The 143,736-nt window shown below is 47.8% G+C and overlaps 2 protein-coding genes across 11 annotated transcripts; both read left to right on the top strand.

Moving 5' to 3' along the window:
- Positions 1-49,322: 49,322 nt before the first annotated feature.
- On the top strand, positions 49,323-137,219 carry PRDM11 (PR/SET domain 11). 10 transcript variants are annotated; one of them, XM_037999476.2, is made up of 8 exons: positions 49,323-49,561; positions 84,267-84,391; positions 84,751-84,854; positions 85,364-85,626; positions 106,828-106,895; positions 121,712-121,899; positions 126,376-127,002; positions 128,150-137,219. In XM_037999476.2, the coding sequence occupies exons 2-8, from the start codon at positions 84,273-84,275 to the stop codon at positions 130,312-130,314; spliced, it is 3,534 nt and encodes a 1,177-aa protein (XP_037855404.1). In that variant the 5' UTR covers positions 49,323-49,561; positions 84,267-84,272; the 3' UTR covers positions 130,315-137,219. The 10 variants fall into 10 exon arrangements, with proteins under 10 accessions (XP_037855404.1, XP_007998908.1, XP_072873160.1 ...); XM_073017059.1 differs by having other exon boundaries at positions 49,493-49,561; positions 84,272-84,391; XM_037999477.2 differs by lacking the exon at positions 49,323-49,561 and adding an exon at positions 83,217-83,676 and having other exon boundaries at positions 84,272-84,391.
- On the top strand, positions 115,217-116,860 carry LOC103236863 (uncharacterized). Its single transcript, XM_008000744.3, is given in 3 exon segments — positions 115,217-115,322; positions 115,325-115,476; positions 115,478-116,860. Coding segments are annotated over 3 exon segments (708 nt in total). The 3' UTR covers positions 115,928-116,860.
- Positions 137,220-143,736: the final 6,517 nt, after the last annotated feature.

Raw genomic sequence — 143,736 nt, 5'->3', positions numbered from 1 at the left:
ATTATGACAGAGAACATGTGTGAAGCTGCTCGGAGCATCACTCATTCCAGAGCGTCTGGGAAGGCTTCCCGGAAGAAGCAACATCTAAACTGTGAAAGGCAGGACTGATGAGTACAGGGTAGGGAGTGTGAGTGAGGCTGGCAGAGGGAACAGTGTGTGCAAAGGCAAGGAGCAAAGTTCAATCAGGGGCATGGAGCACTGGGGGCAGTAGATGAATCAGAAGAGGAAAACAGGAGCCAGATCTTTCAGGCCCTTGTGGGCTCCAAAGGAGTTCAGGCTCTGTCCTAAAGCAGGAGGAATCCCTTGCAAGGTGTCAAACAGGGAGAGATCTGACCACGAATGCAGGAAGACTATTAATTGGAAGATGTATATCAAAATTTCTTCTGCTCATGCAGAAAGATTATTTTCTTCTGGTGTTTTCCCATAAATAACACTGTGCTACATCTATAAATCACCTGGGAAATTTAAAAGCAGGAAACCTTGTACTGCTTTTCTTGGTGATGTAAAACCAAGAAAAAGAAAACAGAATTAACCTCCTAGCCTGAAATGTATCGTTTCTCATTGACCAAGTTGAAATTGTCCTATTTCCTTTTTCACTAAAAATGACTCCATTTCATATTTATAACCCATAAGTTTAAAAGTTCAGAAATCAAAGCTCATGTCTGTTAAAATAATACCATGCTTCACTGAAAAAACAAAACAAAACAAAACAAAAACAGAATGCCAAAGTTTGTTCTTTGGGTTAAATAATACATTTTCTAGCATGGCTACGTCTCAGAAACAGTTCTTAAGTGTTCACAATAGCTATAAGGAGCCTATCGGAGGGGGTATAGTTCACATGGTAAATAAATAACTACGTCAAATAGCTTAGGGAAACACAGTTTTAAAATTACCGTTTGAATTTCTGATGTGGCTACAAAAGTAAACAGAAAAAGAGAAGAAATCACTGTTTAAAGGTATAGCAGATTCCTCTCCAAAGGAAACCTACAACTACCTATTCTGCAGCTTGCAGACTTCATTCATTCCGCAGGATGATGTAAATAACCATCGGGCGTGTGGGAGGGGCCGGTGCATCCTTCAATTACCTGTGGATAGGGAAAGCATGGTCAGGAAGTAGCGTTCACACCTGGAAAGCAACAAGTCACTAGAAAAGCCAAAGAAAGGGGGGCCTAGGCAGAAGGAACAGCAGGTGCCAAGGCTCAGAGGCAGGAAAAGACTTAATAGAAATAAAAACAAATAAGCAGGTTGGCATTCCCACGGTTGTCCCTGATTTGCTGTGGGAATGTCCGCCTGCTGTGTGCTTCTCATGTTCCCTATCTGGGCCTTGTGTCTTCTTCCCGAAGTGGAAGGAGGGTCCCAAGGCTTTTTATAAGCCCTCTCCTCGCCTGGTTTTCTGGTTCCTCTGTCCCCCATCCCTGGACTCCTCCCAGCCCTCTCCCCTCTCTCGCCTGCCCTCCTGCAGCGGATGCCCTGGCTGTTGGGGAGATGAAGTTAGCTGCAGGCACATACATTTTTGAAAAACCCAGCCATTTAAGGAAACCATGCTTCTAAACAAACACTCAAAGGCCCCCACCTCTTGTCCCTAAGGGAGGCAGCACCAGGGCCAGGTCAGGAATTCCGGGCGTGTGGGGAGGGCCCTGAATGGAGGGGAAGGCAAGTTGCCGATCCAGACCTCCTCCCCTCAGAGGGCCTTGCCCCAGTCCTGAGAACCAGCCCTGACTCCTCCAGGATCCCAGGGCTGCTTTGCTGGTCCCAGGTCAATGGGGTCCAGGAAAAAGGCCAACGTCATTCCCTGGGCATCTGGTAAGAACATGGCGTCTTTTTTTTTTTTTAACTTTTTTTTTTTTTTTTAACTTCTTTTTTTCTTTTTTTAGAGACAGGATCTCGTTCTGTCACCCAGGCTGGAGCATAGTGGTGCAATCATGGCTCACCATAGCGTCCACCTTCCAAGCTCAAGTGATCCTCCCACCTCAGCTTCCTGAGTAGCTGAGACTATAAGCATGTGCCACCATGCCTGCCTAATTTTTTTTTTTTTTTTGGTAGAGATGGGGTCTCGTTATGTTGCCTAGGCTGGTTTTGAATTCCTGGGCTCAAGTGAACATCTCACCTTGGCCTCCCAAAGTGCTGGGATTATAGGCGTGAGCCACTGTGCCCAGCCTATTTTTACTTTTTACTGTGAAACATACATATAAAATAACATATATAACATATGCACATTTAAAAGACTATGTTAAATCATAAAATAATAATAAATGAAGGCTTGTATAAGCCAGCCTAAGAAACCCAGCCTTAGAAACCTTCCCAATGCTTTCCAAGCCCATGCTTGCCCTGCCCCTGTGGCTGCCCCATATCCCCCTGCCCAGATTAACCACTGGGTTCCATCTTGTGCTATGGAAGCCCACGGCCCAGAGACCCAGGAACATGCTTGTAGTAAGAAAATGGGAGGTTTCGTAAGCTTGTCGCTGCAAGGGAGTGCACAGCCCGGGGAAACCTCGGCAGTGTCTCAGGGAAAGGATCTGGAAAGCCCCTGAGGAGATCTAGGCTTGGCTGGATGATTCCAAGGGAAACCAGGAAAGCAAGCCCAGTTCTGGACTGAGTGCCTGGGTACTTAATAATTTTGATCTTGGAGGCAGGAGGGTTAAAACCACACTGGCGTCTCTGGTGAGCGAGTCACTCTCACTCAGAAAGGCAGTGGAAAGGAAGGGGTGTTTCACCAGTGCTCTCTCACTGGTGGGGTCTCACAGTTGGCCTGGTCTGTGTCTATGAGTGTGGTTTGTGGTTTCTTGGAAATGTTATCTACGTGAGCACCATTTGTCATTACTCACTGTTAATCATTGTGTTGCTTTTCTCTATAGTTCGCATGTATAGTATGTATCTTGTAGATTTACGTGTGGCTAAATGATATGCTGCTTGTCATCACCACCACTACCCCTCCACTGCCACTACCACAACCCCACCACCTCCGCTGCTGCCACCATCACCACGACAGCTATGCCCTCACACCCACAGAAGCGTCGGTGTGGGAGGCCACATGTGCTCTAGCTGTTAAATGTGTGGGGTGTGTATCTGTGTATGCCGGGGTGGCTGTGGGGGGAGGGAGAGAGGCTATTTAGAGAGTTTCAGGCTGAGCAGCACTGAGGAACCAAGAAGTTGGCTGCAAAGATCTGGGCCTACTGCAAAGATCATTGAGTACCTCCTGCAGTCCCAGTCTGTCTCTCCTTACTCCTGGATCTCTCTGAAGATGAGGGCTGAGTGACCAAATAAACATGGATCAAGGGCCAGAAAGTAGCATCAGGCTCAGAGCTGGAATCAGGGCTGGCACTGCGAGGCCCCGACAGCAGGAGCCTCTGGTCCACCTTGTTCCAGCTGTCTTGAGGACCATCTCTCCCGGCAGCATATCATGTGGCTTCACACAACCCTGCCTCTCTGAGTCTTGGTTTCTTCATCTATAAAATGGGAATAAGAGTAAACCACCTCAATGCACTGTGGGAGGCTTTAAGTAAACTGAAGTGCTGTGCAAGTGGCTAGCATGCAGTTGCAGCCCAATGAATGTGAGTCCCTTGTCCTGCTCTTGGGGTGGGCTGGAATCACAGGGTAGTGGGTGGCAGGTAGCAGGAAGTGAGACGATGGGGTGCCATGACCTCTCCTAACACGTGATGCTGGACAGGAAACGGGAGGCTTCCGGGAAGGGCCTGGGACAGATGCAACCTGCCGCCCAGGCTGCCCAGAATGTCCTCTGCCCAGTGCTGTTCCGGCTGCATGGAGGGACCCCAGAGTGGGGCATGGGCTGGGAGGGGGTGGGGGAGGCTGAGAGAGCAGGAGAAGGAAGTGAGTCATGGTGGGGAACAGGAGAAAAGGCAGGAAGGAAGAACATGTAGGAAGAAAAGAGGGACAGAGGGATACAACGGGAGGGAAGAGGAGAGGAGGGGAGGGCAGGGGAGGGGAGGGGAGAGCAGGGGAGGGGAGGGGAGGGGAGGACTGAAGGGAGGAAGTAAAAGGAGCAAAAAATGGGAGGGAGGAAAGGAGGAAAGAAGGAAGGAAGGAAGGAAGAAAGAAAGGAAAAGAGGGAGGGAGGAAGGGAAGGAGGGAAGGAATTAAAGGAAGGAAGGGAGGGAAGGGAGGGAGGGAGGAGGGAGGCAAGGAAGGAAGGGAGGAGGGAGAAAAGGAAGGGAGGGAGGAGGGAGGGAAGGAAAGGAGGAGAGAAGGAAGGAAGGAAGGAAGGGAAAGAAGAAAGGGAGGAAAGGAAGGGAGGGAGATGAGGAGACACTGGCAGCTCAGTACCTGGCAGAAGGAGATAAACAGAGTCCGGGGCCACCACTGCCCTTGTCCAGCCACCAGCACAGGCATGGGGGCAGGGAACTGGGCCGACTGGCTTTGCCAACTGCTTAACAACACCCTTCCCCCACCTGCCACCACAGTGGGATCCCGCCAACCTGCCACCCTGTCTGCTGGGAACAATAGGGAGCTGTCTGAAGCTGTGTCACTGGCTGCCTCCCCCAAAAGAAGGTGACAGTGATGTCTCCCTGCCATGGGCCTCAAAGCCAGCTGCCAGCCCTGCAAAGCCGTGGGGACAGGAACCTACAGCTGGGCCTCCCTCTGTAACGGCTCCCCCTTGGAACCCCTCCACACCCACCCTCCTTTTATTTCCTCCAGCCCTCAGCTCCCTCAGCCTGATCGCCCCAGGAGTCCCCTGACATTTGGCCCTGCTCCCGCTGCTACCTGCTGATCATGTTGGGGACAGGAGATGGGAAAGGGCAGTAGAGACTGGGGAGTCAGAACGTGGGGTTTCAGTCCCGCCTTTGTCACAGTGTCACAGATGGCCAGCCATCTCTCATCATCTATTCTCCCCTCTTCCTGACGAACGCACCCCTAATTTGGGGTCAGGCACATGGCAGCTGAGAGTAGAGACCACATTTCCCAGCCTCCTCTGCAATTACATGTCACTATGTGACAAAGTTCTGACCAACGCAATAGAATTGCAATCCCTGGGACATGTCCTCTTGGGGAAAGGCATTCTCTTTTTAATCCTTCTGCTTTCTGCTCTGGAATGCAGATTATGATGGCTGCAGATATGATGGCTACAGCTGGGGCAGTCATTTCAGGTCACAAGTTTGAAGATGGCAGAGCCAATTGCATCCCTGATGATCGCGGAGTGCCAGGCCTGCCTGAGATGCTCACCTCTCTTCCTTTGCCAGAGAGAAAAATTAAACTGTTTAAGCTGCTAATGTGGGGGCTCCTCAAAACACTCGCACTTGCTGCTACCTCTGACTGGAATACTCTTCCTCCGGATGTTTATTTAGGCCTCTGCTTATTGTCATCTTCTCAGAAAAGCCCACGCTGACCTTCCTGTCTAACATTGCCACCCTCCACTTCTCACTGTCAAGTGGAAAACTCTTTATAGCACACCCTGATAGCTCCATTTTCTTGTTTGGTACTGGCTTCTTTCTCTTTCTGACTTCTGCCAGTAAAATGTAAGCTCCATGAGAGCAGGCACCTGCCATGTTCACTCCCAGATCACTAGGACTCGGAATAGCACCTGGCACATAGTAAGTGCTCAATAAATCCTTGGTGAATAAATATATGTGGAAATGAAAGGACTAGACGTGAATTAACATTTATTGAGCACCTACTGTGTGCAGGCAATGTGCTGGATGCTTTAGGTAAACCATTTCATTCACACATCTCAACATTTTTAGGTACAAATTGTTACTCTCATTTTTTCACATCTAGAAACTGAAGTCGTGAGATTATAGGTGACATAATCTCAGATCCCAGAGATCTAAGCAGGTGGGGGGCGGAGGGCCAGGTAGGGTGCTGAGATATAAGCTCAGGTGCCTTGAATCAAGCCCAATGGGTTTTCATTATTCTGGCCAGGCTCTCCGAAGATAAAAGACATCCTCAGATGTTCCTAAAGCCTCCTATTCAGCTTATTCTCTCACCCACTTGCTAAGCAACTCCCCATAGCCTCCCAAGCAGCCTCTTCACTGGCTTTGATTTTTAGTGTCTCTCTGATTATTTCCTGAGGAGATTGTGCTAGAAGCCTGTGGAATCACGGAGGCACTGGGTAGCGTGAACAGAAATGCCTTTTCTACTCTGAAATGTGAGGACTGGCTCCTTCAGGAGGGAGAAGGGGACGCTGTCATTTCCAAGCACGTTATCTGCCAAGCCTGTTTCAGGAACTCCTGCCTGCTCATCTCACATGATCTTCATGCCAATCCTGGCAGGGAGGCAGCTGCCTGGCCATGCACCAGTCTCCTTGTTCCTCTGAGCCTCCTCTTTCTCATCTGGCAAATGGGGATAATGAGGCTACCAGCCTGGAAATGTGGCTGAGATGTAAATGGGATGAAGATGGGGCCAGGGAACTTGGTTTTAAGGTTTAAATCAAGGACATTTCCTGCAGCTACATAGAAAGCACCTTTACCTTCATCCTGTAGGCAGCCCCTGAACCTCCAACTTCAGCATCCTGGTGAACTCAATGCGTCAATATCTCACAAGTTTGAAGATTCCCCTGCTCTCCTGAGTCCTCTCCCTTACTGGCCATGTGACCTTAAACAAGTCCTTCACCTGGCTAGCCTCAATTTCCTTGTATGTAAACTGAAGGCATTGGACTAGGTTTCCTTCCAGTCTGAAATTCGCAGGCTTCTCTATCAAAGGAAAATCTGAGGAATAGTAGCCACCAGTTAGTGAGCATTTGTTATGTGCCAGCAAAATTGCCAGCATATTTACCTACATTGTCTAATTTTGTCCTCACACAGTCCTGTAGGAAAGCTTTCATCCCTCCCATTTAACAGGTGAGGACACTGAGGCTCAGGGGTGGAGCAAACCACTCAAGATCACACAGGGGTAGTGGGATTCAAACTCGAGTGTCGTTCAGATGCTTAGACCATTTAACTCCACTGCACACACAGAATCAGCATTTATTTTCACCCCCATATTTTTGGCCAGGCTTTTCCTGTTTAGCTTGTCCTTGAGGACAGGGCTATCGGGACACATCCAGGGCTTAGGAGCACCTGTAGGTGAGTCAAGCAGGTTACGGAAAGCATGGAGCTGCCTTGTTGGCAACTGGGGCCACAGGCTGTGTTCCAGTCTCTTCAGTCCACATCTCTGGGTGATACACTCATGTTTGGAGGTGCCTGCAGTGGCAGGAGGAAGTGGGGAGGGGGGAATATGAGTTCTCCAAGGAATTTGGAAGGCAGGGGAAAGAGCTGCACAGGCACCGTCACGTCATTGGCAAAGGTGCCAAAGAAATGTCAGAACAAAATGTGCTGGCTGGGATTGGAGATGAAAAATCCATTCCTGTCTGCCCTGAAGCAAATCCCTTCACTTCCCAACTTCCATCTCAGGAGGAGGAATTAGTTACTTGACAGAGCTCTTCAGCACCATGGACAGTGCCCTAGCGGCACCTTCCGCGGGCCCACCCAGGCCTCAGAGTATCAGGCCCAGTGACTAGCACCACAGCTGATGGAAGGGATGTCCTCGCTCCCCTCATCCCCAGGGACTTATCATCTGGGGCCAGAAAGAAGACTGACATGCAAGGAAAACTCACACAGTGCTGGGTGTTCCTGGGTGCTAAGAAAGGACCCTCCAGCCAGTGTTGGCCTTGACATCCATTCCTGCATTTGGCCATCACTGAGCAAGGGATGTGTGCCTGACTCTGCACCAGACACCAGGAAAGGAAGAGCACAAATGAATGGAGACTGCGCTTGCCCTCAAAAAGCTTGGGGTTAGTTGGGGAGACTGGAAACCAGTCATTACGAGATAGAGCTTGACACGAATGAGGTCAATGAGGTTGCTACTAATGCTAGTTCCACTTTACAGGTGGGAAACCAGGCCAGGTGATCTGCCCCGGCTCACACAGCTATGAGGAGGCAGAGCTGGGATTTGCATCCATGTGGTCAGGCCCCAGGATCCATGATTTTAGCCACTACCATGACTATGGGGTGGTGGTGGGGAACAATTCAATTAAGTCTAGGAAGGGGCAATGGAGAATTCCTGGAAGGGGTGACTCCTGGGTAAGGAAGTTGGGGGAGGTCGGAAAGAACAGCACTGTGAAGCCTGAGAATGTAGTGCTCCACAGTGAGTGCGGGAAACGGTCACACAGAGGATGTGGGAACAGCAGGGTAGGTGAAGGTGAGGCTAGAAGACCCCAAGGGTGGGTTCTTGGGGAGTGTTGCACTAAGCAAGGGAGTTTGAGCTGGATTTTGCAGCTCTAAAGAGGCAACAAAGTGTTTCAAGCATCAAAACAAGGTAATCATTCTGGAAAACGGCTGATAGCGTATGGAGGTGGACTGGAGAGGGGTCATTGGCAGGAGGGATGTCCAGCCAGAGGGTTCCTGCAGGAAGCCAGCTGAGGGAGGGAGGCAAGGCTAGACTGGGGCAGGGGCAGCGGAGCAGCAGGAATGGCACACAACACCTGATGGCCTTGAAATTAAGATCACAGATTCTGGGCTGGGTGTGGTGGCTCACGCCTGTAATCCTAGCACTTTGGGAGGCTGAGGTAGGCAGATTGCCTGACCTCAGGAGTTCGAGAGCAGCCTGGGCAACATGGTGAAATCCCGTCTCTACTAAAAATACAAAAAATTAGTCAGGTGTGGCAATGTGTGCCTGTAGTCTTGGGTACTTGGGAGGCTGAGGCAGGAGAATTGCTTGAACCCAGGAGGCGGAGGTTGCAGTGAGCCAAGATTGTGCCACTGTACTCCAGCCTGGGTTATAGAGCGAGACTCCATCTCAAAAACATAAAAATAAAAATAAAAAATAAATAAATCACAGACTCTGGCCCCACATCTCCTGGGTTCACAGCCAAGACCAGGAGTGAGGAAGCACCTGCCTTACACTGCCTTTTTTTTTTCACTTTTTTTATTTTTAATTTCTGTGGCTACATAACTTCTGTGTATATGTATGGAGCACATGAGATGTTCTGATACAGGCATGCAATGCGCCATAATCACATCATGGAGACTGGGGTATCCATCCCCTCAAGCATTTATCCTTTGTGTTACAAACAATCCAATTACACTGTTTTCATTGTTTTAAACTGTACAATTAAGTTATTATTGACTGTAGTCACCCTGTTGTGCTATCAAACAGTAGGTCTTATGCATTCTTTCTAGCTTACACTGCGAATTCTAAAGCTCATGCACCCTACTTGTGAGCTTTTCAGGCTCTGCATCGGGACCCAGTTACTCTTAATTCACCCACTGTTCTGACAGAGTTGTGGGTCTGACTCTCAAATTCACAGCGGATTAGAAGTAGAAAGTTTTACGGGATGGGAGAAGAATTGAGAGGCAGGTGCAGTGATAGCAGTGAGGGATGCTAGCTAACATCAGGAAACCAAAGATTTTTTATTTTTTTAAAGCATCATAAAACGGTATCATTTGGCAGATTCTGAATGCATCAACACATCCTACATTAATTACACTATTTAATAAAGTTGAGAACTCTATCATATTTCTAAAAATATTTCCGTCCAAAGGCTAAAATGAAATTAGAAAGTTTGAGTAATTAAGAGCAATCTCTCAGCCATACTGATTCGCTAATTGTCCCTAAAATCCGAGTGACTGAGACCTCTTTGTACCTTTCAGAACTTTGTCCTATCCATCAGAGTGACAGGGTGATCCTCACACTCACCCCATGAGAAAAAAATAGGCAGAGGGGCCACCCCATGTCATAGGTGAAGAAACTCAGGCTCAGCCTTTCACAGCCTACCCAAATGACTCTTCATTTTCAGAGTCAGGCTGGGAGCCCAAATATCCCGATTGGCAGCCCTGAACTCCCAGTCCTTCTGTCTGTCTGTCTCTTCTTTCCTCCCTCCCCTTCTCAAGCCACACCCACCCACCGGTTCTCATCATCATCATCTGCTGCTGCTGATTGGCTGGTGAGATCACCCTAAGCAGCAGCCCTCTCCTCCATAGGACCATGGTATGCTGACATCACAGAAGTTATTTGCATATCCATCAGCCAATCAAGAACTTCCCACCCTCAACGGGGCAGTTCCTCTCTTTATGGAACTGAGGCTTCTCACTGGGACTGAGCTCATAAGCCACAACAGAAGCTGCCTTTTATTGAACATTTATTATGGGCCAGGCCTGTGCTATATATTTTGCACATTTTCTCTCATCGGATGTGTACAATAACCAGCTGAGGTAGGAATTGGGTTAGTCCCACTTCTCAGAGAAGAAACTTTCCAAGTTTAAGTATTTGCCCAAGGTCATGGAGATAATAAGTAGCAGAGATGGAATCTTTGTCCAGGGATATCTAATCCAAATGCTGGATTCTTAACCAACTCCAGAGTCTTCCAACAGAGGGACAAGTGTTGTGACTTTGTGTGTGTGTGTGTTGGAGGGTGGGGGGCGGGGGGTGGGGATTAATAGGACTTTAGCCAGGGAAAGCAGTTTCTCCCTTTCCCCACACTTCTTGCACCCCAATCACCTTACTGGGCTGAGAATTGTGTCTGTTCCATCAGAGGAGGGAGCTATGGAGAACTTCCAGCTAGTAAGGGGGTGCTGTCAGGCTGTCAGGCTGCAGAGCAGAGATGTGCCCGGTCCTCAGACCTGGGAGGTCTCCTTCAAGTGTCAAAAGAAGGTATCCAGCTGGGCACGGTGGCTCACACCTGTAATCCCAACACTTTGCAAGGCTGAGGTGAGTGGATCATGAGGTCAGGAGATCGAGACCATCCTGGTCAACATGGTGGAACCCTGTCTCTACTAAAAATACAAAAATTAGCTGGTCGTGGTGGTGTGCGCCTGTAGTCCCAGTTACTCAGGAGGCTGAGGCAGGAGAATCACTTGAACCCAGGAGATGGAGGCTGCAGTGAGCCAAGATTACGCTACTGCACTCCAGCCTGGGTGACAGAGCAATATTCTGTCTAAAAAAAAAAAAAAAGACGACGAAGAGGAAGGTGTCCAGGACTCAGAGATAGAGGCTGAGCAGAGTCACAGCCTCTTTGCTGAAAGCCTGTGTGACCTGGGCCGATGTGTGTTTAATGATCCCCAAAGGCTCTTCATGTATTAGTTTCTGCAAAGCTGGCTTTCCCGGGGAGATGCTAGCTGGACACCGATGAGGGAAGACTATAACCCAGCCTTGCAGCCCTCCCTGGGGCCAGCATGAGGGGAAGCACCCCAGCTGGGGCCCCAAAACTGCCCTCTGAGATCCAGCCACGCCCAGGAAGGGAGTAGAAGAGTAACAATGTCCTTGTGCAAGCCCCCCTCGCACCGTGCCACAGCCTCCTTCCCCCATCACCCCAGTCCATTAGGTCCAGCCCCCCTCGCACCGCGCCACAGCCTCCTTCCTCCCTACCATCCCAGTCCATTAGGTCCAGATGACCTGTGATGCACACCCCGGGCCCCCCAGCCCTGTGCTGGCCGCCCTGGTGGATGCTGGAAATGCCAGGCGAGCCTCTGGCCACAGAAAGTGGTGCCTGGCCCATCGCACAGGGGCAGCCGAGGTAATCAGTTCAATGCCAGAGCAGGTAGGGAAGGCTTCCTGGGAATGGCAGCAATTGGGCTGGGCTTGCCAAGCTGATTAGTGTGAACTGGTCGACCAAGGAGGGGAGAGCAGGCCTGATGTACAGAAGAGCAGATGCAGGGAGACAGGCAGGACTGTTTACCCTGGAGGGGGAAGGCCCACTCACTGTGTGGGCAGGAAGCTGACTCAGAGAGTGTGACGAGAGTAACAGAGAACCCAAGTATCATTACTCCCAGCCCAGTGCTCATCTAATCGTGAGCCCTAGCCTTGCATTTTCATTCTCTTGTCTGGTCATCACTCGACAGTTGCCTCTGCCATGTCTACTGGACAGGACTCAGGGTGGTCACCAGCAGCTTTCCCCTGCATCCCTCCCCAAAGCCCAGAAACCCTGACCACCCCGCCAGGCCGGCCTCCTTCAGGCCTTAGAGCCCAACCTGGACTCTGCAGTTGGTCCTTTGTCGCCATCTAGTGGTAGACATGTGACCCTACAATAAATGGGTGGATTGGTGAAGGAAGAAAAGTTGGAGGAGGAAGTGGAGGAAGATGAGAGGGAGATGAGGAAAGAGGAAGAGGAAGTAATTTGTATAGCCTATGTGGATCACCATGTACTTTGGTAGAGACAGAAAAATCTAGGCCCTACTGTTTTGCAGCTTTGTGACTTTGAGCAGTTCACAGTTCCTCCCTGAGCCTCAGTTTCACCATCTGTAAAACCAGGAAAAATAACCCAAACTTAAGTGTTAACCTTTGGCAGGGTATTGACCCAGAGGGAGCTTGAGGGGGACTTCGACAGTGTCCGAAATAATCTGTCTTGATGGTCACACAGTTTTAAAAAGTCATTGAGTTGTACACTTAAGGTTTGGGTGCTTTACTGTATATGTATAATATATACATTATATATAATACTATACATACAGTATATATAACATATAAATATATAATATATAACATATATTATATATAAATTATACCTCAACAAGGAAAGAAGCAGTAACACTAATCTACCTTTAATGGTGAAGACTAAGTGAAATCATGTAAGATAGGGGCTTAGCTCAGGGCCTGGCACCAAGTAAGGATGCATTGAGGGCGATAGTTATCCCTGCTGTCACCCAGCACATTCAAATATAGCTGTGCTTTATTTTGCAATGACCCTGTAAGTTGACTTACTTTTTATAGCTGAGGGATTGAGGCTTGGCGAAAACTTGCTCTAGATGATCTAATTCCGTGTCCTAGACTTTTTCACCTGGGCATAGACCTCAGGCTAGGATAGGCTGAGCAGGGTCCAAGGCAACAGAGCGGTGTGGGCAGGCTAGCCCTCAAGGGCCACTGCACCCGGCAAAGCACCAGACCAAAATGTTGTCCACTGGTTCCCAGGAGACCTGGCTCCTCCAGGTGATGAGGCACCAGAGGGGCTTCTCTCGAGAAAGCAGGCATCAGCTGGCCAGAAGGAGTAAGGGCAGAAGAAGGCAGCAGGGCAGCACAGGGCACAGAGCCAGACAGGCAGATCTGGGTCTGAATTCAGGCTGCTCTGGATGAAAGGGGGCAAACTGCTTCTCATCCTTGGGAGTCGGGTTTCTCATCTGCAAAATGGGGACGAGGACACGTGTCCTTCCTGCTGCTCAAGGTTGCTGTGATAGCTGAGTGAGACCATGGAGTGAAGACTCTGGTCCTCCTACTGACCTTACAGAATGAGCAAGAGCTTCTCCATTTTGCAGATGAGGAAACTGAGGCACAGACACTGCAGACCCCACCCAGCTATGACCCATCTCCCACCTGGGACCTCAGCCCCAAGATGAGTCATGGCAGAAACACAGCCCAGAAAAGAGGAGCGAAGGTTTTGCGGGGGAGGTGTCCTAAAACTTGCCCAGAAACCTCAGTCCTGCAGATGACACAGAATCACCAATACGGCTGAAGGGACAGGGTGGGGCACATTAGAAAAGCAATAGGAATATCCTCCCAGCTCTGAGGTTAATTCAGACCGGGGGACTCAGAGTTGGGTCCTCGGTGCCTTGTGATGTCCAAGCAGTTTCCCAGGCCTCCTTCCTTCATGGAGCTCCTGGGACCATCTCCTCCTCCTGCATCCTGGACAGGGGCCATGTAATTCCACCCCATTTCCATCACAGGGCCAGTGGCCGCATGTCTTAGTCTGCTTGGGCAGCTATAACAAAAATACCATAATCTAGGTGGTTTACAAGGAGCAAATGTGTATTTCTTATGGTTCTGGGAGCTGGGAAGATCAAGGTGCCCCAGATTTGGTGTCTGGTGAAGATCCACTTTCTTATGTACAGATGGTACCTTCTTGCTGTATCTTCACAGGGTAGAGGGGATGAAAGGGCTCCCTCAGACCTATTTCATAAGGGCACTAATCCCAGTCAACTGTCCTCATGGCCTAATGCCTCCTCAATGCCCCACCTCCTAATACCATCACATCGGTGATTAGGTTTCAATATGGGAATTTGGGGCGCACACATTCAGACCATAGCACCCCACGACCTACCTGAGGCCACCCAGCTGGTCATAGCCACCAGGTGCTGCAAGAGCCTTGAGCTCCTCTAGTGAGAAGCTTCGTCTATCAGAGAGGGAAAGGGGCTTGTCTGAGGCTGTGCAGCAGAGCTGGGACTGGAAGCTAGACCTCTGCACACCAGGCCTCGAGAGGAACCACAGGTGCTCAGGCCTTCTGAAAGCCACCTCATCCCTGTGAGAGGGCCTCAGCTTCCACTGCTACAGCTGACTCTGCAGCCCCTCCCTCCAGCCGTGGTGACAGCAAAGCCGTGGAGGCAGCTGGGCCTCCCAGGCCAGGCCCCTCTGGGATGGCCCTTCCCAACAGCCTAGCGTGGCCCTGGCCCGCCACCTGGCGGCCACAGCAACAATTGCCAGGACGTAGCCTCAGGCTCTGATCCCACCTTCCTCTCCCTAGGGGCAGCCTCTGCTACAAGGCAGTTGGGGAGCCCATGGCTCTTCCCAGAAGCCCTCTGCTCTGGTGGGCAGCATTTCTGAGACCCTCACAAAGTGCCTAGTGCTAAGCCCCAGGGCCGCAGAGCCCTCTCCAGGGGTGAGGGTCACGCATCTCTGAGACCATGAAGTCAGGCTGGACTGACCCTTCTAACATATCCTTTGGGCAACAAAGAGTTCCTGGCACTGAAAGGGCTTTTACTCCGCAAACTCAGATGTACAAGAAATCATCCATTTTCACATTTGCTTTCAAATTTTCTCTCCGGTTCTTCCTCCTGGGCGCCCTCATGCCTGAACATCCCCCACCTGAGAGAGCACAGATGAGAGCAAGTATCCGTGGCCCCAGAGGGAAGGAAAGGGCCTCTGGGGTCACTGCAGTCCCTCCAGCCTCAAGCCCAGGCTGGTCATGTCTATGGAGGGAGGAGGTCCCAAGCTCCTGTGCTCATAGGGGCTCAGCAGTTTACACCCCGCTTGGCAGTCCCAGCTTAGGGTGCAGGCTCCCTCGCAAGCCACGCAGCCGTTCCCGTTGGAGGCCCTGCCACCTCTTGGGGTGCAGGGATTGGCTTCCTGTCACCTCCTGGTCCCACCACCCTCAAGGTCCTTTATCGGTTGGGGTGATTTTTGCTTTCTCTGTTCTTTCTCTCACTAGCTAGATGTTCTAGTTATACTGCTATGCTACAAACCACTCCGAAACTGAGCACATAAAACAGCCATTTTATTATAATCATGGATTCTGTGGGTCGGAAATTTGGAAAGGGCCTCATGGAGACAGTTTACCTCTGCCCATAATGCCTGGGGTGCCGGCTGGAAGATGAAGGCTGGGGTGACTTGACGGTGGTGGCAGAAACCCTCTGGTGGGCATCCTCACGTGCAGGTCTGAGGTTGGCACGGGCTGTCACCTGGGACACTGACCCATCTGCTCCACTCCACGTGGTCTTTCTGTGAGTTCTTCTCAGCATGGCAGCTGGGTTCTAAGAGTGGACGTCCCAGGACAGCAAGGCAGAAGTGCATGGCATTTTCTAGATCTAGCCTTGGAAGTTACAGAGCATCTTCTGCCATACTCTACTGGTCAAGGCAGTCACAAAGGTCTACCCAGTCAGAGGTGTGGGTGGGGGTGGCAGAGATCAGATTGAGCACTGAGTGAAAAAGCTCCCATGCAAACAGGGAGACCCCCCAGAACAAAGTCCAGGCTTTGTGGGGAGGAGAAATGAAACAGCTCTGTTAAAGCCAAAAGACAGAGAACTGCTTCTGTCTGTGAGTGGGGTTGGTTGGCCAGCGATACCTGGGCTTCTCAGGTCAGTATGGGGCTGCCTGAAGGTGCCCACCTGGTGTTTAGGAGGCCCAGGGGCCTCCGCAGAGCAAGGTAAGTACCAAGTTAGCACACCAGGGTCACCAGGCGGCCAGGACAGGTGAATATCTCGGGCAGGGTCTGATGGAAGCTCAAAGTCCAGGCACTCTGCTCAGCCCACTCCCGGGCTCCACACTGGTCTCCACCATCTGTGTGACCTGGGCCAATGACATCTCCCAGCTCCACTTTCTCACCTGCAAACCGGGGCTAATTATAGTTCAGTGAGTCATAGCCCATTTCAGGGGCAAGTTCTAAATCAGTAAGGCAAAAATTAGCTACACGCGAAATGACCCTTGAGAACCTCTTATGCTCCCCACCAGCATGGATACACATGGTTTTGTGTATACAGTTCTGAAGATTGAGACTGATGAATGCCAAATTTGGACAACTGATGAAGTAGAACAGAGGGGTGGGGGTGCAGAGGGAAAGCCAAGGGGGAGGTCTGGACTTCTGTACCATCTGCCTTTAAGAAAATGCCCATCTCTAGTTGAGTGGGGGATGGGGCGGGGGTAGGGGTGTCTGACTGGCTTTTCTGGTTTGCTGACTGCCTTTTCCATGTTGCTTTCACACCAATCCTCTACAGTGTTAAATGCACTAATAGATTTGCATGGCATTGTACAAATTAAACTAGTTAATATACATAAAGGCTCCAGCACAGTTCCTGGCACATAATAAGTGCTCAATAAATGTGGGCTGGAGTTTTTTTCTTTTTTTTCTTTTTTTTTTTGAGACAGAGTCTTGCTCTGTCACCCAGGCTGGAGTGCAGTGGTGAGATCTCAACTCACTGCAACCTCCATCTCCAGGGTACAAGCGATTCTCATGTCTCAGCCTCCCAAGTAGCGGGGACTACAGGTCTACACCACCATGCCTGGCTAACTTATTTTGTGTGTGTATTTTGTATTTTCAGTAGAGACAGGGTCTCACCATGTTGACTAGGCTGGTCTCAAACTCCTGGCCTTGGCCTCCCGAAGTGCTGGGATTATAAGCATGAGCCACTGCACCCCGCCCTGGATTTGTCTTCATCTCACTTGATCAGACCCATGCACGAGGCTCGTTTTCAGCCAGTGCTGCCGTCCTGGTTGTTGAAATATCAGCATGTGTCCGCTCCAGTTGGCAAATACCTGCTGTCTAATTCCCCGTGAGTGTGACCCGCTGCCCTGCTGCCCTGGCCTCTTACGGGGGATCCCATGTCTCCCCACGAGGCAGCAACTTGAGGGGTAGCTTTGGTCCAACTGGGCCCCTGGGACCTGCTCAGGTACCAGGCCAGGCCTGTTCTGATTGGCTGGTCCCATGAGCTTCTGGGGTTAAATATTTCAAAGATCACTCCTGCCTATGTGCCCACCACTCTGTGAAAAGCTGGAAGCAGCATCCAGGCACTGCCTCCTGCACTCTTGGCTGGCATTTCCCGCTGGGGCCCACGGATCCTTTGCTCAGCCTGGGCTCTGGCTCCTGCCCTTGGACAGGATTCCAGAGGCAGGTGTGCTCTCACGGTGCGGTGCGGGCCTCACTCCCGAGTGAGGACGAGCTGCCTCCTTGCAGGGAATGTGGTGCCTGGAGGCAGCAGGGGCCTCTCAGTGGCAGCTGTCTTTGAAGTCCTTGGGCCCATCTCTCCCCAGCCCTGCCTGTAGCTACGTGGGGACCCAGGCCCAGTGCCACTCAGACTTTCTCAGCCTGCCCCTGAAATACCCACTAATGCCGACCAAGAATTAACAAATGCACCCGCAGGCCAGACAGCCTGCCTGAAGCAGCTGACACAAGCGTGAAATTTCTTTGAAGTCTTGGGTTTTATCTCAAAAAATACACGCAGATTCTGCATTCTGCTCCAGAATGTTTCCATTTTTGTTTAAATCTAAAAATAGGGCTTTAAATGACTTCCAGTGAAGAGAGTCGCCTCTCCAGGAAGATGCCAGGGCTTAGCCTGTGAGACTGTCGACACCCCTGGCTCCCTGCCACGGGCCTCTGGACACTCAAAGCTGGAAACCGAAAAACGTTGTCCCCGCCTCTCAGGAAAGGTCGAGTCTGACTTTTCACCACCTCTGACCTGTGCTTAGGCACCCTCTTTGGGTCACCTCCTATTTCTGTCCCTCTGAAACTGCAGTTGGCCCTGACCCAGAGTGGTGAGGAGTGGCGGTCTCTTGCTACTGTAGGTAGGACACAGGCTTGGCAATGCCAGTGGCCATGGTTCCACCCACCCCTGCCTTGAAAGGAAAACAGCACAGCTCAAGAAAAGGGATACCCAGAGACAGCAGCGGCCTGACAACATCACTCACTGTTAACCTAGCATCACCTTGGATGTCGCAGGCGTGTGTGCCCAGAAATTCCTCATGTTGTCCCTAAGCATGGTGAGACCCTGTCTCTACCATGCACAGATGAAAGACTCCTAATTAATCAACCCTCCCTAGAGAGGAGACTGCTTAGAGGAGTCCTGCTCATTCTCAAAATATTCGGAGGCTATCTTGGGGAGGAGGGAGAGTATCTGTTCTCTCTGGCTCCGCTGGGCCAGAACCAAGCCTAAGATGTGGGAGATAGAACAAGGCAGATTTAGGATGGTGGGAGGAAGTGCTTTCTGAGTCAGATCTTTCCAGGGAAAGCAGGGCCTGCTTCTCAGGTAGTGAGCTCCCTGTCCCTAGGGGTATGTAAGTGTAAGCTGATGACCTTCTGGTAGCAAAAGGGTGGAAAGACTGAGGTACTAGATGGGGAAGGGTGGGCTTTTGCCTCTAAAATTCCTTCCCTTTCTGAGTCTCTGGTTCCATGATACTCTCTAAACCCTGTTCAGGGATATTTCCTCTGCGTTCCAGTGTCCAGGGTTGCTCACAGTCACCACTCCTTTCAAAGGTGGAGGCACTGCAGCCATGGGCAGGCGGGCATCTGTGCCCTGCGCCACCTGCTGGTAGCATAGATGTGGTTATCAGCCCTCTCTGCATGTCAGGATTCCGACTAGGAAAACTCAGTGACCCAAAGTGACCTTCATCCAAAGCTCTCCTTTATTTCTGTAGTTTATACACTTTGCATGCAAACGCCCCTGGGAGGGACAGTACCTACACCTTTGGCAATGCTAAGCTTCACACAAAGAATGTTTCATCTCCTTTCTTGGGTGGGGGGCAGCTTTTATTTTTCTTCCAAGAACGACTAGTCCTTATGCAGACCCAAGAAGTGGCAGCTAAGCTTCGGAGCCAGCAAAATGAAAGCCCTGAGTACAACGCCCTTATGGCGGTCTGGTTTGCCCACATGTCACCCCCAACCCTGATTGAAATCACCAGGAAAATGTAAAACAGGGGTGGGGGCGAGAGGTGGGGGATTTAGATAGCATTACAATTTTTCTAAAGGGTCAGGTAGGAGTTTGAGGAATTTCTTCTAAGCTAGTCACTGGTGGGGCCAGGTAGGAGAAAGACCCTGAAATCAACATGCAGCCGGACCCAACTATCTATGAACTGGAACTGCTAAGGAGCTCTCCTCCGACCTGGGGGCTAAAGTGCCCAGAAGGAGGACAGGCCGCTGCTGCTCTGGCCTCCCTGGTGCAACAACCTCACCAAGCAAGGCCCCTTCAGGAGTGTCCTGGACCGGTGGCCACCAATTGCAAGGCCTCGCTTGCTCTATACAGGTTGTGCAGGACATAATCCAGGTGCGGGGTGCGAGGAGCTTCACACCCATTCCGTCACCCATTTGTAAAAGTATTACTTCAGTCGTCCAGCAGATGGCAGTAAAGTGTCCCAAACAAGAGGCGCCTTACTTTGAGTTGCCCAGAAACCACTGGTTCCGCTCCTGGGTGGCAGAAATCTTGGAGAAGACAATCAGTTCCCCAGATTGCAATCTAAGAGTCAGATTCCCCCCCCCCTTTTTTTCTATTTCCATAACTTTATTTTTAATAACAGGTTTATAGTTTTTGACGTCCAGTGGTTCCCCAGGACTTACCATAAAACTCAGCTGACGCCTCTCCATCTCATCTCACCAGCTCTCTGGGACAGGTGACCACTTGCAACTCTGGGAGGTGTTTCTTGTGTTTTTAAATCTCCATAATTCTAAGCACTAGTTCTTGATTTCACCATTTTCGACACCATCTTTGACTTACTGTGATGGAAGATGAAGATTTATCTTACAATCCGCCCCCACCCTGTCCCTCCACCACTTCCCCTCCCCTCTCTCTCCCAGCATAATTCTCTTCCTATTTTTGGTTAAATCAATGTTCTTGATATTTACTCGTCTTCTTTGCCATCTCTGGACTCACGGGGTGCCCTCTGTGCCACACGGCATTCCACCCAACATTGCTTCGGACCAGGGAACTCATTTCACAGCAATAGGACAACAGGGACCTTGGGCCCGTGGAAATCGCTAGTCTTATCGTGGACTCTCTCTCATCCGGAAGCAGCTGGCCTAACTGAAGGGTGGAACGGCCATGTGAACACTCAGTTAAGGTTCTGCTTGAGAGACAATGGCCTGAAAGGTTAAAGTTCTGTCTTACAGAATGAAGAATACGCTTTGATGCGGCGATCAGTAGAAGGTATGGTTCCTCCCACATCCACAATAACAGGGCCCCAAATCAAGGAGTGGGAGTGGCTTTCCTCTCTATTACACCTAATAACCACACGCACTCGAACCGTCTGGGCTCTGTTGATTTGAAAGGTTTTGTTCCTTGTGGAGAAATGCTTCCATCGCGGAACACAACCAGGGGCCCATTGAGTTGGTCCATGAAACTGGACACTGTGGGTGCCTACTGCCACTGAACTGGCAATATGGGAGTCACTCCGCTGTGTGGCACATTTGATCCTGGTGATCAAATCAGGCTGATACTGTACAATGGGAGGACTAAGTCTAAAACCTAGACTTTCTGGGAGTACCTCTTTTTTAACTTTAATTTTTAATAGTTTTAGGGGTACAGGTGGTTTTTGATTACATGGATAACTTCTTTAGCAGTGATTTCGGAGATTTTAGTGCACCCGTCACTCAAGGAGTGTACACTGTACCCCGATATGTAGTCTTTTATCCCTTCCCCCCAACCTTCCCCCCCAGTCCCCAAAGTCCCTTCTATCATTCTAATGCCTTTGCATCCTCGTAGCTTAGCTCCCACTTATAAGTGAGAACATACAATATTATATTTGGCTTTCCATTCCCAAGTTACTTCACTTAGAATAATGGCCTCCAGCTCCAACCAAGTTGCTGCAAAAGACATTATTTCATTTTTATGGCTGAGTAATATTCCATGGTGTATATATAACACATTTTCTTATCCACTGGATGGTTGATGGGCAGTTAGGTTGGCTCCATAACTTTGCGATTGTGAACTGTGAGGTTATAAATGGGTGTACAGGTTTTTTTTTTCATATAATGATGTATTTTTCTTTGGGTAGATACCCAGTAGTGGGATTGCTAGATCAAATGGTGGTTCTACTTTTAGCTCTTTAAGGAATCTCCATACTGTTTTCCATAGTGGTTGCACTAATTTGCATTCTCACCAGCAGCGTAAAAGTGTTCCCTTTTCACCGCATCCATGCCAACAACTATTGTTTTTTGACTTTTTAATGATAACCTTACTCTTCTTGGAAGAGTAAGGTGGTATCTCATTGTGGTTTTGATTTGCATTTCCCTGATGATTAGTGATGTTGAACATTTTTTCATAAGTTTGTTGGCTCTTTGTATATATTCCTTTGAGAACTGTGTATTCATATCCTTTGCCCACTTTTTGATGGGATTATTTGTGTTTGTTTGTTTTTTTTCTTGCTAATTTGAGTGTCTTGCAGATTTTGGATATGAGTCCTTTGTCAGAGGCATAGTTTATGAATATTTTCTCCCACTCTGTGGGTTGTCTGTTTACTCTGCTGATTATTTCTTTTGCTGTGCAGAAGCTTTTTGGTTTCATTAGGTCCCATTCATTTATTTTTTGTTTTTGTTGCATTTGCTTTTGGGGTCTTAGTCATGAATTCTTTGCCTAAGTCGATGTCTAGAAGAGTTTTTCTGATGTTAACTTTTAGAGATTTTATGGTTTCAAGTCTTAGATTTAAGTCTTTGTTCCATGATTAATTGATTTTTGTATAAGGTGAGAAATGGGAATCCAGTTTCATTCTTCTACATGTGGCTTGCCAGTTTTCCTAGCACCATTTATTGAATATGGTGTCTTGTCCCCAATTTATGTTTTTGTATGTTTTGTCAAAGAGCAGTTGGCTGTACTTATTTGGCTTTATTTCTGGGTTCTCTATTCTGTTCCATTGGTCTACATGCATGTTTTTATACCAGTACCATGCTGTTTTGGTAACTATAGCCTTATAGTATAGTTTGAAGTCGAGTAATGTGATGCTTCCAGATTTTTTTTTTTTTTTTCCTTAGTATTGCTTTGGTTATACAGGCTTTTTTTGGGTTCCACATGTATTTTAGGATTGTTTTTTCTAGTTCTGTGAAGAATGATGATGGTATTTTGCATTGAATCTGATGCATTCATGGAATGTCATTGAATCTGTAGATTGCTTTGGGCAGTGTGGTCATTTTCACAATATTGATTCTTCTCATCCATGAACATGGGATGTGTTTCCATTTGTTTGTATTATCTATGATTTCTTTCAGCAATGTTTTGTAATTTTCCTTGTAGAGATCTTTCACCTCCTTGGTTAAGTATATTCCTAAATTATTTATTTATTATTTTGCAGCTGTTGTAAAATGGAGTGAGTTCATGATTGAATTTCAGTTTGGTGGTTGTTAGTGTATAGGAGTGCTACTGATTTGTGTTTTTTTCACAAAAATTCACATTGTTTTTGTATCCTGAGGCTATGCTGAATTTGTTTATCAGATCTAGGAGCTTTTTAGATGAGTCTTTAGAGTTTTCTACGTATACAATCATATCATCAGTGAATGGTGAAAGTTTGACTTCCTCTTTTTCAATCTGGATGCCTTTTATTTCTTCCTCTTGTCTGGTTGCTCTGGTCAGGACTTCCAATACTATGTTGAATAGAAGTGGTGAAAGTGGGCATCCTTGTCTTGGCCCAATTATCAGGGGAAGTACAATAGAACCACTCGTATGTCAAACATGTTAGAATTAGCACAGGGAATTTAAAGCACACTTTATAAATATGCTCAAGGACTTAAAGGACAAAAATGTTTACAATGAATGAACAGAGGGAAAATCACAGCAAAGAAGTAGAAACTCTAAATAAGAACCAAATAGAAATTCTAGACTTGAAAAGTACCATATATGAAATTTTAAAAATTCACTGGATATGCATAACAATAAACAAACTGGCAGAAGGGTCAATGTACTGGAAGCTTGATAAATAGAAATTATCTAATCTGAAGTGGAAAATGTTTGAAATAAACTAAACAGGGTCTCAAAAATCTGTAAGACAATATTAGTTTCCTTAACATATGTCATTAAAATCTTAGAAGGAGAGAAAATTGATATCAGAGAATAAAAATTATTTGATAAACTACTGGCTGAAAATGTCCCAAACTTGGTGAAAAACACAACTTCCATACTCAATAAGCTCACTGAACCCCAAGAAAGATAAATATAAAAGGAAGCAGTTCCTAGGCACATCATAGTCTAAAGATCAAAGAGAAAGAGAAAATCTTGAAAGCAGCCAATGAAAACAAAAACCAAACCAAAACAACCAAACACATACAAAAAAACCATATTACACATAGAGGAACACTTGCGTGAATAATGAATGAGTTATCATCAGAGACAACAGAAGCCAGAACATAATGAAATACCATCTTTCATGTGCTGAAAGGGGGAAAAAAACCTTAGAATTATATATGCAGAAAAAAATCCTTAAACATGGGGAAACAAAGATATTTCGAATAAATGAAAACAGAAAATTCACTGCCAACAGACCTGTTTCACAAGAAATACAAAAATAAGTTATTCAGGCTAAAGGGAGATTACACTGAAGGATACTCAGATTTACGGGAAGGAATGAAGAACATTAGAAATAGTACACATGTAAATTGTTATAAAGGAAAAAACTTTATTTCCTTAATCTAAAAGAGATATAATTATTTGAAGCAAAAATTATAACATGGTATTATCGAACTCATAATGTATCTTGTGTGTGTGTGTGTGTGTGCATAATAAAATTAACACAAAGCAAAGGTTCTTACCTTCGATGTGAAGCAACAAAATATCTGTGATAAGCTAAGGACTCATATTACAATTACTAGAGGAAATATTACAAATGCAAAGAGGTTTTGCTAATGCAAAGAGATTTTGATAAAAAGTAATAGAGAAAAGGTTCTTTTAAAAATGTTTAACTCAAAAGAAGACAAGAAAGGAGGAAGACAGGAACAAAAGATTCAGGTGACAAATAGAAAATCAACAGCAAAATTGATAGGCCTATACTCAACTATGTCAATAATTATATTAAATATAAATGGATTAAACACTCTAGTTAAAAAGCAGAGCTTATCAGACTGCACTAAACGAGAAAGAACCAATTGTGCTCTCTACAAAAAGGAACTCTTTCAATAGAAATATATAGTTAGGTTGAAGGTATAAGGAGACAAAAAGATATATCATGCAAGCATTAGAAAGCTAGAGCAGGCTGGGTGTGGTGGCTCACGCCTGTAATCCCAGCACTTTGGGAGGCTGAGGTGGGTGGATCACCTGAGGTCAGGAGTTCGAGATCAGCCTGGGCAACATGGTGAAACCCCGTCTCTACTAAAAACAGAAAAATTAGCTGGGTGTGGTGGCGGGTGCCTGTAATTCCAGCTACTTGGGAGGCTGAGGCAGGAGAATCACTTGAACCTGGGTGGTGGAGTTTGCAGTGGGCCAAGATCACACATGCCATTGCACTCCAGCCTAGGTGACAAGAGTGAAACTCAAAAAAAAAAAAAAAAAAAAAGCTAGAGCAGTGATATTACTATCAATTTAAATATGTTTTAAAACAATCGGTATTAGCTGAGATGAAGAACACTTCAGAATGCTAAAAGAGCCAATTTATCAGAAACGCATGACAATTACAAACAATTACAAATATCAGAAAGGTGTAACAATTACATACAAATGTGTATGTGCCTAATAAAACACCTTCAATATACATAAAAAAGCAATCCTGACTAGACTAAAGGGAGAAATAGACAAAATGTACAGTCATGTTTAGAGACGCTACAACCCCTGTCTCAGAAATTAACAGAACTAACTGACCAGAAATCAGTTAAGGTATAGAATATTATGAATAACACTATAAAGTGCTTTGACCTAACGCCATTTATAGAACACCACGTCAAACATCTCCAGAGTACATATTCTTTGCAAGTACATGTAGAACATTCACCAAGACATACCACATACTAAGCTATAAAATAAGCCTTAAAATTTTTCCGAAGATTGAAACTTTACCGTGTATGTTCTCTGTCAACAATGGAATTAAGTTGGATAGCAATAACAATAAGGTATCTAGAAAATCCTCAGATAAATAGATATTAACACATCTTTAAATAACTGCTTGGTGAAAGTAGAAATCAGAGGGAAAATTATAAAATATTTTGTACTGAATAATAATGAAAATACCTCTCAAAATGTGTTCACTGTGGCTAAAAGTGCTTAGAAATTTATAGCTAGAAATTTGAGAAAATAAATTTCTGTTGTTTAAGCCACCCAGTCTGTTGTACTTTGTTATGGCAGTCCTAGAAAGCTAATATGATGTATCATACTTCAATAAGAATCAGGGCTCCTTGGACAAATGGCTGATTCTAGAACTGGGGAAGGAAATATATGACATAAGCCTGGAACATCTTGTAGCTCTAGAAAGTAGGAAAAGGCTCAAAAGCAAAAAAGAAAAAAATACCACAAGTTGATGAGCTATGTCAAAGGAGAACAGGAGTCCACTTAAAGAGTTCCCAATGCGGCCGGGTGCAGTGGCTCATGCCTGTTATCCCAGCACTTTGGGAGGCCAAGGAGGGAGGATTACCTGAGGTCAGGAGTTCGAGACCAGCCTTACCAGTATGGTGAAACCCTGTCTCTACTAAAAATATAAAAATTAGCCATGTGGTAGCATGGATCTGTAGTCCCAGCCACTCGGGAGGCTGAGACAGGAGAATCGCTTGAAACCGGGAGAAGGGTTGCAGTGAGCCGAGATCACACCACTGCACTCCAGCCTGGGCAACAGAGCAAGATGAGACTCCGTCTCAAAAAAAAAAAAAAAAAAAAGAAAAGAAAAGAAAAAGAAAAAAGAGTGTCCAATGGCCAATGTGGAAATAATTTGAACAATAAAATTAATAAAGTTCCATTAGATGATAACCCAAAGCATAAAATAAATATCCATTAGTCCATACTGATATAAACCAATGATGCAATAAATTAATAAATGGGAGAAGGCAGATAAATCTGTCATGCAGAAGAATTCCAAATGATTTATTTAAAGATGTTCAGCCCTCAAAGAGGAGAAGCAAGCTGAGTATGGTGCTAATGCCTGTGATCCTAGCACTTTGGGAAGCTGAGGCTGGAGGACTGCCTGAGGCCAGAAGTTTGAGACTAGCCTGAGCAACATAGCAAGAACCCTCCTCTACAAGAAAAAAATATAATTAGCCTGGTGTGGTGGCGTGCACCTGTAGACCTAGCTACTCAAGAGGCTGAGGCTGGAGGATCACTTGAACCCAGAAGTCCAAGGCTTCGGTGATTCACGATCATAGCACTGCACTCCAGCCGGGGTGACAGAGAGAGATGCCATCTCAAAAAAAAAAAAAAAAAAAAAAAGCTAATTTAAACAGAGGAGGAGCATAGCTCCCCACTCTTTAGGTATGGGCTGCAAATAGTGACTTCCTTCCGATTAGTACAGTATGGAAAGAAGGGAAAAAGGGTAACTGTACTGTGGGAAAACCTGACCAACACTAACTCAGCCAGGTCTCTAAGGCCAACATTAACAATTATAAATAATGTTGACAATATATATACTCGATATGATGTAGTGAAAATGGCACTTTGCCTGTGATTTTCCACCCAATAAACCATGACCACACTCATGTCATTAAAAAAAAAAATTGGACAAATTCCAATAGTGGGACATCCTACAAAATGCCTGGCCAGAACACCTCAAAACTATCAAGATCATTTTAAAAAGAGAAGGAAAAGAAGTCTTTGAAATTGCCACAACCAAGAGGATCCTAAAGAGACTTGACAGTTAAACGCAATGTGGTATCCTGGATAAAATCCTAGAAAATGAGAAAAAAAAAAAAACTAGGTGAAACCTAAGGAAATATGAACAAACTATATGGACTTTAGTTAATCATAATGTATCAAAATATTGTTTGATTAACTGTAATAAATATAGTAATGTAGGATGTTAGTAATAAGGGAAATCGGTGAGGGGTCCACAGGAACTCTGTACTGTGTTCCCAATTTTTCTGTAAATCTAAAACTTCAAAAAAATAAAATCTACCAAAAATAACACATATTAGCAAATGAAATTCACCAACATATAAAAACGATGATACATTATGACTAAGTGAATTTTCTCCCAGGAATGCAAGTTTGTTTTAACATTTCAAAACCAATTCACCTGTTAATAGAATACAGAGTAAAAATCATACAATTATCTCAACAAATGCAGAAAAAAAGGATTTGATAGAATTTAACACTCATTTGTGATAAAAGCATTCAGCAAATTAGCAGTAGATGGGAACTTCCTCCATCTGATAAATGAAATCTATGTAGATACAATAAAATACAGTAACTCATTTCATATTAGGTTAAGTATGAATGACAAAATGTTTTTCCTCCAAAATCAGCAATAAGACAGGAATACTCACTCTTGTTATTTGTACTCAGCATAGCACTGATAGTTCTAGCTAGGGCAATTAGGAAAGAAGAAAAAATGCATGAAATTGAAAAGGAAGAAGAGCTGTCAGAGTTTGTATAGGGTTGAAATAGTCTATTTTGGGCATGGACTAGCAGTCTGCCTTGGCCCAGGTAGAGGAACTCCACTAAGGGAGAGAGAAATTATAATCCATTTTGGTGGTTGCTGGGTCAGCTGCAATGATTTATAACCCAAAAGAGGTCCAAACACAAGACCATATTCTTCCACAGAAGTTTTCTGTGTTCTGGAGCTGCAGCAAGCTGAGGCTCTGATCTATAATGACAGAGGAGAAACTCTTGCATAGGTGGTTAGGAGACCAAATACACTAGACCAGGGACCTACTTGCAAGAATCACAAACTAATTTCCTTCCCGAAACATTTGTCAAATTTTGAACTTGTGTGGGTAGGAAAATGAAAGAGCCAAGCTCAAAATATTCCAAGGGCAGACAGAACGTTCAGATTCTCAATGAAAAACCTGGTAAGGCCATACCAGGAAGAACAAGCAGGTACCAGTGGCGGACTGAGTCTTACTAATACTGTAATGCAGCCACAAGATTATCAGCTCCTTATCCCCATTTTCCTAACAGAATAAAATAGTAAATCCTAATTACTGGAAGATATTATCTATAGCCTCTACGGTCCTTCTATGTGCAGCATCTGGCAGTGACAGTGACAGTGACAAAGTAGTAGATGAGCAAGGAAGGGGGAAAATGTGAACAAAAACTAGCAGAGCCACTGCTGACCCATCTGCTGGAGTTAGCAAGAAGGACATAAAAATAGCCATGATCAGTATGTGAAAATAAATACAGGAAAAGGTGCACAAGATGGATTAAAAATGGAGAATTAAAATAGTTAGAATATCTCCTAAAAATCTAGTGGCCATTCTAGAATTGAAAATATATCAGAATTTTAAGAATTTGTTGAATGTATTTAACAGGAGACCGAACACAGTGTATGACTGGATAGTGAACTGGAACTCAATAGAAATTATCCATACTGAAGCACACAGAAATAAAGCTGGGGAGGGAGGGGGGAACAGAACAGAGCATAAAGGCATGTGAGGCACTAACAAAAGTTCTAACATACATGTATGTGGAGTATCAGAAGGAAAGAAGAGAGGAATGAGGCATAAATAATGCCTGAGAGTTTTCCAAATACCACAGATTTAGTTTTATAAAGCAAGGCAAAACCCAAGCAGGATAGATACAATGTAAAACCACATGCAGGCTCATAATAAACTGCTGAAAGACAAAGACAAAGAGAAACAGTAAAAAGCTGCTAGAGGAAAAAGGAACAATGACCTTAAAAGAAGTAACAGTAAGACTGACCACTGGTCTTCACTAGAATCTATGGAAGATAGAAAAAGAATATTGCCAACTTAGAATTCTACACCCACTAAAATATCCTTTAAAATTAAAGGTGAAATATATTTTCATTAAAAAAACACATACAGAATCATCACCGGCAGACCAGTATCACAATAAATCAAAAGAGAGTCCTTCAGGGTGAAGGTAAATGAGCCCAGAGAGAACAGACCACAGGAAGGAGTGAACAGTACCCAAGACAGTAAGTATGTAGATAAACATAAAACAGTATCAATTACTTAAACCAGCAATAATGACAATGTATCTTCAGCTCATAATATATGTATGAGTACCAATATGTGACAATAATAGCACAAAGGGCAAGAGTGGATAAAGTTGAATTAAACTGTTGTAAGGTTCTCCCATTGAAGGTTCTTGCATTGTTCAAGAAGAAGTAACAGTGTAACCTTAAGGTAGACTGTAATAATTCAGGGATGCAGTTTAGATCCACTGAAAGAAAAAAAGAACATATAACCATGAAGCTAACAGAAGTGACAAAAATAGTTGATAAGTCAAGAAAGGCAGAAAAGGAGGAATTAAAAAACAAAGAATAGATGGTTCAAATAAAAATCAAATCACACGATGGTACTATCAAGCCCAACTATGTTGGCAATTACATTAATTATAAATGGATAAACAGTATAATATGAAATAATTGTCAGATTGAACTAAAAATACAAGATCCAAATATTAGTTGTTAATAAGAGATACACATAATATATGAGGACACAAGTTGAAAGGAAAAGAATGAAAAGATATTGCTGGAAACCATTAACAAAAAGCTGGTGTGGTTATATTACTATCTGATAAAGTAGATTTAAAGGCAATAAGTATCATTAAATGCAAAAAGGAAGAAGTAACTTCCCCATATTAGTATGCTCCTCATTTCAAAGCTTCAAATATACAAATCAAAAGTAACATAATTTTTTAAAAAGAAATGGGCAAATTCAAAATCAGATTTACAGATTTAACACACTTCTCTCAGAAAATGCTAAAACAAGCAAGCAATCAAAAAACAGTGAAACACTGAATATTTAAACAACACAATTAAGCAATTTTATCTAGTTGATGTATATACAACATTATATTGAATAACTGCAGAGTGAATATTATTTCGAAGTGCTTGTGGAACATTTACCACAACAGATTACACAATGGGTCATAAAGCAATTAACACAAATTTCAAAGAACTGAAATTATACAGAATATGCTAACTGGAGTGGAGTTAATTAGAAATCTATATAAAAAGGCAACTAGAAAATCTCTAAATGCTTGAAAATCAAGTAACGCACTGCTAAATACTCCATGGGCCAAAGGAAACATTACAATAGCAAATATTTTGAGTGGGATAACGAAAATTGTGAGCTGCATCTAAAGGCTGTGGTTACAGAAACATTTATAGCCTTAAATGCAATTCTTAGAGAAAAAGATATACAGAAAATTACTGATTCTAAGCTTCCATCTCAGGAAGATAGATAAACAACAGCAAATTAAACCTCAGGAAAGTGGAAGGAAAGAAATAGTAAAGATGAAAGCAGAAACCGAAATGAAAAAAAAAATACACAGTGGAGAAAATGAGCAAAGACAAAAGTTAGGTCTTTAAACAAGTAAATGAAATGTATAAACCCCTACCAAGAAGAGAGAATCAGAGAGAGAGAGAGAGAGAGAGAGAGAGAAACAGAATACCAGCTAAGAAAGTGGGTCATCAGTACAGGTTCTAGAGACATTTAAAAGATATCATGGTATTAACAACTTTTTGTCAATACATTTGAAAACTTAGATTAAATGAACAAATTCTTTGAAAACACAACTTACCATATAAAAAAGTAAAAAAATACTGTAGTCTAATATTCATTTAAAAACTAAATCTGTAATTGAAAATTTTCCTACAAAGAAGCTTCCAGGGCCAGATAGTTTCACCGGAGAATTTCCACAAATATTTAAGGCAGAAACAGTGCTAATCTTATTTAAACTATTTCAGAAAAATAGAAACAAAAAACACCTCCAAAATTGCTTTACAAGACCAATATAAACCTGAGTTAAAAAATCTGACATGTTATTATTATATTTTACAAGAAAGGAAAGAAAAAATTATAGGCCAATATCACTTATAAGCATAAATGTGAAAATCCTGACTAAATGTTAGCAAATCAAATGTAGTGACATAAAGATTGTATATCATGTCCCCATATGGTGCTTATTCTAAGAATGCAGTTACTTTAACATTATTTTAATGTAATTTGCCATTATTTTAATGTAACATTATTTTAATGTAATTAATGTATTTTAATGTAATTTAACATTATTTAATGTAATGTATAAACTTTCTAGAATGAGTAACAGAATAAAGGAGAAAAAGTATATAATGATCTTGATAGATATAGAAATATTATTAGACAAATTCAACACTTTTTCATAATAAAGTACCAGAAAACAGGAATAGAAAGGAACTTTTCTAACCTAATGAAAGATATCTACAAAAACTCTTAGCTAACATCTTTTAATATAAACTAGTGAATGCTTTTCCTCTGAGGTTAGGAACAAGACAAGGCTACTATCACTACTTCAATTCATCATTGCACTCAAGATCCTAGCCAGTGCAATATGGCAAGAAAACAAATTGAAAAGTATGAGACTTAAAAGGAAAGAAGAAAACGATGATTTGCTTACATACATGGTGATGTATGCAAAAAATTGAAAAGGATCTATAAACAAACTATTAGAATTAATAAGCAAATTTGGAAAGGTTATTTAAACAAGGTGACTTTTCAGAAATCAATTGTACTTTTATATACTAGTAAAACAAATTGGAAATAGAACCTTAAAAACCACCATTTACAACTGAATTTTTTAAATCAAATGAGAATATATACAATGAAAAATTGCAAGATATCCACCCTATAAAACAGTGTTTAGAGAAATTAAATAAGACATGGATTTACATACACACTCCATGTTTACAGATTGGAAGAATCAATGTTGTTTCTCTCCAAATATCAATCTCTCTCCAAATTGATCTATAGATTTTGTGCCATCTCAATCAAAATACTGGAAGTAAATTGAAAAGTTGATTCTAAAATATACACATAAAAAATGCAGAAAAACCCAGAATAGCCAAAATGATGTTGAAGAAGAATAAAGTTGGAGGACTCATACCATCAGATATACTTATTGTAAATCTACAGTAGTTAAGAAGACCATGTAGGTTTGGTGCAAAGACAGATAAATAGAAGAATGAAGTAGGATAGAGTCCAACAACAGACCCACACTTACATGGTCAATTGATTTTTGACAGTGGTGCCACTGCAATCCAGTGGGTAGAGAATGCCTTTTAAATAAATGGCCTAATGTCTTAGATCAATTGGATATTCATATGGGAAAAAAAATGAACCTCGATCCCTACCTCACACCAAAATAAATGTGAAATGGATTCTAGATCTACATGTGAAAGACAAAACAATAAAGCTTCCAAAAGAAAATACAGAATAATATCTTTATGATGTTGGGATAGGCAAAAAGTTGTTAGAACACCGAAGTCACTACCCACAAAATAGGCCTCATTAAAATTAAGAACTTCTGTTCATTAAAAGACATCAGGAGCATGAAAAGGCAAAACATATACTGGGATAAGATATTGGCAATACATATATCTGAGAAACCAATAAAACAAAAAAAATAAACTTTGGGCAAAAAATTTAAGCACTTCACAAGAGAGGATATTCAAATGGCCAATCAACACATGAGAAGGTGTTCAACATTATCATTCATCAGGAAAAAGCCAATTGAAACCACAATGAACATCACTATAAACTTTCTAGAATGAGTAAAAAGAAAAATACCGTGAATATTAAGTGTTGGCAAGAACATGGCACACCTGGAACTCGCTCATGTATTGTTTTTGAAAGTGTAAATTGATACAATTACTTTGGAGAACTGTTTGGAAATTTCATATTAAGTATACACCAAATTTTGATATTTACAGCTAAAAGCATTCTAACTATTGCAAATAAGGTCATATTGCTTACACTATTTTGAGCATGCACTTTCATTTTACAATATACTATGAACATTTTCATAAGTCAATAACTTTTTCCATAATAAGATTTTTAATCGCTGCACTGTATTCAATATGTTATGAGACATTTAGGTGTTGCCAGTTTGAATTCAAAATTTAAGCAATTTGAATTGTAGGTAACAAACCAAGATACATTAGTGTACACATGTCCATCAAAAAAGCATGTATGAAATTTTACAGCAGCTTTGTTTAAAATAGCCAAGAGTTAGACACAACTCAAATGCCCATCAACAGTAAAATGCATCATTGGTATAGTCATATAATGGGGATCCCACACACCAAAAAATGGAAGAAACCTGCTATTCTCAACAACATGGATGAATCACACAGATACAATGATGAGCACAAGGAATAGGTATATGTAATTTCATTTATATGAAGTTCAAGAATTGGTAAAACTCATTTGTGGTGATAGAATCTGAGTAATGGTTACTTCTGTGGGTACCAGCTGGCTGGAGGAACAAAAGATTCCCACAGGACTCAAAATGCTCTGTTTCTTGTTTTGGGTGTTGGTTATATGAGGGTTTTCAGGTTGTGAGAATTAAGCATGATTTATGTTATTTTCTGTATATACGTTACACTTCAACGCAAAGTTAAAAATAGAACGCTAACAAGGAAAGTTGGTAAAAATGGCAGATTACAAATCAGTGCAAAGTTTTGGAGGGAAATTTAAGGAAAAGCCTTGATAATATATATAACCATTACCCAATATTTTGTTTCTAGAAAATTACCCCTAGAACCAAACAAACATGCAAAGATTTGTGCAGGGTGTTGTCACACCATTATTTATAGTGGCAAAAACTGGCAACACCTAAATGTCTCACAACATGTTGAATACAGTGCAGCCATTCGAAACCCTATTACAGGAAAAAGTTATTGACTTTTGAAAATGTTCATGGTATATTATGAAATGAAAGAGCATGCTCAAAATAATACAAGCAATATGATCCTATTTGCAACAGTTAGAATGTTTTTGTTGCAAATAATGAAATACGTTTCTAAAATAAGGGCAGATTATTATCTCAAATAACAGGAGTCCAAAGATAGGGCAGTTTCAGGGTTGGCTAATGAAGTTGCTCAAAAATGTTATCCAGGACCTAGACTTTTTCTTTGGTGGTGGTTTTTGTTTTCAGCCTAGTTCTTCCTTGCTTGCTGGATGACTGCAGCAGCTCCCTGAATCTTCACCTTGTAGAGCCAAGTTGAGCAACAGAAAGAGGACCATCATCTTCTGTGGACCTCTAAGAGCAAGGAAAACATTTCCCCAAAGCTGTTCTCATGTATCTCACTGGCCAGAACTGTATCACATGTCCAATGTCTAAACTATTCACAGAAGAGGGAAATGGGATCGCTGTAGTTATCTTAAATCAATCATGATTGGATTCCCTGGAGCTGTACTGTGCAGGGGGTCACTTTCCCTAAGCCCATGGTGACAAGGAGCTTGAACACTTCTACAAAACCAGGGTTTTGCCAGCCAAGAAGAAGTGAGTAGAAGTGAAGACAGACTGGCACTGAATAGGCAACCCACAGTGTTCATCCCATCAAATACACACCAAAAAGGCATAAACCAAGCTCTGAACTTGCTCATAAACCTCACTTCTGGGTAGTAAAACTGTGGTTGATTTATTTTCGTGTTTTGCTCATGGTTTTTGTCATTGGATATGTATTACATTATAATAAAAAAAAGTCTTAAATGTTATTTTCAAAACAATAATTTAAAAATAAAAGGGAGCTTAAGGATCATTAAGCACATCCCCAGCACTTTGCAAATTGAAAAGATATGTTCCTGAAAGGTAGAGTAATGCTTATGAAGCCACAGTCATTTCCTTCTACTTCTATTTCCGTTCTGTTCCTCCATTCTTTCACAATCTGCCTCTGGCCTACTCAAAGTCTGACTTGAAAGTCATGCTGGATGGAAGGAACCTCTAAGGACATCGAAGTCAACCTCTTACAGGAAACCCAGAATGAGAGCAGCTTACTCAAGGTCACCCAGATACCTAGGGAGAAGCACCCAAAGACAGTAATTGGCACTTTAGAAATCCTCTGCTGAGTATACTTCTTCAATTCCTAAAGCCAGCCCAAGGGCAGCAAAGATTGAGCAAAACCCAGGAAAATACTGATGGCTCAGCCATCTTGCTGTGGAGAGAGGAGCAACAGCCTACTTAAGAATGTGCCACACATACCCCATCCCCACCCCCAAATTAAAGTAAGAGTCCTCTTTCTAGTGTTACCTCTCTGCTGTTAACTTTGCCTTCTCTGCCAGCTCCATTCCCATAGGCTGGAAACATGTCCAATTTTCTCCCAACCTTTAAACAATAAAAATGTTTAACTCTGCCTTCTCTTTCTACCACTTTTCATCCAAATAGCTCAAAGAGATAATCTGTGCTTTCTTTTTCTAATTCTTTACCTCTCATTTTCTCCTCAACTCATTCCAATCTGCTATACCACTCCATGGGGTAATACCACTAACATTGTTCTTGCTAAGGACACAAGTGACCTCCTGTCATGAAATCTGAGGAAATCCTTAAGTTCTTATCTTACTGCACCTCCCTGTTGCATTTAACCCTGTTGTCCACTTTCTCTTTCTGAATGATCTGCTCTCTTGGTTCCCAAGATAACTTGCCTTCCCCAATTCTCATAACTTTCTGGCCGTAACTTTTTCTTCATAGGTGGAAAGATGGATAAAGACATATTTCTGATGATATTGTTTTAACATGCCTGAAGCCTGACCCAGATTTTTTCAGTTATAGGAACCAACACATTATTCTTTTTGCTTAAACCAAACCAGTGTTTGTTGAGTTTCTGGCACTGGCCAACAGAGCTCAGCACAGCAGTGGAATCGTCTCCCTTGGTAACTCCTTCCCTTCTTCTACTGGCATCTATAGCACTAATGATAGTACTAACTAGACACAGATGCCCAAAGAGCACACAGTGGAAGCTAGACATACAGTTAGGGAGGAGTAACTCAAGAATGGCAATTTTGGATCCTCCAAACAGAGCAGCTTGCCTCAGCATACACCCCAGCTCACGGGTCTCATTTGATGCAGAGAGCAGCCTAAACCAAATGGATTTTGCTAGCTGAGCACTGCCACAACCATCAGCACCAGTTGAGATGGGCCTCCAAATACCAATCTGCTTCCTGGCACAGGAACCCTGAAGGGCAATCTCTCTGCCAGCCTTTGCCCTCTGCAGCTGGGTGAAGCTCACCTAAGACCATCCTACATCTGTGTCCACCCCCAGAGGACAAGGCACACGTGGGAAATTAATGACCCACCTATACAATCGCTGGGAAAGCTCATATCAGCTATCAATAGTGATTAGGCGGGTCTTTTGTTTAAAAATGGGAAGAGACAGTGAAAATTTTCTGGAGATGCAAGGAGAGTCAGTGGCCTGAACTGAATAATCAGACCAAATAGCTCATGCTAAAATCGAGTTAATGCAGGAAAAATAGAAAAAAACTTTAGTCTTACTACCATGTTCCTTGAGATTCATAAGTGTACTGCGCTGACAAAATAATCTCAGACAGTTACCAAAAAAAAAAAAAAAAAAAAAAAAGCAGCAGCATTTGAAAACAAAGTTATGGGGACTAGCATAAACTTGAGTTCAAAACTAACAAAGCCCGCTCACACAAAAATTTATAATAGCAGACAGGTGTGGAGGCACATGCCTATAATTCCAGCACTTTGGGAGGCTGAGGTGGACGGATTGCTTGACTCAGGAGATTGAGACCAGCCTGGACAACATGGCAAAACCCTGTCTCTACAGAAAATACAAAAATCATCCAGATGTCATGGCACATGCCTGTAGTCCCAGCTACTTGGGAGGCTGAGGTGGGATAATTGCTTGAGCCTGGGAGGTGGAGGCTGCAGTGAGCTGAGACTGCACCACTGCACTCCAGCCTGAGCGACAGAGTGAGACCCTGTCTTACAAAAAATAAATAAATAAATAGTATTTCAACATTACAATTAGCCACACATTTTTTTTTAATTTTTAAAAAATGTATAATAGCAATTTGATACAGCAGTATACTAAGAAAGAACTTGATGTATTTTATCCCAGGAATTCAAAGATGACTTAATAATTATCAAAGCCTATAATGTTTTTCATGTTTCCAAATTATTGCAGAGCAATAATCATTACATCTAGAGGTTAATATGGAAAAATAGGCGCTGATACCGATAGATACCAAAAAAAGGCATTGATAAAAATTCCATTTTAGCCAGGAACAGTGGCACACACTTGTAGTCCCAGATACTAGGGAGGCTGAGGCAGGAGGGTAGCTTAAGCCCAGCCTGGGCAACATAGTGAGACCCCCATCTCTAAAAAGAAGAAACCAATTTTAATTATATATATATACACACACACACATATATACACACACACACACACACACACTCTCTCTCTCTCTCCCTCTCTCTCTCTCTCTCTCCCCTACTAAAGTAGGAATAAAAGGACATTTCTAAAATGTAAAGAGAATATCAGAAGCCTGCAGGAAACATCATGAGAACAGGAGAAAACCTGCCTTAGCAAACAAGAATGCTTGCTGTCTCCATTCCTAATTATCACTGTTTTGGAGCTTCTAGCTAATGCAGTAATATAAGAAAATTAACTAAGATTCATAAATATTTTTTAAAACGAAGGCACAAAGTAGTTATTTGCATAAGATAATCTTGTCTATCAAAAAAGTTCCAGAGAATCAGCTCAGAACTAATGGAAACAATATGTGAATTTAGCAAGATAGCTGGTCAGAATATACATTTATAAGAATCAATAGCTTTCCAAATCCTAGCTTTCCAACAGCAAAAACAATGTAGAAAATAAATGTAATTGAAAAAGATCCTACTCAAAATAGCAGCAAAAACTATCACGTACCTAGAAATAAACCTAAACAGAAATATGTTAGGTTTATAAGAAGCAAACTATAAAACTTCACTGACGATCACAAAAGAAGACTTAAATACAATGGAAAAATGCACCAGGTCCCTGAAGGAAAACTCAATATTGTGGGAATGTCAATTCTCCTCAAATTAACCTATAAATTTAATGGCATTCCCATCAAAATCCCAATGGCTTCCTCTCCAAAACCCATAACCCGAGTCTAACGATGAGAAAAACATCAGACAAGCTACAATAGAGGATTCTTCCACAAACGGCCTGCCCAGGATGCCTCGAAAATGAGCTATCAAAAACGAGGGAGGTATGAGAAACTGTCCCAGCCAAGAGGGGCCTAAGAAAACAAGATGAGTAAATACAATGTGGATGAGATCCTGGAACAGAAAAAAGTACTTTAAGTAAAAAGCTAAGGAATTTGGAATAAACTATGAACTTTACTTAATGTAGGATCTTGGTTCATTACTTGTAGCCAATGTATTGTACTAATGGAAGGTAATGGGGGAACTGGGTACAGGGTATATGGGAACTCTCTGTAATACCTTTGCCATTTTTCTGTAAGCCTAAAATTGTTTTAGAAAATAATACCTAGTTTTTAAAAGTCCCAATGGATTTTGAAGGGGAAGAAGAGAAAATGTTTCCATTTTTATTTTAAATATTACCTGAAATGATAACAGAGTGATAACAGGACAGAATTCCCATTTTAAAATTAATGGGTGCCTAGTAAGTCAAGGTGAAGTGAAAAGGTGTCCATCCCCTTCTCCTCTTGAAAAACCATCCTGGAAGAAGCAGAACAAAAAACACAACACAAAATCTACCTCGGATAAAACGAGGAGGCATCAAAAGTATTATCACATTGCAACATAGGCAGGTGAAAGACAGCTGGAGGAAGGGCTGCCTTAGCAGAGAAGATGGAATCAAATCTGAATGCCCAATGGCGGGCGCTGGAATGCAGAAAGCCAATTTGCCCACCAGCAATCACAGGAAAGGCTTAGGAATGGCAGGAACCAGGTCCCTTAGAAAGCTGAGGTGAGGGCTGCGGCTGAAAATAGAAGGATCATTTTTCAAAGCTTATTCAAGAAGCACTGAGACCCCCAGATTGCCCATCCCAATCCCACCCAAGGCAGTTCCCTTCCTGTCCCTGCGGACCACCGTAAAGCCCTTTCCTAGAGCGATGGTCATAGAGAGACTTCTAAGTTGCTTTCACCAGGCACTGAGGAGGGTGGGAAAGTGCTGAATCAAAGATAGATGGGGGCCAGGCGCAGTGGCTCATGCCTGTAATCCCAACACCCTGGGAAGCTAAGGTGGGTGGATCACTTTAGGTCAGGAGTTCGAGACGAGCCTGGCCAACATGGGGAAACCCCATCTCTACTAAAAATACAAAAAAAAAAAAAAAAAAAAAAAAAAAAAAAAAAAAAAAAGAAAGAAAGAAAAAGAAAAGAAAAAAGAAAAAGAAAGAAAGAAAGAAAAAAAATTAGCTGGTTGTGGTGGCAGGCACCTGTAATCCCAGGTACTCGGGAGGCTGAGGCAAGAGAATTGTTTGAACCTGGGAGGCGGAGATTGCAGTGAGCTGAGATTGCACTACTGCACTCCAGCCTGGATGAGGGAGTAAGACTCTGTCTCAAAAACAGACAAACAGACAAACAAACAAACACAGATGGAGCCGAGGCAGGCAGATCACTTGATGTCAGGAATTTGAGACCAGCCTGGCCAACATGGTGAAACCCTGTCTCTACTAAAAATATAAAAATTAGCCAGGTGTGGTGGCACATGCCTGTAATACTCAGGAGGCTGAGGCAGGAGAATTACTTGAATCTAGGAGGCGGAGGTTGCAGTGAGCTGAGATCGCACCACTGTGCTCCTGCCTGAGTGACAGAGACTCCGTCTCAGAAAAAAAAAGAAAACAAACAAACAAAAACAGATGGGAGGCTGGGTGTGGCGGCTCATGCCTGTAATCCCAACACTTTGGGAGGCCAAGGCAGGAGAATCGCTTGAGCCCAAGAGTTCCAGACCAACCTGGGCAACATGGCGAGACCTCATCTCTACAAAAAGGAAAATTAGCCGGGCATGGTGGCGTGCATCTGTAACCCTGGCTACTCAGGAGGCTGAGGTGGGAGGACTGCTTGAACCAGCAAGGTTACAGTAAGCTGAGATGGTGCAATTGAACTCCAATCCAGCCTGCGATACAGTAAGACCCTATAAAGAAAGAAAGAGAGAAAGCAAGCAAGCAAACAGATGGGTAAGGAGCAGTTTGAGTCCTCCAGCTCATTCCCCACTCAGGTCCAAAATCAGAGATCCCTTCTGACCCAGCATTACCTTGAAGTCAGACCAGGACTAGATTTATGACTCTCAACCCTTGTGTCCGCCCTCTGCCCACACACACATGCACCCATTGGTGAGAAAGTGGAGGGTCATTCTTTGTAAAAGAAGGGAAGACCTACACCACACAGGAAAAACACAGCTTCACCCTGCAGTAAAGCATTCAGTCTGCGAATCCCACCCGCCTGAGTGTACCAAGCTTGTTGAGCAACTTGCTCTTAAGAATGAAAAGGCAGCCAAGGATCACCAGACATTTGAAGAAAGCCACTGCCTGAAAGGGAGCCCAGTGAACGGGGGTTGCAGGGGGGAAACTTGAAGAAGCAGGTAATACAGAGAACAGAAGGAAAAAAAGATATTCTTAGAGAAGAGAAAACATTGCATTCATTCAAAATAATGGAAGGAGGCTGGTGTAGCTCCCGCCTATAATCCTAATACCTTGGGCAGCCGAGGAGGAAGGATCACTTACACTCAGGAGTGCAAGACCAGCCTGGGAAACATAGTGAGACCCCATCTCTACAAAATACTTTTAGAAATTAGACAGGCATGGTGGTATGTGCCTGTAGTCCCAGCTACTCAGGAGACTGAGGTGGAAGGATCGCTTGAGCCTAAGAAGTTGAGGCTGCAGGGAGCCATGACCATGCCACTAAACTCCGGCCTGGGTGACAGAGCGACTCTGTCTCAAAAATAAATAAATTTAGTGCATGATACAGATGGCACTACAAAAGAACAAGGAATAGATGGATTATTCTATAATTGGTGTTAGGGCAACTCTCCACTAAGGAAAACATAAAGTCACATCCCTATGCTATACTCTGTACCAAAGTAAATTCCACATATTTAACAAATATCTGGATATGTTTAAATATCAGATATTTAAACAAACAAACAAAAAGAGCAACTAGAAGAAAATCTAAGATTTCTTTTTACAATTTACTGAAGAAGAAGTCCTGTCTAACCATGTTCACAAAACTAAAAGGAAAAACAGAAAACATCTAAATTTCCATACAGCAAAAGACATCAGAAATAAAGTTATAAAAATTGCTTGCATTGAAAAAACTGCATTACATATTTCAAACAAAGTGTTTTGTTATCCTTAATATGTAAACTACATTTCTAAATCAATAAGAAAAACAAGGACTCCAGTTTTAAATGGACAAAGGACATAATCAAGCAATTTGCAAAAGAAGCATGAAAGATGAGTAAACATATTAAAATAAGCTCATGTTGCTAGTGGTGTCATATAATTTGAAACAACAATGAGATACATCAGTTGCATAACAAACCACTGAAGATTAAGCAGATTGATGGTGTTCAGCATAAGGGTGTCGGAGAAACAAGCAGGCTCGTACAAAATCAATGAGAACTGACACGGGCACAATCACTTTGGAAGACAACTGGGCAAAATGTTTTAGGATGGGGCCAGGAGCAGTGGCTCACGCCTGTAATCTCAGCACTTTGGGAGGCAGAGGCAGACGGATCACGAGGTCAGAAGTTCGAGACCAGCCTGGCTAACATTGTGAAACCCCGTCTCTACTAAAAATACAGAAATCAGCTGGGCATGGTGGCACATGCCTGTAATCCCAGCTACTTGGGAGGCTGAGGCAGGAGAATCGTCTGAACCCAGGAGGTGGAGGTTGCAGTGAGCAGAGATTGCACCACTGCACTCCAGCCTAGGCAAAAGGGTGAGACTCCATCTCAAAACAAACAAACAAACAAAAAAAAAAAGAAAAGAAAAAAGAAAAAAGGATTTTAGGATGTAAAGCAGGGCATATCGTTGACCCTGAAATTTCACTTTGGGAACTTATCTTAAGGGAATAACCAGAGAAGCAAACAAAAGATACAACTAAGGATGTGTACTGTCACATTTTTATGATAAAAAATGTGACCTAACCTAAATATCCATTCGTTTATGTGCCTATATGTTGGTCTTCCTTGGGATACTCTGAGCTTCACAGAGGAAGGGACTGTAGGTGTCTCACTCATCTTAGTGGCTCTAGTGTCTGATGTGTCAATCAGTGTTTTAGATATGGAGGGATGAGTTGAGGGAAAGAGAGAGAAACAATGTTAAAGATTATTTGGAATCTTTAAGCCCAGTGATTCCTATATTTCTTACTTTCATAATTGGAGGAACTACTATAGGTTTGTCAACCTTTCATTTTGCCAAGTAGAGTCCCTCAGAAAAACAGTAACACCACTTCCATCTTCTACACATGCTATTATCACCTTTGCATAAAAGAAAAAGGACATTTGAACACCAAAAATAGTAGGAAATATTTCATTCAAAATGAAGATCGTCCTTTAAATTGAATAGCTTTAGCTTTCTGAAAATAATGCTACATTGCTTTATGGTTTTCATCTTCTCAAGGACGAGGGAAATGTTCTCTGACAAGCGTGGCTGTATGGATTGACATGCGGAAACTGGTCCCTCGTTTTACAAATTGAGAAAAAACCACTGAGGCTCTGAGCAGATACAAGATCTGACTCTAGTTCCCCAGGAGTCAAATAACAGGGGTGGGATTAGAACCCACATCTCTTGGTTCCTGGCCCAGAGCTCTATTCTTTCATGACAGCGCTCTCCACCAGCAATGTGGCTGCACCATTTCTGGAATGAAGAATATTCCCCTATGGTGGGACTTTGGAGATCATTAAACATAACATCTACCTGGGCATAAATTATCTTCAGAAGAGCCCCCAATGAAGAATATTCCCCTATGGTGGGACTTTGGAGATCATTAAACATAACATCTACCTGGGCATAAATTATCTTCAGAAGAGCCCCCAACCTTGGCTTATACACCTCCAGTAACAAGAAACCCACCACTTGCAGTGGCAGCCTCTTTTGTTGTTGGGTGGTTCCATTGTTTTTTTTTTTTTTTTTTTTTTTTTTTTTTTGAGGCGGAGTCTTGCTCTGTCGCCCAGGCTGGAGTGCAGTGGCACTATCTCGGCTCACTGCAAGCTCTGCCTCCTGGGTTCACGCCATTCTCCTGCCTCAGCCTCCCGAGTAGCTGGGACTACAGGCGCCTGCCACCACGCCCGGCTAATTTTTTTTTTTGTATTTTTAGTAGAGATGGGGTTTCACCGTGTTAGCCAGGATGGTCTCGATCTCCTGACCTCGTGATCCACCCACCTCGACCTCCCAAAGTGCTGGGATTACAGGCTTGAGCCACCGCGCCCGGCCGGGTGGTTCCATTGTTTTGGCAGTTCTTATTTTCCTGGAGCTTATCTGTCTCATTGTGACTCCACCCAGCAGTCCTAAAGCCGCTCACCAATCTGCATGAGGGTCTCTCAGGTTTAGGAGTGTGTGGCATTCAGGAGTCATCCTGGAGTCTCCTGGGACAAAAAGGGGCCTCTCTAACGCCCCAGTCCCCATCCCTTTCTCTAGCATCCCTCTGCAAGACTGAGAACATACTTCATCTCTTGAATGATGATTGAATCCAATATTCCCAGCCCTATTTACAGACAAGGAGACTGAGAGAGTGCTGTAGAAACCATCAATTCCAACACTCAACACCACCGAGGTCTTTCAAAATGGAGAGAGTTGCCCAGAGTCTCGTTTGTAAAGAGTACTCCACAACTTGTACTCCAATCAATGATTTCAACCTCTTTGATTTTACCAGTCTGCCAAGGTCCTGTCTACAAGGCAAGCTCTACCGCTGGCTCTCAGTTGATATCTGGGGGTTTCCTTTGCCTATTCCCCTGGTTAGACACACTGTTAAGAAATTTTGGTGAATAACTGCATGATCATCTACAAGCTCCATAATGCCTTGGTTTTAATGCTGCAAACAACGGAAATTGCTCTGGCTGATTTTGGTCACCAGTCTCCACGGTGACCACCAAGGATCCCTACTCCTGGTGGCTGCACCCTCGTGTAGTCCTCTCCTACACTGTACCAGGGTTGGTCTGTGTGACCACAGAATATGGCAGTAGCGATGACATGTCACTTCTGAGATTAGTTTATAAAGGGCTGTGGCTTTCCTGGCCTGTCAGAAACTGTGTGATAATAAATGTTTACTGTCTTCAGCTGTTAAGTTTTGGGCTATTGATTATGCAGCAATAGAAAACTTGTAAATTGAAAAGGAACACAGTGAAAGAATTTCAGGTAGCTCATGATCCTCTGGAAGGCTGGAGAAACAGGTGTGGGGTGCACACAGCCAGAGTCACAGCCAAGATCATGCTAGAGACCTGATGTGGTGAAGACATTGCTCCTCAACCTGACCCACAGGTGCCAAAGCCTGCACCACCAGCCCTAGCCCATAGCTCTGTTGGACCCAGCCACTGACATTACTGCCCCTGAGAACTGACTGCACTGTACCCCACCCATGCCTGAAAGGACTGTCCATGGTCCATGCTCCCAATTCAAAGTCAGGAAGATGCATCTGATTGACTGAGCCTGGGTCATGGACCAGTGCCTTACCTGCAGGGAGGCCGGGGAAGGGAGTTTTTGTTGTTTCAGCTTCTCCAGTGGGCAGGGAAAGGGCACACTCTGCTTCTCCCCAACGGTCAGAAGGTGGGATGCTCTCCAGCCACTGGAAGGGGAATCAGATGCTGGGGAGCCAGAAAAAAGAGACATGTTGCTTCAATGTCATCTAGAATTCAGGGATAATTCAATGAGATGGTTTATGAGCATACCTACAAACTCACTGGGACTCAGTAAATGTTTATTATCCAGATGGCAACCAAGGTGATCTCATGAAAACAAATCAAGTTCTGAGTCTCCCCAACTTTAAAATAACCAGTGGCTTCCACTGCACTTCAAAGAAATCCAAACTGGAAAAGCCTGGTGGAGATCCCACCCACTTCTCCCCACATCTGCTTCTCGTCCTTCTTGCCACACTGCACCCCGGGCACACTAGCCTTCTGCCACTTCATAGAACAAGCCAATTCCAGCCTGCTCAGGGCGTTTGCACTGGCTGTGTCCCCTGCTCAGAAATTCTGCTACTCAACTCTCAGTGGGGCTGGCTCCTTTGTATCTAGCAAGACCCCCACCGAAATGCCACCTCCTCAGAGATGCCTTCCCTGTCCTCATGATCTAGGGCTGCTCCCTCACTCCCATGCCACTATTCCCATACCTCCCCACCTTTCCATGCCTCAATAGGAGGGACTAATGGGGGAGATTTTCTGGAGCACAGATAGGGGATAGTGGTTTGGGCCTCCCAGGGAGCTGGCAGGATCAAGGCAAGCTGCTTGTCAGTAGAGCAAAAAATGGCAACAATGATCTGACCCAAGGCATTTTGATCTTAGCCACTGTCAGCAGCTAGATGAGCAATTCCTTGGTCTTAAGCCAGTCCCTCCTTCCTTCCAAGAGACGGATCCCTCAGCTGTTGGGCGAATGGACAAGACCAGAACAGAACTGTGCCTGGCTTAACATAAGGCCTGTGGAATCCAGGTCCCTTCAGCAACTCTTCCAAATGTGGATTTATTTAAAGCATTTATCTCTTACCATTAAAAAGGGGAACATCTTTAATAAAAGGCAGAGAAAACAAGGTTGAGTCAGTAGGATTAGAAACAGTAAAGCAGTAATAAGAAGGATGCAACTGCCAAAGCTGTTAGAAGGTGGAATTTGGCTCTGAGCTTCCTGGCAACCTGTGCAAGAAGGGAAGACTGATCAGTTACGGAGCTCCTCTTATTAGCAAGGAAGATGCTTGCCAGTTCCTTGGGGAAGATGCAGTGCGTTCCAGTTTTAGTTTTTTCTGGGCACTAAATCCTGATTGAAATTTTGCCCTTGTGGTTTTAGGAAAGGTTATATGTGCAAGAAAAAGGTCCTGGTTTTACAACAAATGTGGAAGTGAATCCCTAGTGACCTTTCCTTCTAGGATCCAGGGGACATTTACCTTGGAGCTAACAGGAAGTATGTTTTGCTTGGTGTCATTATTATTAGTAGGGGGTGGAGGGAAGGCCTCAGGTGGACTTTTCCTTTTAAAGAGGTGAACTCTATTCATTTAGAGCATCTCAGTAGCCTTCACAGGGACCTGGAGGTGACTGGGATCGTTAGCACATTTTTTGCAAGAAGAGGTCATAATGTATCTGGCCTTGAATCACAAAGTTCTGGTCAGCTCCTTTTTGTGAGATATGCTCAAGAGAGAAAGTAAGGAAATATTTCACCACCCATTAGACTGAAAAGCTGCATTATGGAAAAGGACAATGAACCAGAAATGACCAAGAGCAGATGACACTGAGCAATGGAGTCAGGCAGACCTAGGTTTGAATCTCGCCCTGCCTCAAACTAGCTGTGTGACCTTGGGCAAGTCTCTTAACCTCTCTGAACATGGTTTCTCTGTCTGCAAAAAATGGTGATGATGACACCCATCCTGGATTATTGAGAGGCTAGATGGTAATAACCCAGAAGGTGTGTGCCATATGCCCTATTCACTTCAATTCTCTTCTCCTTCCCTTTCCCTTAAGTTCTCAGGAAATGTCAGTGGAGCTCTCATCTCATCCCTACTTTTGAGTTTCAGGCCCAACTCAGCCCACAGAGGCACAGTCTCACAAGACGTCTTTGTCTAGACTGCTTGTCTCTGGTGATCACATTCAGGGTCTGGGACCATTTTCTGCCCACATTGACCCAGAGCACGTGTGACAGCCCTCCAATTGCCTGGGGCTTACCTTCTGAGATGTTTCCAACAATTCCCCCAGCCTTGTTTCAGATTCCTTCCTGTGCCTTGGCCTTGACTGTGTAGCTACAGGGGCAGCTTCTTGAGGGCAGAATATAGAAGCCCTGGTCCCAACTCCTCATGCCATGTAGGAAAATACTGGCCCCCAGAGAGGACAAGTCAAATGTTTCAGGCAGCAGGCTGGGACTCAGACCCGGGTCTCTGGATCACACCGCATCTCTCTGTTCCCCACAGCCCCTGGGCAAATCCCAGTGTGACGCCTGAAGCGCTGACTCAGCAGCCTGCAATGCCTGAGGACCCAGTCGCACTCTACAGATGCAGCTGAGGACCTACGGCTTCCTGGCAAAGGACGCCAGACTAGAAATGGATGGGGAGATTTAAATAGAAAACCAATGCCACAAGAAATTCCCTCCTTACCTCACTTCCAACTTGCCAGCTCATTCTCTTAATGATCATTTTGCTCTCTGGAGGCTGGGACCACACCCCTCCTTTATCTGCTTCTCTTTTTGCCCTCATCTCCGGTATCTCTGCCTCACCCTCTACCCCAGTCACTGCAAGACATATGTCCAACATCCTGGGCACGTTGACGCCTCGAGGTCTTTGCTTCTGCTCTTTGCCTTCCTGGCAATGCCATCCTACCATTGGTGGAAATTCCAGGCCTGCCTCTGACATCACTTCCTTGGTGAACCTTTCTCCTCAAAAGGAACAACAAATGGCTCCTTCCTCAGTGCCCTTTCCCCTGGCCGGGCACTTGACATCCAAAACAATGCTCAGTGCCACTGGAGGTGCATTCAGTTCTGAATTAATTGAAGTTATCTGCGAGTGCCTTCATCTCTTGGGCAGACCAAGACCTCCTTGAAGGATCTTGTCATTCTAATCGTGGAACCCCTCCCCCCACCCCCCGTCCCCCAGTATCTGACACTCTGCCTGGCACCAAGCAGAGAGATACTCAGGAAACTTACAGTTGCATTGAACTTCATATAATGATAGGGTTGTTCCTGTCTCTTGAGCATCTACTGTGAGTAGCTGGGTGGTGGGCCCTTTATATATACTCTCATGACTCCTTACTCAGAGCCAGGAACGTGGCTACTACTGTACACCACTTTGCAGATGCAAGAAATAAAGGCTCAGAGAGGTGAAACACACTTGCTCCAGATAACACAGCCAGCAACAGGCATGAGATTCCAAGAAGTTGTGTTTATGACGCCAGTCAAGGGAAACATATGATGTGGTACCTACAGTGCTCCCTCCCTCATCACCCCCACCGCCTCCAACTCCACATCCAGATTCCAAAAGCCATGAGCTCGCCCAGCGGTCTGACCATGAACGCCCATTTGGGAATCGCCAGTAGCAGGGTTGACAGGGAACTCCATCCGCCTTCCCAGGGGCAGTACGCTCTGGGGGCCGTCTCGGCAACTCTTGCAAGGCTTCGTTGATGTTTGGGGGGAAGGACCGCCTCTCATTGGACAGCGCCTCGCCCAGGCGCCTTCCTGGGAATCACCAAGTGGGGTTTATGGCCCCAATTTTGGAGCCTGCACAGCGCATCCTCCCTTGGTAGCAGAGATGTCGCCATTGGACCACAGCACTTATAGAGGACGCCACGAGAAAGGGGTTGATTGGGGAATGGTTGTCCTGGTTACGCCACCCCGCAGTGTCCCTTGCCCTCCTCCAAGACTTCCAGCCCCATCACAACCTGTCAGTTTTCCAGGCGCCCAGGAAAGCAAGTCAAGCACTCAAGCCCTCTGACAATTCCACCCCCGGCCCCGTCTTTCCCTCTCCCCCCTCTCTCTGTGATGTCGAATCCCATTTCACAGATGGAAAAACTGAGGAATCGAGCAAGTGAATGCCGCTTAAACATCTTTTCCAAGCCAGCCAGGGACCAGCCCCTCCAGTTCTCAGAATCTCTCCCCCTCTGTAATATATTTTGATTTAAAGAACATGTGCTATTCGCGACTTCAAAACCGCAACCCCAGGTAAAGAGTTAATATTTTTAACGAACCCCAAACCCCTCACCCTCAGCCTTCGCGGGACGCCTGCGTTTTGCAACTTCAGTTTGTATCTCCAAACTGCTGGGCATTCAAAGGGTTAAATGGGACCGGGAGGGGGCCAGCCGCGGAGCCCTGAAAGGGTTAAAAATCCAAACGCATGGACTCCCCCCGACTATTTGGTTCCAAATGGACAGCCACAGGACCGTGAGAGCCAGGGAGCCCCCCTCGCAATGACTTTTTTAAAATTTGAGAACTTTTACTTCCGACCCCAGAAAAGTATCCCAGTTCGAAAGTTCTCTCTTAACCTTTTCTTTTTTTCATCATTTTTTTTCTCGATTTCTCCACGGGCGGGATTATAAAACGCTCCCTCTCCCTTTGGGTTTGGGGAGCCGGGTTCCCCCCTCCGGGCAGGGCGCGGGCCGAAGAGGCCCCGGGAGTTTTCTCCGGGGCCGGGTCGGGATGCGGCTGGTGAGTCCCGGCTCCGGCCCCTGAATTGGGGGGTCCGCGTCTGCCCCAAACGCCGCTTTCTTCCGTTTTCCATGTCATTTCCTGTACTAATAAGATGGTGGTCAAAGCAGGGGAGGAGAGCAGCAGCGAGTCGCCGCCGCCGCCGCGCCGAGGCTGGCGCTGAAACTTTGCCTCGCCGGGGACCAGCGCGCCCGCAGCGCGGCCGCTCCCGCCGCGGGGGCCGCCAGCCGGGGCCGCGCCGCCTCCGCCGAGCCGCCCGCCGGGCCGCCCGCGCCGCCCGGGCTCCGCGGCTGCCGCAGCATTCCCGGGAAGGTGAGTCAGCCCCGGTAGCCAATGTGGCCATTGAAAATGGCTTCGGAGAGCGCTCGGCAGTTTGCCAGCGAGCGCGGGGGCCGCCGGTGCGGGGGCCGGGAGCGGCGGCTGGGTCGCGGGCGGCCGGGGGACTCGGCGCGGGCGCTGGGCGGAGGTCTGGGCGGCGCGGGCGCGGGGTTGGGGGCGGCCCGCTGGGGCCGCGAGGTAGGTGAACCCTCGGCAGGTAGCTGCCGCCGCCGCCGCCGCCGCGGGAGCCGGGGGCCGCCCTCCGCCTCCTTCCTCCCAGCTCGCTCGCTCCTCGCCTTGTTACAATGTAGCCTTTTCTCTCCGCGAGCGGCGCGCCCGCTGACGGACGTGGCCGCCGACCAATGGGAGTGGCGGCCCGGGTTGGGCGTTCGGAATGAGAACGCGGTGACACGGGCGGGGCGGGGCGCGGACGCCAGAGGGCTCGCCGCGGCAGCCGGCCTAGTTCTCGTGCACGCCCTCGGCCCCGCGCCGGGGGCTGCTGCGGGGGGCTCGGGGATAAAGGTGGGAGGCATCCTTTGAGATGCGACGAAGCCTTCTCCATCACGGTTCGCGATTACCCGCGAAGCGTGGCCGAGCCGGAGGGCGTTTCTGGAATGCGTTTTAAGTGTTAGTTGCGGTGTAGACTCTTCGGGAAACCTCTCCGGAGCGTAGCCTCCACCCCCACTCGCAGTCCCCAAGGTACTCTTCTATGCAGAAACTGCAGAAACTTAGCGGCCAATGACCTCTCTCCGGTCAAGGCCACCGTGCCCTAGGCGAGTCGCTGCAAAGAGAGTATCGGTGTCTTGGGCGATGCTGTTGAAAAGTTGCTGGTGTGTGTCTAGAGCCAGGTTGGGAGATGGGGGCTTAGAACCCCCCAGGCTGGGCTGGGATTTAGGGGAGAAAAATGTGAAACCTCTCCTCTTTCCTAGACGTTTGCTTCGTGTGGAGAAAGGCCGTGCTGCATAATTTAGAGTGGCTGTAAGGAAGCACACCCAGCCCTTTGTGCGTGGGGCCAGGAGGCGATAATGAGAGATTGCTCTTGGTACCTGGAAACCCTATAAACTTTGGGGGTCTGGGGACAGAAGAATTTTCCGTGGAGCGTTGATGCCTGTAGCACCCAAGCTGATCCTCGCCCACATTTCCTCTTCAGAGGAAGGGAGGTTGGGGCTTTCCTAGGGTCATTGTTGGAGGTGTGGTCATGGTTGGGGAGCAGGGCACAGTCTTTGCCCGCCGACTCTCTGAAAGTGGACAAGCAGAGTTCTGTAGGGCACGTGTAGAAACCTCCCCTTCTGGGAATAGAACCCAGACCTCTTGCTGTATTCAGTTTAATGGAAAGGGTGTCTCTCTTTGAATTCTACCTCCTCCTCATAGTCGCTGTCTGACTTTGGACTTCACATTGTTGTCTTTGGCCTTTCTGAGCCTTGTGTCTCCATCCCTAACATGAGTCCAACAAAACCTGCCTGGCAAGGCAGTTGTGAAATTAAATGAGATAGCAATGATGAAATGCCTATTCCAGGGCCTGGCATACTATTTAAGACGTGTTCTTCAACACTCCTCCAGAATCATGGCAGAAGGTACTGTCCTGGGAATATCAGAATAGACCCTACAGGCCCCATCGTGGTCCATCCAGTCTCAAACTGACAGGGCCTCCAAGGAACAGCTGGTGGCAGGATCTTGTTTCCTTCCCTGGTGATGTTCTCAAAGATGAAGGACACCCCTCACTTGTCCTAGATTGGTCATGATAGCCATCACCTCTGCACTTATGGACTCATTTAACCTGAGTTACAGTTCTGTCATCTAGACTTCTTGGGTTGATGTGTTCCATCCATTTCTTCTCCTTGGTGTCAAGTAGGATTTCTCCTATTTGGATTTGTCCTCTCCTGGACTTACAGGGAGTTTCCCTGGTTCCAGGTTATTGGCAAGTATGAAGTAAAGAGCACTGGGCTAGGAGTCGGGAGTCCTGCCTGTGGATTCAGCTGCCTTCTTGGCCTGCTCTCTTGGCTGTCCCATAGGCATGACAAACACACGGGGGCCAAAGCTGTCTATAATCTTTGTCTCTAAACCTCCTCTAGGGCTCTGATCTTGGCCAAGAGCACACTGTCCCACTACTCTTTAAGGCAGAAGCCTTGGTGTCTCTGTCTCTCTCACCCCAGTCTACTCCATCTCCACGCCCAGATAATTTTATCCTCTCAAATGAACCCATCCACTTCTTTCCATCCCCTTTTCCCCAGTGTTGTGGTCAAGTCATCGCTGTCTCTCCCCAGGACAACAGCAAGAGCCTCCTAATGTCCATCTGCAGCCTCCCCCTCATGGCAGTCAGAGTGATCCGTTCCAAACAGGGTCATATCAGGCATCCCACTTGCTGCTTCAAACACCTAGAAGTCTTTCCAGTGTGTTGGGGATAAAGAACCAGATTGGTGCAGTGACCTGAAAGCTTCTGAGTGATCTGGCCTCTGCCCTTGACCTCATCTCCTATCCTCTCCTAGATCTCTCTGAACTCCATACCCTGATCTTTCCTACACAGGCTGGCCTTTCCTCCTCAAATCCTAGAGCTGTTGCCATCTAATGAATGAATTAAGGTTAGCGAAGGGCACAGTGGGATGGGAGTGTCTGGTTGTCCTCAATGCTTTCCTCTTACTATTTCCGGTTCTTCTAGTTCCACAGTAGGTTGACTGGAGTTCTACCTGCACTTGGGTGGGGGCCCTGTGACTGGCTGGTGAGTTATAAACGACAGTGATAGACATCAATTCTGGGCCACAGCATTTAATTACTGGTGTGAGACCCTCCACAGTGCACTCTCCCTATGGCATGGAAACTGATAGTAAGGTGGAATGGTGGTGGCTGCTACCAGCCTGAGTCCCTGCGTCACTCCGCATGTGAAGCTATTGGTGACCCATGATGGACATGCAACATGAGTGATAACTAAACCTTTGTTGTTTAAAACCGCTGAGCTGTTGGGAGTGTTTGTTACTGCAGCATAACTTAGCCTGTGCTGACCGATACAGGGACTAGAGAGGCATTTTAAGCAGAGACACAAGTAGTGCATGTTCAGTTAATACACAGAGGGAGGACCCTGACTTGGAAAGCAGCTAGGCTGATCTTTTTGACATGCATATCTGAGCGTATAAACCCCTGCCTGAAAGACCTTCAGGCACTCCCACTGCTGTGAGGAGAATGACAGAAATCCAGCTGCCCTCCAGTCTCTGCGGGGAGCTGCCCTCCAGTCTCTTGTCCCTCCCATTTGTCATGTTCTGCCTAACATGGGGCTTCCTCATGCTGTTCCTTCTGCCCTGACCTTGCATTCCACCCCCCTCCCAATGAGGCCTCCTCATCCTTCCTCCTCCATCTTCACATCCCCCCTTCAGGGAACCCCTACCTCATTAGGCCAAACTCCCTTCTTTATAGCTTTCTTGGCCCACCTGCCTCTCTTTTGGAGTGCTCACATCCATAGCAATTTTCCATTTATTGGTGTAATGATTTGGTTGCAGCCTTGCTCTACCATCAGACTGTAAGCTCTGCCAGGGTTGCTTTGAATGTGCTGTTGTGTTTGCACTTGAGAGTTGCTCACCAAACACCTTCTGCTGAATCCTTGAGCATGGACAGAGGGCCCACTGTGTGCTGGGGGCTGGGGACAGGATGAGGGAATGCCATTTCCCTGAGCTTCGGGCTGGTGGGTCCAGCTGGAAGGAGATATTAGACATAGCCAGCAAAATGACTGGCTTGTAGAGTACAGATGATACGTTCCCCATCCTTACTGGTGTCCATGGCCCAGGGGGACTGTGTGCCAGTGATATAGCAGAGGATATTCCAGGAAAGCAGGAGGATGAGATTCAACATTGCCTTGAGGTCTCTGCTGATCTAGACAGTATATGATTCAGTGAAGGGGCTGCAGAACCAGAGATCTGGGGAAGATGAAGAGGAAGAAGAAGTTGATGATAATGATAGCAGCTAATGTTTTTTGAGGGTTTATTGTGTGCCAGCTGTGGTTCTAAGCATGTCACATACCCTGTGCTGAAAACAGCTCCACAAGGTAGATGTTATTTCTGTTTCACAGATTGAGAGACTATGGCTCTGAAAGATGAAGTAAGGGACCCAGGGTTAATGGTGTGGCCGGGATTAGAACCCTGGCAGTCTGAGGCCATCTCCTTGGTGTGCCTTCTTGGAGTAAGGGCAGAGAACCCCAAACCCCTTTGAAAGCATCATGTGGGGTTATAAAGCCCTCATGGGAGAGCGGGCCTCCAGTGGGGTGACACCTACCTAACATCGGGGTTTGAGCATGGGGTTCTTGGCTCAGAGGTGACTGGTGGCCGTGGTGCCAGGGCTCATCTGAAACTGCCTGGTGCATCTCCACCTCCTGCTGGAGGCTGAGACTCCTTGGAGGCCACAGAGCCCCATGTTCTCCGAGTGAGGCCTGGGAGGAGCTTCCCGACAGCTGACCCTGGAGCGGTGCTGGAAAAACAAGCCGTGCAGAAAGAAAAAAGAAAATTGTGCTGTTGTTTTTTTTAAAAGCCTATTTCCTATTGCAGATTTGTATCTGTGTTGAAAAGGCCAATGTTCCCTTAATGCAGCCACATTGCTGGTGGTGTCCCCAGACTGTGGCTCTGTAAGTGGGGAGGCCTGGACCGCAGTCTGGGTATCATTCGGTCCTTCATTCATTGACCAGGTGGTTAGGGCATGTGCCAAGCACTGTGCTGGGCCTAGGGGGTGCCATGTGCAAGTTGGTCCTTGCCCTTCCAGAGCTCACAGATCAGCCTGGGAGATGGGCAAATAGCCAGGCAGTTGTAGCTTACAGCAGAAGGATGCAAAGGGGGCAACCACTGACTGTAAGTCAGGGAAAGCTTCCCTGAGGAGGAGGTCTTTAGGCTGAGCTTTGGAGAGTGAGTAGTATTTGGAGAACACGGGAGGGGAGAGGCTTCAGTTCCAGGGCGTGGCTTTTCCAGAAGCGTGGAAGCATGGAAGGGACTGGGGAGGCTTGAGTAGTTTATTCGGGTGGAGAGTAAGTGTAAGGGGAGGAGACGGAGGTGGATGAGGCTGGAAAGAGAATAAGAATAAAAATAGTATGAGTAACACTAGTCCTGGTCCTCGGCATTGGTTGCATCCTCTCCCTAGGTCACTCTTACCCCAGTTATCTCCATGGCACTTTTACCCCAGTTACCCCATTGCCTCCTCCAGGACTTCTGCTCAAATGCTACCTTCTCATGGGCACATTTATTTATTTATTTGAGACAGGGTCTTACTCTGTCACCCAGGCTGGAGTGCAATGGCACAATCTCAGCTCACTGCAACCTCCGCCTCCTGGGTTCAAGCGATTCTCCTGCCTCAGGCCCCCGAATAGCTGGGATTACAGGCACACACCACCACACGTGGCTAATTTTTGTATTTTCAGTAGAGACAGGGTGGGGGGGGTCTCACCATGTTGATGAGGCTGGTCTTGAACTCCCGACCTCAGGTGATCCACCTGCCTCGGTCTCCCAGTGTTGGGATTACAGGTGTGAACTACCAGGCCTGGCCATGGGTACTTTCTTGTTTAAAATCGCAACCCACCCCAACACCCTCTCTCTGCTTCCTGCTTTTTTTCTCTCTTTAGTGCGTAGCACTTATCCCATGCCCCATGTTTTACTTTTTTATTTTGTTTTCCATCTGCCTCCCATCGTTATAATGCAAGTTCCCAGAGAGCTGGGATTTTTGTTACTTTTGTTCACTGCTGTGTGAACAGTATATGCCATATAGTAACTAGAGCCTCAAATATTTGTGGAATGAGTGAATTAATTGAGCACTGACTATGTTCAAAGTGTTTTATCTGCTTTGTCTTTTTAAATCTTCACAGCGATGCCCTGATCATGGTATTGTTACTTCCCCATTCTACAGTTTAGGAAACTGAGACTCAGAGAGGTAGCATCACTTGCCTACGGTTTCATAGTTGGTGATGAAATTCAAACTCAGGGCACCTGATTCCTGAGCCCTCCGGCCTAACCCAGATACTTGGCCCTTACTAGGCTGTAACAGGTCCTGACTGCTGTGTTGAGGAGTTTAGACTCTGTCTGTTGGGCCACAGGGAGCCTCAGAGGGTTGTATGGGGAGGAAGCTAACATGGTGATCAGATCCATGTTCCGAAAGACAGCAGCAGTGGCTTGGGCATAAGACTGGAGGCAGGGAGGCCAAATAGGAGGCTGTCATAATAATTGAGGTAGGGGAGGATGAAGGTGAGAGCTGAGAGTGACTATTCCCAGCGAAAAGTAGGGAAACTTGGCCCTCTACAGTGAAGGTCAGAGCAGATGGGTTGGGGCTTAGTTCTGGGGGCCAGGTGTTTCCCCGAGTGTGCCTGACTTCTGCTTCTGAGTAGCGAGGGGACCTGCATGTAAAATCCAGCAAAGTGCCTTGTGCTGGTCCCTTAGCAGGAAAAGGGAACTGAGAAGGAGCCAGGGAGCCAGCTGGTGGGGTCCACACTGTTCCCTGGAGAGGGTGTGGGCCCCAGGTTCAGTCCTGCTTCTGGCACCAGATAGCAGTGAGATCTGAGCAGGAGGCTGCCCCTCTTGGAGTTACCCATTTTCTCATCTGCAGAATGGGGGCGATGCCACTACCGGCCTCTAAGGGCTGCATGGACAGCTCCGGAGAAACAGCACCAGTGAATGGCTTAGGGCCAGTCTCGGGCCATCTCGTGGGTGTGAGGCCAGTGGACATGGGGGAGGCATGGGGGTCCTCTCGTGCCCCTTGCTGGGGATGGGACAGCAGTGCCTGAATACGAGACAGTGAGTGTATCTATACTTAAAGGTGATCTGGCCACAGCCTCAGACACTCATGGTGCCCCAGTGTCTTGTGTTCAAGGCCAAATACTTAACCTATCTGGGCCTCAGTTTCCTTTCTGTAAATGGACTCAGTAATATCAGTCCTGCCCTACATTTTGTGGAAGATATTTTTCCTCTGTGTTTGCAGGACTGAGTTTAAGGTGCTATTATCTCTGGGGCGGTAAACAGCTGGAAGGAACATGTGTGGAGCACCAGGACACCAACAACAGCCCCGTGAGGTTACTCCTGCATCCATTTATGGATGAGAAAACTTGGGGCTCAGAGAGGTTACGTGACCAACTCAAGATCACATAGCCATCATTGCATTTTTTCCAGTCTTCTTAAGAAGACCACACTGATAAAGAAAGCCTTTGAGGTTGCCTATTTGTATTACATAATAATCCCCAGAAGGTTTCTTGGGTGGTTTAAAAATAGGATTTGGGCTGGGCACAGTGGTTCTTGCCTGTAATCCCAGCACTTTGGGAGGCTGAGGTGGGAGGATCACTTGAGTCCAGTAGTTTGAGACCAGCCTAGGCAACATAGTGAGACCCTGTATTTACAAAAACTGAACAAAATTAGCCAGGCATGTTGATGTGTGTCTGTAGTCCCAGCAACTTGGAAGTCTGAGGTGGGAGGATCACTGGATCCTGGGAGATCAAGGCTGTGGTGAGCTGAGATCGCACCACTGTACTTCCGCCTGGGAGACAGAGTGAGACCCTGTCTCAAAAATAATAATAAATCAATAAAAGTAGGATTTGATTTATAGAGTGTTGGTTTCAGACCTTCTCCCAGTCCCAGGAACCTCACAGGTCAGAAGTTGCAGGCACATTCAAACCAGGAGCCTCCACTGAAATGATACTGGGTAGGGGAAGTGGAGTAGTCGGGGGGCAGATAGCTGCTGGCCATCCTGCTCCCAAGCAGCAGCCTCATATCAGAGGTTGGTACTAATGGTCGGGGGATCCACTTGCAAAGTGAGGCACCCCAGGCCTCTGGAGCTTTCAATGTCTTCTGGAGCTTTCCCTTCCAGTCCTGTCTCCCCTACCTCACCTGATCCATAAGAACAACCAGGACTCTCCTCCTCCCAACTGCACCTTCTCCTGATCCCCGATCACTAGCCCAGGCAGGTTAGCTCTTAAAACTCCCATTTTACAGCTCAGAAAACTGAGGCTCAGAGAGGTGAGGTGACTTGGAGCTCATACAGTTTAGGAAGTAACGAAGTTAACATTCTAACCTCAAATCTAGTACCCCTTCCTCTGCACCCCAGTCCTTCTGGAATCAGAGCAGAATGGGGACCCCAGAGAGCGTTGTTGCAGCCTCTGTGCCCTGCTTCGTAAACAGAGGTTGTCCAGCTACTGCATAAATATCAGGCAGTGCGGCTGGAAGGAGCTTGGGGTAGAAAGGGGGGTAGTGGCCAGTGGGCGCCTTCCCCCAGGCTTGTGGCAGAGTTGGGGGCGAGAGTGGGACCAGCAGGCAGGAGGATCACTTTGACTAGGGCACTGAGCTGGGCTGGTATGGACGTCACTGAGCAAGTAAATATGGAACCGCCTCCACAATGTCAGCTTTCCCGGAGTGGCTTCTCCCACTATCTCTCACTTTCCCCAAGGGAAAGGGGTGAGGTCCAGGAAAGGATCCGGCTGCCCGATGCCAGGGGATGGAGATGGCCGGCTTGGGAGGCTCCAGGACGGCTGAGGGGCATGGGGAGGAGCCCACCAGACCCTCAGCCCCAGCAGGAAGTGAGCTTCTCGTGGGAGCAGCTGACTGGGACCCAGCCAGGGCAGACTCAGCACCGTCATGGCCCAAGGTACAGAGAAGGCGGGCTCTGGGGGCTGCCGGGAGGTGGTTGGCTGGGGCTTGTCCCTGACCTCACAGCCCTTTACTGCCCCAACCCAAACAGAGTGACATTTTCCCAGGGGCCAGGGGTGCCCCTCTTTAGGCCAGCTGTGTTCCAAGAGAAAGCAAGACCAGTCAGAGGGGGCTGGCATTTTGAGAGCGGGTGCAGTGGTGCCCCAAGAAGGGGTGGAGGGGGAGGAAGGAAAAGCCCCTTAGCCTGAGGGAGGCAGAGGGCAGGGAGGTGAAGTCCTCAAAGGAAATCAGCAAGCTTAGCAGCCAGGGAAACCAGCAGTCTCTCTTGACCCCAAAGAGGAGATATTGGGTCTCCAGGGAAGGGTGAGCAGAAAAGGAGAATCCAGGGCAGAGTTTCCGGCTGCCAGATCCTGGGCCTTTTATAAACCTCAGTGACAGCCAAGCCCTAGTGAGTGTGGATGGGCATGTTCCGTTCAACCCTCATAGCTGTCCCATGATGCTAGTATTATTAGGTGCAGTTTCCAGAGGTAACATTGAGGCCCAGAGAAGTGAGGTGACTCACCTAAGGTCACACAGCAATGAAAGGCTGAGCCAGGATATGAACCTAGGTCTGTCTGATTCCAGAGTCTGAGCTCTTTATCACAGCATGGGACTGGCTTGCTGGGACTGCAGTGGGAGATAAGGTCAGCCATCCATGCTGGGCAGGAGTTTGTACAACTAACTTACAGATTCCAAGTTCCTTCCCCTGAGATGATGAGCAGTGTAAAGAAAGTACAGCATGTGGGCCACTGTGGCTCAGGCAGGTCCTCCTCTCTGTGCCTTTATGTGACCACTTGAAGAATGGGGAGGCCTAGCACAAGGACCGGCCATGTTACAGCATTTTCAGACCTTCCCATCCATTGTCTGGGTCAGATGTCCATGGAGCGGGCCCTTGTGCTCTGGGGTCTAGACATACACACCTGACTCTTGATGGGCCCTGCACCAGGTTCCTCCGGGAACACCGGGAGCACAGTGGCTCTGTCAGGCCATGGAGACCGTGGTCCGCAGATCTCTGCCCATCCTGAGCTGTGTGGGACGGGTCTGTGGTGAGAGACGTGCAGACTTTGAGAGGAAGCCTTGAGAAACTTGTTTGGCAACTTGACATTGCCACATCATTTTTAATTTTATTTCACAAAAGCATCTGTTGGCATCAGATTGGAAAACTTAAAAAATAAAGAATTCACTTCACCTCGAATTTCTTGAGCAGCTCTTGCCTGGGTCTTGGGATTGAAAGTAGGAAGCACCCGGCTTGCTCATGGATATGGGGCAGAGGAGAGCAAGTCATTTCGCCCTGGCAGGTCGAGAGGGAGGATCTGATTAGGCTTCCCAGAGGAGGTGACGATGAGCTGGACCATGAGGGAGGAGCGGAGGTTTGCCAGGTGGAGGGAGAGGGAAGGGCATTTTAGGCACTGGGAATAGTATGTGCAAAGGCAGGCAACAGAAGGACCCGACGGCTCGGGAATGGCAAGCGGTCATGGGTGTTTAGAGAAGCAGTGGAGATGGCTGGGGAGAGGCAGGTGAGGGCCAGGCTGGGAGGGCCTTGAATGCCATGTGGAGGAATTGAGACTTTGCCCTAGAAGCACTGGGGAGCTGTTGGTGGTTTGTAAGCAGGGGAGAGAAGTAGTTAGCTTTGTGCTATGGAAACTCTGTCGAGGTGGCAGTGGACTTGAGGTGGCCATGACTGAGTAGGTGGCTTAGAGCGGTGGTCTCCAACCTTTGGGGCACAAGGGACCATTTTGTGGATGACAATTTTTCCATGGACGGGGTCGGGAAGGATGGTTTTGGGATGAAACTGTTCCACCTCAGATCATCAACTGTTCCACCTTGGATCATTAGGCGTTCGTGCGATTCTCATAAGGAGTGCACTCTAGAGCCCTCACATGTGCAGTGCACAGTAGGGTTCACATCCTGTGATAATCTAGGCGGTACTGCCCGCTAGCCAGCCTGCCACTCGCTTCCTGCTGTGCGGCCAGGTTCCTAACTGGTCATGGACCAGTAACCGTCCGTGGTCCAGGTGTTGGGCACCTCTGCCTTAGAGGACCAAAGAGGCCATCCAGGTGTGTGCTTCCTTTCCGCCACCAACCTCCCAGAAGGCTGCTCCTCGGTGGAGCAGGTTGCTGATGCACAGGCCTCTCTTTGTCCCGTGAGTCAGTCCTGGCTGACAGACAGGCAGCCCTCAGGTATGAGCAGCGTGGCCTTTCCAGGCTGGCCTGGTTGGTGGGGTCACACCTGGGGTCACGGGCTGGCCATGGCAGAACTCTCTTGTCCTCACACCTGTCCTACTATAGCTGCAGGAACGTGGACTGGTGGGCTGTCAAATGGGTGCTGGGTGCAGTCTGGGGTACAGTCCAGAGCCGTGTTCAGGGAGAGCTAGCAGGCACAGGGAGGCCTGAAGTTTGAGCTGAGGTTGGGTCATTGCCTAGGCCCTGGGCACCTGGTCTCTGACGGCATGGGGTCTGTGTAGGAGGTGAGCAGTGGACAACAGGCTGAAGTGGTTTCCTGCATGTATCTTCTGATGGGCCAGTGCTAAGGAACAAACATCTGGTTGAGGCAGCGAGGAAAAGTTGAAGTCCCAACCCAGCCCAGCTCAAAGGAGCATTCAGTGCAGTGTCAGGGAGTTGCTGGTCTTCAACTCTGTCACAGCCTCCTGTCCCTAGAATAACTGACCTGCCCTGTCCCGGGGCTGCTGGAAACAGACCAAGGTGTGCCTGGGCCTGCATGTGGCCACAAGCCCATGGAGAGAGAGCAGGGGCCTGCCTGGGAGGGAGCTGTTGGAAGCGCCTCTCCTGCCTGCCCTACCTCCACCCTCCTCTGGGGCCCCAGTTCAGGGTGGCCCAGCCCCTGCCTCCCTCCCTGCAGCTCCCAAACAGGCTGGGCCCCAACAGCAGGCTGGGCTGTCTGGCTGCTGTTCAACAGGGAGTCCAGCTGCCTGGGGTCCTGAAGAACGGGGCTGGGCAGGCATTCCTCTCTGTCCAGGCTCTGGCTTCAGGGCCAGGAAGGCAGGAGTTGTTGAGGTGCCACAGTCTTGACAGTGGCCTTGGTCATGTGTGGAGGCTCAGAATGAGAGTCCTTACCCTATCTGCTCTGTCCGACTCGATTGGTCCCACGCTGCTTTCACTACTTGCCATAGAGTGAGGGCCTCCCTGACAGGAGCTGGGGAGCAAGCCCTGGGACAGCTGAGCCTAACTCAGGCTTGTCTTTCTGCTCCACCCTTCCCCAAAGCCGATCCTTTCACTATGCAGGCCTGCTGAGACCTCCTTGCTTCTTAGTGCCCCCGCTTCTCTAAGGACAGACACCCTGAGCCTGCTCTGCATGGCTCCTGCCACTTCTTAGTAAGACCTCTCGATCAAATCCTCCAAGATTGTCCGTGTCCAGGTCCACGGGCACAGTCTGGCCCCTTTGCTCATCACAGCCTGTCTCGGCTTCTCCCGGAGACTGCGCTCTGCCCTCCCTCTCCTTGAGCCCCCTTCCTAGTTCTGTGGCCTACCCTGTCCCAGTTCCCTGGGCTACGGTGAGGCAAGGACCTGCTGGCCCAGCTCCCAGGGGTCTGCTCCCCAGGTTTCAGTTAGAAACCAGACTCCTCCCTGGCACCTGCCAGTGGCTCCCCTGCCCTCCCTGAGCACCCTGGCCTCAGGCCCAGGACAGTGGCCAAGAAAGTCTCCTCTGCCCTTTCAGACTCACTCTCGTTTCTTCCTGGACCCTTCCCTCCTGGAGAACCCCTCTGCCTGCTGCCTCCTGGGCCCAGCAGTGGCCTCCTTCCTGGCTGTCCTGGGCTTCTGGCCTGGCAGCAGTCTGGCTGCTTCTGGAGCTCCATTGTTGCCACCCCCTTTTCTCGGAGCCCAGTGTCTGAGGCGTGTTGTGGGAGTCCCTATGGTTCACAGAGAGGCTAAGTGGGCCCAGTCTCATTTCATCTGTGCAGCAAGCTTGGGAGTAGCTACTGTTTGCCCAGTTTGCAGATGAAGGAGTTGAGGCCCCACAGGGTTCAGCGACTTTGTCAAGGTCTTGTGGGATATCAGGGACTTAGATCCACATGTCCTGACTCTCCTCGTGACGACATAGCTGTCTAGGAGGTAATGGCCTCATTGGCCTCTGCTTGCTATATTGTCAGGGTCTGGCCGGGGCTCACAGGCTCAGTCTGCGTTTGGGGTCAGGGCTTATTGTCCTGCCTGGGCCATTGCCTGGGCTTAGTACTGGTCACCACCAGTGGCAGTCAGCCCTGTGAGCATTTATAACCGCTTTCTCCTCCTCCTTCCTTCCTGAACTGTTGCCCCCAGTGTCAGGTCCTTTTAAGGACACAGCCTTTATCCCTGAAGCATCCCTGAAGCTGGTCACAATTGGCCAGGGCTGGGGGCTGCTGAAACTGAATGGGCCGGGAGTCACTGGGGGAAGAAGGCCGGGGAAGGTGGACTCTGAAGAGCTGGCCTGTGCACCTCTGACTGCCCGGCCCATTTCTTCTTGAGTCACACTGAAGATCCACAACTCCAGCCTCTCCCTTCTGCAGGGTCTGATGCTCCGTGCTTCCTTATAGCAACTCTTGATGCGAGTAGAGAGAGTAAGGGCTTTTGCTCTGACTTCGCTGCTGGGGCGCCCAAGGTTCAGAATGGTGGTTCACCCCTTTTAACACCTTGTGGTGTTAAAATTGCCTCTAATTCCCTCCACCCCGGCAGAGCTGCTGGCCTGTCTCCAGGGACTGGTAGCCCACTGGTTCCCAAGGCAGCTCATTGGATCTTTTCATTTTTGTTTTACTACATTTCAATTATGTAAGGAATATACAAATACATTTTACTTGGAAAAAAAATCAAACATTAACAAATAAGCTAAAGTCTTTCTTGATGATCACAACATTCCAGATTTCTCTTTAGGGTTGACCATCATGCTCATGACTCTGGTATATATCCTTCTAGATCTTTTTCTATATGTTAACACACATAATTTATAGGAATACGTACCACGGCAGTGTGTGTGGGTGTGTGTGTATGTGTTTAAACAAATGGTTTCTTGTAGTACAGATTATTCTGCAAATTGCTTTTCTCACTTAACATTGTATCTAGGAAATCTAGTTGCACGGTAGGTTTTAGAAAGGATCGTCATTTAACCATCCCCCCACCACTGACGTTTGGGTAAATTCTGATCTTATTCTAGTGCCTCCTTGCACATATCTAGGGCAGCTACTGCTGGGTCTGGGGAACCTTTTGCATTTTTTAAAGTTTATTGTACAATGTTTAAAATCTGGATGTTGAGACTGCATAGAACCAAATGTTTCCCTGTGAGTCCTTCACTATCGCTGGTTCTCCTTTTTAGAGCCAGAGAGAATCAGCTCTCCTGGCCCCTGCCAGCCCTCAGAGAGTTGAAAACAGTGGCTGCTGCCCCTGGAGCCTTCTCTCCTTCACATTCAGGGTTTTCTGCCCTCATTCAAAGGCATGGCTTTGGGTGACCCCTCTCTTGGTCAGCTGTTGTAGGAAGTGAGCTCTGGAGTCGTAATGCCTCAGTTCAAGTCCTGGATCACCCCTTACCAACTGGGCACTCTGGGAATGCCACATAGCCTCTCTGTGCCTTAGTTCTATCCTCTGTCCAATAGAGATAACAGCAGCACTTACATCCTGGCACTGCCGAGGACCGAGTGAGCTAACGCATGCGAAGTGTTTACCGTGTGGTGGGCAGACACACAGTAAATGCCCAGTAATGTTACTCTTCTGGGGTGTCTTCTGCAAATGAGCCCTGGATCCCACCTCCGTGGGCAGGGGGCCTGTGCTCCCAGAGGGCAGCCTGCATGGCTCCGGCCTTGGTGATGGCTTTGTCCCACTGTCCCCTGACATCCCGGTGGAGGCTGCTGCCTGGGAATGCAGCGGGCGATCGGATTTCATCCCGGCTTGGCCCTGAAGGGTCTGGACCAGAGCCTATGGGGAGGGAAGAAGGTCACCCTGACCCCTTGCTCAGCACAGGTGGCCAGGAGCCTGGTACCGTAACCCCATCCTTCAGGCAGGTTTACCGACTGTCAATGAGGTTCGTTGTGGCTGCGGATTTGATCTCCCTTGGCCTGCAGGGTGGGCAGGAGAAGAAAGCAGCCTGGGGCCAGCCTTTCCCCTGAGAGTCCCGGGAGGGCTCTGGGCTACACTGGCTGGTCCAGGCCAGGGTTTGTCTCGCAGCCCTGGGGGCAAATCGGTGCAGCTGATGATTTATTTAGTGCTGGAAAGCATGGTCTGTTTTCTTTTCCTTACACCCCCCTTTCAGGCTCCAAACCACACGTATGCTGCTGCCTAAGTAGCTCCTTGCAGCCACCCTGTGAAAAACAGGCAACCTGGCCAAGGTCATTTCACAGATGCAGAAACCGAGGCTCCAGGAGGTTATGTGACTCTCCCAAAGCCACATAGGTCGCCACCGGCAGGGCTGGGAATGGTAGCCAGGCCATCTGGTTCCCTGTCCGGTTCTTTTTCATGAGGCAACCTAATGTGACAGTCTTGGCAAAAGGTTCCCGGCCACACAGCTTGGCCTCCTGCCCTCTGGGCAGTCGCATGTATATTCAGTGAGCACAGATGTTTGGGATTATTTCCTAAGAGGCAAGAAGCACCATGGCTTGCCCCAGGCCCTGCCCTTCCCCAGCACCAGCCCTGGACCCTCTGGGTACCTAGAGGGGGCTGGCAGCAGAGGGTGGCTGCTTCAGCTAAGGCCTGTCTACCCGTCTGGGGTGAGGACTTGCTCTCTACACCTGTCCTGTGGTGTGGGCAGGGGTTGCAGCAGCCCTGGGGGCTCCAGTGCTTCTCCCAGGGAGGCAGGTGAGCAGCCGTCATTGGACCCGTTTTTAGGCTGGGTCACACCAAAGAAACTGACCTGGCCTAGTTTTAAGAGTCAGAGGGACACAGGCTTTGGGTTCTGGCTCAGCAATAACTGCTCATATTTACTGAGCACTTATGTGGCAGTCACTATCTGTGACATTTCACTTAATCCTCAGGGTAGCATCATGAGGTAGATACAGCTGAGGAAACTGAGGCACAAGGAAGCTAAGTGACTTCCGAAGATCATATTGGAGGAAGCTGAGATTTGAATCATGGCAGTATAGCTTCAGAGGATATGTGGGAGCCACTATGCTATAAAGCCTCTGATGGCCAGGGGGTCACTAAGGTGGCAATGCGCCTTTCTCACTCCTGGCACCATGCCTGACACATGGCAGGTGCTTGGTAAATGTGTCGAATAAATGATCTCTGAATGAATGGAAAGCTTTGGGCAAGCAACTCAGGCTCTCTGCATGTCGGTTTTCTCACCTTTCCTTCGGCGCTGATGGGGAGGTCAGTGTAGTGATATTTGGAAGTGCTGAGCTCAGGGCTTGGGCCCTGGCATTGCAGTCACTCTGGGGAGACGGTGCCTGAACTGGGATGCTCTGAACTGTGTCCCAAGGAGTGGGTGGTACTGCTCCCAGCTGTCCACAGTGGAGCTCAGCTGCATGCCCCCAGGGAACAGAGGCAAATTCCCTCTCCATGGGTAGCTGTGTGTGTCACCTGTGGCTGGTCTTGGTCTTCCTCTGGGCAAAACCAGGGGAGCCAGAGGGTCTGAAGACAGGCTCTGGGTCAGCATGCGTGCTGAGCCTTCAAGTTCCTATGGATCACTCCCAGCCTACTGGGTGATTCAAACGCACACATTTTTCATTTTGATTTCATTTCTTTTCGATAATGAGCCCATCTTTAACAAAGGTCTTGGCCAAGGTCCCGCAGGTGTGGAGCAGGATTCCAGTGTGCCTCACCTACTGCCTTCTGAGGAGCCCTCCTCTGCTGCTCATGTGTGTCCCAAAAGTGGGAGCAGGTGCTTGAGGATCGGGGGGTACCCGGTGGTCCCAGGAAGTAACTCTCACCTCAGCTGCCCTGATCGTAGGGAATTCCCCCACCTCCACTCAGATCTACACTCTTCGTAAATAGCTCTGACAGCAGGATCTCTGCAGGAGGACTCGGTTCTAGCCTAGGCTCAACCACATGTTTGCTGTGTGGCTTTGAGTAAGCCCCTTTCCCTCTCTGGGACTTGGTGCACCACCCTGTAAAGCGAGACCATGGAGCTTGCCGATACCTGTTATTCTGTCCCTCCCATAAGGAGGGGCTGCAGACCAATACTTCCTCGGCCCCTATTTAAGAGATTAGGATATTGAAGACTTTGTCCATTGGGACAACTGGGCTTGGAGTTGCGGGTCAGGTTCTGGTACTGGATGGTCCTGAGATTGTGAAAAGCACATGACAGGGTATGTTGGGGCTTGCCAGGATCCACGCCCCTCACCCCATGGAGAACCTGAGATTTGGCAGCCAGCAGCCAGCATGCCAGGAAGGCACAGCTCACAGAGTTCATGAGATCCAGATTTGAATCCTGGCTTTGCCATTTACCCTTGGCTACCCACTTAACCCCTCTGAGCCTCACTCAGTTTCTGCAACTGAAAGATGGGGGATCTGAAACTTTCCTCCTGAAACTGAGGTGAGGATAGAACGGGTGGATGTGTGTGACTCCCCAGCACCCCGCGGGTCCTCAGTGGAGTATATCCAGCATCCTTTAAGTCTGGTGAGTGGGCCAGGGTAAGGTCAGGGAAAGCGCCAGAAGCCTTGCCAACAGCCTGGGAAGCTGAGTCCAGAAATAGAAGACCCCAGAGACAGAGGCTCCAGATGGCCAGGCTGCGCTCTGCCAGCCCCTGGGAGGCCAGCCTGAGCTGGCAGTGTGGGCCTCCCCTCCCTCCTGGGGCTGTTGGCTGCATAAATTACTCGGCAGCCTTTGGGCTAATTTTACCTTCTTGGTTTTCATGAATCATTTCCCATCTGGGGGCGTGCGAGAGAAATGGAAACGGCTCTGCCAGCTGGCTGCCAGGGCGCCAGCCACCATGAGGGCTGTGGTGAGCCCCTCTTGCAGGCTCTTGGGAGGGCCCTCCTCAGGACAGCCACCAGGGCTGGCTCCTTCCAGCCATGTCCCTGTGCCTTTGGGTTGTCATGATTTGGGGTAAATGAGCCACAGCGGATCCTGAGGCTGGAACTTGGGCTAAATCTAAAGGGATTTTCAATGAATGGTTTCATCGTGATGGTCCTTTGGGTCTGTTTTGACCTCGATGGTGGGAACGGCTTGGCAGAGAGACCCCTGAGACCTGCTTGGATGCTTCTTGGGGGCCCAGCTTCTGGAGTTTGCATGACCCTGAATTTTCATAGTCACAGAATGCCAGAACCAGCAGATCCTAAAGGAAAATTCCAATGGCCTCATTGTGCAGATGGGTAAACTGAGGCTCAGAGAGGGAAAGGGATTTATCCAAGGTCTGTGCCTCAGTGGACGAGCTTGGAGTAACAGTTATTTATCGGCTGCTTATAACTTCACTCACAACAACCCGATTTCACTCTCATCTCCATTTTATATGGCGGAGGGCGGGGGTAACTGAAGGCACAGAAGGTGAAATAACTTCCCCAGGTCGCATAGTAAGTCGTAGAGCTGGGATTCTCACCCAGGGAGTCTTGTTTCAGGGCCCATGTTCCCAGCTTCTTCACCAAGCTGCCTCTTGCCAGTGGACTGCAGGGCTGCCCTTGTTCCTGCCCTCCTTGCCTCTCCCATGCCCCTTGGGAGTGGGTTTACAGGGCTGCTGATGGGGTACTCCTGGAAATCTCCAACTGACGCCCTCCCATTTTCTTCATCCATTCATCAAATATATATTGAGCCCTGTCGGTGCCAGGAACCGTTCTGGGTGCTGGGGATTTGGGAGCAGCCAGAATGGGAGGGGCTGGGAAGCTGGTGAATCCCCAGCCCAGCACCCTCATCTCCTCTGAGGCTGGGTTCTCAGGAGGTGGCATCTACACAGCACTGTGGTCTCTGCCACACAGGCCGCACACTCAGATGCCCAGCCCAGGCGGGGGGCACATGTGAATGATAGGCTGACTGGAGACCTGGAGAGTGAGTGCCTTGCCCTTGCCCATCTGAGCAGGGCCACCACCCAGCTCCAGCGAATCGTTGCCACGTGGGACTGCCCGTGTGGTGTTGCCAGCCCTTCGGATTTTCCAGAAAAGCTGAACATCCACGTTTTTACATGGAATCTTCTGTTTCTTCGAAGTTGGCAAAAATAAAAATGGAAAAAAAGAACAGTCACCAGTTTGCAGCCTGTGCTTCCTTTCTGCCGTTGCCTCTCTGCAGGCCTGCCTAGGAGGGAGCAAGCTTTTCTTCTAGTTAATGGGCCCTTCACTCCCTGCCGTGGAAGACCCCCTCCCATTGCAGCCTGTCTCCCTGCCATGCTGCACGGCCACCTGGGAGTAGAGAAAAGGGTGTGGGCTTTGCATTGCCCAGATTCCAGACAGCTGCTGTGCAGCCTTGTTCAAGCCACTTAACCTCTCTGAGCCTCCATTCCTATCTGAAAAACAAAGTAAAACTGTGCTTACTAGGTTGTGAACAGGACTAAATACGAACTGACTGAAACTCAAGTCAAACAAGAGTAGTCAAAAAATGGAATTTATGGGCTCAGCAGAAGCTCTGGAAGAATCTTGAGAGTTTCAGGTACAGTTGGATCCAGGGACTCACACTGTCATGAGGATTTGTTCTGTCCATCCTGCTCCGCTTTCTTAGTTATGGCTCCATTCACGGGCAGGCTGTTGTATGAGGTGGCACAGTGGCTGGCTGTGCCCCTGCACACAGCAGATTCGCACTTTCTATCCTTTCAGCAATCCCTGCAATGAAAGAGCCCTTCTCTTTCCAGTAGAGTCCCCCAAAGCCCCAGAATTGTAGCTCACAAATTGGCTAGACCCTGTATCCTCGCACCAATCACTGTGGCTGGCCTGCAGATATGAGCACCGGTTGGTCAGTCCTCAGTGGCACTCTTACCCATGCAGTGGAGCATTGGTGATGGGGGCTTCCCAGGGACACCAGGGGGCCTAGATGCCAGCAGGCAAATGCATAAACATTCTAACTGGGCTGCAAGCCCCATGAGGGTGGCGACTTTGTTCACCCATGGTTCCTAGCACCTAGGACAGTGCCTGGCACTTGGTAGGATGTGAATGCAGAAGAGTGAGTGAACAGATATGCTTTACAGCATAGGTAAAACACCTGACACAGAGCTGGGCATCAGCCACATCCACGCCCCTTCCACCTCCTTCCTGGAGGACTTCTGCCTTCTGAGCTGCACTTACCTTCCTGGTCGAGTGTCGCGGCTCCACAGTGCCTTCTCTGTGTTTAGCTTGCCGGGTTAGCCAGAGAAGCCCAAGTCTGTCCGTTTGTTTTGGCAAGCTTGACATACAGTGATTATAATCACTAGTGATCACATCACTTTGAATTCACAGGTATTATTCTCTGAAATCATCTCATTCTTTGTTTACTTCCTTATTGTTCAGCCCAACTCATTCATATTCTTTGTTACTCTTGTGAGACTGAGCTGCACTCAGCTTCAATTTCATCAAATGTAGGAAGGGGATATCATTCACCCTGCAGGGTTATAGAGAGGATTAAGTGAGATTACACAAAAATGAAATTCACTTGCACAAAGCCTGGCACAAAGTAGGTGCTCAAGAAAGGTCAGATTCCCTTTAAATTCTTTTAAGTCAAGGTCTTATTGGAGCTTACATGTATGAACCTTTCCATGAATACATGAGAAGGTTCTTAATTCTCAGTAATGACCACTAATGACACACACGTACACACGCACACACTATCACAATCACAAAGAACCCTAGGTCTCATAGTATAGGTGCCAAAAGTGGCCAAGAGTCAATGGATCAGCAAGACAGTTTATTACAGCACAGCAAACATCAGGATCATCAGTAGTGATTACCCTACTCTCAAGTCACATAAGGTGGCCCAGATGGTAACTATTCACACAGTGGGCTGTGTTGCACCAGAACTCAGGGCTGAGGGCTCAGCAGCTTTTGCAGCAAGCCATAAACAAGTAAGTTTCTCTTCTCCAGGGAGTGAGCAGTTGCACAGTATTCACACCAACATGTCCTTGGCCAACTTAATTACCTATATCACTAGCAGCAGAAATGGCTCAGAGTCAGAGGATAGTGAGGCCTTCCAGGTGGATATACTCAGCAAGGATGTTTAGGGATGCTTAGGACCCAAGGAGGACTGCCTCTCTCATTTCACACACCGCCCCCACACACACGTGCCATACTTGTCCAATAGAATGGTGAGCTGGCTGCCTGACAGTGAGTTCCCTGTTGCTGGAGGTACTCATGCATGCTTCAGGATGATGTATACTGTGGTTTCAAGCATCTTGTGATTTGCACCAGTGCATCTCCGACTTCAATGTGTGTACAGATCACCTGGGCAAATCGCCTTAGGCCAACTGATTTAGGAGGACTGCGGTGCAGAACTCAGGATTCTGCATTTCAAACAAGTTTCAGGAGATGCCGAGGGTGCCAGTCCACAGACCATACCTTGAGAAGCAAGGATTTAGATGACTGTTGAGGTGTCTTTAATTCTGAGATTCTGGGCAAGATTGGGCAAATACACAGCCAGTGAGAATGGCTGGGCAGGATGGAACAGCGAGGGAGGGAGGAGAAGGGGATGGGGGAGAAGTAAAGGTTGATGGGGTAGGGGCTGGGGGCCGTGGTCAGGTTCCCTGGACTCCTTATGCCCCTGCAGCCCCTCTGTCTACAAGCCTTCCCCTCCAGGTCTTATGGTCCAGACCGGGGGACCCCTTTCCTTGCCACCAAAACACTGAAAAAGAACCTCATGGTGTTTCCTCAGGTTCTACGTCCCCAGATAGAGACCGCCAACTCCACAAATTGGGAGGAGTGTAGGTATGAGGGCCTTGCACAATGTCCAGGAGAAGGGTAGGGGCTGCCTGCACCGAGTGGCTGGTGGTGGGTTCCTGTCTCCTTCTGCCTCCTCCGGTGGCCTTGAGGTTTCTTCCCCTCTGGGTTTCACTTTCCTTGTCTAGAAAGGCGGGGCTTGGGTCAGGGCATCTCCAGGCATCCTTTCAGTTCTACCCAGGTTGGAATCCCAGCCCTGCCCACTAAGAGCCACAGGTGTGGCGTGCGGGGAGATCACTTACACCCTCTGGCTTTCTCACTACATCATGGGGGTAAGGAGCTGGCTAGATGAGGACACAGTGGGTCTCCAGCACCTGGCAAGTGGTCAATGCAGGACAGCTCTGATTCTCCTTAGAGGAATCTACACATCCAGGTCTCTTTCAGTCATGATCTTCCTAGCTGCCACTTTGCCATCTGAAAGTGTGGCTTCAGCCCAGAGACTGCGCTCCTAGCAGCCTGACCCTGGTCCTCTACAGGCCACACCCCCTTCCCCTCAATTCTTATTTGGCTGTGGCTGGTGCTTGGAGTTCTGGAGCCAGTTGGCCTCAGGGAACTGTTAGGACTTCAGGACCATCTTCCACAGGAACAGCAGTGGTTGGGAGGAGCCCCCTGTACCTGCCTCACCCCAAATCACTGACATCCTTGGGGTGGGGGTGGGGGAGGGGCAACCTGGGACTTGTATTTTAATTCTAGTAATACTGATAAGTATTTGTTACTTTTTATTGTGCAAAAAAGTAGAAAAGTATAATAAACTTCCACATACCTATCACCCAACCTCGACAATTAATAACCCCTAGACATCACTAATATATTTTTAAAATCAGAAATGCATGCATCTGGTATAAAATTCAGTAAGAAGTAAGTACCTCTCCTCCTCTAGCCCTCAGTCTAGGAGCAACTGCCACAGCCTAGAGTTGTTCTGAGAATATATGATCACATCTAAATGTGTATGTCCTTTAACACTTTATGCAACTGGGGCTTGTTTGTTTTATATAACACACATATAGTTTACTGGCTCTGTACCAGATCCTGTTCCAAGTGTATTACGAATGTTAACTCATTTATTTCTCGTAACAACCTTACCAAGAAGGTGCTGTTAACCCATTTATGCCTGAGGTTGCAAGTTTTTGAAGTTTTGCAGTCAGACCTTGGCGATGACCTTGAGCAGTAGGATGTAAATAACTCCCATGTGCTTAGCTTTCCAATAATGGAACACTAGTCACAAATGGGTTTTGATATCCCCAGGCCCAGAGAAGTTAAGGAACTCCCCAGGGTCACACAGATGGTGAATAATGCAGCTGGAAGTTGAATCCAGGCAGCCCAGCACCAGAGTCCATGTTCTTAACCACCATTTTCTGCTGTCTCTCCGATGACATGTTCTCTTCCTAACTTTGGTTTTGTTTCACCACCAAATGAGTAATTCATTCGACAAATGTTTATCGTGTGTCTACCTTGTACCAGGCACTGTTCTAGTTGCAGGAGATACAGCAGTGAACAAAACAGAGAAATTTCTCTGCCTTCCTGGAGTTGACATTCTAGTTGGGGAGGCAGACAGAAGTGCTACCTAAGTTTGATGGTGACACGCACTCTGGAGAAAAATAAAGCAAGGGGCCAGGCGTGGTGGCTCATGCCTGTAATCCCAGCAATTTGGGAGACTGAGGCAGGCAAATCACCTGAGGTCAGGAGTTGGAGACCAACCTGGCCAACATGGCGAAACCCTGTCTCTACCAAAAATACAAAAATTAGCTAGGCATAGTGGCGGGCACCTCTAATCCCAGCTACTAGGAAGGCTGAGGATCACTTGAACCTGGGAGGCAGAGGTTGCAGTGAGCCGAGATCATGCCACTGCACTCCAGCCTGGTGACAGAGTAAGACTGTCTAAAAAAAAAAAAAAAAAAATTCAGCAAGGAAGGAGTGGTAGCAAGCGTCAGGGGGTTGCAGTTTTATGTAGGGAAGCCAGAGAAAGTAACATTGAGTGAATGCTTAGAGGGAGTCGGGGAGCAAGCCACATGGGTATAAGGGGGAAGAGCATCCCACGAAGAGGGAACAGCCAGTGCTGAGGCTCCTGTTGGAGGCAGAGCAAGGTAGCCCCTGTGGCTGTGATGAGGGGTGGGGAGTGGGAAGGGAGGAAATCTCAGAGGGAGTGGAACAGATTGTGTCAGGGCAGCACACTGCTGAGGAACTTTGGTGTTTGCACTGCATGATGTGGGCACCGTGGGGGGTTTTGAGTGGAGGGCATGGGGTACTTGATCTGCCTTATGTTATAACAGGTACACCCTGACTGTGGGTGGGGAATGGACAGTAGGGGTAGAGTGGAAGGAGGGACATGAGTCAGGCTGTCTCTGAAGCCATTCCAGGAAGAGGGAGTAGTGGGAGAAGGTGGCAGCCATGGAGGAGGAGGTTAGGTTTGTTCCATGGCTTCCTTCTTTGAAACCGCTCACTCTGTTGTGTGGCTGTGCTGTGTGGTGTTATTTAACCAACTGCCCCATCCCCCTCCATGGGTACATTGGTTGTTTCCAGTCTTTTGCTATCCCAGACAGTGCTGCAAGGAATACTGTTGCACAGATATCTTGGATAAATTCCTAGAAGTTGTAGGATTGAAGGTTATGGGCTTTTTTTTTTTTTTTTTTTTTTGAGATGGAGTTTTGCTCTGTCACCCAGGCTCAAGTGCAATGGTGCAATCTAGGCTCACTGCAACCTCCACCTCCTGGTTTCAAGGAATTCTCGTGCCTCAGCCTCTTGAGTAGCTGGAATTACAGGCACCCACCACCACGTCCTGCTAATTGTTGTATTTTTAGTGGAGACAGGGTTTCACCATGTTGGCCAGGCTGGTCTTCAACTCCTTGAATTCAGGTGATTCACCCACCTTGGCCTCCCAAAGTGCTGGGATTACAGGCGTGAGCCACCGCACCCAGCTGGTTATGTGGATTTTTTAAAAGTTCCCCAGTGCCAAATTGCTCTCCCTGGTGCTACTAGTTTACACTTCCACCAGCAATGCTTTGGAGAGAATGCCCAGGATGTCACTTCAGTGCAGATCTTGGGCTTAAGGGAGAGGGGTGGCTGGTGGTGAGACGCTGTGGCCCCACCCTGTTTGCCCCTTTGTAGACTGAGGTGCCATCAAAGCAGATGCTTTACAGAGGCACAGGCAGAGTGCTGGGCCCAGCTGGAACGGGCCTGGGGATAGATGGGATCTGCCGCTTTGATGGGGCAGTGTCCCAGTGAGGATGGCTCATGGCTGCAGGTGACAGAAACCCTCTTGCAGACAGGCCCGGGCAATAAAGCAGTTTAAGAGGAAGTGCAGAGGTAGGGCGGATTTCAGGACCTATTGCTTCAGCACCTCAACCATGTCAGTTACAGTTTCTGTCTCTGAGATGGTTCCCAACACCAGCCCCTTGTCGGATTTTCCAACCCAACTGGGTGTCCAACAATTCAATTCAATTCAATTCTGCAACAAACTATCTAGAGCTGGTGCAGACCCCACAAGATAAGGGCTCAGTTACACAAGACTGCCCTCAATTCAGACACTGGTCATAAGTCCCAGGTGACTTGTACCTCTGACCAACATAAATCCAGGGCTCCTACAAACCCCTTCCTCAGGTGTGGTAATTCACTTGAACATCTCACAAAGCTCAGGAAAGTGCTTTACTTACTGCTACTGGTTAACGTAAAGGATTCAGCTCAGGAATGGCCAGATGGAAGCTGCACAGGGCAAGGTGTGGGGGAAGGGACCTGGAGCTTCCATGTTCTCTCTGGACCTCCACCCTCCCAGCACCTTGCTATGTTCACTAATCCAGAAGTTTTCTAAATCTCCTTCAAGAGTCTTCACAGAGCTTCATCTCCAGCCCCTCTTCTCCTCGCCAGAGGCCAGTGGGTGGGACTTCCAACCTTCCAATCATGTGTTCTCTCTGGTGACTCAGCCTCATCCTGAAGCTATCTAGGGGGTCCCACCCTCAGTCATCTCATTAGCATAAACTCAAGTATGATCTGGTGGGGTCCTTATGCAGCGCCAAAGACACTCCTATAACCCAGGAAATTCCAAGGGTTTTAGGAGCTCTGTTTCATTAGCCAGGAACCAGGGACAAAGACCAAATATAGTCAACCTTTCCTATCTATGGGCATCCATGGATTCAACCAGCCGTGGCACAACAGACTTTATCCTTGTCATTATTCCCTAAACAATACAGTACAGCAGTGATTTACATAACATTAACATTGTATGGGGCATTATACATAATCTAGAGATGATTTAAAGTATATGGGAGGATGTCCAAAGGTCATTTGCAAATACTATGCTGTTTTATCCAGGACTTGAGCATCCTTGGACTTTAGTATCAGAGAGGGTCCTGGAACCAATTCCCCTCAGATACCAGGGTGCCAATGAATGTGTGTTTCTTGTCCTACCGCCCTGTCCCCCTGCTCTGATGAACTCACTTCATGCTGAAGATGCTTCCTGCTGGGGTCCTCTGCAGGACGTGGCTCCCATTTGCAACAATGACTGCGTGCTTTCGCCTTCAAGTCATGAAATAAAAGCCCTTCCCTTCCCTTTGATTTGGACAAAATAAGTCAAATATCTGACCTTGGAGGGAAATGTCATGTGCTGATTCAAGGCTAGGTTCCTCCAGTCACTGGGGAGGGAGGTGGCATTGCTAGAATTGGCTTAGATGAACCTGAGCCCAGCCCTGGTGTTGGGCAAAGGCTCGGCATCTCTGAATCTCACTCAATAGGCCCTGTAAGGGAGGTGTGGCACCTGAACAAAGTCCAACTTCCAGTGGGGAGTAATGAGGTAACGGATGCTATAGAATCCACCAGCAGTATCCACTGTGAGAAGCAAACACATAAAACCCGGTACCACCCTTGACCACCTTCATGAATCTTTCCACTGCTTCTCCAAAGCTTACCAAGGGTGGAGTCAACAGGTCACCTTTAAAAAGTTCTGGCCGGGCACGGTAGCTCATGCCTGTAATCCCAGCACTTTAGGAGGCCGAGGCAGGTGGATCACCTGAGGTCAGGAGTTCAAGACCAGCCTGGCCAACATGATGAAACACTGTCTCTACTGAAAACACAAAAATTAGCTGGGCGTGGTGGCGCATGTCTGTAATCCCAGCTACTTGGGAGGCTGAGGCAAGAGAATAGCTTGAACCCGTGAGGTGGAGGTTGCAACAAGCTGAGATCAGGCCCCTGCACTCCAGCCTGGGCAACAAGAGAGAAACACCGCCTCAAAAAACAAAAACAAACAAAAAAAACCCCAGAAAAACAAAAAGTTCTGCAGGAGGGACCGCCTTGGGAGCATGTGTTCCACCGGCCCTGGCTAGCTATACCGGTGATGCTTAGTGGTGACTGCCCTGTGGGTAAAAGCTCGAAACCTCATTTTCCATGACCCCAGCAGGAGCCTCCACTGGCTGGACCCCAGTTCCTGTGGCTGCAAAATCAGGGACTGGACAGGTTAGAGGTCCCCATATGGGAGTTCCCTGCCCTTAGGGCCCCAGCAGATGGTTTTTCTTTATGTTTATTAACATACATACATTCAGAAAAGTGCACATATTATAAAAGCTGGCTGAGTTTATTTCCACAAAGTTATTACACCCATGGGACGAGCACCCAGATGAAGAAATAGAACATGACCGGCATCTTAGAACTCCCTTTCCTGCCTTTTCCCAGTTATTCCCAAGAATAACCACAAACTTCACCTCTAACACCATACTTGTGCCTGGTTGTTGTTGTTGTTTTTTTTTTTTTTTTTTTTGGTAACTTTATTTAAATTGAATCATACAGTATGAGTCTGTACTCTTTGGGGGTCTCCTTTCTTTCCTTGGCATTATCACTCATCCAGATTATAGCATGTAGTTGTAGTTTGTCTGTTCTTATTTCTGCATAGTATTCTTCTGTCCACTGAATTATTTTTTTAAACATGAAGCTTAGTGAATATTGTACAGTATCCTATGATCAGGTAGGACAAGTGAACAAACATGTCAAATTTCTTTGCTTTTGCTTGGGATGATGGCCGCTAACCAGTGTGTTAACCCTGCTTATCATGTACCCTGTATGTATACAAAGAACTAGAAAGATGAATTAATTATTACCTAATGCATGCAGTCTTTTTAGTAGACAAGATCTCCCAAAATGGGAATCATAAACAAAAATAAAAACAGGTATGCTTCAAGGTAGAAATATGGGAGTCCTTACTGATTGATTGATTCATTGATTCATTCATTTATTACATATGCATCAAGCACCACTCGTATGCCAGATACTCAGTCTCTAATCTGGATTCCTCCTTTCTCCTAACCGATTGGCAGGATCTCAGCATCTAATGACAAGTGGGTAAAGGTCACTGGAATTATCTTCTTTAGCAATTTCTAAACTAAATGATTATGAACAGGTCCTCTAAAGAATATTTAAGCGACTATTTTTCAGAAGCAAAAAGAAGAAAACAGAAATACACAACCCTCTTCCTGAACTAACCACTAGTGATACCTTAAAATATATCCTCCCAGACCCATATGTACAGATCTGCATCATTATGTATAGACTTTAAGTGGAATTATTTTGCACACCTGTGTAGGATGGAAAACTAAAATAAAAAAGTGTTTTAATGGAACTACTTTGTATCTATCTTTTCATAGCTTTCATTAACAAAATTCTTGTTTTTCAGAACAGTTTTAGGTTCACAGCAAAACTGAGCAGAAACTAGAGTTCCCCATACACCCTGCCCCCACACACATCTAGCTTCCCCGATTATTAACATCCCACACCAAAGTGAAATATTTGTTATAATTGATCAGCCACCACTGACACATCATTATCAACCAAAGTGCATAGTTTACATTAGGGTTCACTCACGGTGTTGTACCTTCTGTGGATCTTGACAAGGGTACAATGACATGTGCCTTCCATTGTAGTATATACAGAGTAATTTTACTGCCTAAAAATCCTCTATATTCCACCTATTTGTCCCTCTCTCCCTACAAGCCCCGCCAACCACTGATCTTTTTACAGCCTTCATGATTTTGCCTTTTCCAGGATGTCATATAGTTGGAATTATACAGTATGTAGCCTTTTCAGGTTGGCGTCTTTCACATAATAACTTGCATTTTCATTTAGCAATATGTTGAACATGTGTTTTCATGTCAATAAATATTCCTCTTCAGCATTGTTAATTGCTGTCTAATCATTGTATGCTAATATTTCATTGTATTTCATTGTGACATAGGATAGCAATTTCCCCCGTTTTGGAGGTTTAAATTATTTCCTATTTTTTGCTATTAAAAGTAATATTGCAGAGGATAGCTTTGTAGGTAAATCTTTGCACGCAATATAAATGCATCTTTAGGATACATTCCTGGTTGTGGGCTTGCTCGTACAAAGGGTTTACTCACTTTGAGGCTTTTGATACATGTGCCAAATTACCCTCCAGAAAGGTTACACCAATTTACACTCCAGCCAGTGGGATATGAAGTACTAATTTCCTCCACACTCTTGCCAAACTCTGAATAACATCAAGATTTTTCATCTTTACCAGTTTAATAGAGGAGAAATGATATTTGTTTTAATTCATATTTATTTGAGTATTAATATCTTCTTGGTTTTCCTTAAAGCATATTAGCCATTTATTGGTCTTTGCAGATTGCTTGTTTGTGTTTTTATCCATTTTTTTTTTCTATTGGGGTAAGCATCTTTAGAGCATATATTTATAAAAAGTGTTTATTACGGGTATTCACTGCTTGTAAAGGCCCTCTTCTAGTGTCAGAAAATTTTTGGCTGGGCATGGTAGCTCACACCCGTAATCCCAGCATGGATCCCAGAGCAGGTCACCTGAGGTCAGGAGTTCGAGACCAGTCTGGCCAACATGGTGAAACCCTGTCTCTACTAAAAGAATACAAAAAATTAGCCAGGTGTGGTGGCAGGCGCCTGTAATCCCAGCTACTCGGGAGGCTGAGACAGGAGAATGACTTGAACCCAGGAGGTGGAAGTTGCAGTGAGCCGAGATCATGCCATTGCACTCTAGCTTGATTGACAGAGCGAGACTCCATCTTAAAAAAAAAAAAAATTCACCACCATATGCACGTCTGATGTCTGTTATACTTTTAAATATTAATAAAATTAATGATAATAATATTTATAGAGTAATTATGATAGGTCAGGCATTATGCTGTGTAAAACAGCCCTATGAGATAGGTTCTGATATCAGTCCCACTGGACAGATGGGGAAACCTGGCAGGTGTGGTTAATGCATTTTCTCAAGGTTACGCAGTTTGTGAGTGACTGTGCTGGTGTCAATTGATTAACAAAATACATGGTGACATAAGCTTTCTATGAATTCAATAACACTTTTAAATACATTTGTCTTTTGTGTTCATCACAAAAGTATTCATTTGCAAATCTGTCTTATACATGTAAGTTCGAGGCATATTATTTATGTTCTCTATAGGCATGCTTGCTGAGAATATAAATTTGATAACTCCCTGTAATAATTCCAAGCCCTTGCCCACCTCACACATGGTTTACTGTTAAGGACTATGAGTTGGACCTTTTATTTTACAGGAAAGAGAAACTGAGGGCAAGGCAGGAACTTTATCCGGGTCACCTAAAAAATTGACGGCACAGCCAGAACAGAGACCCAGGGCTTGGGATTCCTAGCCCAAGTCAAGGTCAGCATGTGGCTTGGGCCAGCAACCTAACCTCATGTCCTTTTGATATCAATGGGGACAACATAGATGCTGTGGTAGGTACCAGAGTAAACCTTCTAGATTCTCATGGTGCCAGCCTCTAGGGAAACCAAGTGGGCACAGATCCCCAGTCCCCTGGCTACACTGGCTTCTGGGCATTCCAGGATCCTGGCACCCTGCCAAGGGTGAAAACAGAGCTGCAGGCTCCTGGGCTGCATTCTGCCCCCTCCTTCTGGGTTTGCAGCTCACTGCTGGGTTTGCAACAAGCCTAATCTCTGCATGTGCAGACTTAGAGGAGCCAGCTGAGAGGGAGCATTGCCAGAAGCTTGGAATCCTCCATGAGGCCTGCCGACCACCCTTCCCCCAAGCCTTTTGCTGGGCAGGTAGGACTAGAGCAATCTTCAGGAAGGGCTACAGGGGCTTTACCTGGGCCAGGCCTTAGAGTGTCTGCTGAGGTGGACTCAATGAAGGATAGCAGCCCATGTTCTCCCTCTCTCTCTCCCCAGTGGGAGTTCATTTGGTCCTGCCACATCCCATCTTCTCCCTCCCTGTCCCTGTGGCCTTTATCACAAGCGCAGAAATCTGTCTATTTCAAAGTAGAGAGGTCTATGGACCACTTAAGAGTTGGAATGCACATCAGTCCTTTGAGGCTTGATCCTGGTTCTCCAGACAGCCAGTTCCGAGTAGACAGAAATTATTTGTGCATATAGTCAATAAATAGGTGTCAGATAATAAGAACTTGGTAACTCATTTTGTTTCCCTTTATGCTTTGGCTGCCAGGAGGCTCAGAGTTGAATGAAGAATTCAATCACTAACCCTTTTACAACAGATTCCTGGCATAACCAACACCCCTCTTTCTCCATGAGGCCTCTGACACTATCTCTGGTTGTTTCTTAACTGTACCATTTAGTATGTGTTTGTTTTATAAAACATTGCAAGTCTTTCGTGTGGTGAAGGTGGGATGTGAGAGATAGGACATAAAAGCAAATGTCCCATAGATGTCTCTACTTTGAGATACAAAGTAATGATTTGCCCACAGGGGGTGATTTGCTGGGAATGATTTAAGACAGGGAAATGTTTGGATGCCTCAGTCCTTCTCTTTCAATCTCCCTTACCCTCCCCATCTTCTCTTTTCTCCCTCCTCTCCTCTCTTCTCTCCCTCTCTTACCCTCCGTCCTTTATTCTCTTACTATTGCCTATTCTCCCTCCAAACTCTTCCCACATCCCTCTGTGCCCTCCTCATTTATTCCTAATGGAGACCACCTCCACCTGGCAAGTATCAGTATTTCCATTTTGCAAAAGAAGACACTAAGGCCCTAGAGAGTGTAAGTGACGTGCCATGGCCACACAGCTTATCCTCCTCAACTGATCGTCAGAATCACGCTCTGAGTCTCGTGAGTCTAATTCCATCCTACCCTACAGTGCACCTCTTCACCCTTCAGTGCCCACCCTGTCAGCATCTCTCACTACCCGCTCTGCCTGGCGGAGATCACTGGAAGAGAGCTCCATAGGGAATCAAACCCCCACGCTGTTTTTCCTGCTGAGGTCTCTTTCAGAATTGAGATTCCCAATGGGATGAGTGGGACATATCAGAGGGGCCAGTGAGATATGAAGGGGGACATTTGGTGAATATTTACTGAGGATATGCTGTGTGCTGGGCAAGGCAGAGAGTCAGCCAAGCAAGGTTTTCAGTGTGCAAAATTGAAAGAGGTCTTCACTCTCAGGTGCCAGTTCTGCAAGCGTGTGACCCTGAAAGTGAAAGCCTCCTAGTGCCTGGCTTGTCTTTCCCTAGTCTTGGCCCTGGTGCCAGGCACTGTTACAGGTGCTGGCAGTTCAGTGGTGGCCTGCACCCTGCCCTCGGGGAGCTTACAGTCTCTTAAGGGAAACAGATATTAATCAAGTAATCCTGCTAACAAAAGATGGTTACACATGTGACACTGCCATGAAGTGTGACATGGGGCTAGGAGAGGGTGTTTTTGGTGGCAGTTGGAGGGGGGCAGGAGTTCCCCAGGTGTTCTGCAGGCGAGGACGCAGCAAGTTCACAGGCCCCGTGGCAGGATGGAGAATGGCATACAGGTGGGGCTTGTGGAGGGCAGAGGGGCCAGAGCAAGGGAGCTCCATGAAAAGCAGTCCTCAGCAGTCCATTCCAATAAAGCCTCAGAGTTTCCAAATCACTGACTTAAAAAAAATAAATCGAAGCCAATGGAGAGAATTCAAAGCCACCCCTTAATGATGTCACTAGCACTCATCTTCCTGATCAGCATTCTTTAGTGGGATGTACAGAGACTGTGCGTGGCCCCTCCACACTTGTCTGTGTCCACGGAATACAGCTATGTCTGTGATAGAATCTATTATTAGCCACATTTTCTAGAGGAAGAAATGAGAACACAGAGAAGTTAGATAACCTGCTGTATTAGTCATCTCAGGCTGCCATGACAAAATACCGTAGACGGAGGCGCTTAAACAACAGCCATTTATTTCTCACAGTTTTAGAGCCTGAGAAGTCCAAGATCAGAATGCCAGCCTATTCGTTCCTGGTTGTGGCACTCTGCCTTGTGGATGGCTGCCTTCTGGGTGTGTCCTCATGGTAGAGAGGACCCTGGTGTCTCTTCCTCTCCTTATAAGGGCACCTAACCCTTATGACCTCAATTAATCTTGATCACTTCCGCACAGCGCTATCTGCAAATACAGATACCCTGGGGCTGAGGGCTTCAACATATGAAGGGGGGTGGGGACCATAACACCTGCCCGGGATGACACCGCCCGTCAGTGCGATTTGAACTCAGGCAGTGCCTGTCCAGTGCCCAGGCACCTAACCGCTGAGGCTGCACCCCAGGATGTATGGTAGGGGGTACTGCCCATCCCACTGAGAGCGCCTCAGGGCAGCAGGTGTTCAGGGATCCTTCACAAATCCACAGGGCCTTGCTCCCACCTGGCTGCTGAACTTGTGAACTGGGGCCTGAACCCACTTAAGGGTGATTCCAGCGATTGTTCGGTAAGAGGACTGGACAGGGATACTGCATGGCCAGGCCAACCTGAAACACTTGAATCTGGGGGTTCAGCCAGTTTCCAATTTCCTGAGCAGCCATCGGGCGTGGTCTGCATGACCTTGGGCAAGTCGCTTGACATCTTCCAGGTCCCAATTCCTGCGCCCTCAGAGGTCGCAAGGGGCCATCCCACAGGCTGTGAGGGCAGCCGAGTACCCAGCGGGGGAGCCCCTGGCATAACGCAGCCAGAAGGCAAGAGAGCGGCAGGCACCCCGGTCCTGCCCCGGACGGTGCAGGTGCGGCAGGCTGCGGCTGAGCGAGTGGGTGTCCGGTGTCTGCACCGGTGGCAGCGCAGGCCCCGTCGTCGCCGCCACGCCAAGGCCCCCTGGGCCGAGTGCATGCCGGGCCCCGTGGGAGGCCCTGGAATGGGTCCACCGCCCCGCCGGGAGCGGCCCCCAGCGGCGCCCCCTCCCGCCGACCCGCCCGGGCGCCCGCTTCCTCCCGCTCCCCGCGCGCCCCCCTCCCGGCAGCCAGCCAACTGCGTGCCCCCGGGGCCGGCAAGAAGCCACATGCCCCCGCAAGGAATGCCGGGCCCGGCGGGCGGGGGGCGGGCGCTGGGCAGGGCCGGGCCGGCCGGGCAGGGAGCTCCCCGCCGGGAAGGCTGGCGAGAGTGGGAGAGCCAGCCCGCGCCTGCCCCGGCCGCAGCGCACACCGGCCCGAGACGGGGTGGCCACGGGGCAGGGGGCGGCGCGGCCCGGCCCGGGCAGCCCTCCCCTTCCCCACCGCGCGCCCCTGGCCCCGCCAGCTCGGAGGAGGGGGCAGGCCGTCACATTTCCCCACACCCCTCCCAGTCGCCGCCGCCGGCTTTGGGGCCCCGGTGGGGAGCAGGGGGCTGATTAGCCGAAGAGCAGGGGTGTGGCCAGCGGGGCCCCGGGTAGTGAGTCACACACGCCGTTCGCCCAGTCCCGGGGCCCAGCGCGGTCCCAGCCCCAGCTGCGTGCCACCCTGGCCCCGAAGAGTGTCCCCGGGCTTGGCATGAGGACCCCGGGGTGCCGAGGGAGGGGCTGAAACCCGGCGCAGTGGTGGAGGGCGGTAAGCGGCGGGCTAGGGAGTGTCCCCTAGAGAGAGTGGGGTGGGGCTGGCGCCCTGGCTGGCCCTCGCCAGCGCCCCCAGGCCCTGCCTGTACCTGCTCTGAGCTGACAAAGGGGCCTGGCTGCGCTCCCGACAGTCCCAGGGTGAGGGGCTGCCCTGCCAGGCTCTGAGGGCCCATTCAGTCTGCCCACTACCCCTTGGCCCCGGTTGGGCTTGAGTTGTTCCTCCCTTCTCCCCTTTGCAGTTTTGCGCCCAGGCTCCTATGGGATCCTCCTGCCCTTTGCCCTTTGGTCTGGGGGTCCAGGCTGTGCTTCCCAGTGCGGCCTCCTGGCCTGGGCTGCCCTAGGCCCATGACCCCATGGGGCTGGTGGCTCCAGTCGTCCCCAGGACCAGCCCGGGATAGAAATGGCATTTCCTCTTGGCGGGGCTACAGCTGTTTTTGTTGTCTGTGTTCTCAAGCGCTTCCTCTGGGGATGGCAGGGAGGGTAACCAGACTCCGCAAGACCCCCACTTGCCCTCTCCGCCACTCACCCTTCTTCCCCTGTTTCTTTTATCCTCTTCCTGTGCTGGTCCCACCTCCTGCGTCCCAGGACAGAATGACCGAGAACATGAAGGAGTGCTTGGCCCAGACCAATGCAGCCGTGGGGGATATGGTGACGGTGGTGAAGACGGAGGTCTGCTCACCACTCCGAGACCAGGAGTATGGCCAGCCCTGGTGAGGCCCTTGTGTGGGAACTGGAGAGGGAGAAGTGGGAGTGGAAGGTGCCTGGGCTGGGTTGGTTGGGAACCCTGGGAAACGTTCTCACTCCTTGCCCACCTTCCCTCACCCTGCTGCCGGCAGCTCCTGGGTGCAGGCTCTAGAAAAATTCAAGCAGTGGCCTAGGGAGGTCTGTGCTCGCATCTCAATCCTCCAGTTTTTCCACCACTCCTGCACTGAACAGCAGACCAGCTGGGACTCCTCTGCCCACCCCACATCTTCTCGGTCTCCTGGCCAGGTCCCCAACTTTTGTCCTCACTGGGCTCTCACTCTCTGATGACTTCTTTACTTTCTTTTCGGGCCTCTGCCCTGGCCAGCTCTAGGAGACCGGACTCCTCGGCCATGGAAGTTGAGCCCAAGAAACTGAAGGGGAAGCGTGACCTCATCATGCCTAAAAGCTTCCAGCAAGTGGACTTCTGGTGTAAGTGGAGCTTGGGGCTCTGGGCTGCTCCTCCCTTCACCTCCATTGCCCCATTCCTGGCTAGAGAATTTGCAGCAATGCTACTATGATAGGTCCTCACCTGCCATATACCAGGCCCAGGTCCAGGCCTTGGTTAGTCATCATCGTTAGCCATCCAAGTGGCTATTGTTGGCCCCATTTTCCAGATAGCACACTGAATCTTGGTGAGGGTTAAGTATCCCGCCTGAGGTCCTCCAACCCAAAGGAATACGGTTGGACTTGGACTCCAAAGCCATGCTCTTTCTTCCAGTTTTTTAAAACTTGAGACAAAGGGAGCTGCTGGCCTCCTTGACATAGGCAGGCCTGTTCTTAGAGTCCCCAGGGAGAGTATGGGTTATTGCTACTGATGACCCTGGGGCCTGCAGCTATCTGTCCACGGGTGGGCCTCCTGTCAGCCCCTCTGCCTTCCCCATGGGGATCTTACCTTCCTGCAACAACTGAGGCCCTCCCTTCTCTTGCCATCCCTCCAGTCTGTGAGTCCTGCCAGGAGTACTTCGTGGATGAATGCCCAAACCATGGCCCCCCAGTGTTTGTGTCTGACACACCGGTGCCCGTGGGCATCCCAGACCGGGCAGCGCTCACCATCCCACAGGGCATGGAGGTGGTCAAGGACACTAGCGGAGAGAGTGATGTGCGATGTATCAACGAGGTCATCCCCAAGGGCCACATCTTTGGCCCCTACGAGGGGCAGATCTCCACCCAGGACAAATCAGCTGGCTTCTTCTCCTGGCTGGTGAGTGTGCCCTGGGCTACTCATGGGAGAGGTTGCCAAGGAACATGGAAGGAAACCACCAGGGGGAGCCATACTGGCCCAGCTTGGCCCCAGAGCTTTTCTACCATCCCTTCTGGACCTGTCGATGTTGGATCTTGCTGTCCCCTGGCCCTGGCTCAGTGGCTGCAACACTTGGTGTCCAAGGGCAATGCTGAGAGCACCCACATGGCAGTAGTCAGCAGATCAGGAAATCACCAAGCAGAACTCAGGGCAGTGTGTGTCTGGTTAACCATTGCGCGGTATTGAACCAACGGATCTTCCAGAGTGGGTGACTCGGAGCTGGCCTTTGGGAATGCAGAGCATGACTTCCCACTTCCAAACCAGTAATATCAGGCTCTGGGCTAGGTGCCGGGGGTAAACCCTTCAACAAGACAGACATGGTTCCTGTCCTCAGGGAGCAGATGGTCTGGTGGGAAGACAGGCATTGAACAAGCAGGTACACGTGTGATGTCAGTTGCAACACAGGGTACTATCAATAGATGGGTTGCAAAGATGAGCAAGAGGGGTTTTCAAGGGTATGAGGAGGAAGGATTACCGAAGCAACTTTAAGGAATCAAGCTTGAGCTAGTGGACAGAGATCGGGGAGTGTGGGATAATAGAGAAAAAACATTCTAGAGGGTAAGAAGATCCTCATTCACTACAAAAACACTTGTTGAGTATCTCCTTTGTGCCAGACACAGTGCTGGCCCTGTAAATACAGTGGTGGGTCAGACAAAACAATCAGGTAAATCCTGCCTTCATGGAGTTCTCTGTGGGGAAGATGGAATTAATCAATACTAAAACAAATCCATGTCAAATTATAACTCTGAGGGTGATGGAGAAACAGCGAGGCTGGGAGAAAGTGAACAACCAGGGAAGTAATACGGGTGGAGGTCAGAGAAGGCTTACTGCTAGTTGAGCTGTGATTGGAGGTGAATGCCTACCAGGTGAAGATTGGACAGGTGCCTCGAGATGCTTTGAACAGCAAGAGCAAAGGCCCTGTGGCAGGAGAGCATGGCACATCTGAGCTACTGGATGAATGTCAGTGTGCCTGGAGTGCAGCACACACAGGGGCCTGGAGGAGATGATGGAGACATGATCATGTAGGACCCAGTGGACCAAATTAGGACTTCTGTCCTTTTAAGAATGTAGAGGGGGAGCAGGAGTGACTTGGTCACATTTGTGTTTTGAAAAGATGATTTTGGCTGCAGCCTGGAGAACTGATTGAGCTCAGGGGCGCTGGTCAAGAATGGGTACCCACACCCCTTTCCCCAGGTAGAGCGTGTGGGAGTTCTGTAGTCGGCAATGGTGGAAGACTGCGCTAGGGTTGCAGCACAGACATGGAGCCAAATGAACTGCTTTGTGAACTGTATCAGAGAGGAGAGCTCTGACTTAGACATAGACTAACTGGCTTAAGGAAGGGAGCAGGAGGTATCAAGGACATCTGCAGTCTCCCAACAGGTCGTTAATGGTGTCTTTCTCTGAGAAATGGAGGAGGCTGGAAGGGGACTGGGTTAAGAGAAAAATCATGATTTGGGTTTGGGACTTGTTGAGTTTGGAGTAACAAGATATCCAAGTGGTGATGTCAAGTAGGCAGTTGGATACATGGGTCTTAAGCTTGGAGAGGAGGCTTGGAGATGTTGCTTAGTGAGTCACCTGTGCATGGGTGGTCAGTGGGGGAGTGGGTGTGGAGCACAGAACCTGGGGAGAATGTGCTGAGTGAGAGGTGGAAAGGCCTGTGACCAAGCTTTGAGGGACTTTAGCAGTTCGTGGTCTAGAAGGGGAGCTTGATCCTGCAAAGGAGACAGAAGGTTTGCAGCCAGAGAGGTAGGAGGGAAACCAGGAGAGTGGGTGACCTGGAAGTCAGGGGAGAAGAGAGGTTCTCCAGGCCACAATGGCTGACAGTGCCAAGTGCTGCTGAGAAACCAACCAGAAAGGCTGAAAAGTGTCCCGTGGATTTACTCTCAGGGAAGCCATCGGCGACTTTAGCAAGAGCTATTGTAGAAAGCAGTGGCTCTGAACCTGAGTTGATTTTGCAGCCCTGCCTCCTGTCCCTGGACATTGGGCAGTGTCTGGAGACCTTTTGGTTGTCACAGCTCAGCGTAGGGGTAAGCTGCTGGCATCTAGCAGTTGGAGACCAGGATTACTGTAAACATTTTACAATGGACAGAATAGTCCCTCATAACGAAGAGTTATCTTTAGAAACCCTGCTGGAGAGTGATGGGGGTGGAACCTGATTAGCATGGAGGTGGCCAGGCGTAGTCATTTCCTAGAAGTTTGGTTACAGGTAAGATTGGAAGTGAGGAGAAAGGTAAGAGTGAGGTGGGGGTGTGTGTGGTCAAGTTTGTTCCTTAGACTAGCATTCTCAAAAAGCCAACGGGAGGGGTTCTGCTGAAGTGCTTGAGTGTAGAGATAAGGCATGATCCCTAACCTTTTACATCATCTCACAGGGTTCACATGGAGACACTGGACAAAAAAAGGGAGTGGATCAGCATCTTTCCTGTCTTTACAGGGTTAGCACAGAGGATTAGAGCAGATAGAGGTAGTTAGGTATAGTGGGCCACATAATGGCCCCCCAAAAATGTCCCTGTCCTAATCCCTAGAACTCATACATGTATTATCTTAATGGCAGAAGGGATTTTTTGCAGATGTGATTAAGTTAAGGATCTTGAGATGGGAGCGATGATCTTGGATTATCTGGGTGGGCCCAATGTAATCACAGGCATCTTAATAAGAGGGACGTGGGAGGCTCAGAGTCAGAGAGAAAGAGATTGGAGGATGCTGCTCTGCTGGCCTTCAAGATAGAGGAAGGAGCCAGGAGTCAAGGGATACAGGCAGCTTCTCGAAGCTAGAAAAGGCAAAGAAACACATTCATTCTCAGAGCTTCCCGAAAGAATGTGGCCCTGCCAATACCTCGATTTTAGGATTTCTGACTTTTGGAACTATAAGGTAATACATGTATGTTGTTTTAAGCCACTGTGGTTTTGGCAGTTTATTGGCAATTTATTACAGGAGCAACAGGAAACTCATATAGGAGGCTTTTGTGTTTGTGCGGGGACATCTGCTAAAATGTGCAGGGAAGTGGAGTGAGGTGGCCTGAAATTGAGGAGATCAGAGACGGTGAGTTCTGCTTGGGATGAGGAGAGTTCCCGGTGCCCATGAGGTGCTCAGGGGAGCTGTCCAGAGCACTCTGGTGTGTGTGGCTCTGCAGTAGAGAGACGCTGGGATGACGGAGAAAACTAAGTATATAAATTCATGCAGCTGAAGCCCGGAGAAGGGAGGGCATTGCCTATAGAAAAGGTGCTTGGGGAGGAGAGAAGAGGCATTTGCTTTGGAATATGAGTTTAAGGAATCATTGGAGGGAGAGGAGTTGAGAAGGCGTGGAGCAGTAGGAGGAGACAGTAAGAAGTCTCCTTAGCCCCCTTAGCGGGAGCTGTCTCACGAGCGGAAGCCAGATTGCCGTGGATTAAGGCATGAGTGGGAGGTGAGGAGAGGGAACCAGTAAGGGTGCATGGCTTGTTTTAAAAGTCTGGTTGCCCACTGAGCAATTATTATATGCCAGGTGCATACTGGACACCTCTGGCATCTCATACTCTCCCTTGAAACAGTCCATAGGGTGGGGGTTGCTGCCCCTCTTGTTCTGATGAGGAAACACAGGACTCCCATAGCTGGTCCACAGTAGACCTTGGGTTCCTTCAAAGATAGTGTCCCTCCATCATGCCACCATGTGAGGACTTCCCTTATTGGGAGACATTGCTAATGGGGTGGAACAGTTAATAGCTACCCTGAGCCTGTTTTTATTATGTGTTCAGATTCAACCCAACTTTACATAAACAGAGCAACTCCGGAGCACTAGGTCCTGAGCAGGGAGCTCTAGGGATAATGGGAATGCATGAGGTTTGCTCTCTGTTCTCATGGAGTTGGTGGTTCAGTTATGAGGGCAGGGGCCATGGTGGATAGGAGGGGAGGAAGCTTGTTCCCAACCAAGTAATACAGAGGCAGAGTATTGCTTGGTGACCACAGTGCTGCAGATTGGAGATGGATCTTGTCTTGAAGGATGGATAGAAGTTCAACAGAGGAAGCCTGTGGCTTCACAGCCTATTGGAAAATTGCAGGAGAAACAATTTAGGACCGTGCCCAGGGAATGGCTGTTAGGATCCCTTTCTGCTGCTGCTAGAGTCTGTACCTTGGGACAGCCCAGCTGTGGAAAGTTGAGAATCTTTAAAGCAGACGAACTTTCCCAGGTTGACTGCCTGGCACAGGTCTATGGTGAGAGGAAAGGAGGAATAGAAGGCCCTAGAGTTTGCAACCTGGTTCTAGACTAGCTCTACCAGTCAAGAGTAGGCATGGCCCCAGTTCAGGCAGTGGGACTGGTGGCCTGGAGGTTATTCCCTCTGAGGTTTCTTCCTAGGTCCTTAACTGCAGCCAGCAGCCAGCAGATGGGCACAGGGAGGGAGTGGTTAGAGGCTGCCAGACCATATGGAGGCTTTAACCTTTAGGAACCCAAGAGGCGAGAGACATTGAAGGCCTAGAGCCACCAGATGCTTAAAGTGGCTCAAGAAAAGTTGTGTGTGTGTGTATGTGTGTGTTGGGCATGGGTGTTTGGGTCTCCACTGGGGAAAAGCAGGCATGAAGAATGGCTCTGCCTACTCAGGTGATGGGTGGGCTGAATGGTGGGAGAGGACGGGGAAGGTGGGGTGAACAGTGGTGCTGATTTTTGGACCAGGATCTGGAAACCCTACATCCTAAATAAACTGCCCTCATTTGTGAAGTCCTGTCCCAAAGCCATACTGTATATCATCTTCTTTGGACAGTATATCATCATCCATACTGTATATCATCTTCTGCCTGCAGAAGCTCTGGCCCCCATTCAGCACAACACATTTCCTTCCACACTCCCTCAGTACATACACTGTACTCTGTACAAATGATGGTGGTGGTCATGACAAGCATAGCTGTTAATGTTTATTGAGCACTTACTGTGTGTCTGGGTCTGTGCTCAGTGCTTTGTAGCATAATCTCATCTGATCCTAACAACGCTCCTGTGACATAGGTATTATTCCATCCATTGCACAGCTGAGAAAACTGAGGCCTGGAGAGGATGAGTCATTCTGCACAAAGCTAAACAGCTGGTGAGTCGCTGAGCTGGGGTTCAAACCTGTGCAGTCTGACTCCAGAACCCACCCTCCCATTCCGTCTCTTGGCCCTCTAGCCTCCCTTACTTAGCACGCCTCTTCTTGCCTCCTTGCCTTAGTAGACTCTATTCTACTCATTCTTCCTGCCCATCACAAGTTCCCTCTTTGTCTTTGCTTCACCTGGAGGAAAGCTGGTCTGACTGTGGGCAAAGTGGTACAAGGCCTGGACCTGGGTCATGATGGACCGAATGGCCATTTCCACTCCACAACTCTCCTTCATGGTCTGGCTGACTTGTCAGGAGTTGGACACTCACCTCTGCCTGTCTAGGAAAGACATGCCCCTTCCTCTGCGTTTTCATCCCATTGGAAATTATAAATGCTGTAATTCATTGCCAAGATCACCCAGGCTACGCTCAGACACTGCAGGCCAGGAACCATGCTGCTGGCACAAGGCATCTGGGGGTACTGTGCAGCCATGTGGTTTGGTAAAGAGGCAGAAGACAGAGGAAGCCAACATAGGATTTTGTTTGTTTGTTTGTTTGTTTGAGATGGAGTTTCACTCTGGTTGCCCAGGCTGGAATGCAGTGGTGTGATCTCAGCTCACCACAACCTCTGCCTCCCGGGTTCAAGCAATTCTCCTGCCTCAGCCTCCTGAGTAGCTGTGATTACAGGCATGCACCACCACGTACGACTAGTTTTGTATTTTGAGTAGAGACGGGGTTTCTCCATGTTGGCCAGGCTGGTCTTGAACTCCCGACCTCTAGTGATCCTCCTGCCTCAGCCTCCCAAATTGCTGGGATTACAGGCTTGAGCCACCGCACCTGGCTGCCAGCACAGGATTGCTATGTAAGTTTTTCACTCAGACCATTGCCTCTTCCAGAAGGGATTTAGGGTAGCCTAGCAGTATACCTAAAATATACCACAATAGCATATTAAAACTGGGAGAGAGAAAGAAGAAAGAAAAAGAAGGGTGGAGACCCTAAATGGAACCAGGAATGAAGCTGAAAATGTATACTATAATGACCTCTATCTGTACTTTTAGCTATACAGGCTCCAAATCTGGCAGCCACTGGGAGAGTAGCTGGCACATTCTGTCCATAATGTGAAAAGGACCAGGGAGCTCCTGAGGAGGTCCGCCCTTCTGGGCGCTGATAAAGAGGACACTGTGTGATGGAATTGTCCACTTCATGCCAGGCAGCCTCCCCACCTGCCAGGCTGTTACCATTCTGGGGAGAAGCAGACGTGAAATGGTGTTTTAGTGTTTCCCATTTCAGCTTTTATAGTAAAGTGACGATTTCTTTTAAGACTCGAAATTGGATGTGCCAGAGCTCATGGCACATCCTCCAGAATAGCATCTGAGAGACCCTGAGTGCTTGGCTAGATGAAATAAGCAGACAGTTGCAGTGCCGTGACATGTGGTGGGGACAGGCAGGTGTTACCAAGTTTGGGGACGCTCAGAGAAGTGAGGAGTAACAGGTTTGTCCAAGAAGAAAGAAAAGGGGAATTTGAGACAGAGTAGATGTGTAGTGTGTGAGCATGCATGAGCAGGTGCTTTTCATGCTTGCTTGTTAATTTCTACTCTTTATTATGAAAGTTGCAAACTCGGTTGAAAAGTTGCAAGAATAGTGTAATGAATACCCTCATACCTGCCTCTAGATTCACCTATTGCTAACACTTTATACCCATTGCTTTATCTCTGTCTCTACACACACACACACACACACACATACACACACTTTTTTTTCTTTCTTTTTTTCTTTGAGATGGAGTCTCACTCTGTCACCCAGGCTGGAGTGCAGTGGTGTAATCTCGGCTCACTGCAACCTCCAACTCCCAGGTTCAAGCAATTTTACTGCCCCGGCCTCCCAAGTAGCTGGGACTACAGGTACACACCACCAAGCCTGGTTAATTTTTTGTATTTTAGTAGAGATGATGTTTCACCATGTTGCCCAGGCTGGTCGCGAACTCCTGAGCTCAGGCAATCTGCCCACCTCAGCTGCCCAAAGTGCTGGGATTACAGGCATGAGCCACCGCGCCCGGCCACATGTTCTTTTTTTTTTTTTTTTCTGAACTGTTTGAGATATAGTTACAGAGACATCATGACACTTTACCTCTAAACACTTCAGCCAAATTCCTAAGAGCAAGGTGTTCTCCTATACCAGGGTGAACAAACATTTTTTTTAAAGGCTACCTGGTAAATACTTTAGGCTTTATGGACTGTGCAGCCTCTGTCGTAACTACTGCACTCTGCCATTGCACTGCAAAAGCAGTCATAGATGATACGTGAATGAATGGGTATTGCTATGTTTCAAATAAAACTCTATGTGAACACTGAAATTTGAATTTCATATTATTTCAAATGAAATTTGAAAGTTATAGAAATGAAATTACATAAAAACACATTTTTTAGTCATACAAAAAAGGTAACACCGTTCTTAGCTTGCAGGCTGTATAAAAACAGATGGTGGGGGCTAGATTTGACCTACAGCCATAGTTGGCTGACCCCTGAGCTATTTAACCACCATATAATGATTCCACCCAAGAAATTTAGCATGGATACAATACTGCCTCAGCTATAGTTCATATTCAGATTTCCCCAATTGCCATTAGTAACATTCTTTGTGGTTTTTTCCCCATCCAGGACCCGTGCAGGTATCACACATTGCATTTAATTGTCACATTTCATTAGTCTCCTTTATTCTAGAAAAGTCTCCCTTGTATTGTTTTTTCTCTTTATGATATTGATACTTTTGAAAAGTTCAGGCTAGTTGTTTGCATAATGTGCTACAGTTTAGATTTGTCTGATTGTTTCTTCATGGTGGATTCAGATTACAGCTTTTTGGCACAGGCAGTATTAGGTCTTTCTCACAGCCTGCCATCAGGAGGCACCTCGTGGCAGTCTGTCTTATCTTTTACTCAATGGTTTTAACAACTATTGATGAGTCTTGCCTGTATCAATTATTATTCATGGTTAAAATGATTTTTCTATTTTTTCTCTTCTACATTTATTGACATTCTTCTGTTTTAAAAAAATAGTGCTCAACCTTCACCCCCTCTCAATCCTCATTTAAAGCTATTTTTAGCTATTCGTATGAACATGAATTCTTTTTTTTAATTTAATGTGTTGGAGTCCATGTCTGTCATTATTCATTTTGATGTTTAAATTACCCTAGATTTGACCAGTGGGAACGCTTTCAAAGTGGCTCCTTGTTCTTTCGACACATCCCCATCATTATTTTAGCACTTTTTCCTTACTTTCTGGCACAAAAAGATATTCCCACTGTCTCTCATAGGAGCTGTGATTCCTTTTTGGGAAACGGTGTTTAGTAGCCCAAATCTCTGAATGGTAGGTGTGCAATTGCTACTGGGGTGTCCTTGCTTCTAAGCTGAACTAGGTTTTATCGTTATTATTGCTATTATTATTATTTTATTTTACTTTGAGTTCTGGGATACATGTGCAGAACCTGCAGGTTTATTACATAGGTATACATGTGCCATGGTGGTTTGCTGTACCTATCAACCCATCATCTAGGTTTTAAGCCTCCCATGCATTAGGTGTTTGTCCTAATGCTCTCCTTCCCCTCACCTCCTATCCCCCAACAGGTCCCCGTGTGTGATGTTCCCCTCCCTGTGTCCATGTGTTCTCATTAGCCAAACTAGATTTTGAGGGAGGGATGGATGAGTTGATACAAATGTCCTACAATGTCAGAAACTGAGGGAATGCAGCATAGCAGTGGTCATGAAATTTACAAAGGCCCTGGGGCACACATGTAACAGTCAGGTGGGGATGGTATTAATATTAGGGTATAACAGAGGTACCGAGCATGCTTAGAAGGAAAAGTGGAAGATAAGACTAAAGTAAAAGTCACTTTTCTTGTGTTCTCAGATGCAATGGATCATAAAACACTATTGATTCAATATCAGCTTTTCCAGGAGTAAAAGTGAATACCTCAATCCAAAGATTCTGAATATCAGAAGCATTAAATGGGCTCAGCTTGTGTAGCTGTTTTATAAATGCTGGTAGTTTAGTTATTCAATCACAAACCAAACCAAAGATTTCCCCAGGAAAATGTAATATGCTCGTGAACCAGTTTTGGCTGGAGCCAAGTCTGTAAATCTATTGTATCAGAGCAAAAGTAGAACATGAAAAATTATTCTGAACCTGTATAGTATTTCCAGTAAGACCAGCTCCTAACCTGACCTCCTCTATTTCTTGGCTCTCCAGTTCATTCTACCGTAGCTGTGTTTCTCACACCTGAACAGTGTTAAGTTCAGGTGATTTTTAATGTTCCTGGAGTCTTAATGTTACATTAATTTCATTTTAATGTACTTAAAAAGGTATAAACATATACTTGGTAAACACAAAGTATCTTGTACTTATAACTTTTAAACAACTGTAAAGCCAAAACAAGTTTACACATATAAAATGAACTACAAAAACCTCAACATAATACACATTAACAAAATCATTCTAATGGGATAGTTGATGACATGTCACTGAAACAAAATTGCTATTTATAAGGCGAATATCGTAGTGATTACTGAGACACAGCAAGAGTCTTTGGAGTTTGGAATGCCTGTACTTTTGTGTGCAGTGTGATATCTTTACTTTCTTACTGTTTGTCTCTATTTGAAACACTGGGAAATCTTGTATGTATGTATGTATGTATGTATGTATGCATGTATGTATATATTTAGAAGTGGGAATTTACTCTATTGCCCAGGCTGAGTGCAATGGCAAGATCATAGCTCACTATAACCTCAAACTCCTGGGCTCAAGCCATCCTCCTACCTCAGCCTCCAGAGTAGCTGGGATCACAGGAGTGTGCCATCACACCCGTCTATCTTTTGTTATTGCAACTGCCATGATGTGCCTTGGCCTTTTCTTTGCCGGAGTGCAACATTTACATGTTAAGTTTATATCTGTTCTTTTTTTGTTGGCTCATAGCAAGTAGTCATAATTGGGGTTGTATGGTCAACTGTTGGGGTAAAACAAGCTACCTCAAAATCCAGTGGGCATAGAACAAGGGCCGGCAAGCGTTTTCAGTAAAGGGCTAGGTCGTGAATATTTTAGGTTTTGCAGGCTATACAGTGTCTGTCTCAATGACTCAATTCTGCCATCATAGTGCAAAAGCAGCCATAGGTGAGCCATGTTCCAATAAAAGTTTATTTATATATACTGAAGTTTGAGTTCCATATAATTTTCACATCATTAAATATTGTTTTTTCTCTTGATTTATTTTCAACCATTTGAAAATCATTCTTAGCCTGGTGGACCATGCAGAAACAGGTGGTGGGCTGGAATTAGCCTGTAGGCCATAGTTTGCTGAGCCCTGACATAGAACAACAGTCATTTACTCTTGCTCACGTATGGGCTGGTCAGCTGCAGTTCCTCATTTCTACTTGTGTATCTGCTGATGGGCTGCAGTTTGGCTGATGTAGCTGGGCTTGCTGGGATGCCCAGCCTCCAGCTGCTGGGGGAGCTTGGCTCCTCTCTCTGGAGCCAGGTCTGCTCCAGACACTGGGATCATGTCTGCTCTGGGCCCCAGCTGAAAGAGCAGGGGCTCCCTGGGGAAGCTTTTCTACATTTCGGGACTTTGCTTATATCATGTTTGCTAATATCTCATTGGCCACATCAATTTCATGGTTGAACATAAGGTCAAGGAGCAAAGAAGTGCAGGATACCTGTTAAACAGTCTAGTTCAGAATCATGTGGCAAAAGGTGATAGGGATGGCTGAAGAGCTGGGGCCAGGGATTCAATCTGACACGGATGCTACCTCAGCCATAAATGCAGTCCTCTTGCGGGTGCAGAAATCTCATGAGGATTCCCGCATATTGATTTTTTAAAATGAAAACATGGAATTAAAAATTCTTAGAGAGAACATTCAGATCCTGAGAATATATCCAAAGACCGTAGTTTGAGAGACACTAATGTTTAGTAAACTTCCTGGCTTTGCCACAGAGGATTTGGGGTTTCTTGGTGTTTGAAAATTCCCCAAGGAGAGGTCTTGTTGAACTATGGTCTCCGAACCTAATTCAGCACTCCAGACCCCAGTGGGTCCTCAGAAGATGCTAGTTAGGGTTGATGAGCAACAATAACAACAATAATAGTAGCAGCAATAATAGCTGCTGCTCACTGAGTACTAAATGATTTGTATATCTCATAACAGTACTGTGGGATAGTTATTATCTTCTTTTTAAAGATTGGGAAACTGGACTTTAAAAGGCCATGTTGCTTATCTAAGGTTATACAGGTCATTTATGGGGTCAGGACTTTTAACTAGATCTCCAATTTATCATATCCAGGCCTCAGATGTTAATATCTAGAATGCCCTCCTGGCATCCCATTGCTGGTCTTCCCACTCGCAGGGAAACCTGTTTCTTTAGGGATCAGTGTTCAAGCACAGGATATGTAGGACATAAGATCGTTCCCTTCTCCTTGTTTGATTGATAACAATGAACCTTTGGCAGATTTTATTTTTTAACAGCTTTATTGAGATATAATTCACATACTACATAATTCACCCATTTAAAATGTATGATTCAATGATTTTGACTATATTCACGGATATGTGCAACCATCATCACAGTCAATTTCATCAAATCCTGTATCCTCTGTCGTTCCACTCTTCCAATCCCCCTAACCCACATCTTCAACCCCTCACCCTCACCCATCCCTAGGTAACCACTAATCTACTTTCTGACCCTATAGATTTTTCTATTCTGGCCTTTCATATAAATGAGATTATGTCGTATGTGGTCTTTGTGACAAGATTCTTTCCCTTCGCTTCATGTTTTCAAGGTTCATCTGTGTGGCAGCATGTATCATTCCCTCCCCGCCCCACCTTTTTTTTTCTGAGGCAGCATCTCTCCATGTCACCCAGTCTGGAATACAGTAGCTCGATCTGGGCTCACTACAGCCTCTGCCTCCCAGGTTCAAGTGATACTCCTGCCTCAGCCTCCCAAGTAGCTGGGATTACAGGTGTGTACCACTATGCCCAGCTTTTTATTATTATTATTATTTTTATTTTAGTGGAGACGAGGTTTTGCATGTTGGCCAGCCTGGTCTTGAACTCCTAGCCTCAAGTGATCCACCCACCTCAGTCTTCCAAAGTGCTGGGGTTACAGGCATGAGACACCACACCAGGCCATATCATTCCCTTTTATGGCCTAATAATGTTCCATATCTTGTTGATCTCTTCATCCATTGATGGCAGTCTCCGCCTTTTGGCTGTTATGAATAATGCTGCTGTAAACATTTGTGTACAAGTTTCCATGCGGACACATGTTTTTATTGCTTTCAGGCATAATACCTAGGAGTGGAATAGTAACTCAAGGTTTCATCATTTGAAGACCTTCCAGGCTGTTTTCCAAAGCAGCTGATCAATTTTGCTTTCCCACCAATTGTATATGAGGGCTCTGATTTATCCATATTCTTGTCAACTCTTGTTTTTCTCTGACTTTTTTATTCTAGCCATCCTAGTGGATGTGAAGTGATACCTTATTATGAAGCATTAGAGTTTTGCTCTGCTTTTTTCCTATCTCTTATTCATTTCAGTGGTTATTTGGGGAAAGCTACCCGTGATAGATGTGCAGGTTGTGTACTCAACAGCTCCATGGGTTGCCTTTCATGTCAGCCCTGTTCACTACGTTCTTCTGCTGGGTTAACTTGGAAGACTCTTCCAATCTGCAGCATGATACTTAAAGTGTGTTTCTATCTGATTTTTCTGTGGCTCATTCCAGTTTACATTTTTGCTGCCTCCTAGGTAGGCAGCAAACTCCTGATCCAGATACTCCCAGATCTCTCTCTAACCCTTGCCCAAGACCATTCATAAAAAGGCATAACTAAGAGATGGGATTCAGGCCAGTCTGCTTGACAGCTGCTTCTCTAGTTCTTCCCCAAGGGCCCAAACTGGTACTCAGAATGCTGCTGCCTTTCACCAGGAGCCTGCCTCCTTACCAAGGAGAGCGAGGCTCTGTGTGGTCAGGGTAGCGGGTGGTTGGTCCTGAGACTAGTCCATAGTCCTGGCACCTTTCACAGGCAGAAAAGAGGGACTTGTGAAGGGAAGAGCTGTCTGAGTTGGTTATAGGCTCTGTCCCTGGATTCCGATCCTGGCTCTACAACTTGCGAGAAATGTGTCTTTGGGCTGCTCACCTGTTCTCTCACAGCTCAAGTGGTTTTATCCATAAAATGAGGATGCACAATCTAACGGAACACACCCCTATGAGTTGTAAATACTAATGCTTGTTGCATGCCTGGTACTTAGCATGTGATGAGCAGATCACAGCCAGCTTTAGTATCTACAGTTATCGTCAGGTGAGTTTCAGGGATGGTTGAGGGTGGGAGGTGAAATCAAAGTATATAAAACCTGGATGTGGAATTTAGGATTGTTTGTCAACATGCCTCATTAACCAGGTCTCCAGAGTCGTTTTAAGCCTTAAAAAGAAGGAAGTTCTGCCATTTGCAACAACATGGGTAAACCTGGAGGATGTTATGCTAAGTGAAATAAGCCAGACACAGGACAAATGCTACCTGATACCACTTATAGGAGGAATCTGAAATAGTCAAATTGATAGAGATAGAGAGCAGAATGGTGGTTTCCAGTGGCTGGGAAAGACGAAATAGGGAGGTATTGGTACAAGGGTATAAAGTTTCAGTTATGCAAGATGAGTAAGTCCCAGAGATCTACTGTACAGCATAAAGCCTATAGTTTACTGTATTGCATACTTAAAAATTTGCTAAAAGGGTAGATCTTATGTTAAGTATTATCACAATAATAATAATAAGAGCAGAGGAATATTTTGGAGGTAATGGATATGTTTATATCATAGTTTGTGGTGATGGTTTGACAGGTATACACTTATTTCCAAACTCATCAAGTTAGGTATGTTAAATACATACAGCTTTTTGTATGCCATTCATACTCAATAAAGTGGCCTAAACAGAAAAGAAATTTGAAAAAAGGATGAGTTCATGTAGGGACATGGATGAAGCTAGAAACCATCATTCTGAGCAAACTGTCACAAGGACAGAAAACCAGACACTGCATGTTCTCACTTATAGGTGGGAACTGAACAATGAGAACACTTGGACACAGGATGGGGAACATCACACACCGAGGCCTGTCGTGGGGTTGGGGGAGGAGGGAGGGATAGCATTAGGAGATATACCTAATGTAAATGACGAGTTAACGGGTGCAGCACACCAATATGGCACATGTATACATATGTAACAAACCTGCACGTTGTGCATATGTGCCCTAGAACTTAAAGTATAATAATAATTAATAAAAGGAAGTTTTGGATTAATAAAAGGAAGTTCTCATTTCCTTATCAGTTCAATTAGGGCAGATGGTTTAAATCATGGTTATTGAGCTTTCTTGATTCACCTAGAAAGTTATACTCACGTGCCAATGTTCACAAAATGCACACATTTTAAGGGATGCCCCCTTACCCAGACACCAGGTTAGAAACCTAGTGCCTGGATAATCTCAGATGCCCTTGTCTAGCTTGAGTATTCTTCACTCCATGTCTGTGGCCATAGCAGAGGCCAGAGTTCAAGTTCAAGTTCAGGTTATCTCTCAGGTCTTCAGTTGGGCTGGGGAGTAGCTAGAGAAAAGAGGTGATGCCATCTGCTTCCTGGGGCTTGGGGGAGGAGCATTTGAGGTATGCCAAAGTGCTTCATCAACTGTGAATGGCTTCACCAGTCATTTTTGTAACTACTTTGCTCTATGAAGAAATGCAGGATTGAGAATTAAGAATGCTTTATGGGCCGGGCGCGGTGGCTCAAGCCTGTAATCCCAGCACTTTGGGAGGCCGAGACGGGCGGATCACAAGGTCAGGAGATCGAGACCATCCTGGCGAACACGGCGAAACCCCGTCTCTACTGAAAAATACAAAAAAAACTAGCCGGGCGAGGTGGCGGGCGCCTGTAGTCCCAGCTACTCGGGAGGCTGAGGCAGGAGAATGGCGTAAACCCGGGAGGCGGAGCTTGCAGTGAGCTGAGATCCGGGCCACTGCACTCCAGCCTGGACGACAGAGCCAGACTCCATCTCAAAAAAAAAAAAAAAAAAAAAGAATGCTTTATGGATTCAATGAATTCCTGGAAAGTTGCAAACAAATCAGGTTTTTGAAAATCCGTCTCTGCAGCATCTGGTCATGACACCATTTAGAGGCACCCAACAGTGAATCTTCAATTGGGGCAGGCAGACGTTCTGTTGCAAAGCAGAGCATTCTTCCCTATTAAAAGGCCAACCTGCAGATAGCAGATTTGCTCAGAGGCGAAGCTGGAAGCTCAGAGAGGGGCCCAAAAGAGTCCTGGTTGATTCTGGGTTTCAGGAATGGTTGAGGGTGGTTAATGGAGTCATTAGGAAAATCTTGGGGCTAACATCCATTGCTCTACAAAGTGGTTAAAGCATGGACTGTACTGTCAGAGACCCAAGTTTAAACTCCAGCTTCTCGTGGAAAATTCCTTTGTGGCCTCAGGCAAGTTACCAACAGCCCTCAGCCTCAGTTTTCCAATCTGTAAAAGGAGGATAATCATAGTAGCTGTGAGAATTAAGAGTTTATCAAAATACTTGACACAGTGAAGGTACTCCATGAGTGGTAGCTGTTAATGAGGTTTTGTTTTTATTTTTCTTTATTAATTATTACCATGGTCTGAAATAGCATGTGGATCTACCTGGACCATGCTTGGCCCAGGGGGTAAAACTTCATGCTTTTATGTTATGAAAGCATATATATATATGAAAAGTTATAACTTTTATGTTATGTTTTCTGAGCATCCCTCAATCTTCATTTTAGACAGAACTTTGAGGTCATTTAGGTCAGATTTCCACTGAGTGAGGAAGTCCTTTTTTCAGCCTCCCTACTAGCAAGTCATCCCCTGGTTGAACACTCCCAGTAACAAGAAGCTCACCACCTCACAGGGTGCTCGTCCTATCTTAGGACTCTTCTGCATGTTAGACCATCACTTTTTGTGCTGAGTTCAGGCCTGCGTCCCTCTAGATACATGCGGGTTCTAACCATCCTGTCCCCACAACATGGTTGTCCTTCCCACATCTGATGATGATGGCTCTGCTTTCTCAGGCCTCTTCTTCTCCAGGCTAAGGGATCCTCTCACCATGCAGGTTCCCCAGGTTATCAGCCTGGTGCCAGGTTATCAAAGGCCTTATATCACAATGCTCAGAGCTTCTGGGCTAGTCCAAAGTACTGAGTTCAGAGGGACCAAGGAGTTGACCTTGAGGGAAAAGGCAAGGGAAGACACTGGGAGACCAGCATTCTGGGGACTGGTCCTGAGCATCTGCCCTGCTGTCACGCCTGGACCCATGTCAGTCCCAGAACTGGAAGCCCACAGCCTGCTCTCTACTCAGGGTGGCCTGGGCTCATCAGTGGCATATAACATGGTCCACAGGCCCTGCGAGATCCTGCCTGCCCTGCACCCTCTGCCTAGGGCACCATCTCTCTCTTCTCTAAGATCTCAGCTTAGATTCCATGTCCCCAGAAAAGGTCCTCAGTAGTTTTCCAGGTCCAGGGCTCCAGCTCAGAGATCCCATAATCCCACATAATTCCCCACCATGGTACTGACCATGCCATATCACAGTGACCTCTCTTCTGTGTCCCGCTAGGCTGTGAGCTTTCTAAGAGCAAAGACACTCTCTGCCTGGGTCAACATTTTATCCCCAGAGCCTGTCACTGTGCCCACTCCCTCCATGATGTTTGTTGGTTGAATGAATGAATGAATGAATGAGTGAATAAATGCTTGATTTGAGAAAATCCTGATTGGTGGGCAAGATAAGCCAAAACTCAGAAAAGCTCTAGACCTGAATCCAGCAGACAGAGGTCTCAGGCAGTTCCTATGTCCTTCACAACCCTTGCCCAGGCCTCGTGTGTTCAGATGAAACTGCCAAGACTGATTACAACTCAGTGTTGACCCACCACCCCAAATTAGTAATAACTAATATTTGAACTCTTAATAATCCCAATTATGATCACAATGCTAACAGTGACCATTCACTGAGTGTCTTACACTTCCATTATGACAGCGGTGCTACAAGGTTGGTTTTTATCCAATTTTGTAGATGAGGAAACTGAGGCATGGTCAGCAAATATCTGTCCAAGGCCATTCAGCTTGTGTGCAGCGAAGCTGAAATTCTAGCCAATTCCTCTGGCTCCATGGCTCTTACTACCCTCCATGCGCTCCTACTACATCTCTGTAGGAACTAGAGATGCTTCTGTTTTCCCCCAGGAGACAGAGGAGCAATCAGAAATGATAATGTAGAGGGAGTAGTGTTATGATAAAATCCAGGGTTCTCTGAGACTCCAGGGTAGGGTCCCTGCAGACTGGAGCATCACTTGGAGAGACTGCCATGGAAGGGGAAGCCTGAGTTGCATGCCTTCTCTTTTTAGTTTTCTGAGATTTTTAAAACACAAAGGCAGTGTAGTCTCATAGACAAATTAAGCAAAAGCATCCCTGCTTCCCTCTTTCCTCCCCTCTAGAGTAACAAGAGTTGAGATTTTGATATGTATCTCCTAGACTTTCTATGCTCATGTAAACATGCATAGTGGTGTGCTGGTAGGTGTTTACAACTGATGGTGATGGTGATGGTGATGGTGATGGTGAGGCTATGTGCCAATTTCCATGGTGTAAATGCTCCCCCCATGGCTGATTTCAAACTACTAGCATGAAATCAGTGAATGTGCAATTGGGAAGAAATATGCAATTGCAACTATTGTATGGTATTTCTACTCTGCAGCTACAGTAGAGGCCAGTACCCTCAAGAGCATAGAAAATCGTCAGTCAAATGTAGTAAAATAATTGGGAAGTGGTTATGTTTTGGGTATTTATTGCCTTTTAAAAATATATCATTTATTGAATTGTAAGTTTATATCATTTAGTTTTTCAATAATGACTGTGTTTAACAACTGGTTCGCAAAATTCCTGAAAATTTAACAGTTGGCTCCCAGTCAGTATAAGCTGGCTCCGGCATAGCACTCATTTCATTTTTACTAAAATCCTAACATTTTATAATTTTTTCTTCTTTCTTCCTTCCTGCCTTCCTTCCTTTCTTGTCCTTCTTTCCTTCTTTCTTTCTCCTTTTCTTTTCTTTTCTTTTAGAAACAGGATCTTGCTTTGTCACCCAGGCTTGTGTACAGTGGCACAATCATGGGTTACTGCAGCCTCAAACTCTTGGGCTTAAGCAATCCTCCTGCCTCAGCCTCCTGAGTATCTGGGCACTACCACACTTGGCTAATTTTTGTAAAAATTCTTTGTAGAGACAGGGTCTTGCTGTGTTGCCCAGGCTGGTCTCAAACTCCTGGCCTCAAGCAGTTCTCTGGCCTCAGCCTCCCAAAGTGATCGGAATACATGTATGAGCATCACACTTAGCCAATTTTTTCCCCTTTACTTGCCTTTTACTTAAAAGGCTCTTCATCCAATCATTCTTTCATTCAATCAGTATTCCACCATGTGCCATGCCCTCCCTATGTTAGGAACCAGGGCCACCATTGTGATCAGGGCAGCCACGTGCTTTGCACTCATTAGTTTACGGTCTAGCCAGGGAGGCAGTCAGTTACCAAATCGACAAGTAGATATCAACAACATGCTCACTGCAATTAGGGCTCTTAAGGGAAGTTACAGGATGATGTAACAGAGATAATGCCATGATAGGCCAGGGATATGGAGGTTGAGGTGAGGCCAGGAAGAACTTCCTTTAGGGTCAAGGCTAGGGAAGGCTTCTTCTGTGGAGCTCACATAATCTGAGACCCAAAAGCTAAGAAGGGACCACATATTCAAAGCTTAGTGGGAAAAAATTGAAAAAGGATATGTTCACTTGGGTGCCATTTCCGTAAACTTTACACACATGCAAACAGTCCTGTGTGTTGCTCTTTGAAAAGTCCTTGTGTCATAAAAATGGGAAGGCTTCCCACCGTCTCCAGGATTGTGGTTACTCTTGGAGGGAGGAAGGGAAAGAGAAGAAGTTGGAGGCAGAGAGGGTCTTCCACTGCATCTCAGCATTTTCTTGAAGCAAAAGGAGAGAGAGGCCTGAGACAAATATAACTCGTGTTAATTTTTGTTGGCTTTGGCTGATGGGCACAGGGTTGTCAGCTGCATTCTTTATAATTTCTGAATGCTTGAAATATTTCCTGATTATTGTCATTTTTAAGGGTAGACAAAAGAGGCTCTAGGCGGTGGAACCAACCAATGTTAAGGCTCACCCTCAGGGCATTAAGGCTGCAGAAAAGTGAAAAGGGAGTGAGAGGCCCAGGGTAAGTTGGGGCGCAGGCCTGTAGGGTATGAAGGCTGTGGCCATAAATATGAGTTTTATTGTAAGTGCAGTGGATGCTATTTTGAGCTGGTGTGGGACATGATCTGATTCACGTTGATAAAGGGCTTCTCTGCTGCTTTGAAGAGAACAATGGAGGCTTATGAATGGCACCAGGTTAGGTAGGAGTCTAGGCATGGTGACCATCCATTTGTTTCCCATCTCCCAGGAGTTCTCCCAGGCTCTGCTTCACCAAGTCTTCAGGGAACCAACCCTGATCTAGCTCATGTGTCAAAACTTATCAAGTTGTACATTATATGTCAATGATGCCTCAATAAAGCTATTAGAAAGGAAAAAGAAGGAACATGTCATTATGAAAGAGAAAGAGGCAGGATGTATAAAAGTGTGGACCTGAAAAAAACTAATTAAAAATTATGGGAATGAAAAATATTCATCAAAATAAAGGTACTCATTAAAAAAGAAAACAAAGAAAGCTGGAAAAACCTCAGTAGATGAGAGAAACCCTGGATTAGACATAGCCGAAGAGATAATTAGTGGACTGGAAGAGAGTTCTGAGAAATTTTTCCAGAGAGTGCCCAGAATAATAAAGAGAAAAATATGGAAGAGTAGTTAAAAGACATGGAGGATATATTGAGTTACTCCCATACACGTTTTTTGTTTGTTTGTTTTTGTTTTTGTTTTGTTTTGTTTTGAGACGGAGTCTTGCTCTGTTGCCCAGGCTGAAGTGCAGTGGCACGATCTCGGCTCACTGCAAGCTCTGCCTCCCGGGTTCACGTCATTCTCCTGCCTCAGCCTCCCGAGTAGCTGGGACTACAGGCACCAGCCACCACACCTGGCTAATTTTTTTTGCCATACATGTTTAACAGAAATTTTACTGAAAGAGAATGGAGAAAATGACTGAGAAGCTGTACTCAAAAGCCTAATGACTGAGAATTTTCCAGAATTGAAAAATATATGAGTCTTGGAGTTGGAAGGTGTTCAAGTAATAAGGAGAATTTCAGGAAAGTAAATCTTCACTTCAAAACCATATAGCAAAACTGCAGAAAGTCAAGAGTAAAAGGAAAGTCTTAAAATTTACCACAGACAGATTATCCACAAAAGAACAACATTAGACTGACAGCTGTTGCTTTTGTGCCAATGGCAGTCTTTTTTAGCAATCTTCAGAGTGCTGAAAGAAAATAAAACTTAGCCTAGAATTTCATACCCAGCTGAACTCTGATTAAAGAGTGATGATGAAATAAAAGAGAAACCAGCCCAGCTTCAAACCCTGAGGCTCTTGAACATTTAGAGGTTGGGGAGAGGAGGAACCCTCTCAAATCACATATGTTCAGTCATCCAGCAGTGGCCTCTGTCTCCCACAGAAACTGTAAAGAGAGAAGGATTGGTTTAGCCTTTGTGGTTGCAAAGCAACGCCAGTGGAAAGGCCCCTTGTCAGCCATGTTGCTGTGTATTCCATCAAGACAGAGGAGAGAGATGGTTCCATCTGCTTCCCATCTCCCAGGAATTCAAAACACCTGTGAAGGGCTTTGTGGGTCTAGGAGAATACGATCCCCAGTGTCCCTAGAAGAATGGGAATGGGTGGAGAGGAGGTAGCAGGGATTCTGAACCCAGCCTGCATTTCAGTTCTGTAGCAGTGGTGACATTTCAGGGGGAGGCGGAGGGAGCAGGTGGAGCCAGGCCCTGGGCCCTGGTTGGGAAGGAGCCCAGGGACATGAGAACCCCTCTAGAATGGCCCATCCTAGACTCTTTCTCTTTCTTCCAGATTGTGGACAAGAACAACCGCTATAAGTCCATAGATGGCTCAGACGAGACCAAAGCCAACTGGATGAGGTGAGCCCTGCTCTGCTGATGTCCCGGGGGTCTTGCCTGGCCTCTGGAAAGGAGACAAGGGAGTGTGTTGGGCCTATGGGAGCTCCAGTGGTGGAGACTTCTGGAGGTTGCTGTTTGCAGGGTTTGGGATGCATCTAGCTCTGAAGGACCCACCTTTTCCCCTAGGCCTCCATCAGGGGGCTCTAGAGGATGGCATGTGGCTAGGCTGTTGGGATGCAGGGACCCCTCGGGGTGATCACTTGCCAGTGTGACTGGAGGACCTGGGCCCCAGGCTTCTGGCAGCATTCCTAGGGAGGAGGAGGAGAATGTCCCCCACCTAGGACTGTGACACCTTCTCAGAGCAGGCTCCTGCAGTGGTGGTATGAGAATTGTCCCAGTGCAGTCCCAGCAGTTGTTTAAACAGCCTCCATGGAAGAAAGGGCTCTGACAGTCTTCAGCTCAGTTTTTGGCAGTGTTGCTGCCTAAGTTTGAGTACTTTGAAGCGTCAGCTTTACGCTGTTCCCGTGTTTGTGACAGAAGTTTGCACCAGAAGATTCCTTAAATGCCAGCCAGAGGAGGCAGGAGACTGGCCCAGGGTCACCCAGGGATGACTGAACTGAGCCTAGAACCATGGGCCCAGTGTGATGCTGATGGTCTATGTCGTGTGCGAGGGGCTTTGCCTGGTGGGGTTTGTGGACAGGGGTGGGAGATCTGACCTGCCTTGTTGCCTGCTTGGTGGCTTCTCTCTGGGACCTAGGAGCACTGACTGGGGATTTGGATCTGGGTGGGAGGGGAAGGAAGCCTCAGATGTCTGGAGTCAGGAGCACAGCCACACCATGGACCTGGGGCCCTCTGCTGGCTTGTGCACAGTTCTGTGACCCATGGGGCCTTGAGGCTGCTGGTGGGATTGTGCTTGGAGAGAGGGCAGCTTCCTAAGAAGGAGTGTGCTGTCTTAAACTCGGAGACTTTCTGAGCAAATGAGGAGAAACAGGTTTGAGGCGAGGAATGTGTGATGAGGGCTCCTGTGCCCTTCCTGGTGGCTCCACTGCCCACCTGTACTCATCAGAGCGCCCTGAGCGGCTGAGCAGCAGTTCACACCTCCCAGAGTAATTTAGCGTTTGCCCTCTTATGGGTTGGGGCAGGTGTTCTCATTGCCATTTGATGGGTACAGAACAGAGGCTCCAGAGATGAGCAGGCCCCCTGCCTTGCAGTGTGGAGAACAGCACCCACTGCCCCCAAGCTCCTTGCACACAGCTGATCAGACACTGCCCTGAAAGTGGCCCCAGGGAGGTGGCTTGACATCTGCGACTGCCTTCTCTTCTCACTGCCACGGGGTCCAGGTCAGCTGAGCACTTACAGTTCATCACCTGTGTACTGAGCACCTAGTTCGAGTCAGACTGTGAACTGGGGTGGATCACCCAGTCCAGTCCCACCACACCCCATGCCCCACCCCCGCTGGCCCTTCCCAGGCTCACACCTCCCACCACAGAGATGACTTTCTAGTGGAGTTGTTGCACCGAGGCACAAATGTGCTGCAGGGGCCCAGGTGAAAGAGGAGGGGTTCGTTGACATGGGCCTTCAAAGGAGCCAGGATTGTGTCTGGGGACACTGGGGTGTGATGTCAAGTCAGGCTGTTGGGCGGCTGCACAGTTTGGAACCCCGGCCTGTGCCGCTGTGCTGCCTTCCCTGTGGCTGCAGCCTGGCTCCAGGCAAGCAGGGGATAGCATGTGTGTGTCCACTTGGGAATCAGGCTTTCTGTGCTGTTACTTTTAAGGCGCCAGGAGATTTGCTCATAGAACTGAATCTGTTCCACTCTTTCACCCATCTCTGATCCTTCCCCTTGGGGACAAGGCCTTCCCAAAACCCCAAAGAAGGGGAGTTATCATCTGAACTAACTTAGCTATCCTCTGGCACCCCACAGATTGTGACTTAATTGGGCTGGAGATGGGCCCTGGGCCTTGGTATTTTTAAAGCTAGTGATTCTGATGTGCTGCTAGCATTGAGAACCACTGCTCCGTACAGATCTTCATGCCACAGTGGTCAAACTGAGGGCAGGGCAAGGTCTTGCTCAAGAGCATACAGTCAGGGTAGCAGAATCAGGATTTGAACTTCTTGCTCTGTAATCCTAGGTCAGTGTTCTTCCTGCTTGTGCACAAGGGACAGGTGAAGCATGACTTCCTGGGCCTGGATGGGCACTGGTGAGCAGGGGTTTGGGGGTTTCTGCTACTGCCACTTGCTAGCATGGTATCTGCCCTGTTCTGCTCCCAGCCTGTCCTGATTCAAGATGGCATCTGGGTAGTCACAGCTGGTGGGCTCTCGTCTTATGACGGCTCAAAGAGCAGGTTGGGGTTGGGGATGCAGTTTGTTGCCATGGAGACACCCCTCCTGTTGGTGTTGGAGGGAAAGCTGTTAATCCTGGGAATCCTCCTTCCCCTTCATGTCCGGCTTCCGTGGTGTAGCTCTTTCTGATTTGCAGATGCTCTTCCTTGTACTGTCATGGCACTACTTGGGGATGATTGAATGGAATCAGTTAGTTTCTTAACAAAATTAATGGTGGGCGAGGAGGGGAACGGGTGCTGTCGTGTTGAGCTTATCTTTATGAAGCCCTATGCTAGGTGATCTGTCTGTGGTGATTCTCAACTGGGCACTATTTTGTGCCCCGGGGGCATTTGGCAAGGCCTAGAGACATGTTTGGTCGTTGGATGCTATCAGGTAGAAGCCAAAGATGTTGATAAAATCCTGTATTACACAGGACACCCCTTCCCCCCAACAAAAAATTATCTAGCCTCAACTGCCAATAGTGGCAAGATTGAGAAACCCACATGAAGTCCTCCTGATAGCCCTGGGCAGTGACACTGGAATTATCACCCTAGTTTTATGGAGAAGGAGGCTGGGTTCACATGAGTCCCATGGTTTGGCCCAAGGAGACTCAGTCTCTAGTCCCAGGTCTAGTCCCATGTTCCTGCGACCATCTTGGACTGGGCCCCCAGCCTTCTTCCCATCTTCTGGGCCCTGGTGTTTTGGGTGCATGAGTAGGAAGGTGAGGGCTAAAGGATATTGGTGCCGCCGGCCTTCCCCTCTTGGTTTCAGAAGGAAACCAAGGAGTGAATGCGCTCTGAGCTTTCCTCCATACCCTCATGTCCTCTCTTGGGTGGATTTTTTAACCTTTTATCACTAGTTAAAGGGTGACAGAGCCACGATGTGGAGAAATCGAGTTCCAAAGCCAGAGTAGGAGCCAAGTGAAATGGAAGGGCCATGCTATGCCCCTTGCCCAGGGCCTCTGGCTGCTCAGTTGAGAGGGAATCCCAGGTCCCCCTGGTGTCCACCAGAGTGGAACTTGTCTCCCCCAGGACAGTCATGGGCTTCTCAAATTCTACCAAAAAGCCACAGCAGAAGAAAGCACTCCCATGGGAAGGAAACCTGTTTTCCTGCACATATGCAAAGGTGGGGGCTTGGAGAACTGACTGGGATAGGGAAGGGGTAGGCGAAGAGAGCCACTGGGCAGAATCAGCTTTCTGTGGCCACACCTTAATCATGGCATTGTCACTGCTACATCCCATGGCAGCCCAGTGTAAATAGTATCCCTGGTTATGTATTCTTCTGAGCCATTCATTCAGCTGTAGGGCTGTAGGTAATACCGCTTTACAGAGACAATGGTCTAATCCCAATTTCAATAAGATCCTTTATTGCTACCTTTAAGAGATTTTTAAGCCCCTTACATCATGATGTTTTCCCCTCCTTAGTAATAACCCTGAAGGGTTGTGGTTATTATTCTGGACAGGGAGAGTATAGTGTGAAAGGTTGGACTTGAACTGCCCTAGCTCTCACAGCCAGTAAGAGCTAACGCAGGCCCTGAAACCAAGGCCTTTGACTCTGAGTTCAGTGCTCCCTCCCACGTAACGCGTCTCTTCTTTCCACCCTCCCCTCCAAGGAGTAGTGGAAGGGACCGCTCAGTAGGAGGAGGGTGTGGTGGGGGCCAGGTTGCCCCAGATGCCTCCTGGCTCCCCAGCTGGGGGCCAGCAATTAGAAAGGAGGAGGACCACCTGCGTTGACGGTCATTTACCCAATTGTGCTTTGTGGGATATTCAACCCAAGGAATGTGGCACACCTGGCTGAGCGTAAGAGGAAGCCCAAGTTCTCCAAGGAGGAGCTGGACATTCTTGTCACAGAGGTGACTCATCACGAAGCAGTGCTCTTTGGGAGGGAGACCATGCGGCTGTCCCATGCTGACAGGGACAAGATTTGGGAAGGCATAGCCCGGAAAATCACCTCCGTCAGCCAGGTGCCCCGCTCCGTCAAGGACATTAAGCACAGATGGGATGACATGAAACGGAGGACCAAGGACAAGCTGGCCTTCATGCAGCAGTCCCTGTCAGGCCCTGGGGCTGGGGGCCGGGCCCCCACCATCGTGCTCACGGCCCACGAGAGGGCCATCGAGTCGGCGCTGCTCACAGCCCATGCAGGGCACGGCTTCCCCAGGGCGGAACTGGATGGCACCGACAGCCCTTCGACCAGCTGTGAGTATCACCAGTCCCCCTCCGCCCGGCGGCCGCCTGCCCCCCAGCCTACACTCCACAGTCTCCTACCAACTTTCCTTCTGGTTCTCTCCTGTCCCTCTCTGTCCAGCCCACTCTTTCCATCCTCCCCTCCTTCTCCCACTCATCTCCTCTCCATCCCTTTTTGTGCATTCATTCTAGAATATTTACTGAGCATCTCTGTGCCAGAGCCATGCTAGGAGCTGGGAAGACAGCTGTGTGTAAACCCCACACAGGCCCTGCTCTTGGGGAGACCCTGGACTCCTAGGAATAAACCAACCTTAAATAATTGCACGAGTAAACTGGTAACAAAGAGATGAAGGACACAGGAGTCCAGGAGGTCCTGAGAGCAGGGCTGACTTCATGAGCATGCAACCTGAACAGTCTCAGGGGCCACCGGGTTTCAGGCTCTGCTGTCGCCATCTGGACATTCTTCATAGTTTTTGAGCCAGGGGCCCCACGTTTTCATTTTGCATTTGACCTGGTGGGTAACCTAGCAACTCTGTCTGAGAGTTAAGGAGTGGGGAAAACTGGCGTCACTGGGGGCTGGGAAAGGCTCCCTGAAGAAGTCCAGTGGACTGGGATGTGAAGGGTAAGAGTTAACCAGGCCAGGCAGCAGCGTGGGGCGCGGAGAAGGGGAGGGGAGGCGCGCAGGCAGAGAACAGCATGTACGAGGCCCCGCATCAGGAAGGCGCTTGGCACGTTCCATGAACAGTGAGAAGCCAGGAAAGCCCAAGTGTAGCAGCGCGGGGGAGGGGGCTGGAGACGAGGCGGCCAAGCTGTGAAGGCCTGGGCCCTGGAAAGATCAGTTCCTTTCTGTGCCTGGTCCTGACTGTTTTGTTCCTCTATTATTCTCCTTACTCCCCTGCCTGAGCCACGCTGCTGCCCCCCCTTCTCTGTGTGCTGCCTCTCTCTGCCTGCCCTACGGCTGCCTCTCAGCTCCCTCTCCATCCTCCCGGTTGCTCCCCTACCGGCTCCCCACCCCTCTTCTCCCTCTGTACTTGTCCCTGCCTTTCCTCTCTACTTCCTGTGTCTCACATGCACTTTGAAGCCAGGGCCCCAGCGGCCAAGGCGGGTGTCCCTTGGGGCTGGAGTTGTAGTTGGGGCTCAGCAGAAGGGGGAGTACTCGAGGCCTCTGCAGGGGCTGCACCCCTTTCTTTCCACTTCTGCACATCTCCCCCGCCCCCCACCAGCTGCAGTCCCCACTAGAGGCCGTCTGCCTGACCAGCTCGTGAGTGGTGGGAGCCAGGCAGCAGAGGCCCCAGGGAAGCGGCCGTGGCTCAGTCCGTGGGAAGGTGCTTCGCAAAGACTCCCTTGCGCCTTCCCTTCCCGGGCCCCCTGCCATCAGGATCCGCTCGCTTCCTGTTTGGCTGGGGCTCCTGACAGGTGGTGGTTCACAGAGTCAGATGTTTAGGACTGGAAAAGAACATGGAGACCATTTAGTTCAACTTTCTTGCAATGCAGAAAGTAAGCTCTAAAAACCACGGTGGCCCCAAGCTCGATTCAGAAGCAGGACTTGAACCCGGGTGTGCTGGCTTCCTGTGAATCAGCGTTTTCCTAAGTCTTAAGAGGATTCTACCCCGTGATAAGAATAAATGGGGGGTCAGCATCCAGTAAAGCCTGTTCCCTGCATCCTGCTCTGCTCACCCCTCCATCTCCCTGAAACTGAATGTAGTGAGGCCACCAAAGGTTACCTGGGCTGACAGGGAGCCCGACTGTGCCATCGGGCAGAGCCTGCTTGACCCCATGGCAGGCTCACAGCCCTCCCTTTCCCGGCAGCAGCCAGCTGTGGCAGCACTCGGCCAGGGGCTTTGCAGAACGGGGACCTGGGAGGGAGGGAGCAGCATCACCTCGCCAGGCCTCACTCCTTCCAACACTGGCCATGTTAGACAGGTCTCTGGGATCTTGGGATGGCTGCTGTCCCACCAAGCACTGCCAAGAGACACAGGGCTCCTACCAAGGTGGCCCAAGTGAGCCCCCAGGATCCCTGGGAGGTATGAGGTAACTGTAGGATAAACCTGTCTGTCCTCCCCATCACCTTCCTGGGGGGTGGTTCTGAGTTGAGCCCTCAGATCCAGGCAGGGAGGGCTTGCCTGTCAGTAGAGTCAGTCCATACATTATTTATTCCTGCCACAGGGATTAGCCCATACCCTTGGTCACTAGAAAGCAGGACCCACATGTGCAGAGGCTGGGCCCCCCTCCCTGTGTCCAGCTGCAAGGAGCAGTCTGTCCAATGGCCTCTGTGTGGTCAGATGCTCCTGGGTGGGAGCACGATGTGACTGAACTGAAAGCCTGCCTTGGGGGACAGGGGGACAGCAGGGCTGGTTGCAGAGGTAGCTTTCCTGCTCTGCACTGTCCTGCCGGTTTCTTCAGCCTGTCAGCATCCGCTGTGGTGATTCAAAGGTGCATATTCCATATTAGTAGTCTTTTATCCCTCGCCTCCCTCCCACTCTTCCCCCCAAGTCCCCAAAGTCCTTTGTATCATTCTTATGCCTTTGCGTCATATGGTGCAGTGTATACTGCTTGGGTGATGGGTACACCAAAATCTCCCAAGTCACCACTAAAGAACTTCCTCATGTAACAAAATATCACCTGTACCCCAATAACTTATGGAAAAAAAGGGTGCAGATTCCAGCAAGGCCACAAGATGGCCCCAAGCAATGCAGACGTGGCCTCAGAGAGGCCGGCGCTCAGAGGGCTGAGAGCTTCATAGTACCTTTGGGCAGGTGCTGCTCCTTCAGTGTTGCAGAGCACCTTCATGTTTGTCATCTTGTTTATGACTCTTCTTAACAACCCAATTAGGTAGCCAAGCCGTTGGACATGTAAACAGGGCAGTTGTTATCATTGCAGAAAGTGAGTTGCAGAGAGATGAAGTGACTGCTGAGGTCAGGAGCTGCTGGGTCGGCACACAGCCGCTGGGCTGCGGTCTCCAAGTCCCCTGGCCTGGGCTCTTTCCCACTAGAATGGAGCTGTTCCGTGAGAGGAAGAGGAACTTCCCCCCAGGGGTGCTGGGCCCACGCACCTCAGGGATTTGGGGAACAGTGATTTCTCTATGAGTGGGGGCCAAACTAGACTGTAGGGTGGCAGGGCAGGGGATTACTCAGGTGTTTTTCAGGGGCAGGGCCAACCCCTGGGCCTCCCTCCTTCTGCCTTTTGTAACCATTTTTCCATCTTTGTTTCTGTCCCCCAAGATGATGAAGATGAGGAGGCGCCTGGGCCCTCAAGGCAGCCTCTTCGGGTGCCTCTGCAGCAGTCTCCGGAGGAAGAGGCCCACCTGGCCAGGCCCGCCCTGCTCCGTTCATCCTCCTCCTCAGACCAGTCTGAGACGGTGGGCCCCAAGCCAGAGGCCCTGCCCCATCCCTCACCCCAGGCCCAGGCTGCCTGCAGGACCCCTCGGCCGCACCCCAGCCCACCCACCACGGGCCTTGACTGGCAGCTCCTCCACGTCCATGCCCAGCAGACCGAGGTGTTCCGGCAGTTCTGCCAGGAGCTGGTGACCGTGCACCAGGACATGGCCAACAGCATGCACGTCATCGGCCAGGCCATGGCTGAGCTGACCAGCCGCGTTGGTCAGATGTGCCAGACGCTGACAGAGATCCGGGATGGGGTTCAGGCATCTCAGCGGGGGCCAGAAGGGGCAGTTCCTATGGGCTGCACTCCCCAGGCCACCCAGGCCCAAGCCCCCCTGCCAGAGCCCCCGGCAGCTTCCCCAGCATCAGCCCCCACACGGACTACCAGGTCTCGGAAGAGAAAGCACAATTTCTAACCCAGCTAGTCTGCACTAGGAGGAAGAGCCATGGAGGAGGGATGTCTGGCCTCACAACAGGGGCCAGTCTGTCGTGTCCAGGAACAGGATCGATGACCCTTGTAGGACATTGGGGGCGCTGTCACCTCCTCACCGAGCGCAGGTCGCTGCCTGTGCTCTAACAGAGCATGTATTCAGCCCCGCACCCTCATCTTTGGCGGATGCTGAAGATGCAAGAAAAGCCACCTGCTTGATGCTTGCTTGGCCTGGAGATCGTTCTCCTCTTGGTCTGTGTCCTGTGGCGGCAGGCCTTGCAGGGAGGGGGGGTGCAACAGTGGGGAGCATCCGAATGAAATCCCGCTTTCCAACCTTGGGGCTGCTGTATCGGCCTCCCACACGTAACCTCCCAGGCCCTGATGCTGCTGCTTTTGAAGGGGTTGAGGCCTGATGGACAGATTGAGTCAGTCCTTCAGGGAGGGGTCTGCCCTCCCTTGCCCTGGGGTGGTGCCTGCCTTGGCCCTCCGCTTGCCCTTGTGCGCGTGCTCAGCTGCTGTGCTTGCCTTTTTTGGAGTGGGGAGAAGAATGGGATGACGTCGGAGGAAGGAAAAGACTGTCTTGCATTCATAGAGAGCACTTTATGCTTTTCCTCGCCCTTGCAGAGGGGTGGTCTCAGTGGGGGCTCAGGACAGTCAGCTCGAGGCAGCCAAGTCAGGTATTATTATGATCATTTTTATCATCATCATCTGTGTAAGACAAATGACACAGCCAGTTAGTGAGAGGGCCAGGACTGGAAGCCAGGGTGTCAGTTTTCCCAGCTCCTCTGTCAGAGGCCAGATCTGGAGTAGTGGGAAGGGGGCGGGGGGCGGGCCTTGCCCCTTGCCAGGCCTCTGCCTCCTGTATCTCTGCTCCTGCCTCAGCTGTCCTCGGTGGAGGTGGGAGGCACCTAGCATTTAGCAGGTGATTCTCCCACCCTGCCCTGGCCCTATGGCTCATAGCCAGTGGCTGGGAGAGGCAGGGCCAGATCTCAGGAGTGGAGGGCAGCCTCTTCCCTGGCTTCTGAAAGAATCCAGAGCCCAGTAGGGCTCATGTCCCATTCCAGGTTCCAGCATGCCTTGCCTCTGCTTGCTCGGGCTGCCTATGCACTAGCTACACACACCTCTAGCTTCATGTTTCATATTGGAGTGTGGGGAGAAAACTGGGTTCTTAGCATTAGAAAGGGAAGTGGCAGGTGGCAGATACAAGCTTAGCTCTGACCTGGGTGCAGCTCAGCTGTGTGTCCTTTTTTTCCCCTGACCTGAAGCTGACCCCAGCAGAAGTCCCCCAGTCAATCCCTCCACCCAACAACCCCCCACCCTCACCCTCCCATCCTGCCCCCAGCCGTAGTAGGAGCTGGGAGGATTGCAGCACCCAGTGCCTTCCAAGGCCGTTCCTGGAGTGCTGCTTGTAAACCCAAGCCAAGCTTTGTCCCACGTAGGGAGAATGGAAGGTGACTGCAATGTCCCTGTGCCTTTGGCTCCATCTCCCCATTCTGTGGTTTTTTGGGGGTTCCTACTTCCCTCAAACTGAACACTCTCCTGTCCAACAGCCCGATGGCTTAATTATTGCCTGGAATTGCCCGGCCTCCTATGCTGGAATCAAAGATTGCCTTCCGAAGTATTTTTGTTAAGATGGCAATAAAAAGAAATCGATCTCACTCTTTGAACACACCCAGTGTCCAGGATCTTTCTTTGGTGTGTATTCTCTTTCTTCGTTTCCTGTGAAAACCTCAAGGTCCCCAAAGCAGGGATTAGATGATTAAGGAAAAGCATGTTGGTGAGAAGGGCTTGAGTGCCCCTTGATTTCCCTGATTCTATAAACTGCCAGATTCCCTGTATCCAGCACCATGCCAGGCCCTCGGAGGAAAGGAAGGGCTTGCATAAGCTTAAGGGATGGAGCATCCATGCACGAAACCACTCAGTTATATTTCATTTCTCTGCTCTTCAAAAGTGAGGTGTTGCTAAGTCAATTTTACCTTTTGTTCCCTAAAAGTAAGTGAGACATTCTGGTAAAACAATTACCGTTTCGGAGAGGAGGCTCTAGAGGGGTCAGGGGCTGTCCATGTGCCAGTGCGCACTTTAGGGGCCCCCTGAGGCATGACCCTCCCCACCAATCCAGGTGTCTGTGTGTCTGGCACTGGCAAGGCTCTGCCCACCTAGATCGGAGGCTTCTCAAAGTAACCAAAGCGGCCTCCTCTGCCAAGAGCAAGCCTCCTCACCTGTGCATTGCTCTGGCTTAATGCCAGTCCCAGAGAGCTTCTCTCAGGCAGGAAATCCCCAAGTCTTGCCCACAGATCCCCTTTCTAGAAGGTTCTAACCTACCTTTGGCCTCTTGAAATCCAGGCCATCCTCCGCAGTTCTTAGTCAAAAAGCATGGCCATAGAAATGAAGGACTACCCAATTTTCGAGAGATGCAAAGATGCCATGAAACCATTCCCAGGGCCTTCTCTCCCAAGGTCAATGTATGAAGCAGTGACTGGCTGGCTGCTCTCTCTGTTCCTGGGGAGGGAAGGGACTGAATTGGAAGCTGTAAAACTGAAATGGAAGTCAGAGAAAAAGGGACAGTGAGGACTTGTCAAATTGGGATGGAAAAGATTTTCAGTTTCTGTTTCTTGGCTTCAGTGGGGATTATGGGGTTAGCACATTAAAACAGGGAGAGGAAACTTGGATGAGAGACAGAAATGAATTGGAAGAGGGAGGCCTGTAGCCATGACCAGGTGGATGTGTGACCCAAAGCCCCTCCTAGCCCGGAGACCTATGCATGTGAGAACACTGAGCCCAGCCTCTTCTCGGTCAGTCTTTTCCTAGTTCTGCCTCCCTAATTGGGGCAGCTTCCTTTCTATTGAAGATACCCATTAAGCAGTAGTGTCTGAGCCTGGCCTAGTTGATTCCCTCCAGCAAAATGGATGCCCTGTGTTATGTTCTCTTTTGCATTGGAACCAATAGTCATGTCCTAACCCAGCTAGAAAATATGATGCACTTGATAGGACACAGTGGGTGAGGTCTGAGAATTGTTGTGTTAGTACTTACCTATCCAGTCCCCAGGGTCATCGGGGAGGTTGGAATAAAAACAATCCAGGATCATCATGACAGGTTTAGTCCAGAGCTCTCCACCGCCATCAGCAGCACCACCACCTTCCCCTTGATTGCTCCAAAGGTCCCAAATTCTGTGGGTTGGAGTTGAAATGCCTCAATAAGCGCTAGCATTTGCAGAACAGCCTCAGCCAGGCATTCTCTGTGCCTTCTCTCAAGAGGTAGCTCCTCAAACCTCCTTGCAAAGAGCTGCTCAGCCACAATGGATAGATTTTGCACCTCCTGGTAGCCTTCCACTCCTTGGGGAGGGCTTCTGCTTTCCGCAGCCATGTAATGAATGGAACAGGCACAGTTCTTCATAAAGGGGCTGTTGTGATTGGGAACAGAAGGGTTCTGGGGAGTGGCTCAAGCCAGCATGTGTTAAGGCAAAATACTTAAAAGCAGGAGATCTAATTAGAGGTAACAGGTTCGGGGACCTAACTGGCTCCATTTAGCTTTACCTCTTAAATGATATAACATAAACATCTTGTCAGGGGAATGGGTTGTGATTCACCAAGAGTTGTCATATATATCATAGTTTAAATGCTAAGTTTCGGAACACCCAAATACAACAAAATCTGAATAAGTGTTGATCTGCCTTTGAAAATACTTTGTGATTTATACAATGCCTTGAGGTTAGCTTTCCAAATATTGATTCTTGATGGATAGAAAAAGACCAGAAGATGGAAAGAGAAATTGACTTGAGTCTTTCTAAACCTTTTGACACACCCTAGAAGTTGCTCTTTTGAATAAATAAATCCATGATAGGAATGTATTTCTCATCTAGCTTTTTCTCTTGATGTTGACTGTCAGAGAAATAATTCTAGCTTTTAGAGCTTGGTGGTTGTTTAGAAACTGGAAGAAAAAAAAGGAGAAGACAGTATTCTCCAATCCTGGTGCTCTGTGATTCAAGTGAGTCTTGTGAGAAAAAGATGAATGAATGGTTTTCCTTTCGTATCTGGGAGCAGGAAAGTTTGGAACAACTTCTATTCTGTGCTAACTGCAAGGTTGATTATTTTTGGATGTCAAATCCTAGACTCTCACTAAATTGGGGACTGGAAATATTTTGCATATTCAGAAGAAATCTCAGCTATGGAGAAAAGTCTGACTCACAGTTGTAGAATTGAGATCGGGAATTATTAATTTGGAGCAACTTCTGTCAGCCAGGAGGGTCTCTTTTCCTTTCTCTTATGTCCTTTGTTAATAACATCACGGCTGGATGCGTGGAAATCACCGTGTGGTCTTCACTACTCAGAGATAGCGATGCTTATATCCGATGCTGATAAGAACACCGATGTGTTGGGGCTAACAGAGAACACAGACCTAGGACAAGATGCAAATTCTGGGGGATCTAAGCACTGTAAATCCTGCAAGTTCTACACCTCCACGGTGGAGCCTGTGGCTTACTTCTCTCAAAAGGTTGAAGCAGCCAAAGCCAACATTTGCTCTCCCATTCGCCTTGGTCTTACTCCTTCTGAGGTCTTGCAGCATCCTCTTGCCAGAATGGATTGTTCCCTGGACTCCAGTGATCCTCCTTGGAAGGCAACAGCCTCCTCCCAGGCTCTCCAGATGAGAAAGGCAGGATATAGATGAGGGGCAGCTGGTGCCATCCCTGGGACCTCTAGAATGTAGATTCTCCATGCTGCTAGCTGCCACCACTGTCACCTCATACTGGAATTGACATTCATATATTTCTTTTCTTTGTGTGTGTGTCAGAGGTGAGGTGGGTGACAGTAATATTTGCTTATTGAGGGAAACTTTGAAAGTATGCAAAATTACAAAGATGATCCACCTATAAGGGGTTGTCACTGTTAAAATATTGGTATATTTCCTTCAAGTTGTTTACTGGGGCTTGTTTTTAAAGCATTATTGGAACCATAGTCTAAATACTTCCAGTCCTATTGTTCTCACACTGTCTTATTTCAACACCATCTTTCCATGTCATAAAAGATTTTTTGAAAACATTTTTCTATAGATGAGTAGCATTCCATTGTATAAATGTAGCATCATTTATAAAATCATTTCTCTAGTATTAGACATTTAAATGTTTTGCCTTTGTACTACTATACACAATGATACAAGTCACCATAGTGGCATGCCGGGTTTGCATACTTCATCTGTAAATGTTTCTTGAGCCATGTTGCCACATTGTTTCCTAAAGGGTTACACCTGTTAATTCTACATCATCAGTACAGGAGACACCTTTCGTACCACCTTTACCAATAGAGATATTATCATCTTTTAGAAATCTGTGCCAATGAGACAATGTGCTATGCTGTGTTTCTTTTATTAGTGATGCTGAATACTTTTCATTTGTTTATTATCCACTTGAATTATTCTGTGAATTTTTGTTTCCCCTGGACTTTTCCAGATATAATTCATTGGACTACACCAGTCAGATGGACTTTGATTATTGTCCCTGGTTTATGAGATAAACCATCACATAAAGAACTAAGTTTATTTTTTACTACAAATTTCCTAGATGCTTGTGTATCTCAGAACCCTAAAACGCCAACTAATTTCCTCTTGCGTTCTGATCTGTACACCTTCTCTCCTCAGCAGGTGTTCCCTCATCTCACCTTTTGGAGGTGGGTAGGGTGGTGGGCTGGATGTTGCAAATGTTGTTTCAGTGAGAATGGGCGAGGGCCATAGAATCTGAGGGTTTGACAGAACTTTAAAGGTTTTCTGGTCATTGCCAAGTTGGTGCTTTACATGCCCACATAGGAGCCATGAGTTACAGTGGGAAACGTGCATAGGACTCAAAGCTTCATCTCCCATTTATTAGCTGTGTGACTTTGGGCAAGTCGCTTGGCCTCTCTGAGCCTCAGTCTCCTTATCTTAAAATCATTTAGTAAGATTAACCAGTGGTTGTCAACCTTCTGTAGTCTCTTATTTACCTTCCTCCCCTGTCCCCACTGGAGCCCCCATTTTTTAAAGATTTTGATCTTTAGCATTTATTAATTGATCTGTTGGACACCTTGTCACATGGGCTATTTGAGCTAGGCTTTGTGAAATACTGGAAACAGTTGAAAGACCCCAGCCTTACCACCATCAGAGGCCTGTGGGTATCTGGGAACCCCTGTGGTTAAAAGTTAGTGAAGAGTAGAAGAGATGACCTTTCAGTTTTTCAATCACCTATAATATCTAGTTGATATATTTTCCATATACTGTGAGGCAGGCAGGGCAGGTGTCATATCCAGTCTCAGAAAACAGAGATTCTTAGAGGTTTGGAGGTCTGCTTGAGGTCCCACAACACAGTGACATTGGGACAGGGATGGGTTCTGGCCAGTGCTACTTCTCCGGACAGGGCAGCTGCTCTGCCGATGTTCACACGGGACCACATGTCTGTGGACTTTTAACCAACCACACTTGCCCAGCACTGGGCTGGCACCAGCGGGCACTCAACAAAGGGTGGCCCATGCGTTCTCATCTCTCTCCCCTCCCTGCTAGGTACGTGGTCATCTCTCGGGAGGAGAGGGAGCAGAACCTGCTGGCGTTCCAGCACAGTGAGCGCATCTACTTCCGGGCATGCAGGGACATCCGGCCTGGGGAGTGGCTGCGGGTCTGGTACAGCGAGGACTACATGAAGCGCCTGCACAGCATGTCCCAGGAAACCATCCACCGCAACCTGGCCAGAGGTGAGTGCCATGCTCCACGAGGACTGTGCCCACCACTGAGCCCCAGGGGAGGCCTGGATAGCTTCTTTTGGAGCTTCCTGAGAAAACCAATGGGAAATACAGTTCCCAGCAATGGGAAGACCCAGAGTAATTTGGGGGAACAGATGGTTGAGGTCTGAGCAGCAGCTCTGGGCCAGGCAGGGGCCACCCCAGCATGTTCTCTTCCCCTATGGTCTCAGAAATCCTTACCACACACATTTCAGAGTATCCATGACAGAGATAAGCCCCCAAAGCCAACCAAATGTATTTAATCAAAATATACCCTATTTCCCCAACTCCAGTTGATGAAAAGATGTTACACACTGCTACTCCCTCAATAATGATCGCAATAACAGGTAACATTTACTAAATACTCATTATGTGAAATACTGACAACAGTTCAAGGACCCCACTCTACCACCATCAGAGGCTTGTTGGGTATCTGGGAACCCCTGTGGTTAGAAATTAGTGAAGAGTAGAAGAGATGAGCTTTCAGTTACCTACAATATCTGGTGTTGATATATTTTCCATAACCTGTGAGCAGATTTTCTGCATGTTTCCATGTAATCATCATAGCAGCTGTCCCTACCCTGTCAGTGTACCCTGAGAATTAGATGGAGTCGTGGACATGTGGCCTTTAGGACGATGCCCGCCTCCATCATCAGAAGTCCTCAACTATAAACTTTTAATACTCATGATCCCACATGGATTCTTTTACCCATCTTACAGATGTGCAAACCAAATATCAAATGAATACAGTGATTCATCCAGGGTCACCTGGCTAGGAAGGACAGAACTAGGTTTCTAATCCATATCAGTCTGACTTCAAGGTCTAAGTTCTGACCTCCAATGTTACCTGGTGTCCCAGAAAAAACCTGTCCCCTCCTTGGTTCCTCCTGGTGTCTCTACTGCAGTCCTAATGAGATGAGGTGAAAGAACAATATCTATCAAAAGAAGAAGGTTGGCAGGAGGTGGGAGGGTGACTTAGGTGTGGGAAGCTGGGTGGGTTGGGTGTCCATTCAGAAGCAGTTTTACTGCTTCTCAGCGTAAGAAGAGAGTTTAACTACTCTCAGCCTCTAGTCCTTTACCCTTTTATTCCATCCTCATCCTGCCCAGGGTAGACTGGTGAGTCCAGGCCCTTCTTTCAAGGGTTTTTTTTAACACTAAAACCACACGTCCAAATACCTAGAGTCTATCTGGTGCCAGAAACCAAGGCTGTTCCCAAGCCTCACTGTATCGTGTTCCTGACCAACTTACTAATTGGAAATAAATCTTCACTTGGAATATGAGGGGAGAAGACGAAAAGGGGGTGGGAGTGACCTATTCAAGCTAAGCTATCTTTAAAAGCAAAACAGAACAAAGCAAACTGTGGACATTGAGTGCACAGCTGCTGCCTGACTTGGTAAAAGGTATCTGGAGATGATGGGCAGTAAAAGGAGACCCCATAAACATACTCATTTCTTGTCTTCTTTGGATCTCAGGGTTGGGCACATGTTGGTTTCACTTGGCAAGGCGTGCTTCCATGATGAGGCTGCAGTGGTTTCCATGTGACCTCTGGAGATGCCTCATGTAAAAGTGCCTGATACATATTAGGGACTCAATAAGTCTTTGTTGAATGGATGAAAGAAGAAATGAATGAAGACAGCCAAGAAGCTTCCCAAAGAATCATACCACTAGAAGAAAAGAAAACCCAGAGAAATCATATCTGAGAACACAAATTTCGTCCCTTAGTCATAACCTTCTTGCGTTCTTCTGGATTTGTGATGTCCTTTTCTTCCCCCAGTGGTCTTCTCCAGAGCACCTGAAGCTGCATCATCCTCATGAGCCCCAAGACCACAGGGGACTGCTCAGAGAAGGGTGTGAGCTTTCTGGAGTGGTTCAAATGAGGTGTGTCAGACAGACTTGAAAGGAGACACACTGAGACATATGAAGATGCAGGAGGAAAGAGGGTCTATTCCTGGTCAGGCTGAGCAGTAGGAAATAGGAAGGAAATTGAAAGCTACAGTGGGGCAGTTCCACAGCTGTGGGTGATCCTGAAGCCCTTGGGAATGGTCATGGAGCTCAGTGGCTTTTAAATGTGTGCCTCTGTAGCCTGTAACTTCAGCGGACTCCGGGTACTTTTAGTGGTGTCCCAGATTGGTGTGCCAGTGCTGCTCTGAAAGGGAGATTCCCTATGCCCAATCACTCATGGTCTTACATAGGAGGTTTCTTTGTAACTGGAGGTTGGCACCCTGATGGAGGCCAGAGAATGAATTATTCGTTCTTATTAAGTAGGGATATTATTGGTTGTTGCCAGAAGTCTTCCTGAAGACAGTGTAAACTATTCCTTTGTGGTTATTCCTTTTAAGAATAGATTGCATCTAAAGCTCACATTCTAACAATTTATGTGATTTGACCTACTTTGACTCATTAATTTACTTTGAGGTTTCCTTTGTTTCTGTTTTCCATATTGTATGGAGGCTTTGGAAGCAATTTCATGATGCTTAAAGGTTTCTTTTGGCCCATAGATGTTTCTTGAAGCCGTAAGTCCACAGAGATCCCCTGCTCATACTAAGAAATTTGAACAACGTTGTTTTCAAACAATGATGAGGAATCTCTGGCGATCTGTAGGCTTGACTTCTCGATGTCTTCAGCTGTTTGCTGCCTGATGGTCCCATGACAAAAGGCAAATGTGGGTCTTGATTTTTAGAGATTTTCAATGGGCAAGTGCTGCATCTGATCTGTAAGACATACAGGTTGCATTTTCAAGTTATCTCCATCTCTCCCCTTTCTGCAGCTCAGCTGATATAGAAGTGCAGGCTGTGGGGAGCTGCTGAATTCCAGAAGCCTTGGAGATAAAGTTGTTCCTTAAGTATTCATGTGAGGACAGAAAAGGTGCATCCTGAATAGATAACTTCCTTTTGTGCTGTAACCTAAAGGAAACCTGGAGTTAAACATGTGGCAGGGCACAGCACCCGTGCCAGCTACGGGAAACCAGGCATGGAACATCTGGACTGCTTACGGCAAACCCTTGGCCTTCACTCAGAAGCCTTTGGCAAATGGAGCCATCAAAAGCCTAAGTACAGCTTAGTTCAAGTCATTGTTCAGTGGCACATCACCCAGGGCCCCTGCATCTGGTCTAGGAAACCTTTGAGATTTCTGAGTTCCGTGGGCTACTTTCAGGACCCTCTAAGGGCTGAAGAGATTCCTCTGCCTTTTTAGCATCTCTCACCAGGAAGCATCAGCACTTCTGTAGCAGTTTATGAAACTATGTTGGTAATTTTAAAGAATCACGCTAGCTGGGTGCCATGGCTCATGCCTGTAATCCCAGCACTTTGGGAGGCCAAGGTGGGCAGATCGCTTGAGCCTAGGAGTTCGAGACCAGCCTGGGCAACATGGCGAAACCCTATATCCACAAAAAATACAAAACTTAGGGTGTGGTGATGTGCGTCTGTAGTCCCAGCTACTTGGGAGGCTGAGGTGGGAGGATCACTTGAACCTGGAAGGTGGAGGCTGCGTGAGCACCACTGCACTTCAGCCTGGATAACAGAGTGAGTCTCTGTCTCAAAAAATAAAATTAAAAACAAGGAATCAGTCTAAAATAATTTATGGTTGAGGAGCTCACCAAAGTATTTGAAACAATTGAAAGTAATTCAAAGTGAATTGAAGTAATTCACATGATAAAAAGAAATAGGTGAGGAAACGTCCTTTGAATTGCCAAGTAAGGAGACACAGCTATATTTCCAGACTGCTTTGGGTCATTGTGGATACCTTGTCCTTTATCTTGTCAGAGGCTGTCATGTTGGAGCCCTCAGCGCCATAGGTCTCCTTGTCTTCCCCTTTCCTCTGCCCTTAGTCATCAGTGAGAACTACAGAAGTTCAGATCATGCTTTCTCACATGTTCCTAGTCTGCTGATTGCTGGGAGAATTAGAAAGGACAGTTGCCAAAGGATTGACTTTGCCTTAAGTGGGCTGTCTCCATAGCAACGAAGGAGGAGGAAGGAGTGAGGCCTATGGTGTTTCACGTGTACCTTTTACCAAGTCGAAGCAGCCATCTTGTCATTGCTAGGGCTGAGGGGAAGCTGCAAAGGTTGGGGGAGTTGATACTCACTTGGCTCTGAGGTATGTTCCCACCACCCAGTGTGATTAAGTGGGATGTTGCCTTCTAGGGTCACTGGAAAGAATGTTCAATTACTCTCCCCTGTAGATTTCTCTTAACTTATAACCGTAGAGCTTGTAGATGTGAAGCTTCTCGGAAACTGTCTCTTTATAAAAGGTCTTTCCACCGTTCAGGTCCTATGAATCTAGTTCTGATGGTCCACTGAGCGATTCATATCTCCCCTTTGCAACACCTGCCCCACAAGCCCAGATGTAGAGGGATGTGTCAGGTGACCTAACAGGTGGCCTGCTTTGTTTTCTGTTGGTTTCTCCAATTTGGGGGTTTTCCCCACTTCCTTACACCCTGGTTTTCCTTCCTAGGAGAGAAGAGGTTGCAGAGGGAGAAGTCTGAGCAGGCTCTGGATAACCCAGAAGACCTGAGGGGTCCCATTCATCTCCCTGTGCTGAGACAGGGCAAAAGTCCCTACAAGCGTGGCTTTGATGAGGGGGACGTACACCCCCAAGCCAAGAAGAAGAAAATTGACCTGATTTTCAAGGATGTTCTGGAGGCCTCACTGGAATCTGCAAAGGTGGAAGCCCACCAGTTGGCCCTGAGCACCTCACTGGTCATCAGGAAAGTCCCCAAGTACCAGGATGATGCCTACAGTCGGTGTGCAACAACCATGACCCATGGTGTGCAGAATATAGGCCGGACCCAGGGGGAGGGGGACCGGAAGGTCCCCCAGGGGGTCTCCAAGGAGCCAGGCCAATTGGAGGATGAAGAAGAGGAGCCTTCATCATTCAAGGCTGACAGTCCTGCCGAGGCCTCCCTTGCATCTGACCCTCATGAACTTCCCACCACCTCTTTTTGCCCTAACTGTATTCGCCTAAAGAAGAAGGTTCGGGAGCTTCAGGCAGAATTAGACATGCTTAAGTCTGGGAAACTTCCTGAGCCCCCCGTATTGCCACCACAGGTACTGGAGCTCCCAGAGTTCTCGGACCCTGCAGGTAAGTTGGTTTGGATGAGATTATTGTCGGAGGGCAGAGCACGCAGTGGGCTGTGTGGAGGGTAGCCTAAAGCTCTCTGTGGAAACCACCTTCTGGGAGACCTGAGGAGTGTAACATGGAGGCAGCTACCTCCATGGGTGGGAGCCCAGGTCCTCAGTGTCTCTGGCAGGCCCGTCGGCAGCTCTGTCAGGTACTCTGTGTGTTGCCCTTGTATCCTCCTTGTCAATAAAGGAAGTTCCGCTGCAGATGGGGTGTGTGCTGTGTTCTTGACCCGTTGCCTTTCTCTGATGGTCCTACTGGTGTTTTACCCCAAAGCCCAATTTCTAAACCCAGTCTTTCTCTCTCCCCAGTCCCAAGCAGGGTGTCCCACTGGAGAGATCTCATGGCTTCCCTAACTTAGTCCAGGAACATAACCTTGTTATTCTCTTCCTGAATTTCTGTCCTGCCACACATGTTCCCCAGCCTGGAGTTCTAGAAGGATGGAGAGTGAGGGGATCCAGGCCATTCGCCTGCATGGCTTTTCCCTATTTTGTTGGCTACCTGGATCTCTAGTGTTGGTTGACAACTAGGGAGGTTTTCCAGTTCATATCTGCAGCTGAGGGAGACTGTTTACATAGCACTTACTCTTTTAACCACATCCCTTAGCTCAGAATGAGGTGTTTCTTGTATTTAAAGCATGCATCTGAACTAAACTGCATTTTGATCCTGAAATCACTTGGGGCCATATCCAAGCTACTTTTGTTCACATTAATGAAGGGCAAATGAATCCCAAGTTCTTGTATAACTTTGGAATGTGTGATGTGCTTTTCCTCCTCCATCAGATCTACTTTCCTAGCTTGTACTGTCCAGTTGATAGGCGGCATTTAAGTCCCTCAAATACCCACACATGGAGGGTGAGGCAGGCAGCCTGGAGCCTGGTGGGTGTGACAGAAGGCAACCGTGGACAATCCACAGAGAGTAAAAGTCACATGGGCTAGCAGGAGTGCTCATAAACTAATTCTGGGCTGGGATTCAATCTGTCATAGGCTTCCACGGACTTCTGTTTCCCACAGTGTGGCACCTACCTTCCAGGAATGTTTCCTGTGGATTTTGGAAAAGCCTGTTGTTTCCACCAGGTATCAATGTTTCTTTCCCATTTGTTTTTCAGCCTCAGAGAGCATGGTCTCCGGCCCCGCCATCATGGAGGACGATGACCAGGAAGTCGATTCAGCAGATGAATCTGTCTCCAACGATATGATGACTGCGACGGATGAGCCCTCCAAGATGTCATCGGCCACTGGGCGCCGAATCCGGCGCTTTAAGCAGGAATGGCTGAAGAAGTTCTGGTTCCTGCGGTACTCCCCGACCCTCAATGAGATGTGGTGTCACGTCTGCCGCCAGTACACGGTGCAGTCCTCACGCACCTCAGCCTTCATCATCGGCTCCAAACAGTTTAAGATTCACACCATCAAACTGCACAGCCAGAGCAACCTGCACAAGAAGTGCCTGCAGCTGTACAAGCTCCGCATGCACCCGGAGAAGACAGAGGAGATGTGTCGCAACATGACCCTGCTCTTCAACACCGCCTACCACCTGGCCCTGGAGGGCAGGCCCTACCTGGACTTCCGGCCCCTGGCAGAGCTGCTGAGGAAGTGTGAGCTCAAGGTGGTGGACCAGTACATGAACGAGGGAGACTGCCAGATCCTCATCCATCACATCGCCCGGGCCCTGCGGGAAGACCTGGTGGAGCGCATCCGCCAGTCACCTTGCCTCAGCATCATCCTGGATGGGCAGAGCGATGATCTGCTGGCCGACACGGTGGCTGTCTATGTTCAGTATACCAGCAGCGACGGGCCCCCGGCCACAGAGTTCCTGTCCCTGCAGGAGCTGGGGTTCTCTAGCACAGAAAGCTATCTCCAGGCACTTGACCGGGCCTTCTCAGCCTTGGGCATCCGGTTACAGGATGAAAAGCCAACCGTTGGCTTGGGTGTAGATGGAGCCAATATCACAGCCAGCCTCCGTGCCAGCATGTTCATGACCATCCGCAAGACGCTGCCCTGGCTGCTGTGCCTGCCCTTCATGGTGCACCGGCCCCACCTGGAGATCCTGGATGCCATCAGCGGGAAGGAGCTCCCGTGCCTGGAGGAGCTGGAGAACAACCTGAAGCAGCTGCTGAGCTTCTACCGCTACTCGCCACGCCTCATGTGTGAGCTGCGGTCCACGGCGGCCACCCTCTGTGAGGAGACGGAGTTCCTGGGGGATATCCGGGCAGTGCGCTGGATCATCGGTGAGCAGAACGTCCTCAACGCCCTCATCAAGGACTACCTGGAGGTGGTGGCCCATCTCAAGGAGGTCAGCAGCCAGACCCAGCGGGCAGATGCCTCGGCCATCGCACTGGCCCTGCTGCAGTTCCTCATGGACTACCAGTCCATCAAGCTCATCTACTTCCTGCTGGACGTGATCGCTGTGCTCTCGCGCCTGGCCTACATCTTCCAGGGCGAGTACCTGCTGGTGTCCCAGGTGGATGACAAGATCGAGGAGGCCATCCAGGAGATCAGCCGGCTGGCTGACTCCCCTGGAGAATACCTGCAGGAGTTCGAGGAGAACTTCCGAGAGAGCTTCAATGGGATCGCCATGAAGAATCTCAGGGTGGCTGAAGCCAAGTTCCAGTCCATCAGGGAGAAGATCTGCCAGAAGACCCAGGTCATCCTGGCTCAGAGGTTCGACTCCCGCAGCCGGATCTTTGTGAAGGCCTGCCAGGTGTTCGACCTGGCTGCCTGGCCCAGGAGCAGTGAGGAGCTGATGAGCTTTGGCAAGGAGGATATGGTGCAAATATTTGATCACCTGGAGGCCATCCCGACCTTTTCCCGGGATGTCTGTAGGGAAGGGCTGGACCCCCGGGGTAGTCTGTTGATGGAGTGGCGAGAACTCAAGGCAGATTACTACACCAAAAATGGCTTCAAAGACCTGATCAGCCACATTTGCAAGTACAAACAGAGGTTTCCACTCTTGAACAAGATCATCCAGGTTCTTAAAGTCCTCCCCACTTCCACCGCTTGCTGCGAGAAAGGCCGCAATGCCCTCCAGCGAGTTCGCAAAAACCACCGCTCCCGCCTGACCCTGGAGCAGCTTAGCGACCTGTTGACAATCGCTGTAAACGGACCGCCAATCGCCAACTTTGATGCCAAGCGAGCCCTGGACAGCTGGTTTGAGGAGAAGTCTGGGAATAGTTACGCGCTGTCCGCAGAAGTCCTCAGTAGGATGTCTGCGCTGGAGCAGAAGCCAGCGCTACAGACCGTGGACCACGGGACAGAGTTTTACCCCGACATTTAGGAAGCTGGCACTGCAGAGTTCACTAAGCTGTTGAATATTTTTTTAATCTATACTCATAAGCTTTGATATATTATATAAATATATATTATATTATATTATATATATATATATATAAACTTACACTGAAAATTTTTAAAAACCAAGGTGACGTGTCCACCAGAAGCCACTGGGAGCTTTCAGAAAGGAAAAATGTTGGAAACTGACTCTTGTCTACAAAATTTGGCAGCTGCAACATACATGGCAACTCATTTTCACTCACAGAAGCACGTGCTGGGGCCTCCTGTGTTCCCACCTTACTGTTCACCAACAGCATAAGCTAAAATGACAGGTCTCTGTCATCACCTTTAGGTAGCTCATTTTGTTTATGTTTTCATTTGTGGGTGGAGGGGCTCTGGGTTTGGGTTTATGTTCTTGCCTTTTCTTTTTTCATTTGGTTTTATGATGGGAGGGAGCTCCTCGGCCTCCTCATTGACATTCTGGTCCGGCTGAATCAGATCTCTGACTTAAGCCAGGGTGGGTTGTCTCTCTGGATTGGGGGGATTGACCTTTCTCCCTCTCCACCTGACTTCAGCTTGAGATCTTTTTTTATTCATTTCCTGATGAGGGTTCCTTCACTGTCCTACAAACAAAAGTGTCGGTCAAACTGTGACACTGCCACACCTCACCTCTGTTGCCTCGTCCATCCCTGGGATGTGGATCCCTTCCTTCCAGCCCCCCTAGAAATTCACGATATTACCCATTATACCGAAGGCAACATTGCCTCACCGCCGAGCTTGAAATCCTGGGGAAGGGAGAAGGGGTGAGCTTTTAGCATTCCTGTTTATACGAGGTGGAGGATAAAACAATTCCATTCCGATCCGATCCAGGGCTTTTGGGGAGATAAAGAGCCAAGAAGTCCAGACCCCAATAGGGGAGTGATTTTTGGCTAAAAAATAGGTAAAATGAAAAGTACGTATTCGAGTTACATGGATTATTTATGCTCTTTCTTTATAATCATATTATGTGTTGAGGGTTTTTTTTTTTTTCCTTTAATAATCAAGAAATGCCTGCTATAGTTCAGTGGCAGGAGGTGTCAATGCAAATTGTGCCCTGAGTTATACATAACTCAGATGAGAGTCTCTACAGATGTGGTCCTTCTTTTGCAACAAGGCTGATAACATGCTCCATGGTCATAGGAAACTGGGGAATGTGTCTCTGCCTGTAAACTCTTCCTTTTTTGAACAGGATAGAGATGTCCTAAAGAAATGGAGAAAAGAAGAGAGGACTCTCAAGGCATCAGCCTACACACACACACACACACACACACACACACACACACAATCACAATATACAATATAAGCTTTAGAAATAGCCACTTGCCTACTCCCTGGGGCAAGTAGTGTTTTAAACTAGAGGAGTCTGATCAATGCTCTTTCATTCATTTAACTACCGGTATACCTCGCAAGGGAGTTTTAAAAAATGTGCGTGAGCTGTTAAAAACTTCTGTTCATGTTTCTACATCTGATTTATGCATATTTTATATGCAGAGATCCTATCACGTGGATGCAGGTCATTTTGGAGTGGGGGGAGGAAGATCTGAATTATATACACGTGGTCAGTTCTGCTGAGAGCTTCATCTCTTGGTTGGCAGAAGGTGGTGTGGTCTGGCCACAGGCAAGGCCCCAGTGTCTTCAACCTGCTTGGTTCAGACATTATAAAACTGTGGTGGCTTCCTTCCTTCTTGGTTTATGTTGTCTCTGAGGCCTCATGCCACCGTTGAGAACCATAGTGGAAATGTCATCAACACTGAACATGTTATAGCCCTTTCTTGGTCCCACCAGTCCCTTCATCCCCCACCAGTCCCTTCCCCTTCACCCCCATGGTCTTGGTGCTAAGATAACTTTAGAATCATTGCTGCTAGTCAATAGCTTTTCATTATATAAATATATTATATATATTATATATTATTTTTGAAACATTTTTGTTTGTTTTCAACAGTGATGTAGCATGTTAGAAAAACAAAACAAAACAAAACAAAAAACCTGGGCTCCTCCAACTGTCCCACTGCCAGGCCTCATATGCTGCCTTCTTCAACAAATCAATGCACCCCTGCCTGGTGACATCCACCCCACCGTCCACCCCAGTTGCACACATGCTTCCCCACCCTCCTCTGAGCAAGAAGACAGTTAGCAGGAATGAGCAAGGAAAGGTTGAAAGCCCCCTTCTGAGGCTCTGAGGTTCCCAGCCCCGTTCCACTTCCCCACTTTAAACTGATGTCTCCCTCCATCTGCTCCTCCCATTAGGGTCAAAACCTAACTGTGGTCAAGTGGGATGCTGTTACAAAGCACCAGGTCCCACCTGGCCCAGCCCCAGCCTCGGGACTTCCTGTCCCCTCACACACGCAAACTGCTGTGTCTGGGGAGTTCCACTGAGCACTGCAGAGACTAAGAAGGGTTGAGGGCAGAGATGGCTGGCAAGACAGGGCTTGGTGAGGGCAGAAACAGTAGGTTGGGATCCTTTCTTCTAGCCAACAGTTGCCTTACACCTTACATTGGATAATGGGTAGGGAGGAGCAGGCCAAGGCTCCCACTCATTTGAAAACCAGGAAGAGAGAACCAGTGTCTTCTTGAGCACCTGGTCAGTTGGGGCTACACTTTTTCCTCTCAAGAGATCATGGCCAAAATGAGCTAAAATCTTCAGCTAGAAGGGGTAAAGCTTATGAGCCAGTGCCAGTGCCTACCCTGTAGCCCCTGATAAAGCTGAGAGCAGGTGACCTGCTTCTGGCCTAACAGAATGAGCTGCTAGGCACAGCATGCAGCTGCAGGGGTCACCTCCTCAGCTGGCCAGCAGACCTTGCAAAAGCTAACCCAGGTGGTCCTGAAGTTAGGTTAGGGCATCCCTGAAACTCTGGGTACTTGTGGCTTCTGCTAAATTTAGCCATGCCAGGGCTGTGGCAGACACTCTGTAGGCCACATTGCTTTGGGACAGGGAATAATTTGGGTGATACACCACTGCAATTTACACAGGGTCTCTTCTCAGCTTGGATGTTCCCTGGGAGGCCCAGTGCTTCTGTCCTGTGAATTCTGCGTGTGATTACCCATGATTTCTGTCATAGGCATTTCTCACTCTTCTGCTTGCTTGAGAAGGACTTGGACTGATAGGACACTCAGAGTCTAGCCCAGGGAGCCATATGCTTGGCTAACCTAATCTCCCCTTGATGTGTATACAGAATTGTGGAAAAGCAGTTGGTGCATCCCAAACGTGGTTACTTCAGACAAGACAGAGCCCTTTAACTCAGTCTCTGGCTTAGGAGTGATGACTACAGGCTTAGAATGAAATGTGTCTCGGGCTGAGACTTGACATAACTGGGCTGGCTGATTAGTGGCTTTCTTTGGCTCATGGGGATGGTGGGAAGTGAGATCAACCTTGAGGCCCAGGTTTGTGGCCAACTGTGCCAAGAAGATACCTGGCAGAGCCTGGGAGCCAGGGCCCTTATGATTAACATGATCTGTTTTTCCTTCATGGAGGACAAAACAAAAGATCCACTGCCATCTAGTATCTGTGAAACATGGGGACAGCCCAGCCATGTCTGTAACTCTTGCCATGTCAGAATCCCCAAGTTTTGCCTGCCTGGTTGAATATGAGAGTCCAGGCATCAAAAACAGCAGTCTGATTTAATTTTTTGAATGACTGGCCTATGACACCTTGTGATGCTGGGCACATCCTCATTTCCCCATTCTCACTTGGGACTGAGAGCAGGCTCCAGCTCCGGGGTCCCTGGATGGCAAGGTTCAGTGCTGGGCCCTGGAATCTATGGCACTTGGAGGTCTCTGACCTCAGCCTCTACCACATGTTTCCAAGTTGAGTTCTTTTGCTGAACCCCCTTCCCTTGAGTTGCTTATGCCAACCCTTTAATTTGGGAAAAGGACCTTGTAATTACTTAAGGTAATGTTTAAATGTTTTCCATTCATTTGGAGGTGGTGCCAAAAGCGGGGAAAGCACGCAGAAGGCTGGAAACGATAGCTGACAGCCTGCCGTGGGCCCACAGCCCTGGCCCAGCCTGCACTGAGGGGCTTGTGCCATGTTACTTGATCACCTGGAGCCTGATGGGACCCAGGAGGTAGCCTGAGGGGTTGAAGTATAACTTCCCTCTTCTGGATGCCCCCTTTCACTTTTCCTTCTCCCCTCTCTGGGAATGGGAGGTCTAAACCTAGGTCTGCTTTTGGCTTCCAGTCTGGGTTGATTTCCAAGTAGAATTCATGCTTTTTCTTGGCCCATAGGTCCAATTTTTGGCAGAAGGCACTGGACTTGTGCCCCTTCCCTGCTTCAAGAGGCAGATCTAGCCAGGCCAGGCTGGAACAGCTGAAACAGGCAGGCCAGGCCTCCTCAGATAAGAAAGGGGTTTTCAGAGGGCAGTGGTGCACCCATTCCAGACACCAGTCTTCTGGGGAAGTGGTGCTGTGTCATGGGTTCTAGTCTGGCCTCTTCCTCGGTCCTCAGGAGGACTCAAGAGACTGGCACAGACCTTCTGCTTGGAGGGAAACCCATCTCCCACTTGGTGGGGGCCCTTCTCTTGCCGTCTGTTGGTTAGGGTGCTTGAGCTGAGTGGATGGTGCTGTGATATTTTTAAGGAGCCTTTGAGGCAATCTTTGCATGTTAGCCAGAGGGAGAAAAAGTGCCCTTTTGGGAGGAAAATGGTACACCCCTCCGCTTCCATCTGGCACTCCCTTCCCCCCGCCCCCGCAAGTGGTATCGCCCTGGAAATACCTATGCAATCCAGTCTCTCTAGGAGAGAGTGCATGGAAGCAGGGGTATGTGCAGTGTAGAATACAGATGCTACAGCATATATGTTGTATATATGGACATATACAGTATGTATACACACAGAGTAAGAGAGTAAATCACGTCTATATATCTATAAATAATATCCTATATATTTATACATTTCTATGTTTTAAATAGATATAAAAATAGAGTCTATAGAGCTGGGAGAGCAGTGGGAAGCCTGGCGCTGTGTTGTGCAAAGGGGGAGGGAGCACGGCCTTCGGAGAGGGAGCCAGGGAAGGCCAGCAGGCAGGGTTGGCTGGCAAGGGGGCCTCCTACCCGGAGTGTTGGAGAGGAGAGTGGCTGGGTCCCGGCTCGCTCCATGCACTTTCTCTCCTTTTCCACAGGCTTGGTCTGAGGTTGGAAGGAGATACCCCCTGAGCTCCAGCTGAGGTGCCCCCTACCTCTCCCCACCCCCACAGCCTACGCTTAGGTGGTCACTGCTGCTTGGCAGTAGGACGTGGTCTCTGACTCCTGGTGGAGGGACCACTGCACAAACTCCTTCAAAACCCTCTCCCACCAGGACTGAGCAGCGTCGGTGGCAATAGGAAAGGTGCAAACTGGATCAAGAGCTGGTCCAGGAAAGATACCGCCCCTGCCCTCTTAGATGCTTCTGCTGCCCCTAGAGGCCGAGCTGCTGAAGTGCAGCCATCCTGGCCTCCCTCACCTGCTCAACCACTTTCGGGGAGAGGATGCGGGCAGCGTGAGCATCGCCAGGCAGCGCTGCCCACCATCCACAGGCTTTCTGGCCAGGGCAGGTGGCATCAGCTAGCAGGAGACGGTGGGAGAGACATATCTGCACACTCATAAATTCAATGGCAACTCCAGTCCAGAAGCAGGGCTTGGGCCCAGCCCGCTCCGCGCAGCAGCTGCTGCTGGCTGTACTCAGGACAACGCTGTTTCCCCTCCCTCACAGAGGCCCGGTGGCCCCTACCCCACTCCCGCCGTAACAGGCAGGTTTAGTTCACGTACACTGTTCGCATTCTGTAACTTGAGGCAGAGGCTGAGCCGGGATGCCCCAAGCTCATCCACTTTCGTTGGGGAGGGCGCCTCCCTGGGTTTATCACCAGCTCCCAGCCCGGGCCAGGCAGGGATGTCTGGGGGCCACGCGGGGGCACCGGTGCAAGCTGGCAACATGACGGAGGGCTTGTGCAGCCCTGACGGGACCCAGAAGCCCATTTGCTCCCAGTTTCCTCTCTCTGTTTTTTTCCTCCTGGAGGTAGGAGAGAGGGCCTGACCAGGCACCCGATGATGGAGCAAAGGCAGCTGCATGCTCCCTCTCTCCAGACCAGCCTTCCACCTTTGGAGTCCGAAGGGGCATTTGCTCCCATCCTGAGCCTCCTCTGCCCCTGTCTTGCTCTACCCCACCATCCTACAAGTACCTCAGTCTCCAGCAGGCCCACCCCTCCACTTGCAGCCCAGGGCGGGTCTGTTCTGCCAATGCCCACCTCCTTGAGCCACAGCTAGCTGCCAACTGGGTCTTGGGACACCCTCCAGTACCTGGCTCAAGAGAGACCAGGCCGGGCCGAGCCTTCTTCCCACTGCTGTGGACCAGACCCACGGCCAGGGGATGGGCATCCCCAGGTAGCAATCCCACAATGCACTGTACCTCAGAGAGAGAGCACGCCAGGGGCACCAAGGGACCGAGCCCTCCGTCCAGAGGGGGACAGCGGTCACAATACTGCTCACCAAAAGACAAAGGCCGGGCTGCCCTCGGGCACCCCTCAGTCTTCACTTTTGTCTCTCCGGAAGAACCAGCAGTCTGATTCCGTCTATTTCAGCCCCCGTCTCTCTCCTCTCCACCCCCACGCTGCTGAACCGTTTTCATGTCAATCACAAAGGAAAAATAAGTGGGGGTGGGGGGAAATACCTAGGAGTCTATTATCACATATTAATATGTTAATACTTTCTTTCTTTAAAAAACAAACCTCTTGATGTTATTATTTTGCAGACTACGCTTTATAGTACCTGTGTGACGGGACCTAGAACACTGGATACAAATAGAGCTATGTTGGTTTATCATAATATGTACGCAGAAACTTTCTTTTTGTCATATTATCCTTGTAATGTAAGAAGATTGTTAATAAAAGCATTTAAATTTACTCACCACGGTCGAATTGCTGCCTCCTTGCCTCTATCCCCGGCCTGTTCTCTGGTTGACTCAGAACGGGTCCCACCACAAGGGCTCAGGTGTCCGGATAGGAGCCTGCCTGCTGCCAGGTTGGAAGGAACTAGAAGAGGCCACTAGCCCCTTCTTTCTGCTCTCATTGTTCCCCCATTAGAGTCTCCTTCCAGCAAGTAACCTACGTGCCTCGCCCACCAGGCAGGCCAAAAGAGGTGTGACCGAAACCGTTTAAAATAAATCTCTCTGCCCCCATATGCATTCATCCCACAGGAATCTCCTGGAGGCAGCACACAGGGCTGTTGCAGATAAACTGTTGTTCTCATTCTCCCTCAAACTGCCTGGCATGGTTCTCTACTTGCAGACCTGGTCCCTGGAGAAGGGTCTTTCCTCAATGGTTTGTCACTGGCACTGGTATAGGGGTGATGAGTGATGCTTTCCCCACATCGTTTTACAAAGATGAGCATAAATCCAGTGAAGACGCATACTATGTTTTAATTTTTTCCTCCTGAGCTGCTCGGTCCTCCTACTCCTGTTTCCCTGCCCTGCCCATTTGTCTTCCTTTCAGGAGCCTGCCTTGTTCCTTTTTCTTAACCTCTGTCTTACCATTTTCCTCCCAGCCGTTGAACGCTTCCTTCCCGTGGTTGATCACTCAGAGGCCTCCTGTTGTGAAAGCCACTCTACCGACCCCATGGAATGGTCTAGTTTTCTTTTTCCCAAAGGAGGTGTAGGGAAAGAAGGAGCAAAGAGACATAGCTGTCCACGTCCAATCAGCCCAAGTGAACCAGGTTCAGCCCCACCCGCTTCCTGGGCTACACAGATTTGACCCACCCTTTGCAGCAGTATCTGGAACATGTTAATGATTTCATCACCAGGAAGCAAGGGAAGGAAAGTCTCCCCATTTGCACTTCACCATGAAGTTGGTCTCCCCAAACTGGGGCTTGTAGGAAGTGATAAGGGGCTGAAGTCTATTCCATTCCCTTCCTCCCTCTTCTCCCCAGCTTCTCCTGTCCCTCCTTCCCCAAGATTCAAGGGCGAGTTGAATTCAACCCAGAGAGGACTCAGGAGAATGACCAGCTGCCTGAAGACCTGAAAGGCTACCATGCAACAATTTCTAGAATGATCTTTTAAAACATACATTCAGTCATGGCATCTTCTCTGCCTAACACCCTCCACTGGTTTCCCACTGCCCTTAGAATTCAATCCAAACTCCTAATTATGACCCATCTGCCCTGCACAGTGCAGCCCTGCCTACCTCCCAGCCTCATCTTGTCCTCCCCTGCATTGGGCTCCAGCCACACTGCCTTCAACTCACTAAGCTCTTTTCTACCTTGGGATCCTCTGATGCCATGGGCCCTCTGCCTGAGATAGCTTTCCCCAGATGGTTGCATGATTGAACTCCTCTCTTTTAGGTCTCATCTAAAACGCAGCCTCATCTAAAATCCAGCCTCTCTAAACTGTGTAATCACTGTGTGTGTGTGTGTGTGTGTGTGTGTGTGTGTGTGTGTGAGAGAGAGAGAGAGAGAGAGAGAGAGAGAGAGAGAGAAACAGATTGTTTTATGTCCATCTTCCTCTTCCATATTGTAATGCCCACAAGGGAAAAGCTACATAGTGGGCACTTAATCAGTGGGTATTGGAGGAATGAATGAACTTAAGCCACTCCTGATAGAAGTGCAACCCCTGCAGTGCTGTATTGGTCACAGCTGAGGTCCTAGGTTCTTCCATGTTGCCTGTCTCTCTATCTTGGTTTCCTTCCTTGATCAGAAAGACCCTGCACCTGACCTCTGCTTACATCTAACCTTGACCCGGCCACTACTCCACAATGCTGGAGGTTGTTCCCATGGTACTCACTTGAGTTCCCCTCCATTCCAACTTGCTCTTGCCCCTTGGACAATGTTCCGCCCAATCCAGTCAGGTGTCTCCTAGTTCCTGTATGAAAGAGAACTTTTCCAGCTCCTTCCAGCTTAATGATTCTCAGAGTTCATGGTTCCAGGTAGCATTTTTAAGCTACTGCCTATGCATGTAAGTGATCTTCCAGTAAAGACCCTGGGCTGCTGCTGTACCCCAGAGTCTGGACCTTTTAGGGTTAGGCAGCCCCAGATTCAAATCCTGCTGTGCTTCTTTCAACCTATGGGACCTTGGACGAGTCACTTATCCTATTCTATCTCTTCGGCGCTTAACCCAGAGCCATGGTTTATTAGGTGCTGATTATCATTATCCTCATTGTGACCTCTAAGATCAGGGTGAGTGAGGTGCTAGGAAGCATCAAGGATTCCTACTGCCATTCTCTTTCACCCTGAATCCCTGGGGCTGCCCGGGTGACTTTTAATAGAGTCATTTACACCTTCAACTGGCATGGATGCCTCTACCTAAATGGGAATCACCATTCCCCTCTCAGAGAGATCCTCAGGGCACCTTGTTCTGCTTCCTGCAGCTCATCTCACCTGGCCCTCAAGGAGAAAGGAACTGCGGAGAGGTTCTGTTTGTTCTGGTTAGAAAAGCAGGTTCCTCCTTGCTTGTCCCTGGTTGGAATCCCTGGGTTTCTGAAACAGGATTTCTGTCATCACTCGTCAACAGGCTGTCCTGAAATACCACGAAAGGGTGCTGGGAAACTGAGCTGGGGAACTATATGCCCTAGCATGGATAGGCTGCATTGACAGGAGACCAAATCTGGCTGAGGATGAGCAAGCACAGGGGCCAAATCACACAGTGGCCACCAGTAGCTCAGTTTCCATGGCAACGTCTGGCTTCTAGAGATGGAGGTGCCTACCTGGGAGAAAGTCTGGCTTCCTCCCATCCTCCTCCAAAGTAGGGGTTTCTTCTCTGGCTTGGAGAAGCTGCTGAGGTCCCTGCCAGGGGCCATCTGTGCTGGCTCACCTGCAGGAGATGAGGAAGGGGAGCAAGGGGACAGTTCTCCAACACGTGGACTAAGAAAATGCCCAGCTCCCTAAATCCATCCACAGCCACATACTCTGGCTTTATCCTTGCCAGGCGTCTGCCTCAGGAGGGAGACAGAACAGATGCTAGAGTTCAGACCTCCTGAAATGGTGATGCTTCCAATTGGCTCTAAAAAAAACCACAAAACTCTTGGATGGAAAATTACCACCAGCCCCATTAGCAATTAAGCAAATGAGAAGAGGCTGATTGAAGCATCAGGTGCCATTGCAGGTTGTCTAGAGGAGTGAGTAGCTGTCAGGAGGGACTGTCAGGAGATCCCAGAGGGGCATTACTAGGCAGGCATGGGGCAGGGAGAGCAAGTACACATGTATGTAGGTTTAATTTGTTTTATGCACAAGATAGGAGGCTAAAGGTATGTGTAAAAAGTAAGTCGTTGACTGGGTGCGGTGACTCACACCTGTAATCCCAGTACTTTTGGAGGCCAAAGTGAGTGGATTGCCTGAGTCCAGGAGTTTGAGATCAACCTGGGCAAAACGTAGCAAAATCCCATCTCTACAAAAAAATACAAAAAATTACCCGGGTGTGGTGGCATATGCCTGTGATCCCAGCTACTAAGGAGGCTAAGGTGGGAGGATTGCTTGAGCCTGGGAGGTCGACGATGTAGTGAGCCTAGATTATGCCACTGCACTCTGACCTGGGTGACAGAGCCAGACTTTGTCTAAAAAAAAAAAAAAGTTGCTGACAGTTTAGGTCACAAAATCACAAAATGTTAAAGCTGGGAGGAGCCTTAGTGATCATTTGGTCCAAATTCATTTTACAGTTGTGGAAACTGAGGCCCAGAGGTAAGTGACTTACCCAGGGCCGTGAAGGTGGTCAGTCACAAAGCCAAGTCGGGTTGCAGATTCCCAGCTCCTGATGCAATGCTCTAGACATGAGTCAATTTCATACGCAGGAACAGTGCTTGTTATTTGAAGCATTTCAACGGAAAGGCTTTGTATACAGTGACTCATGAACTCTGCTTCCCTCTTCCATTTCTCTTTTATATCAATCTAGACTCTTAAGTATGAGTTTTGGGCTCAGGTGGGCCATATTCATAGTTACCTGTGAAACATAGTCTGCATAACATTTGCCTATGTGGGATAAAACCCACCAATCCTATTTCATTATGAAAATTAAAATGCTAGTTGCCATTAAAATAGAATGTATGTACATACATAACATAAAATAAGGAATTATATGCAGACTTGGAAAGCAAAGACATCTCATGGCTTTCTTTATGGATTGTTTATCCTATTTAAGAACCTTCTATTTTAATTTTGTGTGACCTGGCTAATTTTCTACTAGCTTTACAATTCAGGCCCTGCCCCTTGCTTAATCCCTCTTCCTCCAGAGGGCAGGGCTGTAGTGGCCACCAGGAAGGCTTAGGATGACAGGACTCCAGGAGTCCCCTTGTCCCTGCTTGCCACCAGGAGTTCATGAGTACCACTGGCTGCTGCTAGATCCTTCCATTGATAGAGTATTTCTTTGGGGAATGTTAAAGAAAGAGGAGTTACTAGTTTCCACCTATTTTTTTCTCCCCAGCAATGAAGCCAAATCCCTGAAAAGCCTCATCCAACCTTGGCATTCCTAATTGCATGTAGCCTCTTTGATTCAGTACTCAAGCAAGGCCACCAAGGTACACATACATGCACACGCACAGAGTACTCTATGACTCACTCTAAGAGTGAGTTCCACTCACTCCTGGGTATATATCTTAGAGAAACTCACAAAAGTGCACAAGGAGACATACAGAGGAATGTCATAGCAGCATTTCTTGTAACAGTAAAAAAAAAAAAAAGTAAAAGAAACATGTATATATACATCAACCACATAGGACTGTGGCATATCCATACAATGGAATATCATACATCAGTGAAAAAGGAAATAAACTAGAGCTGCATGTGTCTGCACAGATGAAACTGAAATATTTAATGTTGAGTGAAAATAGTGTGGTACAATTTAAATGAAGTTTAAAAACACTTTATGGAACTCAGGGTTTACAGAGACATGTAGTAAATGTATGAGGGAATGCCTGGGATGATAAACCCCAAATCTAGGTCATGGTCTTCTGAGTAAAGGACACTGAGGGTACTTCAATTGTAGTTGTCAAGTTTTATTAAACATGGCAGTGGTTCATAAGTGCTTATCAGATGATTTCTTCTGCATTTTACATGCCGAAATATTAGGTAAAAAGGGGGGGAAAAAAAAGAAAACACCAGGCAGCTGACCCTGTTGGAAATTTTTTATTTACCACTGCAAGGTTTTTGCTCCAAAGTGTCACACCAGACATATGACTACAATGTCTCATGCGTCTTTTTGTGCTTTAGTTCATGACTGCAAAACACACACTTAGCATTTGACAACAGGAAACACAGAGGGCAGAAACAAATCACAAGGACTAGTTGGTTTAGGCTACAGCCACCTTTCACCCAGGACTCTTTTACATCCAAGAGAAATGGACCCTGAATAACTGGTCTCCTAGCTGACTCTCTGTGCCCAGCTGTGTTTGGGGTGACTTGTCATTCAACCCACACAAAAAGTTATATCTCAAATCAAAATGGACAGACATATGCAAGGTCTTAATCAATAAGTACTCAACAAATAGATATTGATTTGATGCAAGAGGTAGAGTTACAGATTAATGAGGGCGGACTCCTATTTTCTACTTCAGAAATCTCTGAAGAAAGAACCAGATCACCTTTTTGGGCAACAGTGCATTCTGAAATGGTCTCTCATCTTATTTTCACCTCTGTCTCACACCCTTTTTAGAAATGCTCACTGGCATCGCACAAGGTGTTCCTTTAAAAAATGATAAGATGCTTTCACACAGGCTCAATTACTATAATTTGATGGTAAATTGTCAATGTTTCTGGTACAAGGTAAGCTGATGTAAAGACTACTGAAATATTTTGATTTGGCAGTTTGACATCTCTGGGTAATTTAAAATGCACTAAGATGGAGTTTCGGTGGAAAAGCAGAGCAATTATATTCTCTTCATCTGTTGATTACATTTACATGGAGAGCAATGAATTGTCATTAGGCAAATAGTAATACTCAATGTCATGAATTTCTAGCCTGACTGCTGAGACATCTGATGCCTTTACCATTGAGAACTCAGCTAGGACTCTAATTTTTATGCCATTTGCAGTGTCTTTTTCTGCCTACTCCGCCAGGCATTCTTAATTCATTAATTAACTCAACAAATACATGTGGAGCACCCATGAGACAGCTTTATCCCAAGCACTTAGAATACAGTGAACATAACAGACAACTCTCCTTCAAAATGTATCTCATTTCTGTAATCCCTGCTAAGTGAGTTCAAGGCTGACATCTAAGATGTTCTGTAGTGGAACCTGGCTCCCATCAGGGGCAACCTTTAATTTGGATTCTGGAAGACTAAAACTTGGAGATAAAAAAGAAGAAGAAGGAGAAGGAGAAGGAGGAGAAGAAAAAGAAGAAGAATGAAAGGATGCTTCATGACCGAATGATGATGGGTGGAGTTGATAACTCTGGGATCAGGGGCCCCGCCCAGCCCACCTGAAATTCCTTTGATGGTACTA

The sequence above is a fragment of the Chlorocebus sabaeus genome, chromosome 1 (genome assembly GCF_047675955.1).
Source record: "Chlorocebus sabaeus isolate Y175 chromosome 1, mChlSab1.0.hap1, whole genome shotgun sequence".
NCBI lineage: Eukaryota > Metazoa > Chordata > Mammalia > Primates > Cercopithecidae > Chlorocebus > Chlorocebus sabaeus.
This window is presented reverse-complemented; position numbering and strand designations above follow the sequence as displayed.

Excerpts from the sequence above, each read along its gene's own strand:
- PRDM11 (XM_037999476.2), top strand. The coding sequence starts at position 84,273 with ATGACCGAGAACATGAAGGAGTGCTTGGCCCAGACCAATGCAGCCGTG. Across the intron at positions 84,855-85,363 it reads CCAGCAAGTGGACTTCTGGT|TCTGTGAGTCCTGCCAGGAG; the intron begins GTAAGTGGAGCT and ends CCATCCCTCCAG. Across the intron at positions 85,627-106,827 it reads CTGGCTTCTTCTCCTGGCTG|ATTGTGGACAAGAACAACCG; the intron begins GTGAGTGTGCCC and ends TCTTTCTTCCAG.